The sequence below is a fragment of the Lathamus discolor genome, chromosome 4 (assembly GCF_037157495.1).
Source record: "Lathamus discolor isolate bLatDis1 chromosome 4, bLatDis1.hap1, whole genome shotgun sequence".
Classification (NCBI taxonomy): Eukaryota; Metazoa; Chordata; class Aves; order Psittaciformes; family Psittacidae; genus Lathamus; species Lathamus discolor.
Window position 1 is genome coordinate 125,611,452 of NC_088887.1, and position 144,130 is coordinate 125,755,581.

At 47.4% G+C, this 144,130-nt stretch overlaps 2 protein-coding genes across 5 annotated transcripts; both read right to left on the reverse strand.

Annotated features, from left to right (window-relative positions):
- Positions 1–7,944: 7,944 nt before the first annotated feature.
- On the reverse strand, positions 7,945–100,276 carry UVRAG (UV radiation resistance associated). 4 transcript variants are annotated; one of them, XR_010612510.1, is made up of 16 exons: positions 100,072–100,276; positions 83,870–83,987; positions 81,910–81,944; positions 79,579–79,740; positions 78,066–78,140; positions 75,755–75,840; positions 62,109–62,214; positions 60,399–60,525; positions 58,881–58,965; positions 58,350–58,437; positions 57,744–57,804; positions 55,606–55,771; positions 40,450–40,528; positions 20,748–20,839; positions 18,805–18,881; positions 11,528–11,613 (listed from the first exon to the last, which is right to left on the reverse strand). XR_010612510.1 is itself a non-coding variant. In XM_065678913.1 (16 exons), the coding sequence occupies exons 1-15, from the start codon at positions 100,150–100,152 to the stop codon at positions 16,444–16,446; spliced, it is 1,461 nt and encodes a 486-aa protein (XP_065534985.1). In that variant the 5' UTR covers positions 100,153–100,276; the 3' UTR covers positions 11,535–11,613; positions 16,425–16,443. The 4 variants fall into 4 exon arrangements, 3 of the variants coding, with proteins under 3 accessions (XP_065534983.1, XP_065534985.1, XP_065534986.1); XM_065678913.1 differs by lacking the exon at positions 18,805–18,881 and adding an exon at positions 16,425–16,543 and having other exon boundaries at positions 11,535–11,613; XM_065678911.1 differs by lacking the exon at positions 18,805–18,881 and having other exon boundaries at positions 7,945–11,613.
- A 16,193-nt stretch (positions 100,277–116,469) lies between these two features.
- Positions 116,470–143,106, reverse strand: DGAT2 (diacylglycerol O-acyltransferase 2). The gene is made up of 8 exons (XM_065678915.1): positions 142,958–143,106; positions 134,348–134,467; positions 133,245–133,352; positions 132,348–132,418; positions 123,276–123,480; positions 119,583–119,757; positions 118,558–118,760; positions 116,470–117,812 (listed from the first exon to the last, which is right to left on the reverse strand). The coding sequence occupies exons 1-8, from the start codon at positions 142,995–142,997 to the stop codon at positions 117,658–117,660; spliced, it is 1,077 nt and encodes a 358-aa protein (XP_065534987.1). The 5' UTR covers positions 142,998–143,106; the 3' UTR covers positions 116,470–117,657.
- Between the last annotated feature and the right edge of the window lie 1,024 nt (positions 143,107–144,130).

Genomic DNA, 144,130 nt, shown 5'->3' on the forward strand with positions numbered 1-144,130 from the left:
TGCTCTGAGGTCTCCACGCAGCTTTTCTGCTCCAGGCTGAACAGCCCCATTTTTTTCAGCTTGTCTTCATAGAGGAGGTGCTCCTCTCTGGAATGGGTTGCCCAGGGAGGTTGTGAGTGCCCCATCCCTGGCAGTGTTCAAGGCCAGGTTGGATGAAGCCTTGTGTGGGATGGTTTAGTGTGAGGTGTCCCTGCCCGTGGCAGGGGGGGTGGAACTGGATGATCTTGAGGTCCTTTCCAACCCTAACCTATGATTCTATGATTCTATCTAGCACCAGGAGTTGGAGGCTGGTTTTGGGGAGCCATCTGAGCTGTGAAGGCTAGGTGTAATCCTGGAGAAAGAAAGCAAAATGTGCCCTTGGATAAGTGGAACCTGTAGCTCTAAGTAATGAAGCTCTGCAGGAATGGGTCCACGTGTGCTGCTCCTCCCAAGCCGCTCCTATGGCTGACTAGGAAAAATGAATATGTTACAGCAAGATTCATCTCATCCTAAAGTGGGCACCCCCTTGGCTTCAAGGCCAGGTTGGACACAGGGGCTTGGTCCCTTCCACACCAGTCCATGATTCCGTAACTCCATGATCTCCACCTTTCTGATGACCACCATCCATGCAGCTTTGGGAATCCAGGACCCCCTTTTCATCAGGGGGGGCACTTTGAGCATTCAGCTATAGTTTAGATGCTGACCCTGCGTAAATCAGAGCCAAGGACTCTGGCTGGTGCCACACTGCTTGGGTGACAGCCTGAGTACAGCAGGATGGGTTGGAAGCAGGAATTAGGTTGAGCTCCATCATGTTTCCATTGGGTCCCTGTCTGTGAATAGTCCAGGTCATCCACGTGCCTCTTTCTTTGACACTTTTGGGAGGCTGAGGATGCTTTGGGGCTTATATTTAGAACCTTTCCTCTCCTGGCTGCCCCCAGGTCCCTGCCTGCCAGGAAAATCCAGGCCTGGATTAACCAGGAGCCTGCTCCAGCCAGGCTGAGCTTTGCCATCAGCTTCATGGTACCAAGGAGCCCATAAAGCAATGCGGGTCCTGGGTGCTGAGCTGTGCTCAGGGCTGGTTCCCAATAGGAGACGATGGAATCTGGGTCCCTTCCGCATCCTTCAGCAGTAGGGAAGCAATTGGGAAGTCAGGTAGGAGTGATGGAAGTGGTGCTTGCAAAGGACGGTTAAACATACGGAAATGATTAGTGCAGCATCACCAAAGCACACAGAGCACACAAAGTGTTCAAGGCCAGGCTGGACACAGGGGCGTGGAGCAAACTGCTCCAGTGGAAGGGGTCCCTGGGTTGGAACTGGATGAGCTTTAAGGTCCCTTCCAACCCAAACCAATCTGATGCAATGAAAAGCAATTGTGTGTCATTCACACAAGCCATCGAGAGAAGCAGCCAGCAGCACACGGCAAGGAGCTGGTTTCAAGTCCAGTGGTGAATGGGTTTATTCCCAGAGCTCACTGCTGATGCTCCACAGAAGGTCCCACACTTCAGAAGGAAACGGTATCACATTTGTTCCTGTGCCATCGTGCTGCTCTATGAGTGATAATCCTCCTTTTTAGCACGTGCTCTTCCCCCAGGAGCCATATGGGATGCTGCGCTTCCAGGGACTACCAAGTTAATTGGGTTGAAGATGTGTAAAACTTAAAAACCACCAGGGGAGGAAAGAGCAGGAACCTTTTCCCAAGCTTTTGATTGAATTCTTTGGGAATTGCGGCGATGGGTGGTTTGGATGAACAAAAACATGGAGCTGGAGACTGTGTGACCACCCTTGGCTGCTGAGACAGAAGCATATTGGTATGGGGCATCTCTCTGGGATGGTGTAGCACAAGGTGGGGGAATGATGGGATGAAGAACACCTTTTGGGAATAGAAGCTGGGACAATGGAGATAAAGCATGCTATGGGTGGTGGTGGCAGGAATGGAACAAGCAGCACCAAGGAAGCGACTCTCCCTGTCTATATAGCGCTTGTCAAACAGGGCACTGGGACCAGTTCGGGCTCCCCAGTATCAGCGAGATGGGGAGAGAAGGCAGGGAGGCCACTGAGCTGGTTGGGACCGGAGCTCAGGGCATTGGGGTGCAGTGACAGCAGAAGACAAAGGGGGATTTTATCACTGTCTGCAGATCCCAACTGGGACACTGTGGGGATGAAGACAGGCTCTCATGGGAGATGCTCAGTGGTGGGAAGAGTCACCAGCCCAAGTCAGAACACAAAACATTCCCATTAGGAGAAGCCTTTCCCCATGAACATGGTCAAACACTGGAACAATGGTCCAGGTTAGGGCACCTCCATCTTTGAAGGTACACAGGCTTCAAAGCTGGTCCTTCCAGCAGTGATTATTCTCTATGTCTTTGTCTGCTCTCCAGCCTCCAGCAGCAGGGATTACAGACTCCTTGGATCACCTCCTCTCATATTTTCTACCTCTATAGCTCTGAGTTTTACCCTAAACCACACCGAGTGCACATTTGCTGTGTGTGGATGCATTTCTTCTCACCACATGGCAGCAGATACAAGCATAGAAAATCCCTTTCCTGCTCTCTTCTTTACACCCCATCTTGCTAACGCTTTGCTGGAGACGCATCCCTTGGTAACAGCATCACTTCTGGCTCCTGCCCCACGTGTGAGGGGGATCCTCTCAGCTCCTCTCCCACCACTCAAGCCCACACAGAACCACTTCATCTTTCCCTTTTGGAAAACAGTTTTCCCCTTAGAAATCCAGCTTCGAATTCCACTGGTAGCTTGAAAATCCCATCTGAGACCCATTGGATGCAGACAGCCGTATCTGTTTCTATAAGGTATCAGTTTCATTGACTGAAGGAGGCGGACACAGGATTGGTGCTGTCCATGTGCCAAATGGGCATGGACACGGAATCATAGAATGGTTTGGGTTGGAAACGACCTTAAGATCATCCAGTTCCAACCCCCTGTCATAAGCAGGACACATGTCCCAGGCCAAGTTCACACCTCATCATAACAGCTTATTAACCAGCAGGTCAAGGGCTTGAGTAGCAACCCCACTGTGTTGCAACCCTCATATGGTCATGGGAAGCTTGGGAGGTGGAGGTGAGGGGGATATCTAAAGCCTTATCTGCTTTAGATAAGGAGGGGATCGTGGCTGCTCACAGGAAGATGCTGTGCAGCTTTTCCTCTTGCTCTTTAGAAACTGGGACAAGAGGCAATGGTTCAGGTTCCAAAAACACATGAAATGTGCTTAGCCATAGGATTGTGGATGCATCCACTGCTTTCTAATGAGCCTCCCTTGGGAGCAGCATGGACAGCCTGTCTGAGAGCTGTGCAGGGGCCTCCTCCTCCAATCCCAAGCAATAAGGAAGGATAAAGCATCACTGTGCTGGACAAAAAAATGCAGCTCCACTCCAGCTCCAAAGCCCTTTTGGCATCACTTGCTAAGTTGAATTTTATCTGCAAACGTTTTCAGCTCGATCCCATTGGGAATCCTGATTTTTCCAAGACTTACCAACAGGAAATCCCTGAGCCGGAGGGTTTAGTTGTAATGAACTTATTGTATATTCAAGCACTGAACGTCAATTTGGATTACTGTGTCAAACATAAGCACTGAGAGCATGCAACCGTACCCTGGGGTCACCCGTCAGGAACTCCAGACTGAAACTGGCCAGATAGAGACCAGCACAGCCTTGATTTATATCTTTCCCTGTGCAAATAGAACAGCTAAAACCGAATAAACCTGCTGCATCTTGGAGATGAGCCCCTTCCTGTTCTCCCCAGCGCCTTCACCCACTGTGCATGGGGTTCCTTGGCTAGAGATGCTTCATTAGAGGCTGCCCAAAGAGCTCAGATGTGGTGGGAGGCTGAATCCCTCTATTAGTGCATGTCTAAATGACTGCCACTTGTGTCGTTCTGGGAGCCCATAGTCCCAGGCACAATCAGGATTCCCATCCACACACACACTCAGCATGTGCAGGTGAAAACAGTTTCACTCCGGTCTTGGGCTAAGGATACACTGGAATCCACCCAGAGCATTGGATGCAAGAGGAGAGGTGCATAGGGGAAGGAGGGATAATTTACACCTTCCTCTGCAGGCATGTGGCCACAGGGGCTGCAGGCAACTCATGCCCATCCATCCATCCGTCCATCCATCCATCCCTTTTCTCTGCAGCCCAGGTGCAGACACAAGCAAGGAGGCTGGAACCAGAAAGCTGCGGATGTCCATTGGTTTCTCATGCTCCATCCCAAGCAATCAGGGGTGGGAGCTGGTCCTCTTCTGCTGCCCATTGCTCACTGCAACCATGGAGCAGCACCCATGGGGCACACAGAGTGGGCGGCATGGGTTTGCCTCTGCAGAAGGGGTAATAATATCACATGGGGATGAGAAAAGGAATCCTACCAAGAGGATGCCAAATGGAAGCTGAAATCCCAGACGCAAGTCATGTTCTGGGTCTTAAAGTAATTCCAAAGTAGGAGACAAGAATCAGATGCAAATACACCATTACACTCCTTCTCTAAAGAAATGGCTTTGCTAAAGTTGTTCAGGCTGCCTGTTTGGTTGGTAAAGTTGTAAAGGCCAAGTAGGATGGTGCTTGGAGCAAGCTGCTCCAGTGGAAGGTGTCCCTCCCATGGCAGGGGTTGGAACTGGATGAGCTTTAAGGTCCCTTCTAACACAAACCAGTCTGGGATTCTATAGAAAGGCCTTTAAGATCATCAGGTCCAACCATTACCCCAGCACTGCCAAGTCCACCACTAACCCACGTCTCTAAGCACCACATCTAAATGTCTTCTTAATCCCCCCAGGGACAGTGACTCCACCACTGGGCAGGCTGTTCCAGTGCTTGACAACCCTCTAATGCAGATGCTGAAAAGCTTTGGGTCTCCTTTCCTTTGGCAGGTAGCAAAGGGTCGACTGCATCTGGTTTACTTCCTACGCTGAAAATCACAGCAGTGGCGGAGGTTCTGAGATGCTCAGCCAAAGAGCATGAAAACGCTGCTCTACTCCTCTGGTCCCAACTTGACACACACTCACCCGAGGCACAAATACTCTTCATTAATGCTGGAAGCTCCACTGCACTGAGCAGCCCTGTGCTAATCAGCTCACATCCTCCAGTGCCTCATATCTGGCTAACGTCAGGGCAGGGAGGATTAAAGCTTCCCTCTTCGGCCATCTGCAGTTCCCAACAAAGCTGACAGCATCTTGGACTTCTCGCCCAGGACAAATCCTACCCCAATCGAACAAGTCTCCTCCGTGGACAAAGGAGCAGCCAAACAACGGCCTCGTGTTGTCACACCGTGTGCTGCTGACAAAGTTATCGCTGTTAAAACAAGCTGGAGCTAAACCAACAGGGCCCTCCACCTACTCCAGATGAGAGCATTTCCTGCTATCACGGGGGAAAGGATGCTAGAGATACACATAGGAGCAAAGGTAAAGGTTTTGGTGCAGGTAATGGAGCTGCACTTGCTTTGATCAGTATTTAAGGTCTAGAAAAGGTGATCTGTAACAGGAGGGCTCCATCTGGTAGCAGACAAGTATGAAACCCAGACTGGATGGCAAAACCAGATTAGGGAGATGATAAAGGTGCAATAAGAAAGAGGGGAGACTGAGCTGAGCTCTTAGGCAGAAGCTCTTCCCTGTGAGGGTGCTGAGGCGCTGGCACAGGGTGCCCAGAGAAGCTGTGGCTGCCCCATCCCTGGCAGTGCTCAAAGCCAGGTTGGACACAGGGGCTTGGAGCAAGCTGCTCCAGTGGAAGGGGTCCCTGCCCGTGGCAGGGGTTGGAACTGGATGAGCTTTAAGGTCCCTTCCAACACTTCCGCCTAAGAGCTCATCTCAGTCTCCCCTCAGGCAGGTTCAAGCCATTCCCCTTGGCCTGGCCCTACAGGCCCTTGTCCCAAGCCCCTCTCCAGCTTCCCTGCAGCCCCTTTAGGCACTGGAGCTGCTCTCAGGTCTCCCCTTCAGGAGCCTTCTCTTGTCCAGGCTGCCCCAGCCCAGCTCTCTCAGCCTGGCTCCAGAGCAGAGCTGCTCCAGCCCTCGCAGCAGCTCCATGGCCTCCTCTGGCCTCGCTCCAACAGCTCCACGTCCCTCTCGTGCTGAGGACAGCAGAACTCAAGCGGTGCTCAAGGAAGAGCAGGATCCCCTCCATGACCTGCTGCTCATGCTCCTTTTGATGCAGCCCAGCACAGGGGTGGTTTCTGGGCTCACACACACATTGCCCTAACTGGGTTTCTTGCTGCTCCTCCCAGCATTGGTTTAAACTGTGAAACAAAGCAGGACCTCAGTGAGACTACCACGAATCCAAGATGTTATCACAACATCTGCACTGTGTCTGGCAGATGCCCCATATCTGCCAGGAATCCTTCGCTCTTGGTCCCACACAGGGCACACAGAACCACAGCCATAGAAAACAGACACACATAAGGGTCCCCCTGTCTCTCTGCCAGCATGCTCATGTCTCCAGTTAAACCATGGAGGATGGATCAGGTTGCTGTGAAATTTCACCATCACTGCAAATCTGCAGGGAGACGATTACAATGAGACCATGATTCCCAAAGCCAGGAGCCATGTTCTGAGCAGGTCAGAGGAAATCACAGAGGACAACCCCAAACTCTCTGCCTAATTTCAGGCCAACAACCATAGCCAGGGTGCTGAAAGCAGAACAGTAAAACAAGGGCTGAAAAGAAAGGATAACAGGCTTCTCCTGCAGAGTTTCACTGAGGAAGGGCAAAGAAGTCCATAAGCATCCTCCATTAGGATATACCCTGCAAGGAAAAGATTTTCTTTCCCCGAAGTGCCTCCATTGCTTGTAGCATGTGTAAGTCTCAGCTGAAAATAGAAGTACTTGGCATCAGCAGCATTGGCAGCAATAAAGCAGCCAGCAGGAGGGATATTGGCTTCTCCAATGGAGAAGGCCAAGGAGACCCACAATCAGCAGAGCTGTTAAGAAGCAGAGCTGGGATTAAAGTCTGGATAGGGATGGGTAACGCAGCCACCACGCCATGCTGCTGTTATCTGCTGCCTTCATAGAATGGCTTGAGTTGGAAGGGACCTTAAAGCTCATCCAGTCCCAACCACTGCCACGGGCAGGGACCCCTTCCACTGGAGCAGCTTGCTCCAAGCCCCTGTGTCCAACCTGGCCTTGAGCACTGCCAGGGATGGGGCAGCCACAGCTTCTCTGGGCACCCTGTGCCAGCGCCTCAGCACCCTCACAGGGAAGAGCTTCTGCCTAAGAGCTCAGCTCAGTCTCCCCTCGGGCAGGTTCAAGCCATTCCCCTTGGCTTGGCCCTACTTTCTGACAGATTTCAGCAGCAGCAGAGCTGACATCTGACAATTCCTGAGCGGAAGATCAGTTTTCCTATTATTGAATGGAAAACTAAAACCTTATAAAACATCAAAACCAACCCTGTTACCCCAATGATACCTGGATGGTCTCTGCAGCTCTTCATAGAATCAGCCAGGTTGGAAAAGACCTTTAAGATCACCAAGTCCAACCACCTTCACTTTACTCTGCTTCCCACCAGCAACTCCATGCCATGGACAGTCTCCTCCCAGGACCTATGCAGCAGACTCCTGTTTGAGAGGAACATCAGCTCTTTAGGTGGACACATGTTGTTAGCTCAGATCAGAGAGCTGCGGGAGGAGCAGGGATGTCTCCCTGATGAGGGAACACGATGTTTCCACTGTCCATAAAGCTTTGCAAATCCATCTGTCTCCAGCCCCACCGAAGCCTCTAGCTGTTTGTGCAGCTGCATGCCATCATTCTGGAAGGAGAGTGAAACAGAACTGCGTTACCATCTCGTGTGAATCAGGATTTGGAGCCAGCAAAGCAGCCAGGTCTTCAGCACATCCTCTTTGCCCAAATATTCCCATTCGGATCAATATGGGCTCGCTGAATGATGAGTCAATGAGTGCTTTTAGCAGGGAAGGACACTGTGGTTGAAATCAGGCTTGGAAGGAAAACAAACAAGAGCCATGAAGAGAAGACACACAAGTGGAGAGATACTAATCAGTTTTATTTTATAAATACAGATGAGCTTTCCTGCAATTACCAACATGGTTTGAATGTGGCATTTCCTAGGGGATATTCCGGGTTTGCTTCTTTTCAATACCTGGTCAAGCGAGGAGAAGCCAACGCTGTTGCGCTTGCTAGAAAAATAGAGTGGGATACGCTCTTCCAAAACTAATAATCTCAAAAATGTCAGGAATTCCTGGTGAGGGGAAAGGATTGCAATGAAATGTGGTCTCCACTTGAAGACATTTGCAGACATTTAACAGTGTCACAGCTGTGCAGGAACTGAAAGGCTCTTGCCAGTTGAAAGCATGCTGTGATAGATCATCTCACCTTCAAACCTACTCTTTGCTTCTCTCCCACTATGCTGTTTTCAAAGCTATTTAAATGGGGGGGGGAAGAAATAAACACAAAGGCAGCGGCTATGAGGTGGTTGGAGGGGGTTCAACCCCATCCTCACAGCAATGAGAGGTTTGTTAATGCTTTAACTAGCCCCACGACACCGTCCCCCTTCACACCAGCTTCCAGATGGAAAGTGGTTAAAAGTGGAAGAGAAACACAGGGACAAGTTTAGGGCTACTAAAGGTACATCCATAGGAAGCCCCGTCACAGACTCATGCGGCAGATGCAGGAATGAACCGTCGTGTCTGACACATCAACCAGTACAGGGTTCAAACAGGAACAACGATAGGACATCAAGGGGGAGGAAATGACTTCATTTGGTTGGGTGCAACCTGAGAAAATCTGAAACTAGTGACAAAAACCAATCCCAAGCCCCACTGATGCTCTATGGACCTAATCTCACACGTGGCTGAATTGCACGGAGATGCTCCATGTTTGCCTACGAAACACAGCGGCTTCACAACTACTCTTTGGGTTGCTTTGAAAAGTCACCACCACACAGAAGCTAATGCCTTTCTGTCATAGAGGAAAAGAGAAGAAGGTGCCTACAAACAGGCCTGTGCTGCTCTGAGGTCCTGCAACTGATTCAATGTTGCCCAATTTCACCTAACATTATAGTGCTATCAGAAGATGGGAAGGTAAGGTCACAGGACAGAGTATCTTCTCCCCACTTCATGAGTAAGTGGTGTGCTTTCAGGTGTTCAGTTCTTCCTTATCTACACCAAAGCATGGCAAGAGCTTCCTACCTATCTCTCCTCAAAGGTCATGTCAATGCTTTATGCTGCTGCAGCTTTTCCTTAGGGGAAGCTCTTCATGAGGCTGGAAAAAAGGAACTTCTTCAAGGGAGAAGATACTCATGAATGTGTCCATGCCCAAGCCTGCACCTGAAATCATGCTCAATGACTTACAGAATCGAGGCCCCTGCTTCTGTTTCCACCTAGCACATCCTACTGGGACAGACCAAAGACCATGAATCACTGTAGCAAGGCTTGATCCAGCAACACGACTGCAGACACAACCCTTAAACGCTAACAGAAGGAATGTGAATATAGTTTTAATACAATCATTAAGGTGTTACCTGGAAAGATGCATATTCTAGAACAGTGCTACTATTATGTATATTGGTTCTCACATACATGTCTTGCTTTGACAACAGATAGTTGAGGTTATACATATCCACATTTGAAGAAGTTAATTTAGGCTAGCCTTATGTGAAGTTAGGAGAAAGACTAGGTTGTTGGTTCAAAAGAAAGCATAGACCGGGGCGGGGGGGGGAGAAGCCAGGCATGAAGAAGTGGTGTTTATTCTGCTATATATCTTTATATTTGAGAGCTCAAACCCGAGCCCCAATTCTTGGGTATACAATATAGAAAGCAAAGAGCAATGAAATCCCAACTGAAACAAATACCAGGAATCACTAAAGAGGCTGCAAATTGCTTTCCCATTAGTGCAGCTGAACACATGTGCCAGTGGTAACCTACCTAAGAGCAAAAGCATATCTCCAGCAAAGCACTGGAGGTTTCCTCCTTTAAAATACATATGGTTAAAAGGGTATTCATTGAGATGAATGATGCCGAGTGCCTCCTTTCTACAGATTTCACAGATTTGCCTAATTCCGAAGTGCTGACTGCATTTTCAGGCTGGGTTTTATTATGAAGGCTCTTGTGAAGTGTCTCATGGCACATGGACCCCATTAGACACCTCAAAGGGTGGCCACTGAACCCCACTTAGTGCATTTGTTAGGTCTCTACTGATGAGGTTGAAGTGGGGAATGTTCAGGCTGAGACTTATATGGAACCTTGGAGGTGATTTACTCCTCAAGGCTTCTACTGGTAGGAACAGTATGAAGAAGGAGGGAAAAGGAGAAGAGTAAATGTCATTCCTGATTCATCAGGTGCAAGGAAACTGCACCTATCACAGAGGTGCTCATTCTCTGGCAAGTTCACATCACCAACTGAAGACCCATCAGTGCAAACTAGAACTTGAAAGGCTACAGAGCACAGCCAAGAGAAAGCTGTCCAATGGTAAAGAGAACAAATATCCATGGTATTTCTGGAACACTGACTACATTGCTCAAGAAAACACAGGAGTACATGGGAGAAGGTAAAGAGATCTTACCATAAATGTGCTTTTAAATTAACTTCTTTCTTCTGAAAAGGATTAAAATAAATTTAACTCTAAGGAATAATTCTGAACAAATACTCATAGAAGGGGCCTGATCAGCACTAAAAGGTGTTTTCAGGAAAGCCTTTATAAATGGATTCCAACGCCTAAAAAAAAAAAAACAACCCAAAACCAACCTTCCAACAGATTATAAATATCATATAAGAGGACTGGAAGCAGAATCAAAATGTACCTGGGCTGTGAGTATACCATGATCCTGTGTTATGGTGCTCAAGTCCATTTGTCTACCACCATAGGAAATAGCTTTAGCTGGTTTTATTTTTCTTTTTCATATAATTAATATAAAGAATAAGTGCAATTTTGTCTCTATTCCCACATCACTGATTTCACCTCCATGTCTGCTATCAACCCCCTGGTCCCAGCTCACTTGTCCGAACTCTTCCTTGGCCTGCGGAAGCTGGACATGTTCTCATTCAGTGCATAGATCCTCCGAGAGAACTCCTCGAACTCCCCGAGGACTTGTTCATCACACTCCACCGCCACGGCGTGTTCCACTGGGATGGAGTTAAAGTCTTCGAGCTGATCTCCCGAGCTGAACCCCGTCGCTTCCATCCCCATGATCTCCTCTGCTTGCTCCACGGTGCAGCAAAGGACGGGGTTGAGCGTGGGGCGGAACTCACAGGGCTGCTCGTTGCTTGTGGTGCCAGAGCACTCACCAGGTAGGAAAGCCCCATTTATTGCACTAGTACGTCCTAGGAAAGACTCCTGCTGGTCTTGGGTGTTGCTTAAGCTCCTGCTTTCTCCATTTAAACTGCTGCACAAGTTCTCACCTTTCTTGGTATTTCCTTTCGCAGAGTCCATAGAGGTATCCAAGGAAGAAGATATTGATCCAGGTTTTTTATCTAACTCTCCTACACGGGCTGTGATGGCAACGGGCTGTGTTAAAGCAGAGTTGTAGCTCGAAGGAGGAGTTTTGTGCTGCAGTCTCTCATTTCCTGTGCTGGCTCGTTTTCTGAGTCCTTTATCTGGAGAAGGAAGCCCACTGGAAAAGCCAATATCCAACCTGCCGAAGCTAGAGCTCTGTCTCTTTGGAACGGGAATCGCGCTGGATGTATGGTGTCGATCACTGGAAAAGAAGGAAAGGATAAATCACAGCTGTTAGGCACGTTCATGAGCACTACAGACATTTAACCAAAGGCTGAAGCAATTACTTTATCACAACTCCAAGCTCCGTTTGGCCAACTACTTGTATCCTGAAGTGCTAAACCCCTAAACGTGTTTAATGCTGTCTGAACTACAGAAGACACCCCAGAGGACAGCTTTACTGAAAACCAGGAAGATCCTGTAGGAACATTTACGAAGCTCTATGGTTTGAAGTCAATCACCCAAGAAACCACCGCATTATGTTAATTCGGACTGTTAACACCATTTTATGGGACGAAGCTGTGATTTATGAATCACTGCTGTTGACCGCACATTTATGTATTTAGGGCCTGTCCTGGGCCATCATAAACTCCTCAAAAGTGAGTCTGAGTCCTCTCAGAGTGACTTCTTGCAGGAGTGGACTCTCCTGACAGTTACACAAAGGAGTAAAAACACACTAAACGTTGCTATTTACAGAGGATTCTCTTTGCCAGATCTCCTTTCCTGTGCCAATCATTCCAAAGCTTTTTGGACAAACATCAACCTCTGTTTCTTGAGGAACACGAACTAATCAAGCTTAATTTACAAGTTTGATTTTCCTATTTAATACGCCACTTACACTGTGTCTCAGGTTCTATAACTTGGAACATCCCCATCACATCATCTGGGGTGTGTTATGTGAATTTTCCTTCATCAGCTTAATCCTTATCCAAACACAATCACCAGGCTATACGCAAATAGTGTGCTGTACATTAACTAAAGCAACTGCTTCATTTTCCTTCCAAACTTAAAAATAAAGAGTACAGCTATTCCTGATGTGCTCAATGTATAACTCCAAGATTCAACTGCTGTCAGTATGAGTCTAAGCTCCGTTTAAAAAGAAACTCTTTCTACTCAAGGCCTGACACATTTTGGGTGCTGTAATGCAGGAGAAAATCTTGGAATAGCAGTTGGGAGCAGTCCCTAGCATGGATCCTTTTCCATGTTATTTTTCTTTTCTTGCTCCCCTTTATAAATAGGATAAGGTAGATTGCAAAAAGGCTCTTTGAGAAAAAGCAGCATCCCCATAGGAGGACAGCATGGAGTACTGCTACTCTTTACTTTCCTCTCCCATCTCACCTCCTCCCAGGCTGCCCTTTAATAAATGCATGGAGCTTTCTTCTCTTCCATAAAGCCCTCAAACTACCTTAAGGAACAGTTGCTTTTTGGAATTGATGCTTGTGGACAGTGAAGTAGAGAGATAGCAGCAAAACCATTAAATTTCCTCTTCTACTGCTGTTTCAGCCCTTTATAAGGCAAACTCAGCACCTGCAGCTTGGTTTGCAAAGGTTTGGAGCCTTCTCAATGGAGGTGGCAAACCAGAAGGCAGAATGTGCCACAGATGCTGACAAGTGCTGTATTTGTGGTGGTGGAGACAAGACCTTGGCACAGGGTGCCCAGAGAAGCTGTGGCTGCCCCATCCCTGGCAGTGCTCAAGGCCAGGTTGAACACAGGGGCTTGGAGCAAGCTGCTCCAGTGGAAGGTGTCACTGCCCGTGGCAGGGGTTGGAGCTGGAGGAGCTTTAAGGTCCCTTCCAACTTGCTCAAGTTCATTCCTCCTAGGTTAGATGCTTTAAAGGGCAAAGGCAAGCATGCATAAAACTGCCTAACTGCTGAACCCCAAACTGCCTTTCAGCAAGGGCTTATCAGCCCGATGTAGGCACAACAACAACGTTCCTATGCAGCAGAAATTTCAGTGTCTGAGTAAACCAACGTGAGAACTGTGGTTTCCAATTAGCTCAGGAGAAGCCGCTTTACAAACTGTTGTGGTGGGCATATAAATCTAAGTTCCTCCTAAAGAGAAACATGCCCAAATTCCTTTGTAAATGTAGGCCTTAGAGGCAAATGAGTGAGAAATTAATTAGTCTGCAGGACCAGGAGAGTTTTTAAAGAGCTTGTTATGACAAGGCCATTCAAGCTAACACGTTATGTATGCCTGAACAATACCTCTTTAGACCAGCAGCCAAAGAAAATCTTCCCTTCCTTAGTAAGTTGAAGTGGCAGGATGATGTATACTAAGTGATCTAACAGCCTGAACGTATCAGCAATACAAAGCTAATCTCCCTCATCCACAAAATAACTTCCCAGTTAATAGAGTACATGAGGGCTGCCCCATAGGGCAGTAAAGTAGGAATGATCTTCATTTATCATGGAAGTGTTCAAAGTAATGAATTAGAACAAAAGGCACTTGCAGGCAGGATCCTTAAACTACAAGCAATGAAATGGATCTTGCTTAAGAGCGCAGAACCAGGTTTTAAGCTGCTGGAGACACACGTGGGCAGATTCCACAAACCATCTATTGCTGCCAGTAAATACAAACGGGATGGGTTTAGCTTCAGTCAGGAATAAATACAGGGATAACGGCCCAAATGTGGGAAAGCAGAAATGAAGACAATAGAATGGCTTAAGTGCTTATCAAGTATTACCTAAGGCACTTAGATAAAAGTCAATATGCACAAAGGGCTTTGGAGATCAGCCATCTAAGGGGTCGTTGCCCAGGCTCCTTCCACAGCCACTAGAGAAGAAACAAGTGTGGGAGAAGGGTGGGTAATAAATAATCATAGCATCATAGAATGGTTGGGGTTGGAATGGACCTTAAAGCTCATCCAGTTCCAACCCCTGACACAGTCAGGGACTCCTTCCACTGGAGCAGCTTGCTCCAAGCCCGTGTCCAACCTGGCCTTAAACACTGCCAGCGATGGGGCAGCCACAGCTTCTTTCAAATCCCCTGTTGAGAGCCATTCATAGTCAGTGGAAAGCCACCCTGTAAAGATGCCTCTTCTCAACCAGAAGGAGAATCTAGGCAACTAGGTGAGGCCGTATGACAAGTCTGCATAAAGCAAACATTAGAAGATGAAGAGCTCTCTGTATACCAAGTAGAACCACGGTCAGAATCTTGCAGGCAAGTAAAATCAAACCAAAATGGCTGTAGGTACAGTGGGTTAAGCAGTTAAGGGGTCTTCCATCACCTCCCTCCAGGTGAGAATGAGAAGTCAGACTGAGGGTTTTGGATCAAAAGCAACGTGTACAGACAGGCACAGAGCTCAGAAAGACTAGTTTGCTATTGCTCTTCATGAAAACAGGCAGCTGATGGCGGATCTCTATTCAGCCTGGAGAAGAGAAGGCTGCGTGGGGACCTCATAGCAGCCTTCCAGTATCTGAAGGGGGCCTATAGGGATGCTGGGGAGGGACTCATCAGGGATTGTAGTGACAGGACAAGGGGTAACGGGTTCAAACTGAAACAGGGGAAGTTTAAATTGAATATAAGGAGGAAATTCTTTCCTGTTAGGGTGGTGAGGCACTGGAATGGGTTGCCCAGGGAGGTTGTGAGTGCTCCATCCCTGGCCGTGTTCAAGGCCAGGTTGGATGAAGCCTTGGGTGGGATGGTTTAGTGTGAGGTGTCCCTGTCCATGGCAGGGGGTTGGAACTGGATGATCTTGAGGTCCTTTCCAACCCTAACTATTCTATGATTCTATATTCCATTTGCATTTTCCTTCAGGAAAAGGCTGTACTATTACCAGAATTCATAGCACTGCACCAAAGCAAAGCCCACGGAAAGAGATGCTTTATCAGCTTCACAGCTTATGGAATTAACACAAAATATAGTAAGAAAGCAAGTCACATTAGAAAACTACCATCCTATCTCCCAGAAACTTTAGAGTAAGGTATTGTCACCAGTGACAAGAGTTTGGCTTGCAGGAGCATTCTCCTTTACTCCAAGGTACAAGCTTGACCTGAATTACTAGAGTTGAGTTAGTTCAGCTTCCAGCCACAGGTAATTACTTGGTCATTGACATTGACACAGCAAACTGGTGTGGACACCTGGCCTGTCACTAGTGGAGGATAAAACCTGATTTGATGAGCTGCCATCAGGCCTTAAGGACTTTTAGTCATCAACTTGGATCAGCCTCGAAGTGGTTCCGTATGGGAGCGTGTACAGTTCCTATCAGGAAGCAGGAGTTCTGAATTAGAAAAGAAAAGCCTCAGATTTATTGGACATTATAGATAACAGAATTACATCCCCACCAACCTGAAGGTTTCAATTGCATTCAAGTCTCAAAAGCCAATTCATAACAGCCTAACTTCAGCTCTAAGTTTTACTGGCAGCAAAACTACAAAGTAGCTGCTTTTCCCCCCAAATATTAGTTCTCACTTGTTAATAAATAGCCCGTTTGGGCATTCTTGCAGCCCTCAGGCACAAGATGCAGACTCCATGCTGTAAACAGGCGAGATAAAGTGATGGAAGCAGGACACAACCACTTCTGAAGCTGTTGTTTTAGCCGTTCTGGTTGGAATCTGTTTGCAGCTTCAATCGAACAGAAAAGGTTTCTTGAGTCGAGATTCACTTGTGCTTATTTAAGCTGGCTGCAAAGGGGCTCGGAGAAACTGTAAAGCACTATGAGAGACAGAATACAGTTCACAGGCTCAAATATGTATCTTTTCCTCCCCACAAAATGTTTCCTCGGAGGGACATTACTGGATCACAGCTGGTCAAAATACTAAATCTTGATTGTCTGGCCCCAAGCCAGTATCCACAGCTACAGCTCTTTGGTATGAGAATACTTACCCAAAGAAAAAAATCATAAGTTAAACACCATTTGATCTTTTTTGTTGCAAACTATGACCTCATGGCAGCAAGAACGCTAAATGAAGGTGTTTAAGTTGGTTTATAGCCATCTGAAAGGTTTGAAGCTCCAAGCGTAGCTCCGAGCCAATATCATGTCAAGCGTGCTAAAAAGCAATAATAGTTTCTCACCTTCTTGGAGATTCCTGCTTCAAGAACACACAATAGCCACAGGGCTGCAAAAGGGAGGCTGCCAGCATGAAGTGAAGGTGAAACTGGGTCTTTTGGCAGCTAAGAAACTCTGACACACGCTTTAGACAAAAAGAAAACCTTCATAAATTAAGCTACCAGGGTTTGCTTGACTCAAATGTTCAGTTTTAGGCTCCTCTTGAAGCTAGCAGTACATGAATCAAGACTTACCTTCGAAACACAGATTTAAGCCTTGGCATGCAAGTGGTTTTGAGTCCAGCTTTTAAATGCAGGCTCAAAAGGACATCTCCCTGACTACAGACAAGAGCTAAAGGACTATCTTGTATTTGCCAGCATTACATGAGCCTTTTGTCTAATCTGTTCACTAGGAATAAAACCTTCTTCACGCTGCACTGCTCAAGTCGGTGGTGTGCTCTTTACCCGCTATTGATAATCACAAATGCTATCCCTTTCCTTACACAGAGTAAATAAAACTAAGCTGACGAGTAGGAGAGAAAATGAAAGAGCCTCTTGATTTAATGCAATGACCTAAAGAGTCTGACTTGTGCAAGATAAATCCGAACATGGAAAAGGGAATAAAACAAGGATCAACATGTACAGTTTGGTCTCAAAAGCTGGAGTAAACCGTGTGCTCCAAAGTAAAAAGGATTTAAGAGGAAAGCTGCACAGGGCCTTCTGCCTCAGCAAAAGCTAATCTTAAAAATGAGCTGCTTTTCTGGAAGTCAGTGAGATTCCAGGACTAAAGAAAGACTGGGAACAGAGAGAATTAATCCCAAAGGAAACAGAAAAGATTTGGGGACCACAACCCAGACAGCCTAAATCAACAACAACTTTGTCTCATCATCTTTCACCTTAAGAGTCGACACCCAGAGTTGATATCAGAAAAAGAGGCAGTTCTGTAGCTTCCATCACAGTGTGCGCAGGGACCAACAGATCTGTCTTGATTTTGTCTATATACAGTACAAGTAATATTATGTAGGGGGGGAAGCAAAGTAAATACAGCAGAATATAGGTGCCAGGAGAGAGATGAAGAGGGAAGCAGAGCTTGTAGACCTGCAAGCTCGCTGTAATAAATCAGGCATGTTGGGATGTGAAAGCATGTATTAATCATTTCAGTGTCATGCCTGAGAAACCAAAACAACCCAGAGCTCACCAGGCAGAGGGACCAGCAGCAACACAAGTACACCTCGAGGCAAAGGCACTGGACTCCACAAACCTTCAGAGGGGACAGAGGCTGCCCCAGAGCAGCCGGGAAAGGAAAGGCTGAAGCAAAGACTGAAAAGATAAATTTGCTCTGATAGAAGCATGAAATAGATGGGATCTTCCACAAAAGCTGGAGGCAGCGTTTCCTTGTAATCTGAAGGGGGTAAAGAAACTATTCTGTACTTAAAACTAGACACTGATGCTGCGAGGGCTGGAGCAGCTCTGCTCTGGAGCCAGGCTGAGAGAGCTGGGCTGGGGCAGCCTGGACAAGAGAAGGCTCCTGAAGGGGAGACCTGAGAGCAGCTCCAGTGCCTAAAGGGGCTGCAGGGAACCTGGAGAGGGGCTTGGGACAAGGGCCTGTAGGGACAGGCCAAGGGGAATGGCTTGAACCTGCCCGAGGGGAGACTGAGCTGAGCTCTTAGGCAGAAGCTCTTCCCTGTGAGGGTGCTGAGGCGCTGGCACAGGGTGCCCAGAGAAGCTGTGGCTGCCCCATCCCTGGCAGTGCTCAAGGCCAGGTTGGACACAGGGGCTTGGAGCAAGCTGCTCCAGTGGAAGGGGTCCCTGCCCATGGCAGGGGTTGGAGCTGGAGGAGCTTTAAGGACCCTTCAACCTAAACCAGTCTGGGATTCTGTGATGCTTACAAGAGGAAGAGGTTAAGCCTGAAATAACTGTGTATTCCTGTTACCACTCTGCATATGTAGGGGATTCAATTCCATTCCCAATGGCAGAGCAATGTCTCTATTCAAAAGCAAAAATCAGGACAATGCACATGCCAGGAGTTAAAACCAGTCCTGTTCAAAGAGAAACTAATTACAGTGTAAGTGTTGGTTTTTACCAGTGTGATTATGCTTTGACAGAATTTAAGTACACCAAAACCCAGCTACAGTGCTAAGAAAGGAAACTGAAGGCCAGCACCCCAACAAAACCAAACCAACCAGGCAGTGTGAGTGTTTCTGTAGATAAGAAAAACCCATCACCACCTCATCTAGTGTGAGGTGTCCCTGCCATTGGCATGGGAGTGGAACAAGGTGATCTTAAAGTCCTTTCCAACCCAAACCATTCTGTGACTCTATGTTCCTGCTCCCATGCTGCAAGTGAAGGATGACGTGGACTTACTGTACGGACTGTGGTTTGTGGGACTGGGGATAATGTAACTCACCTCCAACATGCTGAAAACAAAAAATTCCTTCAAATCTTCATTTTAACGGCAGCTGGCCTTTCAGCTTGTTTAAATCTCTGTAATCAGATATTATCCACAAGACAGTGGGCATCTGTACTCTGCTATGTGTATGCTCAACTGCAAGGCTCAATTAGGGAAGTCTAGCCGGTTTTCCCCTTGAGCTAGACTCCCCGTAAAGCCCCATTTCCATGTATATTAGTAGGAAGTACTAAGAAGCATTGTTTAGAATCATTAGCCTTAAAAAAAAAAAAAGTTAAAAATGAACAACTCTTCATACACGTTTTGGAGGTGAGAAGGAAATGAAGCATAGACAGACAGGGAGGAGGGAACATGATACTCCCAGAGAACCATGCTTCATATTTCTACTTGTTTTGAAATATTATCCAGCCAAAAAATGTGTTTTGTCTTGCTAATGACTGTGTATCACCTATAGGAACAAAACAAGCAGCTGTATGACAGCAAAGCCACTAAGGCTTAACTAAAGCTTCCAATATCAGTTCTTCAAAGGCAGCACACGTCGGAAGGGAAGAACAGACAACCCCAGACTGGTTTGGGTTGAAGGCACCTTAAAGCTCATCCAGTTCCAACCCCTGCCACAGGCAGGGACCCCTTCCACTGGAGCAGCTTGCTCCAAGCCCTGTGTCCAGCCTGGCCTTGAGCACTGCCAGGGATGGGGCAGCCACAGCTTCTCTGGGTACCCTGTGCCAGCGCCTCAGCACCCTCACAGTACCTTACAGGTAGCTCCATGTGGAAAGTGATTCCCATTTAACATCCCAGCACTGCTTACTGAAGTCAGAAGAGAACATCAACAACCTGTACCCTCCCCTCCACTGATGAGTGCACACAAGCACTATAGAAGCCATGGATCTGATATTTCAGTCCTTCATTTCCAGATTTGCTGAGGGGACCACACACCATCCCGGTGTTTTTATATCACAGTGATGGATACCACATGAAACCTCAAAGTAATGTTATCCCCAAAGAAAAAAGCTTTCTGTTATGCATCTTGCTAGGGGATAAGAAGAAAAGCAAGGAGAATCTTTTCAGCTGTGCTTGAAACTACTGACAGAATAAAACAGCACAAGGGACTGCACTGCCTTTTCTCAGGGCCTGTTTACTTCCACTGTTTAGTTGGCTAAGTTGAATTTCCATCAGGCAACACTTTTTACAGCATTGCTCAAAGATGTTCCTTTTTCTACTCCTGTATTTCTTTTCTTTTGCCAAGACTCTCCTCCCAAAACAACTGATTTGGACACCAGTTTAGAGCGCACATGGACCAGTGTTTCTGGGCTTTGAAACTGTGCTTTGCCAGTGCAAACCTCATGAAGTTCAACAAGGCTGACAAGAAACCTGGAAAGGGGCTTTGGGCAAGGGCCTGTAGGGCCAGGCCAAGGGGAATGGCTTGAACCTGCCCGAGGGGAGACTGAGATGAGCTCTTAGGCAGAAGCTCTTCCCTGTGAGGGTGCTGAGGCGCTGGCACAGGGTGCCCAGAGAAGCTGTGGCTGCCCCATCCCTGGCAGTGCTCAAGGCCAGGTTGGACACAGGGGCTTGGAGCAAGCTGCTCCAGTGGAAGGGGTCCCTGCCCATGGCAGGGGTTGGAACTGGATGAGCTTTAAGGTCCCTTCCAACCCAAACCAGTTGATTCTATGATGATTAATTCACCTCCTTCTAGTGAAGAGCGCTGCTTTTCAAACATCCTCCCCCTGCATCTCCCTACCCCTCTGAGAAGGGTTATGGGCCCATCATCTAGAAAATAAAACAGCACATACAAATAGTGCAATATTGTGGACATTTCCATAGTCTGTAGCTTGGGAAAGTCATCATCTTCAAGTATGCTTAACTTTTGTGAAGCTCTTAACTGGTTTTACGTAAATATGATATAGCATCCACCTCTTTCTTTGTAATTACAAAACTCCACTTACCATCTAACCATTAGCCCGAGCTCCATGAAGTTCTTCAGGTTAGGAAGAGTTTGCCGGAGATCTGGAGTACTCAGCCCATGTTGATATCTAAGCTATAGAAACAGGAAAAAGAAAGCCAAAATTAGCACTGCTTTCCAAATCCCACATTCCAATGCATATAACATTCTGGTCAGTTAATTTACTGGGTTTTCAAAGAAAGTGTAGGATAATCAAACAGTCCCCTTAAGGAAATGTCCCATTTAATACTCATAACCTCCTATTAGCAAAAGCCACCCACGAACAGGGAGAAAATAATCAATCTGACTGTTAAAGCTCATTACACCTTTTCCATTTCCTATCTGGAACAGGAGAACAGCCTCTCAGCTTAATAAAAACACAGCCATTAGGTGGAAAGACCCAATTTCAGCACGATGTTCTACATTCATTGACTCCAAACATGTATTTGTGTGCGTCACCCCTGAGCGCATCAATGTATGTTGGAATTAGTACAGTGATATCAACTGGTACAAATACATGTTGTCACATAACTGGTCTAAATCTGTTCCTTACAGAGTTTCCATCAACATTTAAACTGCTTCTATTATTCCCATAATTAAACCCAGCATTCATATACAATGAATGCAACTAAGAGAAAGGCTTCAAGCATTGACTGACTTTAAGCCAAGTATTAACTCCCGTGGTGGTGCAAACAGAAAGGAAAAGATTCCGTATCTGACACCACGCAAACTTGCTTTTACTCTCAGGTTATCAAATGAAGTACCCAACAAAACTGTCACTGCTGGTGGTTATAAACGGCTTAAATAAGAAGCTCCCCAACTAAAAATACCTCCTAAAGAAAGCACATGGAAGGGGAAAACTCTGCCTTTCAAGTGCGAATCCCAACACTTAGGGAAACTTTGCAGGGAAATTTATCCCTTGTGTGGTTAAAATATGACAACTAAAATATCCCTAAGTTCCTATATCTTTAAGACTAGCAGGATAAAGAGGAATCAGCATAATACACAGTTCTCAGCAGATAACACCCTCTAGAACAGCAGATATCACCCTCTAGAAGCCACAGCTGACCTCCACTGCACACATACAGTAGTAACTGCACAAACTGGATACTGAAGTAGTTACTGTAACATGGAACGACCACAGAATCATGGAATGGTTTAGGTTGGAAAGGACCTTAAAGCTCATCCAGTTCCAACCCCCTGCCACAGGCAGGAACACCTTCCACTAGAGCAGCTTGCTCCAATCCCCATCCACAATAATCCCATTCCAAGTTAAATCTTGTTTTTTCAGATCCCCACCTGTTTCCAGGACTGATGGCAGTGAGGTGCAAGCAAGAATCCTTCAAGTTAGAACGATTTCTGACCAAAAAAGACTCAAAAATTGGGAATGCTTTCCATGCTTTTCTGAGTTTGAGGAAGAAAAATAGCTTTGGAAGAAAATCAACCTCAGCACTGGTTTGTACAACAAGAGGCCATTTGTTACACAGGTTATTAGTTCCATATGGACCCAGCCAAGGCATATGGTGGGCTTGGATTCAGATTTGCTGCTGCAATGACAGAACCTGGATTAAGACAACCATCCAATATAAATTACTCTTCGATCACCACGTTCTCCTGATGGGATTACAGTGGATTTGGTTAACCAAAGCACGAGCCTGGGGGCAAAAGAAATAAACCAGCAAAACAAATCAAAACCATCACGTTGTCCCTCCCACTACAATCAAACATTCAGAGATGATTCCTTTTTATAGGCACTCTTAAATTCTAAGGTTTCATAGCATGAAAAGTGCTGGATTAAGGGATCGCTCCACTGCCAACAGCCAAGATCAGAGGAATGTATGTGAGATTCCTGTATCCAAACATGAACAAGACCACTGTTTCTGATACAATCCATTTACTTATTGCAAACACTAGAGATGCACGGTAAGCAAAGTTGGGATGTCAGGAAAATAATGTGATTTAACTTTATAAACCACATTCTATATTGGCTTCGTAACAGCTTAAAGCCAAAGCCATATTGTCTCATGTGTCTGTATCAACAGAAGATGATGATGATGCACTTACAAAACAGACATAGACGTAAACCCAGGAGCTGCTGAAAAACTCATCTGCCTTCTAGTGGCAGACAAAAAGCAGTTGAAGCACCGGAGCCATGAGTTATTTCCCAGGTTTTAGTCTGGTTCCTAAAATACCTCCCCATCAACGTGACAAGGTTAACTCCTACTTTGCAGTGGTCCCACCTACTTTGAAAGAGGAATCCCTCCACCTCTACTGAGTGACAGAACCCACGACACATGCAGCAAATACAAAATGGAAGCACCATAGAACCCCAGACTGGTTTGGGTTGAAGGGACCTTAAAGCTCCTCCAGCTCCAATCCCTGCCATGGGCAGGGACCCCTTCCACTGGAGCAGCTTGCTCCAAGCCCCTGTGTCCAACCTGGCCTTGAGCACTGCCAGGGATGGGGCAGCCACAGCTTCTCTGGGCACCCTGTGCCAGAGCCTCAGCACCCTCACAGGGAAGAGCTTCTGCCTAAGAGCTCATCTCAGTCTCCCCTCGGGCAGGTTCAAGCCATTCCCCTTGGCCTGGCCCTACAGGCCCTTGGCCCAGGCCCCTCTCCAGCTTTCCTGCAGCCCCTTTAGGCACTGGAAGGCTTCACCATTAGTAAGAACTGTGGGGTTTTTCCTCCCCAAAGCATAAAGCATTTCTCCTAACACCTTTCCTTCAGTTTAATATCTTTTAACAACCAATACCACTCATACAAGGATAGTTATTCCACCTCGTCCAATAATCAGCAAGACACAACAACAGCAATAACCCTTACCCGTGACCTGTGACAGTAGAATTCATGCAAGTGCCCTTTAACATCAAAATCAATTTTAAGACGAGGCAGATGTAGGGAGAAGACAGATGCTTTGCTCATGAGACTTGAAAAGGTGGGAAAAGAAAAGCAGGAGGTGACTGCTGCTGTCTGGATTCTCCCAAGAAACCGAGTTCAGATTTCATTTGTTGCTATTAAACATCACCCACTTCCATCCACCCCACGCTCAGCTTCCAAAGGAACCAAGTGCCATTTGCTAAAGCAGCGCTCTATTTAAAGATGAGATTGTTTCTTCAGGGTATTACAGGCCCAGACATCCATGGAAACACACGTTTTAATTTGAGGGAGCAAGTGGCCAAGACCTGTGCTCATGTTTATAACCCTGTATTCACCATGGGACTGTAAGTCATTAATGATGCTCAAGTAATAAAGTACTATTTGCACTTCCTTTTCAATATTCAGCTCCTATATGCAGCTTTGTTTTCCCAAGTGCTGTGTGAAACGTTACTCCATTGAGCAAAACACGTAGCTAACATTAATTGGAAAACAAGGAAGACATCAGACAGGAGTCCGAGTTTGCTCTTGTAGCAGTTATTAGCAACACTTACTCCATAGAAACAAGGTGTAGCAGAGGAGATCATAGAATCATAGAATGATTTAGGCTGGAAGGGACCTTAAAGCTCATCCAGTTCCAACCCCTGCCACGGGCAGGGACCCCTTCCACTGGAGCAGCTTGCTCCAAGCCCCTGTGTCCAACCTGGCCTTGAGCACTGCCAGGGATGGGGCAGCCACAGCTTCTCTGGGCACCCTGTGCCAGCGCCTCAGCACCCTAACAAGAAAGAACTTCCTCCTTATCTCCAACCTGAACTTCCCCTGTTTCAGTTTTAACCCGTTACCCCTTGTCCTACCACTACCGTCCCCGATGAAGAGTCCCTCTCCAGCATCCTTGTGGCCCCTTTCAGACAGGCATCATATTTTACAAACAGTTCAAACCAGAAGAACTTCAGGGCACTTGTTTCAGGAGAAAAATAATCTCACTACGTAATTTCTTTCAATTACACTGATTAACTCCTTTTACTCATCTGAAAGAGAAGATTCAAAGCTACATTTTACTGGGCTTTGTCACTCTGGCTTCTATGTTAACTAACAGCATTCGAAGTTATTTAATCAAAGATGTAACGAAGTAGCTACTCAAATGTAGCTTTAAAGTACATAGTCATGTTTCTCTAAGATTAAGGAAAACTCCACATTCATCCAACTTGATGACTTTCTTTACTTGTATCCCCAAACATCTGACGCTACAAATCCAGTGGGACAAAGTGAGCAACTTCAGCATTAGGAAAAGACATTGATAGGAGGACAGTGTTTAAACTATCAGTAACTGCCTAGACTGCTCCTGTAAAATCTGGGGGTTCTGTCCTCAAATTCAGGAAGTACCTGTAAGGAAGAATATGAGGGTGATCAGGGGACTGAAGCAGCTCCCGTATGAAGATAGGCTGAGAAAGTTGGGGCTGTTGAGCCTGGAGCAGAGCAGCTGCGTGGAGACCTCAGAGCAGCTTCCAGTGTCTGAAGGGGGCTACAAGGATGCTGGGGAGGGACTCTTCATCAGGGACTGCAGTGATAGGACAAGGGGTAACGGGTTAAAACTGAAACAGGGGAAGTTTAGATTGGATATAAGGAGGAAATTCTTTCCTGTGAGGGTGCTGAGGCACTGGAATGGGTTGCCCAAGGAAGCTGTGAATGCTCCATCCCTGGCAATGTTCAAGGCTAGGCTGGACAGAGCCTTGGGTGCCATGGTTTAGCATGAAGTGTCCCTGCCCATGGTGGGGGGGGGTGGAACTGGATGATCTTAAGGTCCTTTCCAACCCTAACTATTCTATGATTTTAAGAAAGAGGATATTAAGTTTATACTAAGGGCAACGCTACCTTTGCAGAAGATCAGCCTATCATACTAGGGGGTATTTAACATTACACTTGCTATTTATTCCAACATCACAGACTACCATAAAAGCTCCCAGAATCCCAGGTTGAAGGGACCTCAGGGATCATCTGCTCCAACCTTTCCAGGCACAGCATGACCTAGACTGGATGCCCAGCACCCTGTCCAGCCCAGTCTTAACAGTGTTCAGTGCTGGGGAGTCACCACTTCCCTGGGGAGATTATTCCAATGGATTATTGCTCCCATCATAATAAGTTTCCTCTTGTGTCCATTGGGAATCTCCCCAGCAGTCACTTGTGCCCATCACCCCTTGGCTTTTCCATAGGACTTCTTGTCAAAAGGGAGTCTCCAGCTTCACTGTAGACACCGTTTAACTCCTGGCACATGGGAATAAGGTCTCCCTGAGCCTTCCCTTCTCCAGGCTGAAGAGACACAGCTCTCTCAGCCTTGAGAGAAAACAAACTGTATTTAAGACAATGGTTCTCAAAATGAAAGGGGGATTTACTCTTAAAACTTGAATCAGCTTTCTAATACAGTGTTTAAACACTTAATTTCCATCAAAACCCATGAAAACTGTTCCAGCCAACACAACCACAGTATCACCTGTAGGTGAGGCACGACAAACCCCTTAACTCATAACAAGCCAGGCATAGCTGGTTTAGACTCTTTAGGAAGAGGAGGAAAAAGAAATACCATAGTATCATAGAATGGTTTGGGTTGGAAGGGATCTCAATAAAAGCACCCAGTACCTGCATTCCTTTCAGTGCAATGGCTTGAACTTCTACTGGAAGGAAGGTGTCAATTCTCAGCAGCAGCCAGTTCTAACTGGGTGTCTCTAAATCACTGCCATCCAAGCACCTTCTAAGTATTTATTTTGCCACCTAGACTGTTCTACTTAATTAAAATCACATCAGAAGACATAAAAGCTCAACACCTTCCTAAAGGCAACAGTTCCATGGTAAAACATCTATTCATCAAATCCTGATACTCACAGCAGCCTCATTTGTTAACTAAAATACAAACCTGCAAAGGTTCAGTTACTCTCCTATACAGCCCATAAGATAAGAAGGAATAGAACTATTTGAGTTTCCTAATAAGTTGCCTTTTAAAGAAGCCATTTAGTTATCCTTCTATTTCTGGAGAGTATCAGACTGCACCCAAGACCAAAATTAAGGCTCTTGCCACTAAGGAGCTGCCTCTTCAGAAGAAGAATGATATCCTGCATTTACATGCAAAGAAGAATAGCCCATTTCCTACACTAATTCCTGTAGCAGGATTTAATGACTAATGGTGCACAAGCACATACATTTACTCCCAGCCAGAAACCACAGAGTACCTGGACTGGAATATCCTTTTTTGAGGGAGCACAGAATAGCTCTAATTCTGACTTCATCTGTTCATCATTTAGCATATTCTTTCCCCAGCCCTATTCATCTTGGTCTAAGACATGTGGAAGCAGTCTCACAGCTCAACCTATGTTAATAAAGCTTAAAATACCAGCCCCTTTAATACATATTATGCCTAATATTGGAGCCTACATCCAAATTTGCCCTTATCATAGAATCATGGAATGGTTTGGGTTGGAAGGGACCGTACAGTTCTAATACTTCCCTTAGTCTCTACTGCAGGCGGATGGGTCCTTGGTGTTGCAGCTCTATCTCTACAAGTGGACTCAACCCACTACCACACTACGCACTGTTAAGGCAGTCAAAAGCAATCCTGCATCCTTTTCAGCTAAACAAGGAGTTTCTCTTGCTAGCATCAGGCATTTCAGAAGGCCATCTGCTCCCCAAATGTGAAAGCCTACAAACAAAAATAGAAGCGAGAGTGTTCTTTCAACCCAGTTTGGAGGGTTGGTTGGGAGCCAAGCATTTACATCAGGCTTTCAGAGGATGTCAACCGCTGGGAGAGAACTAGAAAAGGCAAGATTCAATCAAATGACATAGTTAATTGTTTTACAAGATCCTGGATGACTTCTCAGAGGCTGAAGGAGCATTGGCTGGCCTTCAGATGACTAAGCACTGCAATAATGAAAACAGAAAGCGTTGTTATAATGCCTGTTGCTATATAAACAACCTTGGGGGATCAGTGGAATAATGCCTGCTGTTATATACACAGTTGTGTGTGTTTATACCTTTTGGGGGAAATTAGACCATTTTAGATTATTTGCACTCTTCACATGTTGCTCGCCTTTGTTTTATTAAGGCTGGTGAGTTGTTCTCACTTAGATGGAGGGGGGGGTTACTGAATAACCCTCGAGCTGCAACATGTGCAAAAGGCACTGTGGTATCAATCAGTGCTTGAGATAGTGTATCTCAAAGCTAAACATGTCAAATTCATTGGCATTTTTCATATTTAAAAGGCTGCCAGAATGCATCTATCGCAGCTTGGAAGTAAATTTAACTAAGGGGATTTGTTTCAGTTTTTTAAGCTTCTTCACAGAATCATGGATTGGGTTGGAAGGAACCTTAAAGCTCATCCAGCTCCAATCCCTGCCATGGGCAGGGACCCCTTCCACTGGAGCAGCTTGCTCCAAGCCCCTGTGTCCAACCTGGCTTTGAGCACTGCCAGGGATGGGGCAGCCACAGCTTCTCTGGGCACCCTGTGCCAGCGCCTCAGCACCCTCACAGGGAAGAGCTTCTGCCTAAGAGCTCAGCTCAGTCTCCCCTCGGGCAGGTTCAAGCCATTCCCCTTGGCCTGGCCCTACAGGCCCTTGGCCCAGGCCCCTCTCCAGGTTCCCTGCAGCCCCTTTAGGCACTGGAGCTGCTCTCAGGTCTCCCCTTCAGGAGCCTTCTCTTGTCCAGGCTGCCCCAGCCCAGCTCTCTCAGCCTGGCTCCAGAGCAGAGCTGCTCCAGCCCTCGCAGCAGCTCCATGGCCTCCTCTGGACTCGCTCCAACAGCTCCACATCCCTCTTGAGCTGCTGCCCCAGGGCTGGACACTGAGGTCTTACACTTCTTACACTGTGATTGAAACACATCTTCCAAGTCCTCACTCTCGCTTTCAGAAGGAGCAAATAAAGAACTGCCACAAGCAGGGTCAGCCCTCAGCCAAACAAGAGGAAGTGCTCAAATACACAGCTATTTATATGGAAATGCTGACTTGAATCTTGCTATGCCAGCGCCTGCCTCCCTCTCCCAAGTGGATTTCCATGCTGTTCAGAGGTCCACCCTGTAAAGCAGATGTTTACTTTGCAATGCTTCTAAGAGTACTAAACTAACAAGAAAAACAAGTGACATCAACACCCTTGAAGACCCATGTTCTTCATTATTCCATAGGGCACACACGTTATAGTCCCTCGAGCTGACCCAATATGCTTAAAGCCTTCATTAGAGCTATGTTAAAGGACTCCCATTACAGTTTTGATTCAGCAATAACAAATAAGGCATACAAACAGAAACCAAAGCAGCGAGATAAGTCCATTCTGTGCCATCCTTCAAAGGCTGCTTAGAATCACTCTGTTAGTTTTGAAGCATGCTTAGCTCTAAACTAGCTTGATTTTCCTCCCATTTACAAGGTAGAGGCTATTAAAAGTAAGATATTTTTCCTCTTACTTTGATTTTTAGCAGTGATAACAAACAGCTGAGATGCTGCAAAGTCACTGGTCCAAGGCAGTCAATAGTACTGTTCGGAAATGCCAGTCTACACCATGGCTAAGTGTTTGCATGCAATAGGTCAGGATGGAGCTCTGATTCAGTTCGCACTGCATCAAATCCATCTGGTAACTTCTCATCACCGGTTCTTCCCACCCCTTTCCTCTCCTCTCATCCTGGAGAATTCCAACTCACTTCCATCTGAAAGGCAGGGGGAATTCACGCATGAAATCTAAGCATGGGAATGTTTCAGCAGTGACCAGGGGAACTACATTCTCCGCTGATAACAGATCTCATTCCCTTCTACCTCTTTCCATTTCCCTCTGACTTCTATTAAGCTGCTTTTTCCCTTCACATCCACCAACACACAAAGCCTGAGCACTACTCAAACCCACCAGCAGCCTGGATTCTCATGCTCAGCAACTCGTAATATTCTGCCAAAGGTTAATGAAGTAGTTTTCTTCTAATTATTAAAGCCGAAATGTGATAATAGGCACAGTTTAATACGGGGTTCTGGTTTCACAGCACTAGTGTTTATTGGAGATAGACCACAGGACGATAAAGGAAATAGGAGTACGTGTTTGAGTACATGCAGAACACGCTGCAGAACTGAACACTGAGATGAGCCAAAAGCTCTGTTTCCTCCAGGACTCTCTTGCTTGTATTTGTGAAACCCTTCCTGAGAGTAAATACAATATCCCTCTGGAGAGGTCTCAAACATCAGCTTCACTGAGGCTGGTCTCCCAGTAAGGACAAGGGAAAGCATCACCAGAGACTAAACCATACAGGGGTTAGTGAGGTTCTAAGAACAACCTCCACGGGCCCCTTTGCCCATGAAGGTGCCTCTCACATAGAAAAAGGACATTTAAGGCAATTTAGGAGACAGAGCAGTTACTGGCCTGAGAAAAGCTTCCCCTCTCATATAACTAAAACCATGTTTGCTGTTCAGCTCCAGTCTTGCTGCATTATGGCTTGATGAGATGAAACTGTACAGCACAAGCTTTCCAGGTTCAGGGCAGAACGTCTTGAAGCAGCTCGGTATCACAGAGTGATGTTTGTTGGATTATAATCACGGGCACAGATACTTCCTATGAGCTCATCCATCCTGAGCTTTGGTATTAAAGAAACTCATTACATCAGGCACAGAACCAAGGGTCAGATGTGCAAAAGGCAGGAATCAAGTAACCTTTTGTACCTCCTCCTTTAATGTGATGTTTCCTTTAAGCATTTAGCACCCCACGGCTAATTTTACAACACCTGAAGTGTGATTTTCACTTACATACAGCAAAAGGACAATCAGAAGTGCACAGGTAGGTGGAGAGCAGTCCCAAAGAAGGCTGAGGGATGGGACTGTCCCCTCTGCTATGGTGAGAGATCAGGGATGGGGCAGCCACAGCTTCTCTGGGCACCCTGTGCCAGTGCCTCAGCACCCTCACAGGGAACAACTTCTGCCTCAGATCCCATCTCTATCTCCCCTCTGGCAGGTTAAAGCCATCCATAGAATCACAGAATAGTTAGGGTTGGAAAGGACCTCAAGATCATCTAGTTCCAACCCCCCTGCCATGGGCAGGGACACCTCACACTAAACCATCCCACACAAGGCTTCATCCAACCTGGCCTTGAACACTGCCAGGGATGGAGCACTCACAGCTTCCTTGGGCAACCCATTCCAGTGCCTCATCACCCTTACAGTAAAGAACTTCCTCCTTAGATCCAATCTAAACTTCCCCTGTTTAAGTTTGAACCCGTTACCCCTTGTCCTGTCACTGCAGTCCCTGATGAAGAGTCCCTCCCCAGCATCCCTATAGGCCCCCTTCAGACACTGGAAGTTGCTCTGAGGTCTCCACGCAGCTTCTCTTCTCCAGGCTGAACAGCCCCAACTTCCTCAGCCTGGCTCCATACGGGAGGTGCTCCAGTCCCCTGCTCATCCTCGTGGCCTCCTCTGGACTTGTTCCAGCAGTTCCATGTCCTTTTTATGTTGAGGACACCAGAACTGCACACAATGCTCCAGGTGAGGTCTCACAAGAGCAGAGCAGAGGGACAAGATCATCTCCTTCGACCTGCTGGTCACACTCTTTTTGATGCAGCCCAGGATGCATTCCCCTTGTCCTGTCCTTACAGGCCCGTGTCCAAAGTCCCTCTCCAGGTTTTTTCACATATGGAAGACTGATTACTTTTGCTGGAGAACAACTCGCTCTAAACTCCAACCACAGCATATAATAACCCTGAAAGGCATTTATAGATGATTAAGTAGCTGTCATACCCAAAGCCTTCAAAGCAGGGTTTGTGCCCTGATGTGCCAAATCCGACGCATAGCGGGGTGAGAGAAACCCTGCTTCATGGAGCACAAAATGCACATATTAAACTATAACACAGAAGAACAAAGGATGGAGAAGCGAAAACAACAGAAGCATAGCAAAAAAAAAACCACCAAAAATAAACCCCCAAAGCCACAGTTTGGCATTTGCTCATGTCATTTTGATGCATTAAAGCCAAAGATACGCATTTTCACATCAATTTCCCCCCCATTAAGAGATGGCAACATGGCAGGAAGTGAGAAGGCTCCTGGAGGAAGAGACAGGCTCCCAAATGAGATCCAGGAGTTCCACAGGTGTTAACAGTTTGTATCTGAAAATCAAGCTTTGCCTCCAAAGCACACACTCAACTCATTAGGAACAATTACACACTACATCTTATCCCTACACTAACACTGTGTGCCATGGCTTGGTAACAGAATTCCCCCTCCCCTATCTCTTCCAATTTCAAATTGCAGTGCTTATATATACTACAAAGCAGTTGAAGTTGGCAAATCACACGTGTTTATGTCAGCTTTACTGTATCAGGAATCCATTTTTCCTTTTGATTACTGGATTTGGGGTCTATTTTAAACACATACTCAGTTGTTCTTTAAATAGCTTAGGCTGAAGAGCTAATGCAGAGAGATGATGACAGCCATGCGGTACACAAGTGATCTAACACACAGAGCATGCCTGCAAGGGGTGGTTCCCCAAAATCCTTATGGAGAAGGGGCTCTAGGCATGGCTGGTGATGCCAGATCTCCTGTATCTGCTCCAGAGGAGGCCACGAGGATGATCAGGGGCTGGAGCAGCTCCTATATGAAGACAGGCTGAGAACATTGGGGCTGTTGAGCCTGGAGCAGAGAAGCTGCGTGGAGACCTCAGAGCAGCTTCCAGTGTCTGAAGGGGGCTACAAGGATGCTGGAGAGGGGCTCTTCATCAGGGACTGCAGTGATAGGACAAGGGGTGATGGGTTCAAACTGAAACAGGAGAAGTTCAGGTTAGATATAAGGAGGAAGTTCTTTGCTGTTAGGGTGCTGAGGCACTGGAATGGGTTGCCCAGGGAAGTTGTGAGTGCTCCATCTCTGGCAATGCTCAATGCCAGGTTAGGCAGAGCCTTGGGTGCCACGGTTTAGTGTGAGGTGTCCCTGCCCATGGCAAGGGGGGGTTGGAACTGGATGATCTTTAGGTCCTTTCCAACCCAAACCATTCCCTGATTCTCTGTACAAGCATGGCCCAGGCTCAAGCTGCAGGTGAAAGCACAGCTTGGAAAAGCCAAGAACCTCCTCATCCACAGATAAAGTTCACCCTGGCCTTTTGGTGATCAGCACAGGTTGCCTATGAGCAAGGACAGACAGGCTTTCATCTGAATGAAAGGGTGACTGTTGTTACAGCTAATCCAGTCTCATTTCAACCTATTTTATCTTGGCATGGGTGATAGGAAAGGAAAAAAAAAGGAAAAGCTTCCAACAAGTTTGCAATAAACCATATGTAAATTCCCCAGTTCTAAATGACCTGGCCAAGTATCAGCCCATCGCTACCCTAGGAGACTTTCAGGAATGAAACCTCTCCTAATAGCTTTTGGCTCTACGCAGCTGGAGAAGGTATTCTGTGGTTTTTCAGGTGCAGTCCCTTCCTCTTACCATTAAAATGAATGCTTGGCACTTTACAAGATGGGGACTCGGCTCTGGCTTCAACCTGCGCTCTTTCAAGAACACTTTTTTCCCCATGCAGTTAAATTGGCCACAGATTCAGACAGTGCATTCTTTCTGAACTGTACGTTTTACGATGGGAGTTTAGGGGCCTCGTAAAAAGATGTAGTGTGCAAGTCACAGGATCCTGCACTCAGAGGGTCATAAGCACTGCCTCTGCACCGATACCCACAGAACGCTTAAAGACACTTCTGCTCCGTGGTGTTTATTGCCAAAACAAATGTGGAGCCCTAACGTTTCTGCTGTTCAGCTTCCCATGGAAAAGTTGAACCGTTCCGAGGGTAAAGTTGATATTCTTGCATGTTTGATACCTTAGCAGAGCCAGAAACTGAACATCTTGCCTCATTTCATGTTGAGGAGCTGAACTGCAGCTCAGTTCCTTACGTATGGTGCTAGTACATAAGCATTCAGCTTTCATTCTATTAAAGGTATCAGTATGACTGCAACCCAAACACATCCGGAAGTACTTTAGAATCATGAAATGGTTTGGGCTGGAAAGGACCTTAAGATCATCCAGTTCCAACCCCCCCTTGCCATGGGCAGGGACACCTCACACTAAACCATGCCCAACCTGACATTGAACACTGCCAGGGATGGAGCATTCACAGCTTCCTTGGGCAACCCATTCCAGTGCCTCACCACCCTAACAGAAAAGAACTTCCTTCTTATATCCAATCTAAACTTCCCCCGTTTCAGTTTTAACCTGTTACCCCTTGTCCTATCACTCTGCTTTTCTCCTGTGCTGCTGTGAATGTCACTTACCTCGTGCATCAGACAAGCAACTGAACCCAAAAGCATCATTCCCAGGGGATCAGCACTGGTTGATCAACATCTCCAACAGGTTGCATAGAGCACATAAATGTCGCCTGCCACCATGTGGACACAGCGACTGCGGACACGTAAAGGGAAGGCTAAACACAAGTTAGTTACTTGGATCTGTATCACAGCCATGTGAAAACAAACATCCCTGGGGGAGCTGACAGAAGATGCCTGGAGTGATGTTTTTCATGTCAAACAGTAAAGTTCATCTGTTGCTAATGACTGTCAGATGAAAGCAGAGCTATGCTTTGGCCAGGGCTGAGCAAATCATGCCAATGAGAGTGGGAGCATCAGCCTGACATCACTCAATAGCTGTCTGACAAAACAAATCAAGAGAAGCTCTGCCTTGTGAGGTTACTGTGAGCACACATTCAGCATGAACAAGGGAAACCACCCTTAACTCCTGCAGTGATGCCCGGGAAGGTCTGCTCTGAATGCCACCACTGCAGAGCCTCCTTGACAAACACCAGTGATGAACTGGGATAAGACGCATTCACTGCTTAAGCTTGGCTCTAGGAAATCAAATTCAGATTCAGAATTCAGATTCAGATTCAGAGCAGCCCTGAGAGAAGGACTTGGGGGTGCTGGTCGATGAGAAAATGAACATGAGCCGGCTGCAGTGTGCGCTCGCAGCCCAGAAAGCAACCGTATCCTGGGCTGCATCAAAAGGAGCGTGACCAGCAGGGCGAAGGAGGTGATCCTGCCCCTCTGCTCTGCTCTTGTGAGACCTCACCTGGAGCACTGTGTGCAGTTCTGGTGTCCTCAACATAAAAAGGACATGGAACTGCTGGAACAAGTCCAGAGGAAGCCACGAGGATGAGCAGGGGCTGGAGCACCTCCAGTATGAAAATAGGCGGAGGAAGTTGGGGCTGTTCAGCCTGGAGAAGAGAAGCTGCGTGGAGACCTCAGAGCAGCTTCCAATGTCTTGAAGGGGGCTACAAGGGTGCTGGGGAGGGACTCTTCATCAGGGATTGTAGTGACAGGACAAGGGGTAACGGGTTCAAACTGAAACAGGGGAAGTTTAGATTGGATCTAAGGAGGAAGTTCTTTACTGTGAGGGTGCTGAGGCACTGGAATGGGTTGCCCAGGGAGGTTGTGAGTGCTCCATCCCTGGCAGTGTTCAAGGCCAGGTTGGACCGAGCCTTGTGTGGGATGGTTTAGTGTGAGGTGTCCCTGCCCATGGCAGGGGGGTTGGAACTGGATGATCTTGAGGTCCTTTCCAACCCAAACCATTCTATGATTCTAAATCATCTGATCCTCAGAGTTGCAAATAAGATGATTGTCCCATGCAAGAAAATAGCTGCAGTAAAACCCCTTCTGATTGGGACGAGAAGTAACAAGCTCTACAGCTGTAACACAGTAACATCCCTCTCCAAGCAATCCTGCAACTGGATGAGGAATAGTACCTGTCAAATAGCATGCCGGAAAGAGCTTCTACAATACCCAAAGGAATTGGAAGTTTCATGAATAAGATGGTCATGCTCTCTTCAATGGCTATATATCACATATGCATGGGTTACAAATAATGATTAATACAGGGATAAAAATCATGTAATATCATCTTATACACAAGTTCAGGCCAGATATTCTCTGCTAGTGAGACCCTGTGTGTTCACTAAGGACCCAGTTCAAGAAGGGCTGTCACTAAAACCAAATCTCTTCATAGGTAAAGAAGAACACACGCTTAAGTCAGGCCCAAGCAATCAAGACTCCGAGAGTGAAGGTAAGAGACAGCAAAACAACCAACAATGCAGCAACAAAGCTTCTCGTTTCTACAGGCCTGAAATTTAAAGCCCATGAACCCTCGTCCCCCCAACACTCTAAGGTGGGCCAGAAACCCCTCCTGTGTGCTGGGCTGCACCCCCAGAGGGTGAGCAGCAGCTCAGGGAGGGGATCCTGCCCCTCTGCTGTGCAATGGGGAGACCCCCCCTGCAGCCCTGATCCAGCTCTGGGGCAGCAGCACAAGAGGGATGTGGAGCTGCTGGAGCGAGGCCAGAGGAGGCCATGGAGCTGCTGCGAGGGCTGGAGCAGCTCTGCTCTGGAGCCAGGCTGAGAGAGCTGGGCTGGGGCAGCCTGGACAAGAGAAGGCTCCTGAAGGGGAGACCTGAGAGCAGCTCCAGTGCCTAAAGGGGCTGCAGGGAACCTGGAGAGGGGCTTGGGCCAAGGGCCTGTAGGGCCAGGCCAAGGGGAATGGCTTGAACCTGCCCGAGGGGAGACTGAGCTGAGCTCTTAGGCAGAAGCTCTTCCCTGTGAGGGTGCTGAGGCGCTGGCACAGGGTGCCCAGAGAAGCTGTGGCTGCCCCATCCCTGGCAGTGCTCAAGGCCAGGCTGGACACAGGGGCTTGGAGCAAGCTGCTCCAGTGGAAGGGGTCCCTGCCCATGGCAGGGGTTGGAGCTGGATGAGCTTTAAGGTCCCTTCCAACCCAAACCATTCCATGATTCCATGTCCATGCTCTAGCTGAGCTGCGTGCCACATACATATGTTTAAAGCCGTAAGAACCGTTTCAGAGGTGCAGCTTGCCCATGCTGTGTGCTTGCTTCTCACCCACAAAAACCCCCTCACAACCTTCAGTGAGTCCCTAATATTCACTCACTGTAACGAGGTTTTCACCACGAATCTCAACTCCCCTGCTGTGAAAACCAATCCAAGAGATCATCTCATCCTCCTACTAAAGCCTCATCTTCCTCAGGTACTCCACACGCATCCATAACCTCGCAGCTGCAGGGTTTGTGGGGCCAGCTACCTATTGAATCATCTCCCAGTGCCTAAGGCTTTGGAGAGCAGAGTCATTCACTCCCATTTTTAGCAACTGTTTGGTGCTTCACCTTTGACAGCACTCTGGAATGACAGTGATTTTTGTTGTTGATGTTATGAGACAGAAGTCACTAATACCCCCTTATAAAAGCCAACACGTTTTGTATGTTCATTAGAGTCAAAGGGCTGAAATCATAACTGGAAATTTAAGGTCTTACCTAACGTTATCCAACTCGAAAAGCTGCTCTGTGAACGTCGGGAGGGATTCCATTTTACAAGTAGAAACTATGGGGATTGAAGCAATTTGTGCTCCCATACAGATGGAAGTGATTATGAACTCTCGGAATTAACACACATTGTTCAGACTTCGGAATGTAACAGCAAAGCAAGTTTCTCTACAGAAATGCTCTACCAAGCTAGCACTGAGCTGCTTTTTATTCCAGCTGGATTCTCCCGAGTGCAAGACGTGGTTTACATCGTTGTTATCCTGCTGGTTTACAAAACAGCACCAGCGTATCCCTAGAAGAGCTTTTACTGCAGTGATTTGAATTTCTATGAAGCCAGTCTCACTTCTTCCTTGCTCATTTTAATCCTTGCAGCCAGAATTCCAGGTAATTGGAAAGGAAAACAGAAATATAGGGATCTGGGAAGCAGGGAAGATTTTATGAACCCTTTCAAGTATTTAAGGTTTCTCTGGGCTCTTTGTATCTCACACAGAGCCATCAAGACTTGATGAATGAGTTGAAGGAGGTGATGGAGACCCAAGCTCTTCTCAGTGCTCCATTAGAGCCAGCACTGTTCCTCCTATGCAACCTCCAACCTTCCCACAGCACCCAGAGGGAATTGAGCAACTAATCCACATGATTCTCAACAAAATAAGTTGTAGGACTCGTGCTATGAATTAAGGCCAACACCTTGGGGCCTTAAAAGTACTCTCTCACAGGTTGTAATGGTCTAGAGGTAAGAAAGAGGCTGTTGCTCATTCTCCATCCAAATTTAGTTTCACACATTCATATGAACTAAGCATACAGAATCACAGAATCCCAGACTGGTTTGTGTTGGAAGGGTCCTTAAAGCTCATCCAGCTCCAACCCCTGCCATGGGCAGGGACCCCTTCCACTGGAGCAGCTTGCTCCAAGCCCCTGTGTCCAACCTGGCCTTGAACACTGCCAGGGATGGAGTAGATCTAGAAGCTTCTCTCAAAGCACCCTGAAGATCTTCTAAAAGCCACTCAAACCAAGCTCCAGCCTCCAAAGGAACACACGAAGGGTTCAATCTCAGGTTTTTAGATCAAGTGACCCCTAAGTACAGAAGTTTCTGATGTATTTCTCAATGTTATTTACCTGTTCTGCTCTCACAATGGCATTTCCCCTTGGCAGAACTACAAAAAGCTGCACTATTTACCCACAGATATCAAAACAAAGGTGACTACAACAGTTTATGTGGACTTCAGCAACGCTTCCCTGATTAAATAACATCGTAGAAGCCCCCCCTAAAATCCTGATTTACTTTTATGATGTTTTTCTATTCAACAGCATAAAATCTCAAGCATTAACATGTGAACCACTGGTGTTGCACAAACCACTTCAAAGCCCGGCCAAGGACTACTCCAGCTTCTACCAGCACCAGTGACCCCATGTAAATTTGGAAACTTTTAATACAAAGACATACTTAAAAGTCTTAATTTACTTTTATGAGTTTAAAGGCGTGCCAGGGAAGTCAGAAACCAACTGGAAGGACTTGGAAAGCACCACGGGTGAGTGAGCACGTGTTCAACTGCTCGGAGTCCTGTGGGAATAGGACAAACTGAAACAGGGGAAGTTCAAGTTGGAGATAAGGCAGAAGCTCTTCCCTGTGAGGGTGCTGAGGCGCTGGCACAGGGTGCCCAGAGAAGCTGTGGCTGCCCCATCCCTGGCAGTGCTCAAGGCCAGGTTGGACACAGGGGCTTGGAGCAAGCTGCTCCAGTGGAAGGGGTCCCTGCCCGTGGCACGGGTTGGAGCTGGATAAGCTTTAAGGTCCCTTCAACCCAAATCTATGATCCTAAGAGTTCCTCATCTCAGTCAAGGAAGAAGCACAAAGCACTTGCATCACACAATGGTACAGCAAGCTCCAGAATAGCAACCAAACCATGAAAGGCTGAAAAGCAAAGGGAGCAGCATCACGACTCAAGTGGCGGAATGAACTAATGTATTTACTTAAGGAGAGATTGAGGAAAGAATTGATTTGATAGTAATGGAGAGAGAAAGCTATCAAAGCCTTTGAAGGAAAGAGTATTTAATCCCTGTTTCTCACTAGTCTTCAAGTGTGAACAGCTGTCTGCCATTATTAATACCAGGAACAAAGAGGCTCAGTCTAAGTTATATTAACAGCCTGGTTAAGTGAATTTCCAAGATTAGCAGGACTTGATTAACTTCATCTTATAGTATTTTAGCCTTTAAGTCATTTCAGAGCCATTGGAGGTTATCTTCCAAAATACACTAAGCATGGGCATGATACCAGAAGTCTGGAAAACGGCAAATGCAATCCAAGCTTCAAAAACAACCACCACAAAGAGACCCAGAAGCTTGATTTCAATTTTGGGTAGGGAATAGGGGGGAAAAAAGACCGGTGGAAAAGAGAAGTGGAAAACCAACTAGAAACTAAGCACAAAAACGATATTTCATGAATAAAACTGTCAGAGCAATCTTATTTCAAGCCTTACAAACAGGTTAGAGGCTGAAATGTCAGTATTTCTGTTGGAATATAAATACATCTCTTGGCACTTCACGGTGTAACATGCTTGCAAGCAAGCTGGGGAAATGGGATATTGATGAAGTATGAATGAATCCAGAGCTAGCAAGTACTCTTTGGGTGTAGTTGAACAATGGCTCACTGCTGTAAATGGGAGTGCTAAAGAAGCTGGGCTCCAGCTGGGTTTAGGCTTTCCACCAGTTCCATTCAATACTTTTAGGTGAGCTGGACAGAGAATAGGCTCAGACGCAGAAAGAGCAGCTACTCTGGGCACCCTGTGCCAGCGCCTCAGCACCCTCACAGGGAAGAGCTTCTGCCTAAGAGCTCAGCTCAGTCTCCCCTCGGGCAGGTTCAAGCCATTCCCCTTGGCCTGGCCCTACAGGCCCTTGGCCCAAGCCCCTCTCCAGCTTTCCTGCAGCCCCTTTAGGCACTGGAGCTGCTCTAAGGTCTCCCCTTCAGGAGCCTTCTCCAGGCTGAACCAGGCCAGCTCTCAAATACAAGTTTATAAACTCTCAAGCATTTGTCAAAGTAAAGGATGATTTTCAAAGCACATGAAGAGGAAAGAAGGAAGGAGGATTAGAGGATTTCTTATGTTCTTTTACCATAAAAGCACACATTCGCAAGACTTAAACATAATCTGGAAAGTCTGATCCTAAGTACAGGGGTAGAATACTAGTTACGTTAGTAGTAGAGCAAATTAAAGGCACAGCAATGAGAATGACACATACGGATCCTCAAACATGCCGGAATACAAGTAACAGAAAACACAGACAACATTCAAACCAGTGCCTATGGACTCAGCACGTACTGTTTGCAAAGGAAAAGGTTCATTATCAGCTGGTGAGCCCTTCCCTAAGCACCACAGAAGAAAGTCTCAATCACAGAGGTGTAAGGTAAGTGAAGACAAGGGTTTGAAGAACATCTCCACTAATTCACAGATGCTCACCACACAGAAGAGCATCACAAGACAGCGGATGCACATTCATGACACACTGACACTAAGCACGCAGTAGGTAAGAGAAGAAGGAAAGCTCAGTGTACCCACCTGTGCTATGTTTTTGTTGAGAAGATACACTCCGTATTCAAACTGAAGCTTCTCCCCTCCTTTTGGATATAAAGGAAACCTGATGGGAAAGAAAACAAGGAAAACAAAAGCATTTAAGGTGAAATAATTCAGATGCTTAAATATGTCAAAGCCACAGACTCCTGTTCTCAGAAGGGGAAGACTTATAAAGCCTGCCTCCCTGACTTCTCCTGGGAACCCCCTTCATGGAATGAACTTGGGAATCCTCTGCAGCTCCAGTCACTCAGCCTTTTAAAGACTGATGTCAAAATTGAGCTAATGGATTACATTTTCTGAAGTATTTTAGGTTATTAAGAGATGCTTTATGACTCCTCCAGCGGTGCAACATTCCTCTCATGAAGTGAAGTTTAGAATGGTTTAGGTTGGAAAGGACCATAAGATCATACAGTTCCAACCCCCTGCCATGGGCAGGGACATCTCACACTAAACCATGGCACCCAAGGCTCTGTCCTACCTGGCCTTGAACACTGCCAGGGATGGGGCATTTATCACTTTGGGTAACCCGTGCCAGTGCTTCACCAGCCTTACAGTAAAGGACTTCCTTATATCACCACATAACACGAGACCCCACACTATTCCTCTGCAGTCAACTATTTCCATTTGCTTAGCTCATTTCTGAATAGGAGCAATCTTTTAAAGAAAGGAGTTGTCTTTTGATTTCTATTTTGTGACTGAATATGCACAAATCTCTTCATACACAGAAGACATCTGCAGGCTCGCTTTACCGTCACACTGGAACAAGGCTCAAAGAATGTAAGGGATGCTTTGTCTTTCAACAAGCTTCACCCATGCACCAAAGGCTTCAGTCAGTTACAGCATCAGAGGTCACTACAGCCCTTGCAAATATTGTCACAGAATCCCAGCCTGGTTTGGGTTGAAGGGACCTTAAAGCTCCTCCAGCTCCAACCCCTGCCATGGGCAGGGACCCCTTCCACTGGAGCAGCTTGCTCCAAGCCCCTGTGTCCAACCTGGCCTTGAGCACTGCCAGGGATGGGGCAGCCACAGCTTCTCTGGGCACCCTGTGCCAGCGCCTCAGCACCCTCACAGGGAAGAGCTTCTGCCTAAGAGCTCAGCTCAGTCTCCCCTCGGGCAGGTTCAAGCCATTCCCCTTGGCCTGGCCCTACAGGCCCTTGTCCCAAGCCCCTCTCCAGGTTCCCTGCAGCCCCTTTAGGCACTGGAGCTGCTCTCAGGTCTCCCCTTCAGGAGCCTTCTCTTCTCCAGGCTGCCCCAGCCCAGCTCTCTCAGCCTGGCTCCAGAGCAGAGCTGCTCCAGCCCTCGCAGCAGCTCCATGGCCTCCTCTGGTCTCAAATCAGCAGATTCAATGTTTACTTCTATTTAATAACTAAAGCATTTTGCCCAAACACCTGGATGCAGCCCAGCACTTGCAAAGGCAGCAGCACAGCTTATTCCTGTCTTCAGTGCTGCGTGTACCAGAGTCAAAACTTTCGTCCCTAAACTACTGAAACTGAGAGTCTGCATTGAAGAATGTGATTTTATATGTGTATTTTAGGAATCTTTAAGTGAAGTAGTTCTCATAAGCACCTTTAATACCCATACACTGCATTTCTTAGGATGGGCTTTTGACTGTTCCCTACCACCAGAGGCTGTGAGGTCACCGTGGGCAATGCAGTCATCTTGGTACAATCTAAAATGTACCTTTATGGGAACCACCCCATGAAATGAGCTTTTGCCTTTACAAGCACCGTATGTTCTGCAGCTTCTAATCAAGATCCTGAGCGTATTATCTGTGCACAGCCCACATTACATCAGAAACCAAAGTCTCCCTCAAACAGAAGATAACAAATAGAGGAGATCAGTATCTGCTAGAAACAACACACATCCTAAAGGGCTGCTTACACAAAGGGTATTTTATCATCAATCAGCCCCACAGTAGAGTACTTTTAAGGAGAATTATATAGAGCCATTAAAGCTAAAGGTTAACAGGTCATGATCACAGCAGATCAAATATTAAGACATCAGCTTCGAGTTTAAGGCTATTTTCATGCTCACTGGGTCACTGTGAGTTTGAGGGATATAAAAATCCCTGTGAATAGTCTATCTCTAGCTCACCTTGCTTAATAGAGCTATAAATCCAACTAGTTCCCCATGCAAGAGAAGAAAAGCTTTCCAAGTGAACACACGCTACAAAAATGCCACGAGGCATTATCCTAAGTGTAAAACCCCAATCAAAAGGAATTCATTTCAATATCTACAGTTACACTAAGGAGAAAGAGCAGGGCTTAGATTTAAAGATACCTCTACAATTAAAGAGTATAAAACGAACTCAAGCTTGACAATAAAAGCCCCATTAGGAACACAAGCCATGGTTCACTAGAAGATAGGATTTCATTGAGTCATTGGTAAAGGGAACCGTGTATTCTGTTGTTAAGCAGTGTAGAAAAAGAGGATAAAACCCTGGTTTACAGCTCTTGCCACCACCTCACACACAGTTTAAGTGGTAAAGACTAAGTTTTGTATTTAACACATTGCTCCCCCCCATCTTTGTTAATATTCCCATTCCTGCCCTCTAACTTCCACTAATGACACTTGAAAGCCTCTCAACTACATCCAGCCTCGTGTCAGCTTTCATAACATAACCATTTACATGAGAAACATCAGTGGATGTCTTTGTGCATGAGCATTTCTGACTCCAAGAACTACATTACCAGCTTCCACATCTCCTTTGTGTGTTATCTTGCTTGCCTGGTCACAAGCAATAAAATCCAGGGACACAAACCCCAGCATTTCATATAGTGCTGCACTGAGTATAATTGAATGCAATTTTAACTGCTGGCTCCCTATGTGAAACTCTTCTTGCCTGCTCTTTAGACAAGCATGGCTGTAAGCTAAATGTCTCAGGCATGCTGCTCTGCAGGGTTTTAGTTATGCTTGCTCAAAAAAAAAAACCCATCTGAAAACTACTATTTTAGTATTTTTATCATCATAAAGCACTCAGTAAAATGGAAAATGGCATCTGCTTGTTCACTGTGCAACATGCACCTTCCTTGTTCCCATTCTTGCCATGTTTGGGGGAAGCAAAAATCATTCAGCTCCTCTGAAACAGAACACTTCATCCAAGATAGTCAAATTCAAAGGAGTAAGAGTGATGTGTTTAGAGGAAAGTAGAAAAATACCGATACAGATGTCTGTTGTATGGTCACCAGAAGAGATCCCAGATTCATTTGTGTTGGAAGGGACCTTAAAGCTCCTCCAGTCCCAACCCCTGCCACGGGCAGGGACCCCTTCCACTGGAGCAGCTTGCTCCAAGCCCCTGTGTCCAACCTGGCCTTGAGCACTGCCAGGGATGGGGCAGCCACAGCTTCTCTGGGCACCCTGTGCCAGCGCCTCAGCACCCTCACAGGGAAGAGCTTCTGCCTAAGAGGCTCATCTCAATCTCAAATGAACTCTTCAGCTTAAACCTCATCAAAGAAAAACTGGCATGCAAGTCAGAAGGGAGCACGTTACAAACACCCAGTCAAGAATCTTTCCTCTTCCATACTCAATACTAATGCTAAATCAGATCTAAGTCACTAAATCACCCAATAGTCAAACCAGATTCTATTCTTAGCACTGAAATCCTGTTCTTTACACAACCGGATGCCACTAATCATGAGTAGTACTAAGAATAAAGAAGGGGTTTTGATGTACTGAGGTCAACTGATCTTCAGTCTACTTACACATAAGGAGGTTGTCTGATAGGCAACGGGTAAGCAAACAAGTACAAGCAGGTCAAGGCTTGGAGTACTGCTGATCTATGTATCCAAATACACCTACTAGTAAGAAACTCAAAGGAGAGAGACAAATCAAAGCGTGTCCTCATGTGTCAGAGTGCAGATTAGTGCAAGACTAAGAGGAAGAATCTCCCATTTCCTTGTGAACCACGGAGGCAAAAAGGGGTGAAAAGGAAAGAAATCCCAGCTAAGAGAAGTGTCAATATGGGTGTTATTTTACACCACAGACTCCACGTGGAAGTTTCTAGGGTATTAAACCTCATTAAACCATCCCCAAGGAGTTGTGAAAAGGAAAAAGGGAGGCAAAGGTTACGTGCTGTGTTCACCACAGTTACTAAGAAGGGAAAAATAACCTCAAGTCAGCCTCTGAAATGGAAAACAGGGCTGAAAGCCTACCTGTGTTTCAAGTTGAGTCTACAGAACCAGCACCCTGCCATCAGCAATGGGATTAGATGTGGAGTTCATCAAGGATTTTGCAACACTTCACAAATGCTGTTCTAAGATAGTCTGAGTATTTGCATAAGAAATAACATAATGATGGGTGTTGAGCTACAAGCACTCAACTACACCATCAACAGGACTGTTACTTTGGAATCAGTTTTTAATGACATTTTCTCCTAACATGGTATTCAGTCAAGTAGAACACATCTTAGACATAACACAACCTGTGAGAAACCAAACAGCGAAGTGACCTTACTACAGTAAATCACATTTTAAGGTTACAAAGACTGTAGACAAGGTACTAAATAGTCAACTCTGGTTTAAAAACCTTCCTAAAACAGAAATAGAACATATGCATTTCCAGTCAAGATGGAACTATTGGCAGCTCATTGCCATCATTTCCATTCCAGCTGAACCACAGAAGCATAGAATGGTTTGGGTTGGAAAGGACCTTAAAACCATCCAGTTCCAATGCCCTGCCATGGGCAGGGACCCCTTCCACTGGAGCAGCTTGCTCCAAGCCCCTGTGTCCAACCTGGCCTTGAGCACTGCCAGGGATGGGGCAGCCACAGCTTCTCTGGGCACCCTGTGCCAGCACCTCAGCACCTTCACAGGGAAGAGCTTCTGCCTTATATCCAACCTGAACTTCCCCTGTTGTCTGAACCCATCACCCCTTGTCCTACCACAACAGCCCCTGATGAAGAGTCCTTCATTAAGATGCAACAGAAATATCAGGGTTAAACCAAGGCAGATTTCAGTTCTCAGTCCAAGATGTATTCCTGAATCTGCCCAAGCACATCTGTGGTCTGGGGCGGCACAGGATGAGCAGACAGGAGGTTTGATGAATGCCTTTGCCACCTGTACCTGTCTGGGAGCCTGACAACACTTCTGCTGGAAGTAGATCCTATGGCATCTCTGCAGCAACCCAATCCAAAAGCTGCAAAGTGTCCCATGAGACCACCAACCATCGCTCCATGCTGCTGAAACTACCTGTTCATCCAGACACAAGTAGTTCATCCATAACAGCTACAGGCACAAAGAAGGCAAAGGTATCATCTCTAAGGCAAGTTTAAACCTCTCATCTCAGCCATAACACCTCCCCCTCTACATAAACTTCACTATTCCTTGATGCAGAAGATTGTCTAAATTACTTTCCAGTGTTGATTTCAGCCTTATTTTCTATGATTTAAGGTGTAACAAAGGAGATTATGCTCCTCTGCTGATGGAAGTCTGAGTAATCTCAGGAGAAGCTGGTAGAAAAAGCCTCTTGCAAGGCTTTTTTCATACTTACAGTTCAAGGTGAGGTGTCTCCAGCTTGACTCAATCTGGTTTGGTGTTTTATTTCCCCCTTATAAAAAGTATTAGTTACTACTTAATAAAAGAAAGGCTTGTAACCCAGCTCTTAGTGACCTGAATGTACACACTAAAGCATTGGTTTCGACAGGACAGCATAGGCAGGATGGCTGCTACTACAGCATCTCCAATCAAAACCTGTCTTTACACATAAATTGTGCTAAGTATTGTACTCTTACCACTAAGAACTCCTCTTTCTTACCTTTTCCAGCTGACCTTAGACAAGGACTTATCAGCCATTGAGATCTCATTTAACTTTATCTCTTCAACTAATCTTTAGCTGTTTTACACCGGAACCTCAGTGTTTGATGAACATGCAGTAAATCACTACAGGATTCTCAGTGCAGGCAGATGGGAACTGTTAGGAAAAGCTGAAAGAATCCTTATATTCCATCCATTTATTACAGACCTCAAGTATCTCTTCTGAATTCGAGTCCAAATACATTTATTGTTGTGTGCTGGGATTTATGGACTCCTCTGGATCCAGAAAAATCCCATATGGACCAATAGATTGGTGGCCCATTTTTATTGTCTATAACCGGCTGTCTTTAATACAAGCTATTTTTAAAGCCTAAGGAATTGCTTCATTTTTAACTGCTTTCACCTGCTTCTACTTTGGTATCCCACCATCTGGTTTAGATCTCTTCTTCTCTTCTTCTGTTCAGGCTTCTGCCATATCCCAAATTATATTAAAAGTCTCAAAGTTTAATCTCTCCTTCAGAAAGCTCTTTAGGGAAGAAGTCAGGAAAATAATGATTTTTGCACATCACAGCTAACTGTTTTCCACAGGCTGAAGTGTGGCACAAGTTAAATAGGATATTACATCCCCTTTGGCCAGTGTAAGTCAAATTCCAAATCTAGTTTGGAATTGTGTTAGAAAACCTTAATTTGTGAAGTGATGGAAAAGTTCAAAGACTGCTAATATACATGGCTTTGCAAGCTAAATTAACAGCAAGGACATTGCTGTTTTAAGAACACTTAATTATCCCAGAACCCCAGACTGGTTTGGATTGGAACCTTAAAGCTCATCCAGGTCCAACCCCTGCCACGGGCAGGGACCCCTGCCACTGGAGCAGCTTGCTCCAAGCCCCTGTGTCCAACCTGGCCTTGAGCACTGCCAGGGATGGGGCAGCCACAGCTTCTCTGGGCACCCTGTGCCAGCGCCTCAGCACCCTCACAGGGAAGAGCTTCTGCCTAAGAGCTCAGCTCAGTCTCCCCTCGGGCAGGTTCAAGCCATTCCCCTTGGCCTGGCCCTACAGGCCCTTGTCCCAAGCCCCTCTCCAGGTTCCCTGCAGCCCCTTTAGGCACTGGAGCTGCTCTCAGGTCTCCCCTTCAGGAGCCTTCTCTTGTCCAGGCTGCCCCAGCCCAGCTCTCTCAGCCTGGCTCCAGAGCAGAGCTGCTCCAGCCCTCGCAGCAGCTCCATGGCCTCCTCTGGCCTCGCTCCAGCAGCTCCACGTCCCTCTTGTGCTGCTGCCCCAGAGCTGGATCAGGGCTGCAGGGGGGGTCTCTCCAGAGCACAGCAGAGGGGCAGGATCCCCTCCCTGAGCTGCTGCTCACGCTCTGGGGGTGCAGCCCAGCACCCGGGGGGGGTTCTGGGCTCAACCGCTCACTGAATCCGGGTTATGGGGAGCTGCTCCTCACCCAGCACCCCAACTCCTTCTCCTCAGGCTGCTCCATCCGCTCTCCCCCAGCCTGTGTTTGTGCTGGGATTGCCCCAGCCCAGGGGCAAGACCTTGCCCTTGGCCCTGTTGAGCTCCATGAGGTTCATATGTTCCCACCTCTCCAGCCTGTCCAGGTCCCTCTGGATCCCATCCCTTCCCTCCAGTGTCACTGCACCACACAGCTCGGTGTCATCAGCAAACGTGCTGAGGGTGCTCAATCCTACTGTCCAGGTCTCCAACAAAGATATTCAACAGCTCCAAGCCCAATATTGGCCCCTGAGGAACACTGCTCATCACTGGCCTCCACTTGGACATCAAGACATTACCTATTCACTGAAGATCACAAACTCAGTCCACTGACTAAATGAAGCCAGTACCACCATATCTGAAGCACCTTTGCAACTTCCTGCCCAACTTCATGCCCTGGATTTGCATCAGAACAAACACGCTGTGGTTTTCTCCTTCACTCCTTATTTCCAAGGCCAATAAGCAGGATGGCTGCAGGGAGATGACTGCAGAGCAAGACTTGGCAGAATGCAGCTGAAACCCAATTATTCACTCTTGTACAGATAAAGAGCTGATGCATTTCTGTGCCTGTAGCAGTCACTGGTGTGATAGCAGAGTCATCTGTCAGATGTGGGGAACAACTGTGCCTCACACAACACTACCAAGAACCAGGGGAGTCTAGAGAATGATGGATTTCAAGCTTAAGCCCATGGATAGGACACCCTGTATGAGGACAGAACTAAATGGCCCAAACCAGATAAGATAATGACCTGAAAAAGTCACAAGTTCTTGCTTGATAGGGCTGAAGTATGAGGAGTGGACAAGAACACGGTCTAAACATTTACTGAAGTTTGAGATGTTTCAACCTCAGCCCTTATGGGGGTCTGCGAGGGGGGCAGGCAGGGGTGGAAGGAGCTGGTGTCTTCCCTCCAACACAAACCACATCCTGTTTGCTCACTGTAAAGGAATGTTGTATCCGCAGAAAGCTTCTGTTATTTAATAGTGTTGGGACTTTCCTGCATCAGAAGAACACAAACCTTAAAAGCCTTTTTTAAGTGAGAAGGGCTCCCGTTGTTCAAGCCAGGTCACTTGAAATCACTACTCCCAAGGATGTTTCCAAGGGGGTATTAGGAAAAGTAGTCTGATGAAGAACAGGCACAAGAATACCCAACACTCCAACAGATGAGCAAAGCACATGGAATCATGGAATCCCAGACTGGTTTGTGTTAGAAGGGATCTCAAAGTTCATGAAGTTCCAACCCCTGCCACAGGCAGGGACCCCTTCCACTGGAGCAGCTTGCTCCAAGCCCCTGTGTCCAACCTGGCCTTGAGCACTGCCAGGGATGGGGCAGCCACAGCTTCTCTGGGCACCCTGGGCCAGCGCCTCAGCACCCTCACAGGGAAGAGCTTCTGCCTAAGAGCTCAGCTCAGTCTCCCCTCGGGCAGGTTCAAGCCATTCCCCTTGGCCTGGCCCTACAGGCCCTTGCCCAAAGCCCCTTTCCAGCTTTCTTGTCAGCCTTGTTGACCTCCATGAGTTTTGCAGCAGCAATGTCCAGCTTCAAAGCCCATCTCCTTAAATAAGCTGTCCCACAGCTGTACGAGCTTCCGAGCAGAGGCTGGCACTGATGTTACATAGCAGACAAGCAGCTTGAATGCCTGTTGGAAAGAACACAACTAAAATGCAATGGTAGGAAACTGCCATCACCACCACACTTCTCAACTACACAGCTGCAACACAATACTTCTCATACCCTTTTTAGATCAAGCTACCAAATGACGGTGGAGGCCACAAGCTGACTTTAAGGTGCCCAGTTGCCTACAAGGAAGAGCTAACCAGTCTGCCAGCCATCAGCATGCTTGGAAGAGTGTTAAACTAAGAAGCTAAGATCCCCACCTGATGAGCAAGGCTGAAATCAAATGGAAAAGCAGGATTACAAGCGTGCACTTTGCTTTGTTACTGCTGAGATTAAAACATGGGGATGAATCACAAGTCACAATTCAGATCTGGTTACTACATGGGTTTTAGTAACTGGAGAGAAACTTGTAAAACAAACTTGATGACAAAAATACTGACTGCCAAGGGGAAAAATACCCCATATCCTGATTCAAGCTTTACACAACACAAAGAGAATTAGTTTATTGGGAAAGGAATACGTATTGGCAGTTTAACTTTATGGAATGTTTTTTCTAAATGCCTATCTGAATAGCTCAAGATGATGATAATGCAAAGCAGAAGCACTGCCATCTTATTCACAAGTGTAACGGCTGTGACATGGCTCTTGGAGAACCTACAATAGCTTTGATATGTACAGGCTGGATAGAGGGAAAAGAAAGCACAAAGGCAGTTTTGGATAAGATAGCCAGCAACAGAGACAAGAGGATATCATTACAGAATCATACTAGACCACGTTACCCAAAGCTCTGTCCAACCTGGCCTCGAACACTGCCAGGGACGGGGCAGCCACGGCTTCTCTGGGCACCCTGTGCATGCGCCTCAGCACCCTCATAGGGAAAAGCCTTTTCCTTATCTCCAACCTAAACCTCCCCTGTTTCAGTCTGAACCCATCACCCCTTGTCCTGTCACTACAGTCCCTGATGAAAAGTCCCTCTCCAGCATCCTTGCAGCCCCCTTCAGACACTGGAAGCTGCTCTGAGGTCTCCACGCAGCTTCTCTTCTCCAGGCTCAACAGCCCCAATGTTCTCAGCCTGGCTCCATACGGGAGCTGCTTCAGCCCCTGATCATCCTCGCGGCCTCCTCTGGACTTGCTCCAACAGCTCCACGTCCTTCTTATGTTGAGGACACCAGAACTGCTTCAGCAATTAATGTTTTCAAACACCTCCAGAACACAACTAGCAATCCATGGAGTGAGTAACACTGATGGCCTTTAGTAGATGATACGTTTTCATGACACATCCCAGCTTGAATTCAAGGCCTGCCACATACAAACCATCACAAGGAAGGACTATCTGTGAGGACAGAGCAGACAACCCCCCTATCACAGCTTTACATCTCCCTGCCACTGAAGGCTTGTTTTTAACTAGAGGACACTTTACACAGGTCAAGTCCTTGCTTCTTGAGCAATGAAGTAATGCTTAGAGAAATCATCTCAGCAGGAGTCTAGTGCTCCAGTGGGAGTGAATTAAGACTCATATGTCTTCACAGAAACATTTCTCAGCTGTAGATGTCTGGGGTCAGTGGTCTCATCTACTGCACTAACCAAAATCAGCTTTCTCAGCCTGGGCCAGGAGCATGTAAAAGCTCCTAGTTCCCAGAACCAGTGTTAACAGCATCTAAATCCATTCAAGAACACCTGATGTAATCCTTAATCTGCACACAGTAATATTTGCTGACCCAAGAAAGGCAAAAGCATTGTTTTGATGCTCAAGAATAAAACGAGCCAGGATTCTAGCTGAGTAGCCTCAAGAATGTGGGATGTAATAATGCAGTTCAAGATAAGTTCATGGCAACAAGCATTCTTTGAGCAACACTTTACACACACTCCATCTACCACAAAGACTCAACGTTGCTTTGACAGCTATTAGATTTCTCAGCAAACCATCTCCCTCCATCTGATTGGAGTTTGCCAAGATTCCTTCCCCAAGCTGCCATTGTGTTATCTCAGCTCAAGTACCAAACATGATTAAAGACTTCGAGTGAGTTGGAAGATGTTAATGGCAGGGAAAAGTTACTCTTCACTTGCTTGTGTTAGATGGCTTTGTGGTAAGTGGCTTATCTGTTACCAGCCACAAAGCAATAACCACCTTAGTACTGTGGTTGTAAGTCTACTACAGCTGAAACTCTGATTTTCACACTCATTGGTGCAGGAGCAAGGCCATGGTAGCAGGGATAGCTTTTCAACTACACTCATTCCACAAGTGGTTTCAAACACACCGAAACTATCCATATGCCTGTTCAGCAACACTCATCACCACTTATTCACCAATCCAGCTTGAATTGAATTGAAGGACAACACATTGAGGAAGGTAATTTGGAAGAAGTCTTGATCTCTTTGCTTTACTCATAGAATCCCAGACTGGTTTGTGCTGGACGGGGCCTCAAAGCTCCTCCAGTCCCAACCACTGCCATTGGCAGGGACCCCTTCCCCTGGAGCAGCTTGCTCCAAGCCCCTGTGTCCAACCTGGCCTTGAACACTGCCAGGGATGGGGCAGCCACAGCTTCTCTGGGCACCCTGGGCCAGCGCCTCAGCACCCTCACAGGGAAGAGCTTCTGCCTAAGAGCTCAGCTCAGTCTCCCCTCGGGCAGGTTCAAGCCATTCCCCTTGGCCTGGCCCTACAGGCCCTTGTCCAAAGCCCCTCTCTACCACTCATCACTCTAATTCCTACGTTTACTAACAATAGAAGGTTTTCAGACAGGACAAGCAGCAGCATGATTTAGAAAGCTATTTCGTGATTAAATGAGCATTCTCCTCTTTAATATTCAACTGGCAGGTTGTAGAAATGTTATATGACATCTCAATTACAAGAAGTAGGAACAGCGCATAGCTTTGAAGTCAGAGATGCCCAAAGGCTCCCAAACAGATGACATGAGTGTGCTCCGCTGTACTCACATTATAACTAATGAGGAGACTGATAGGATTTGAAGAGATTCAGTAGCTTCCAGCCAGAAACATGCAGGCATTGACTCTGTGAGATGTTTAGCTTCTATCAGCACTGAATGAAGACTACATGAGAAATACTACAACAATAACAGCAACACCAGAGTCTGCCTCCCTCCAGACACAACAATCGTTATTTTGCTCTAAACTCTAAGCTATTCTCTATTTAAAATCTGGGAGCAGACTACCAGAAGCATTAAATGCAGGGCTTGACAAACAGTGTCAAAACATATCATTGATAGTTTAATCTCAGCATTCTTTCTGTGTTTATGAGGCTGTGATGAAGTGTGAGACTTCAGCTTTGCAAGAATGATGCCAAAGAATGTAGGTGGTTTATCCAGCAAACATGTTTGTTTGTCAATGGAGGGAGGAACACGCTGTTGTCTCAAGTAGCTATATGTTGTCTCAAGTAGATTCTATGATTCTCATAGAATCATAGAATGGTTTGGGCTGGAAAGGACCTTAAGATCACCCAGTTCCAAGCCCCCTGCCATGGGCAGGGACACCTCACACTAAACGATGACACCCAAGGCTCTGTCCAACCTGGCCTTGAACACTGCCAGGGATGGAGCATTCACAGCTTCCTTGGGCAACCCATTCCAGTGCCTCAGCACCCTCACAGTAAAGAACTTCTTCCTTATCTCTAACCTGAACTTCCCCTGGTTAAGTTTTGACCATTCACCCCTTGTCTTATCACTGCAGTCCCTGATGAAGAGTCCCTCTCCAGCATCCTTGTAGCCCCCTTCAGACACTGGAAGCTGCTCTGAGGTCTCCAAAGAGCTTAGAAGCTCTTAATATGGACCTCAGGGCAACCCTGGAGTCCAAAAGAAGTATAAAGCCAAGAAAAACGTTTAACCCAGTCAATAATCAGTTTTACTACAACACATAACATGCAGAAGAGAGAAAACCTCACTGCAGTTGCTCAACAGCTGAGGCTGGAGTTTGAAAAGCTGCTAAATGGCAGTTGACTGAAAGGAAGACATTTACTAATGGCTGTTAATTGCTGTGTTCAATTCAGTTCAGGAGCAGGTGAGAAACATGAGCTATTAGCCTGGAATGAAAAGTGCAAGTTAAGCCTTTGGAGGTTTTCTATAGCTAGCCAAGTCCTTGGAGAGATGGGGGGACTGACTCTCCAAAAGCCGGGAACAGAAGATCTCAGCAGGAGCTAATCCTGAATAAAGTGTTGCAGAACACAAGGAAATGGCCCCAAAGGGATTCAGAGACTTAGCTAAAAACTTTCTCCTTTGCAGAAACCTATTGTGAAATGAAACATTAAGTCAAGAGGGGTTGGGAGGCTACGGCCTGAAGGACTAAACCTTCCAATCTGTCTCAGACAACAGGAAATTGGTTTAATCTTTCCTACACCCACACACAGGCAGCTCCACTCCTCTGAAATCTATTTTCCAGATAGAATCACAGAATGGTTTGGGCTGGAAAGGACCTCAAGATCATCCAGTTCCAACCCCCCCTGCCATGGCCAGGGACACTTCACACTAAACCATGGTACCCAAGGCTCTGTCCAACCTGGCCTTGAACACCACCAGGGATGGAGCATTCACCACTTCTCTGGGCAACCCATTCCAGTGCCTCAGCACCCTCACAGTAAAGAACTTCTTCCTTGTAACCAATCTAAACTTACCCTGGTTAAGTTTGAACCCATTACCCCTTGTCCTATCACTACAGTCCCTAATGAAGAGTCCCTCCCCAGCATCCTTATAGGCCCCTTTCATACAGGGGAAGCTGCTCTGAGGTCTCCACGCAGCTTCTCTTCTCCAGGCTGAACAGCCCCAACTTCCTCAGCCTGGCTCCATACAGGAGCTGCTCCAGTCCCTGATCATCCTCGTGGCCTCCTCTGGACTTGTTCCAACAGCTCCATGTCCTTTTCATGTTGAAGACACCAGAACTGCACACAATGCTCCAGGTGAGGTCTCATAAGAGCAGAGACAGAAATGGTCTAAGAACAGGAAAGAGTTTGATCATATGCAAGGAGAACTACACTGAAGCAAACCAGATTCATGGTAAGTTGCCCAGGAAGTGTTTGGACAAGTTCTTAAAATGGTATCAGAATTCATTTGTAAGACACCATTCTATAGTCTTATTTCATTGTGTCAGAACAGGAAGACCTCAGCGAGTTCAACTCAAGGGTCTGCTTGCCAATGGTCACTAAGCTTCAAAGAGAAATCAGACACTTCCAGGCATCCCGATCCTGTTAGCTGTGCACAATAAGACCCTTCCAACTTGATTTGGACCATTAAGAATTAATGTAATACTTTGATTGCATATTTCCAAAGAGAAGAGGGGTTCCGTGTCACACACGGCTCCCCTCCATAAATGTATTTCCCCTCAGCCATTTCCTTTTCTCCTTTTTCAAACCTTTCCTATGGAATAACAAAGTTCCTGACCCTGTCACCATCCACACACACACAGGATCAGACCTGGCCTTGACAGATGGTCAGCAGCGAGTTCCTTTGAATTCTGTGGTTTCAGGCTTTAAAGTAATGCTTAACCAACAATTGCAGCTACTTTCACACTACAGCACACAGGTGCAAAGACAGTGGGAAAGAGGCAAAGTGCCAAAACACAGGAGAAAGGATGTGGAGAGTGAATTTAAGGACAGCAGGACCCTGTTTCCTAGTAGCATAACAATAACAATAGCATAGCTACATGTTGAAAGACAATGACTATAGAACAAGTTAAACACTCCTCATTGAGCATTAAGTTGATTTATAGTAGGGAACAGCTTACACTGCTCTTTTTCAGTTGATTAAAATCCTCTGTGTTAAAACAAAGTATTAATTTTACTAGGTTTTAGATCACAGAGTCCCAGACTGGTTTGGGTTGGAAGGGAGCTTAAAACTTATCCAGTTCCAACCCCTGCCACAGGCAGGACACCTTCCACTAGGGCAGATTGCTCCAAGTCACTGTGTCCAGCCTGGCCTTGAGCACTGCCAGGGATGGAGCAGCCAGTTTCTCCTGTGCCAGTGCCTCACCACCCTCACTGTAAAAAACTTCTTCCTTAGATCTAACCTGAACTTCCCCTGTTTCAGTTTGAACCCATCACCCCTTGTCCTGTCACTCCAGTCCCTGATGCAGAGTCCCTCCCCAGCATCCTTGTAGGCCCCTTCAGATACTGGAAGCTGCTCTGAGGTCTCTGCACAGCTTCTCTGCTCCAGGCTGAACAGCACCAACTTTCTCAGCCTGTCAAGCAGTAATAACTTCAAACTCTGTGTCCTTTCAGACTACCCAGAACTGTTCAAGGGGGTTTTGCTGTTTTCATAAAGGACATAAGCATATTTATAACATACTTACTCTCGCTCTTTCTCCGTCAGTTTGTCATTGATGTTGTCCTTTATTGTAGACCGGGAGCCCTTGTGGATTATTGGATACCTGAGTGGCACTTGTAAGAAGTAGGATATCATTGATACTAAGTGTGCAGTGTAGCCCAGGGCAACAGCAATGCTTCCATCATCTTTTGCTGTCAAGAACAAAAAGATTCCATTATTTAAATAATCAACTGAATCCAAGTGTAGGCTGAGTGCAAGTTCATCATAGAATGGTTTGGGTTGGAAAGGACCTCAAGATCACCCAGTTCCAACCCCCTGTCATGGCCAGGGACACCTCACACTAAACCATGGCACCCAAGGCTCTGTCCAACCTGGACTTGAACACCGCCAGGGATGGAGCACTCACAACCTCCCTGGGCAACCCATTCCAGCGCCTCACCACCCTCACAGGGAAGAGCTTCTGCCTTATCTCCAACCTGAACTTCCCCTGTTTGAACCCACCACCCCTTGTCTTATCACCGCAGTCCCTGATGAAGAGTCCCTCTCCAGCATCCTTGTAGGCCCCTTCAGATATTATTGCTCAGAGAACGACACAATAATGAAGCTGTCAGAAGTTATAACTTAAGAAGAGGTTCAAGACTGAAATTTAGGCTGTTTTACAGTTGCTTGCACTTCACTGCATTTGCCTCTTCCATTAAAGAGCAATATAAAATGGGGGATAACTTGTTCTCCTTCCAATTTTCCACTTTTCAAAGCTAAAAATGACTCTTCAACACTTGCTGAGCAGGGGAGGGTGGAGAAGAAATGGGAAAAGCAATACAAAATCCCCAAGACAAAACTGAAGCCTCAAGCTTTCTGCATGTCTGAGATGGAGCTGACATGTATGACCGGGGTCAGGGAAAACTGCATTCCTCCAAGCTCCATTCATTAGTGAGATCAGTTGGAGAGACACCAACCCCAGGGTATGAGATCCTTCTCTGCCAATAACTGCAAGAACTTAGATTAACCCATTGGTTTAAAGTATCATTTCCAATTGGATATTTAAGATTGCAACCTTAAAGTTTCACCTGAGGGGGAATACACACAGGTCTGGCAATTCAAATTACAGCCTTCAGCCTCTGAGGGCTTTTTTCCTTTCTGTTTGCTCTATTTTAGTTCTTTGTAAGTAACCACACCAATACAAACAATGTGAGAATCACCCTTCCTAAGGCACAAGGGCGTCCTGTGAAATCGGCTGTACAGAGGACCCTCCAAGAAGCTTACAGTGATGTTCAGCCACAACTACGAAATCATACTGGGCTGAGAGCATAACTTAGGATCATAGACTGGCTTGGGTTGAAAAGGACCTTAAGATGATCCAGTTCCACCACCCTGCCATAGGTTGCTCCAAGAGCCTTCCACCAGAGCAGCTTGCTCCAAGCCTCTGTGTCCAACCTGGCCTTGAGCACTGCCAGGGATGGGGCAGCCACAGCTTTCCTGGGCACCCTGTGCCAGCGCCTCAGCACCCTCATGCAGTCACCTGTACAACTGTTACTCAGAAAGGTATATTACAGATTTGCTTCTGCAACAGGATGACTACAGTTAAACTAGAAGCTGACTTCTAAAATACTCCACATACTCCAGCTTTAAAGTCTTCCTTATGCAAGATATGTATTTGGTAAGCTCACCAGCAGCTACAGCAAACTGAATGGGGATTCATGCATGATGTCCCATCCAGGTTTATGGACTGCCAGTAGCCACAACGGAATTTTAGGTCAGACAAGTATTATCCAGCATCCCTCCATTTGGAAGGCACGTCTGGAAACTGCATAGTCCTACCACCCTGCTCAGTGTAGGATCAGCTACAGCAGGCTGTGCAAGACTGCATCCCATTGGGTTCTGAGCATCCCCAAGGATGGAGACTCCAGATGGAAACTCTGGAGCCTCTCTGGGTAACTTGATCCAGTGTCCCAGTATTGAGTGTTGGAATACTGAGGTACTTTTCTAAGTGTCAACAGTAACCCCCTTTGTACTAGGAATTAGGAATGAATAATGCGTAAGTTTACTTCTAGTCCCTTTACAGTCAGGTATTTGCATCTTAAGCCATCCCTATCAGTTTACTTAATTCCATGAAGTTCAGCAGCAGCGTCAACTGTAACAACTGAATTAAGAACATGCAGCTACCTTGAAAGTCTTCAGAATTAGGAAGCTTGACTCCACAAACAAAGTAATCCTTTTGATCATTCTGCAAGGTTAAAAACCAACAATGAGAATGGAACAGGAACACCCAGAACACAGAAACCTGCCCAGAAAACCCATCACAACAAAGCATTATTTAAGAGAAGAAACTAAATATTCAACTAAACTCAGAGTGAGTTTGTATTTTAGTCCATCCTTTATATAATATAGAAATAAATGCTATATAGAAAAAGGGAGAGCGTCATCTTAATTCAGTATATAAAGGTTTTGGAGCTCTACTTTGACATCTGTTTATGTGCACTCCTTTGCAGTTCAGCTAGCTTACTGTCAGGGTTACTTTATATCATGGTAAACAGAATGGAAAGCATCCATTAAAATACAGCTATTCTGCTCTTGTAGTGGAGACTGAGATGTTGGCATAAGTCCTCCCCCACCCCCGTAAATCCCAATCCAGGGACCAAATCCAAGGAAAAGCTGCGAAAAACCAGCACGAGTGAAGAGCAAGTTTCATCATGAATAAAACATGGTATTTGCTCGCAGTGCAATAAATAGGAGGCTCATTTCCCATCAAGCATAAGGTCAAAACCATACCAGATCAATGGGGTAGATGTAGGAGAGCTCTGACAGCAGTTGCTTGCATCGAATAGTCTGCTGGGCATGTGTCTTCAGAAACAGTTCTCTTTGGGGAAAGAGATCCCAAACCCATTAGCTTCTACAACAAGTAAAGGCATCAAGCCATCATATTCCTTCTGCATCTTCCCAAGCGTCTCCTCCCCTCTCCCCAAAAAGCAAGGTTATTCCACCCCAATAAAAATAGAGAACACAAAGGTAACTTTGCATTTTCAGTTGTACCTCATATAAGCATATCTTGCCTATGACAATTAATTTCTAAAGCTCTGTTAGACTCTGTTAGACCATAATCTACACATGCAACCAAGTATCTTGTTCTCTTCTAGACTTGCCACTCTCAATTATTACTTTAGATACCTACAAATCATAGCAGATATGTCTGAACAGAGGTTTTCGGGTGACACTGGGAAGAATTTGGTGCCAGGAGCCAAATGGCCTGCTCTCAAGCTTGTATTTCCTTTCCAAGAGCAGAAAAGGCATCGGTCCTGTTACCTCTTGGCAGTGCATTCCTTTCTTAATTCATGCAGGGATTCATTGTGCTCTTGAAGTTTCTGGTATTCACTCTCAAATGCATTTCCTAAACATGAGGAATCGGGGAAAAAATAATAGTATCAGATATTTTCTTGGCTATCTGAAGTTTTAAAAATGTAGATACTGACACAAATGTTGGCAATAACCCTCCACTTACTTTTAGATGCCTGTTTTCCATGTGATGCTGCCAACAAGGGAACGACAGTCGAGGAGGAGCACCTCTCCACGCATTACACACCGTTCACCAGCCAAATACACCCAATTCATTCTTCTTTGACACCTGCTCCCCTCATGTCCACAGTAGTGGAGAAATTCATAGGATCCCAGACTGGTTTGGGTTGGAAGGGACCTTAAAGCTCATCCAGTCCCAACCCCTGCCACGGGCAGGGACCCCTGCCACTGGAGCAGCTTGCTCCAAGCCCCTGTGTCCAACCTGGCCTTGAGCACTGCCAGGGATGGGGCAGCCACAGCTTCTCTGGGCACCCTGTGCCAGCGCCTCAGCACCCTCACAGGGAAGAGCTTCTGCCTAAGAGCTCAGCTCAGTCTCCCCTCGGGCAGGTTCAAGCCATTCCCCTTGGCCTGGCCCTACAGGCCCTTGTCCCAAGCCCCTCTCCAGCTTTCCTGTAACCCCTTTAGGCACTGGAGCTGCTCTCAGGTCTCCCCTTCAGGAGCCTTCTCTTGTCCAGGCTGCCCCAGCCCAGCTCTCTCAGCCTGGCTCCAGAGCAGAGCTGCTCCAGCCCTCGCAGCAGCTCCATGGCCTCCTCTGGACTCACTCGAATGGGCCTACAGGCCCTTGTAAAAAGCCCCTCTCCAGCTTTCTTCAGAGGCAGAAGTAAGTGATGAAACCCCCTAATTTTTAGTAGTGATTAATTATTGTAGACTCAACTAGGTTTTAAAAGCCCTGGAAGACGATCAAACATCCCTGTAGCTTGGTCTCTTGTGAGCTCCAAAGAGACACTGACAGATTTTACCACTATAGGACACTTCCCCAGTAAAAGGAAGCACCAAGACAACTGAGCACATCACCTTTCACTTACATTATAAGCTATTAAGAGGGATATTTGTCTTCTAACATTTAAAATGGGATCCTAATCACAGGTATGATAACATCTCTTATGACATGGTAATGTGCCTGCATCAAGGTGCTGTTTACTGTCTTACAGTGCAGGTCTTCTAATTTTCCCATTACAGTTTAATTAAGCACTGATATAACATTGCTTTAGAGATGTGTCATGGTAAGAAGCTCTTTAGAAACAGGAGAACACAATCTCTTGCTGAGGATTCATTACAACACAGATGGTGAAGAGATTGGATCTGGCTGAAAACTTCAGGGAAATTAAAACAGAAGTAAGTTAGATCCAGGTAAAAAAAACAGCCTAAAACAGCACCTTCATGTTGGTGACCATGACCATCAGCAAGGCTACTACTCTTCTGATCAGTGGATTATGGGTATCTGCATAGCAGCAGTTTTACACTTACCTCTGTCATGCAAAGTACTTTTTTCCTTATGCAATAAGGCTACTTCTTGACCAAGGGCTTTCTTCTGCCTCTCCAGTTCATTGCGTAGCACCAGGATCTTCAGCTGTAAACATTCACTCTCCTTTTTCTGTTGGAAGAAAAGCACATTTTAAACAATAAAGCAGTTTTTCTGCACACAAACAGTTCCATAAAAGGGGTGACAGGATAGGAGAGGAGGGAAAAAATAGGACAAGACCAGTGTCTGCCAGAGTTCATAGATTACCACAGGCCCTAAGCATTTTGCTGCTTTGGAAGGAGAGAAACTCAGCTGCGTCCTCCTCTGGGATGCATCGCCTCTGCTCTGATTGTGGAAGAGTGGCTGGAAAGCTGCTCATGGAAAAGGACCTAGGGGTCCTGATTAATGGACCTGAACATGACTTTGTGCCCAGGCAGCCAAGAAGCCAACAGCATCCTGGCCTGTATCAGCACCAGTGCGGCAGCAGGGCCACAGAAGGGATCACCTAGCTCCGGCCTGGAATCTACCTCACAGTAGTAAAGTAACTTCACATCCCATGTTTGCCCATTCCTGGACAAGGCACCAGCCTCATGTCAGTGAGGACAAATATAATGAAGTCACAGAATCACAGAGTGGTTTGGGCTGGAAAGGACCTTGAGATCATCCAGTTCCAACCCCCCTGCCATGGCCAGGGACACCTCACACTAAACCATCCCACCCAAGGCTCTGTCCAACCTGGCCTTGAACGCTGCCAGGGATGAAGCATTCACAACTTCCCTGGGCAACCCATTCCAGTGCCTCACCACCCTCACAGTAAAGAACTTCTTCCTTATATCTAACCTGAACTTCCCCTGTTTCAGTTTGAACCCATCACCCCTTGTCCTATCACTCCAGTCCCTGATGAAGAGTCCCACCCCCAGCATCCTTGCAGCCCCCTTCAGACACTGGAAGCTGCTCTGAGGTCTCCACGCAGCTTCTCTGCTCCAGGATCAACAGCCCCAGTGTTCTCAGCCTGGCTCCATATGGGAGCTGCTCCAGTCCCTTGATCATCCTCGTGGCCTCCTCTGGACTTGTTCCAACAGCTCCATGTCTGTCTTATGCTGAGGACACCAGAACTGCACACAGCCACTTTGAGTCCCTCTTGTTCTGTCACCTCACTGCTTGCACCTGAGCTCAACCTTTGTGGGCAGAAAGCAGGAACTAGTGCGAGTACATGCTTTTGGAGAGGGGAAGAGGACAGGCAAAACAAACTGTCAAAAGCTATTGTGAGATCTAACACAATTCCTGCTTAAAATGAATATGTCACTTGAGTGACAGCTTCTGCAGGAACTGTGTTCACCCAAAGGGAGCAGGGTGCAAAAAGATACTGGCAATAGACTCACCTCCCTCTAAATCCATCACAGGTTCCTGTCAAGATTTATCTAAATCATTCCAAGTTTGGTTCTCCTGATCAACCTCTCCTGTGCACTGCGCTGTATTCAGGCTTTTACAGTTTCAAAGCAGTTATAGAAAATGAAGGTGGAAATAGGATAAACAGTCTATTAACAGCCACAAATCTCAAATCCATTCAATTCTACTTCTCCGAGGAGTTCTCATTTGAAATGACAGGTTTAAAGATAGACTTTCAAGTGTGAAGAAAAACAAGCTTACGGTCAAAACACCAGCCAGATGCTCGAGCTAGCCTGTAGAATAAGGTTTTAAATACCCAAACTCACCAGTTCATTGCTTGTAGATGTACATCTCAGCTTCTCTTCAATCTCCCTTCCTATTTTCTGAACAGTTACCTGAGTCTGTTTAATTGCACACTGGGCTCTGTGAAGCCTATGAGGAAAAGAGAAGATAGGGCTGAAGTACAGATTCCCCAACACATGATGAATGCATCAGCTGCTTTAAACCCAGCAGCAGTAACATGAATGCAGATGTCAGCTTCCAGTTAGAACTGAAGCATTAGAGGAGGAATCATCACATGAAGGAGTATCCAAAGCAAACCAGCAAGTGTCTAAATATGATCAACCACCAAATCTCCTTTTCGTTCGTTAAATACAATAGAAGCTGATAAGCAAAGCTGTAGGTGACAGAGAAGACAATCATGACATGAAATCTCCATAATCAAGTTCTAACACTGTTAATATCAAGACACAACAGTTACCATGGGCACTGTTATAGCCCAGCTTTAAAAAGTGCAAATATCGTTTAGATAACACACAGTTGCCCAGGCCAAGAGCACGGAACACCCTTTAGTATCTCCCTATATCCTATGGACCCTTCTGCAACAGAAATGGGGGTTTCTGAGTTGAACTATGCTTGAAGAGTGAAAGATGAGGACTGTTCCTGATCTAACCCTGACTTCAGGGTGAAAAGGAAACTGATCATTTACCTTATTTACAAGGAAAAAGAAACCAGGCAGAGGAAAGCAGTGGCAAAACCTGGCCTAAGAGAGGCATTAAAGTTAATATGGAATAGAAATTAATGTATTCACTAAATAAAATGAGAACTCGTCTGCAGACAATGTCTTTTAAGGCACGCACACCCAGGCTAACTCCTCCCAGTCACAGTTTTCACTATTAATGGCTTCTCCTTTTGTAAGGATACTCTTCAGACAACCTCGCTGCTGGGATAAGAACATAACTAAGGTCTAATGAGAACAGCAAAACCCCGAACAGGTATCCTACCATATGGTGTCAGTGCTTTGCCAGGCTGATGCCATGAAAAGGCCAAGCTTGTTTCAATGACCATCACAATTCACCCAAAATGAAACCCTGTCTCTTCATGGAAATGCTTAATTCTACTAAAGTAAGGCCACACTTTTACTGTTAGCCAAGGACCAAAGCACAAGAGCACACAGAAGAGGCTACACAGCTCCTTCCTTCTACACTCTTTAATCTCTTCCAGATTTATTAGCATCATTATTCAAAGGTTTTGACTAATGGTTTTTAATGGTATGTATGCAGCTAGACCAGGCTACACGCTTCAAATGTGAGTAACCACAAAGCATTACTACTTCTCACAGCACCTCCCCTCAGCATCCCAACTTAATGGCACACATTACATCTCAGTTCATTCAGTGTGAGAACAGTGGCTCAGCAAGCTAATACACAGCAAAGAGATGATACATGGGCAACAGGGAACAAACAGTGGTAGTAACATTCATAGAGTCATGGATTGGGTTGGAAGGGAGCTTAAAGCTCACCCAGTCCCAACCCCTGCCACGGGCAGGGACCCCTTCCACTGGAGCAGCTTGCTCCAAGCCCCTGTGTCCAACCTGGCCTTGAGCACTGCCAGGGATGGGGCAGCCACAGCTTCTCTGGGCACCCTGTGCCAGCGCCTCAGCACCCTCACAGGGAAGAGCTTCTGCCTAAGAGCTCAGCTCAGTCTCCCCTCGGGCAGATTAAAGCCATTCCCCTCGGCCTGTCACTAATTTCTTCTACCCATGCCCAAGTATAAGGGACAAACATCAACTCAGACTGACTCCTCAAAACAGTACACGGTTTAGAACACTTCAGTTAATCTGTATCTAAAGGTCTATTCCTAACCTATACAGGCTGCTACACAAAATAATTCAGCAATCAAGCCTGGTTTTAATAAGAAACTATTTTCTTTTTAAGCCAAACATCATCCAATCAATTGTATAATATAAAGAACAAAACCATCAGTTAAACTTGGCTGCCTTGATGCCAAATAACACCATTTACAGTACAAGACAAAAAACTTACTGATACTGGTTGACGCAATCCCAGTACATTTACTGTTGTTCCAAGAACTTTAAAAAGGTAACAGTAAGATAATGATCACATCCAAAGTTAACCCTTCCAAGATTAAAACTTTTAGGGATTCATGTCACAAAAGCAGCAGCTACCAACAAAAATCTCCCTTTTCCAGCCAAAAAGGTCCCCACATGGAAATCTTTGGTTATCCAACAACAGGAATGCAAACTAAGTGATGGGATCATCAGCAAAAGGGGAATGGCTTGAACCTGCCCGAGGGGAGACTGAGATGAGCTCTTAGGCAGAAGCTCTTCCCTGTGAGGGTGCTGAGGCGCTGGCACAGGGTGCCCAGAGAAGCTGTGGCTGCCCCATCCCTGGCAGTGCTCAAGGCCAGGTTGGACACAGGGGCTTGGAGCAAGCTGCTCCAGTGGAAAGGGTCCCTGCCATCGTTTCTGCATGCACAAGACACAGTGTGGTGGGGGCAGTTATGACTGTACCCATGAATGGAGATCAAGTTGAGGCCATAAATCTACATTAATATATATACGTAGTGAATAGAGAGAAATTTCATTGCTAACTGACCACAGATTTTTCCCCATTTTTAGTTTGAATGCAAGTCCAGCACTACAGCCTACAGTTGGCACAATGTGTGCTTTGAATACAGTCTGGATTGTTTTAGTACTTGACAACAATCAGCCAACTGATGGCATAACCAATGTGCTATCAGCCAATGCAGGATTCTTCCTACATTGTTCAAGAGGGCTATTTTTATTATTTCTTATTAAAATTAGCACTTCCATAGCACTTCAAGAGCTAATTCAGGGCTTTAAGAGGCCACTGGCTTGCTACCAGACTTCCTTCAGCGGTCAGGAAAGCCAAGCCAGTGAGAGCAGAGCCTCAAGCCTTCTTCAAGGGACAGCTTAGCCAACAGTGTCGTCACCCTGGGTCAGCAGGCTGCTCTGGTGGCTCTGCAGCTCACAGCCATTGTCAGCCAGCACCAGAGTAACAAGAACATTAAGTGGGACAGATTTACTGCTGCTGGGGGCCCTCGGGAGCTGCTGTGCAATGGTCCAACCTCAGGTGAGTTTGCTGCTGCCTGGGAAAGAACTGGAAAGCAAAGCAGGCATTAACATTCCTTATAACTCTCAGAGATTGGAGGTGGAGATGCATGAAGCTGCTGTTCTATTTTCATTCTCTTATTACCTTCTTTTCTGAGGTGGGGAGATTAAGAGGAAACAAGATACTCTCCCTTCCTTTGGAAGTTTAAGGGGATAGATACAAACCCATTATAACCCATTTATAGTACTGTAAGCCAAGACCAACAAAGGTTGCATCCCTACTTGATGTAGGAAGACCCAGTAGGTAAAGTTTCAGCATCTCTCCACATGCTAGATCCCAAGTAGCTGGAATTTGGACTATTTGGGGTAATTCTTCAAGGCTTTTTAAGTTTGACAGAACTATTTCCTTCCCCCACTAAAAACCCCCTACTTCCTACCTTGGCTGTAAGATTTAAAGCAATTCTAGTATATGATGCTCTGCCAATCAATTCAACCCGGGTACTGACTTGGAAGGGAAAAAGAACTTGCCATGGTTTGGACTTCCTCACCATTAATATAGGATTTCTTTGCAATACCACCCGTGTCTTGTTTGCAAGAAGGAGCAGGCTTCCTGACTTCCCAAGCTTCCACAATGCAGTGGTCCAACACAACTTGACTTTATAACTGGGGAATGGGCTGTAACAACACATTTGCTCTCTTTCAGCTTTGCAGTGTTCGAAGGTTCAGCTGAAGCACTTTCCTTTAGGAAACATGCTGTATCCTGCAACTGAGATATCCCTCTTGGCCATGAATTAGTCCGGTGATTTACTAGTTTATACAGCAAGTTCATTCCTGGCTGCAGTCCTCATAAACCTGAAAGCTGGATGTAGTGACAGTTGTGCCTATTAAGCTAACATATGCTTAGATTTACATTAATGAAAGACTCTCAGCTTTATTGGACATTTGATACAGGATTTTGTACTTCTATCACACACTCCAAATAGCTCTTTGCTTCTATCAGACACATCTGGATCGCTCATGGACACAACTTTTAAGCCATAAATACATCCATTAATTACAGCAGTCCCATACTCCAGCTACTTCTCACAAGAGAAATAAACTCCTATGCTTGCAGTTGCCAGAACAACCGTAGTTTACAATGAGCCTAAATTTAAACTGAGAATTACTACCAGGGATTTAGAAGAGAGAACAGAACACTTCTGGCAATAAGTAAGATGTAGGATCCTAGACGGAAAATACCCAAACCTATTATTAAAGAAGTAATCCAAGACTTTCCTATTAAATATAAAAAATGGAACATACATTACTTTGTATCAGCCCAGCAATGAGATTATGGCGAGTGCCAGCCAGCTATAACATACTTCTAACACAGCCCTTTAAACCATCATTTGCTACATCTGCTTTCCCACAAGAACAAGTTAAAGCTCCTGATCTTCCACTCCCTTTCCCAATTTCCTCAGCAACCCACAGCTCCAATTTGTTAAAAGGTGAGAGAAGACAGGAGGGAGTAAGAGGAGAAGAAAATGCAAGTCTGACTTGTTCATTTATGGCATTAAAACTCAACGAGAGCCAGTGCTGTGAGAAACTCAAACAAGAAGTGCTGCTGGAGCACAGGCATCCTTCCACACAGGTTTGAGTCTTACATGTGTAAGATGCCAATGAAGCTTCTCGAGAATCAAATCCATGTGGACACCTCAGCACTGGATGCTCTGAGCTAAGTGTAAATGGAGAAGGAAAGGACCAAACACATCTGGCAGGCTGGCAGCAGGGGAGGTCCTGGCCTCCTGCATGAGGAGCTACCTAGTAGATAGATCACCTTCAACACACACAGGGCAGGAATGGAAGAGGAGTCTTTATGTGAAGAACAAACCATGTTTTGCAGAAATGAAGTCACAAAACCTGAGCTGTCTCTAACCCTCTTATTCCAAGTCACAGATGGGACTCCAGTGCTGGGGTGGGTTTACAGCTTGACCTTTTTAACCCAAAGAACAGATGTATTTGTGTCAAATAACAAAAGGAAGCTGCTTGTTGTTCTTTATACTGGTGCTTCCCACTTTGTGATAAGTCAGGGCAACAGACAGAATCACATTCAAGACAGTCTACATAGTACAAAGGTAAGTTACATGCAAATCCAATTCCCAAAGGGCATAAACATGTGAGGATTTAGGACAAGAGGAAATGGCCTCAAGCTGCACCAGGGCAGGTTTAGATGGAGCTGAGGAACAATTCCTGCCCCAGAGGGTGCTCAGGCATTGGAACAGGCTGCCCAGGGCAGGGCTGCAGGCACTGTCCCTGCAAGTGTTCACACCCCATGGAGACGAGGCCTCAGTGCCATGGGGCAGAGGTGGCCTGGGCAGTGCTGGGAATGGTTGGACTGGATGAGCTTAAAGGGCTTTTCCAACCTGGTTGATTCTACGACTGATGTTCTCATTGAACATCACTTCATTGATACAGTCTTTCATGCACCAGCACAAATAAAGCAGAATAAAGCTGTTTATGAAGTCCTGCACAGCTCTGTGTGATTCCTCTTTTAAACAGAGCTCTGAACCCAGATTCAATTGAGAGCTAGCAATGTGCCTATCATGCTTAGGCTAAAGATCTGCCACCATAAAGGTGTTTCATTCCATATGGTGTACTAGGAAAGCTGAAGACAAATGCAGCAGCAGCAGACTGCTAACCCTGCAGTTAACATACAAAACCTCCACCTCTCTCCCATGCTTCACGGACTGTTTCAACTTGCTGTGACCCATGTCATTCTCTTCTACAGATCTGGGCAAAAGTCAGGCTTGTAAACTGACTCTTGTGATGACTGATTAGCCTCAGTTTCCATACAGCTTTGCACCACACAAGTGAAATGCCTGGGAGCAGATTTGTACATAATGTCTGATTCCACAGATAAATATCCCTAAGGAACCTCTTCAGAAAATGCAGATCCCAGTTTCCATCCCAGGAAGACACCACCCCACGATTCCAACCCCCCTGGTTTTTAGGCCAAGAAGAGATGACACTTGCTGTAGTGTTCATCAATGTGAGTGCCGCTTATTGAAGCATACAGAGGCACTCAAGAGGTCCCATTACAGTTCGTGTTTATTTGTGTTGGCTTCAGGCCACCTGGGGTTTCATGTCCGAAGCCAAGGGGATGCCTGCCTTGTCTTGGCTGCTTAAACAGTACGAAGAGCCAAGTCTTCCAGGTGGAAATGCTTCCTAGCTTAGAAATATCCAGGCTGGCCATTGCAGGAAAACAATCACAGTTATCACTAGCAAAAGGGAGTTTTAGCAGAGGAACTTACTGATTTAAAAGCACAAGCCAGGCTAAGAGGAATCCTACTGCCCATTCCAAGCTTGAGATGGTGTATTGCCCATATCTGCTGGGAGAGGGTGGTGGCAGCAACAGGATTAAAGTCTGAAAGTCTGCAATTTGGCTGCTGAGATACTCATAGGAAAAACTAAGAGCAAGGCACTGCTTCATCAAAGGTGACATCCTTTTCCTGCCACACACAAGTGCCATCTTCTCAGCATGTGGCACTGTTCCTACTGTATGAACATCCATAACTACAGTGTTTAGAAAGGTGCTGGTGGCATTTACAAGTTGGGAACCTTTGTGAAGAAAGGACAGCAAAGGGAAAAGCTACAAATGAAAGACCTGGCAGTGCATATTTTGACATAAAAATTAAACTAAGCTTTCCTACCTCCTTTTATCTCTATGCAAGAACCAGCAGGCTGAAAGGAATAGGGTAGAGAAGAGCCACACTCTATTTCCATGCAGTCAGAACTGCAGAGGCTGGAGGCTGAATCCCACCCACTGCACAGCCTCACTTCTTTCATGGAGATGAGAATGAGAAGAGAGAAATTTCAGGGAAGCTCAAGTCAGAATAGCTTGGCATGACTCACCTATGGGTTTATCATCATAGAACCCCAGACTGGTTTGGGTTGAAAGGACCTTAAAGCTCATCCAGATCCAATCCCCTGCCATGGGCAGGGACCCCTTCCACTGGAGCAGCTTGCTCCAAGCCCTTGTATCCAAGCTGGCCTTGAGCACTGCCAGGGATGGGGCAGATGCTGTACAACCTGCACAGTCAGAGAACAGCTGAGAGCATCTTCTTTTCCTGCACCAGAACTGCACACAATGCTCTAAGTGGGGTCTCAGAAGAGCAGAGTAGAGGGGAAGGATCACCTCCTTCAACCTCCTGGTCACATCCCTTCTGATGCAGCCCAGGATACAACCCAAATGCTTTCAATTTGCACTTAGTGGCTGGCTAAAAAGAACAAGCTTGCCATTCATGTTGCTGAAGGAATGGTTAAACCACAGAGAATGCAGTTTTTGACTGAAGAGAGAAAAACATAGGAAACAAACCTTCAAAGGGGCATGTTTCACTAATTCTTTGAGCACTCTGTCTGCAGGCAGAATTTGGGAGGATTTGAGGCACTCACATACATAGAAGCACAAAAACTAATAGCAGGTGACTTGCTCTGTCACAATACCATGAGAAGCTGTTATCATAGAATCATAGAATAGTTAGGGTTGGAAAGGACCTCAAGATCATCCAGTTCCAACCCCCCTGCCATAGGCAGGGACACCTCACACTAAACCATCCCACCCAAGGCTCTGTCCAACCTGGACTTGAACACTGCCAGGGATGGAGCACTCACAGCTTCCTTGGGCAACCCATTCCAGTGCCTCAGCACCCTCACAGGAAAGAATTTCCTCCTTAGACCCAATCTAAACTTCCCCTGTTTAAGTTTGAACCCATTACCCCTTGTCCTGTCACTACAGTCCCTGATGAAGAGTCCCTCCCCAGCATCCCTATAGGCCCCCTTCAGACACTGGAAGGTGCTCTGAGGTCTCCACGCAGCTTCTCTTCTCCAGGCTCAACAGCCCCAACTTCCTCAGCCTGGCTCCATACGGGAGGTGCTCCAGCCCCTGCTCATCCTCGTGGCCTCCTCTGGACTTGTTCCAGCAGTTCCATGTCCTTTTTATGTTGAGGACACCAGAACTGCACACAATGCTCCAGGTGAGGTCTCACAAGAGCAGAGCAGAGGGGCAGGATCACCTCCTTCGCAGAATACAAGATATTAGTTTATACTTAGGAACTGAAGTAGAATTCTAACATACAGGATTTTAAGCTCCTCCTTTACAAATTGCCAGCACACCCCATCTTCCCAACACCACTTCATACTGAAAGGTCTATTTTTCACTATTTAAAGAAAGGAGAAAAAACTCAGAGAATCCTAAATATAAACCTATTCCCATTAGTGCTGCAAACGTGCTGAGAGCGTGATTATGGAGACACGTCCAGAACATGACCTCAGATGAATCTGGCCCATCCTGAGTGTGATGTGAAAGGTGATACATGTTACTCTCTAACCTATTACCACCAGCAACATAATATTTAGAATGCCTTTAAGTGACCTCTCCTCAGGAAATCTGACAAGATGGCCAAGGGACAAACCCTCAACTTTTCAGCTTTCCAATGGGGTGGCTCATTTTTGTTAGCTAGCCCTTTTTAAAACAAAAGGCTGAGAGAAAATTTGTCATTTCTATATGGCATGAACAACTGCTTAGCAGCACTACATTTCCTGCAGTCATAGAATGGTTTGGGTTGGAAAGCACCTTAAGACCATCCAGCTCCAACCCCTGCCACAGGCATGGACACCTTCCACTGGAGCAGCTTGCTCCAAGCCCCTGTGTCCAACCTGGCCTTGAACACTGCCAGGGATGGGGCAGCCACAGCTTCTCTGGGCACCCTGTGCCAGTGCCTCAGCACCCTCACAAGGAAGAGCTTCTGCCTTATCCATAACCTGAACTTCCCCTGTTTCAGTTTGAACCCATCACCCCTTGTCCTATCTCTACAGTCCCTGATGAAGAGTCCCTCTGCAGCATCTTTGTAGCCCCCTTCAGACACTGGAAGCTGCTCTGAGGTCTCCACGCAGCTTCTCTTCTCCAGGCTGAACAGCCCCAATGTTCTCAGCCTGTCGTCATCTGCCTGAGGATCTTGTTCCTGCCCCAAAACAAGAAGGTTCATGAGCTGCAGAGGTGCTGAGAACTTTCCTTGTGTAAAGCTCAGCTCTCTGGGTACTTAAACTTTTCCTCCTGCTTAATGAACTTGTAAATCTGAGTCATTAAGCATCTGAGCACACAGGCACGACTTTCATCCAACACTCAAGCCATTTTCTACTGTTCACACGCTCTGGCATTCCTAACTAATTTCTTTAAATCAACAGAATTTGAGCCAAGCACGTGCTTTTCATTAAGGCCTATTCACAGGCTTCATGAGTTTGAGCTATTCACTTCTTCTGAGAAGTAAAAACACAAATTCAATCATTTCTTCCCCAAAAAATAGGTTTGATGGAGAGATCGACCACTTCTCGTTTTGCACTTTTTCAGGAGGTGAGGGTTGAGGTAAAACCTCAGTTGCTCATCTCACACGATGATGATGCCGCATCCCTGGCAGTGCTCAAGGCCAGGTTGGACACAGGGGCTTGGAGCAAGCTGCTCCAGTGGAAGGGGTCCCTGCCTGTGGCAGGGGTTGGAGCTGGATGAGCTTTAACATCCCTTCAACCCAAACCTTTCTATGATTTCCACACTGTTCAGCTGACCCCACCTGGCAGAATGATACCACTGGAATAACTGGGATACAGACAACACCATCATTAGGATTTGCTTTCTGTTTTTAGGGAGTTTAAGCAAAACTGGGACAAAGCTGTTCTTCATATCCACATGTCCCATGGAAGCATTAGGAAACCACATGTACAGCTTGTGAATTTTTACTACAGACAAGCATCATATCATGAGAAAGTCTTCAAAACGTGGGATTTATGTGACCAGATGCAAACCTTTACAGCACAGACACCTCCCTATTCTCTTTACAGCCAATGGACAGAAGCAGGCTGACAGAGATTCATTTCCTCCCCAAGTACATGTCCTGTCAAATGAATCACAACTCAAATCATGCCCACCTCTCTCTTCAGGTTGCAAATGGAACATAGTCACACAAAAACCATCATTGGAAAGAGTTCATGGGCTTCTTACTCAAGCCTGGACTTGAGCTGGAGGAGGTGGGAACCAAGATGCTTGGTAGGAGGAAAGGGACACCTGACAAGAAGAGACTAGAGATTGCTTTAATAGAAATAAATACTATCACCAGTGGTTTAAGGTTGATATCAAAGGTAAGCAGCAGTAGAGAAAGTGTACTTGTAAAATAGCAGAGCTAAGGTGGGAGGGAATAGAGTCATAGAATGGCTTGGGTTGGAAAGCACCTTAAGCTCATCCTGTTCCAACCCCTGCCACGGGCAGGGACCCCTTCCACTGGAGCAGCTTGCTCCAAGCCCCTGTGTCCAACCTGGCCTTGAGCACTGCCAGGGATGGGGCAGCCACAGCTTCTCTGGGCACCCTGTGCCAGCGCCTCAGCACCCTCACAGGGGAGAGCTTCTTCCTTACATCCAACCCCAACTTCCCCTGTTAAAGTTTGGACCCATAGAAATCCATAGAAAGGATTCTAGACTTTGCCTCAGCTCCTGAAGAGCTTTCTTAGCTAAGAAGGAAACAGGCAAAAAGAGCACCTAGAAATGGTCACAGCTGATAACTGCTAACTTCTGATGGAACTAGACAATACAAGATGTACTCCTACAGGATACGTAGAATCCACTGAGGCATAATCAGCAGCAGGCCTGATGGTGAGGCCTAGATAAAAACCTGTTCCTTTTAGGACAAAGCAAAAAGAGAATGTCTCAGCTCAGAGGCAGGGCTGAACAAGAGCTACACCCAACAGCACACCTAGAAACAGTACAAGATGATGTCTGGGCTCTCAAGAACCTTCCCAAGACGAAACAAAGTGCTCAGCTTCAGTATTGAGGTTTCGAAACGGCATCCAGCAAGGGGAGCTTTAGCAAAGCTGGCATCTTCACTTCTTGTTAGCTTTATGATAGACACTTTCAGAAGGAGCACAGTTCAGATTAGATACGGTTAGACAGGCTCAGACAGGCTCAAGTTGGTCAAGTCATGACCAGCTGGAGTAATAGTGAGTGTGCTTCATACTACAAAGAAATGCAAAGGAAATGTGGGAAACCCACCAAAACACATCAGTAAAGTACTCAAGACGACCACCACATATTCTATTCTATTTAATAAAGACAATGTTAGGTATTAGCCGAGTTCTCTTCCAACAGACTGTGCCAGAACACAACCAGAAGTTTATAATGCACCCCCAGGTTGTTTTGCACTAAAAGTATAGGAGACAGCATTAGAATGCAGCTTTTGGTTCAAACCTGCTTTACACAACCAAGAAACAGCACATTTAAGACAGCTTATAAAACAAGGACTTCCGAATAAGCAATATAGAGTTAACGACTCCTAGAGTTAACGTCTTCACAAGCAACAGTGACACCTACTGTTAACACTACCAAAGGCATTCAACTTTCATTGCAACTGACAAAAACACAAATGTATTTTTCCAAAGACTTTTGAAAGCATATTAAACACTTCCTTCTTGAGGGTTTCCTCTGCAGCATGTCTACTGCTATTACTGTAGAACTGAAGTTATCAACCTGTCTTAAAATCATGGAATAGTTTGGGTTGGAAACGACCTTAAGATCATCCAGTTCCAAGCCCCCTGCCACGGCCAGGTGTCCTGGTAAACCCAGGACAGCAGGGACACCTCACACTAGACCATATCGCCCAAGCCCCTGTGTCTAACCTGTCCTTGAACACTGCCAGGGATGGGGCAGCCACAGCTTGCCTGGGCACCCTGTGCCAGCGCCTCAGCACCCTCATAGGGAAGAGCTTCTGCCTTATCCACAACCTGAACATACCCTGTTTCAGTCTGAACCCATCACCCCTTGTCCTGTCACTACAGTCCCTGATGAAGAGTCCCTCCCCAGCATCCCTATAGGCCCCCTTCAGACACTGGAAGCTGCTCTGAGGTCTCCACGCAGCTTCTCTTCTCCAGGCTGAACAGCCCCAATGTTCTCAGCCTGGCTCCATACAGGAGCTGCTCCATCCCCCGATCATCCTCGTGGCCTCCTCTGGACTTGTTCCAGCAGTTCCATGTCCTTTTTATGTTGAGGACACCAGAACTGCACACAATGCTCCAGGTGAGGTCTCACAAGAGCAGAGGGGCAGGATCACCTCCTTCGCCCTGCTGGTCACGCTCCTTTTGATGCAGCCCAGGATACGGTTGGTTTCTGGGCTGCGAGCGCACACTGAAGCCGGCTCATGTTCATTTTCTCATCGACCAGCACCCCCAAGTCATTCTCTGCAGGGCTTTTTAAATGCCTTCTGAACTCCTCAAGACCCATCTACTGAAAAGTGTTTACAATCTCTATTTTCCCCACACATAATGTTCTTGAGCTATTATCATTAAAGCAGATCTGAAAAAGGCCTTTTTATTTACCTTTATGCTAGTATTTTGTGGGTTTCACCACCTGACACCTAAATAACCATCTAAAACTCCAGTCACCATACCGATCTTATACCATACAAGTGTTAGAGTAACTGGGTCCTGACTGTGCAGTGCCTATTTTCTGGGTTATAAAGCAGAAAAAAGGCAAATTCAATTCAAGTTCAGCATTTAAAAGGACACAAAACACACACATTCAGGTGTGTAGCTATTTTATTCCAACTGCAGCATCATTCTACCAAGTTAAGTTTGGGCAAATTGCTCCCCCCACCCCAGTTCTAATTTAGTTAAGTTTTAATGTTGTTGAGGAGAACAGAGCGGGGCTGTTGTGGTTTAACCTCAGGTGGTAACTAAGTACCAGGCAGCCACTCACACACACAACCCACAACCCCACAGCGAGATAGGGAGGACACTTGGGGGAAAATGTAAAATCCATGGGTTGAGATAAGAACAGTTTAATAATTAAAATAAAGTATAATAATAATAATAGTAATAATAATAAAGAAAAGGGAAAAAAAACAAAAGGAAGAAATAAATCATAAACACAAGTGATACACTTCTGCACACAACTGCTCAGCACCTGCTAACAGATACCCAGTGATCAGCCACCTCCAGCCAACTCCCCCAGTTTCTATCCCGGGCATGAAGTGCTGTGGTATGGAATACCCCTTTGGCTAGTTTGGGTCTGGTGTCCTGTCTCTGCTCCCTCCCAGCTTCTTGTGCTCCTCTTCACTGGCAGAGCATGAGAGAATGAAGAGTCCTTGATCAGGGTAAGTGCTACTGAGCAACAACAAAACCATGGGTGTGTTATCAGCATTGCTCTCATCCAAAATCAAAACCACAGCACTGCATCAGCTACTAGGAAGAAAACTAACTCTATCCCAGTTGAAACCAGGACAAGGGCTTTTCCGCAAGAGCCCTCCAACAGAGAACCTCCATGATCTTGACATTCTCAAGGCAAGCCCACGGCCTACTTCCACAACCAGCTCCAGGTCAGAGCACTAAAGCATCCACACGGCAGAAGCCAAGGAACACACACACTCAAGGCCCACCTCCTTGCTACCAGAGGTACATCAGCACTACCTGGATATCTCCTTTGCACATTCCAGTCCAGAAGAGCTGGTTTTATACTTGGAAAGGCTCTTTCTACACACATGCTAAAGAAGTTACCAAGAGCTACACAGAATATTCTCCAACACCTTACCTAAGCAAAGAGAAGACATCGTACGAGTTACGGACACAGTTCTGATCCACCTGGAGAAGACTGCTCTTCAGGGTACCTGAGTGATCCTTAAGGCAAAGAAAAGTATGTTAATTTAAGAACCAAAACCTTCTCCATCGTGACATGCACTTTTGGTAGGACAACAAATAATGTTGCATTTAATGTCTCTTAAATCTCTTTTCACATGGTTTTATGTGCAGTAGATAGAAACAATATATGGTAGTAATGAAACCAAGTTCAAGTCTGGCTCATAACAGCATTTACCTATAAAGGTGTTAGTGACCTATCACTTACACTGTGCTCTAGACAGAGTGTGGTTTCCTGACCTTTATAATCCATCACTGCACACATTCCATGCACAGAAATAGTGAAGGATGAAGTTCAGAATGCTGCCATTCTTCAGGTTCAGATCTGAGAGCCTATTCAGTGACTTGAGATAAAGCTCTGCTCCCTATCCATGTGGAAACACGTTTAAAGGATCAAAGCAATCTCAGTTGTGAATGATGCGAGTAAGTCTCTGGAAGTTACATAAAAAACCTTCTATCATTCTTAAGCAACCAAAGGGTACACTCTGCACAAGAGGCATTGAAACAGTGACAAAGAGCAATTCTTCACACTGCAAAGATCACATACCGAATTCTTCTATATCATAGTCACACAAACTCCTAGAAGCACCAGAGACTCAGAACGCGTTCTTTACATGATTAAGTGAATTCTAAATAGGTCAAACCACCAGCAGCACTGTAATGAAGTTTAAGGATTGAAGGAAAACAGGCATTCATCTTAGTGTATGCACTAACGCCAGCTGATCCCATCTATCAGCTGATTTTCCAAGTGATGCAGGCGCAGAGTACCACAATCCCTGCACACTCCCTACCTCAACAAGCTGCTTTCATATCAAACATGTTGAAATGCAGAGTTACATGTCAACATCTCCTGACACAACTACATTAGCCACAGGCCACACAGCCCATTCTTTCCCACAAAAAATAAAGTTCCACCTAAATAATCGTGTGATCTATACACTGCAATATGCATCATATTGCAACAGAGACACCATATCATAGAATCCCGGACTGGTTTGTGTTGGAAGGGACCTTAAAGTTCATCCAGATCCAACCCCCTGCGATGGGCAGGGACACCTTCCACTGGAGCAGCTTGCTCCAAGCCCCTGCGTCCAACCTGGCCTTGAAGAACACTGCCAGGGATGGGGCAGCCACAGCTTCTCTGGGCACCCTGTGCCAGCGCCTCAGCACCCTCACAGGGAAGAGCTTCTGCCTAAGAGCTCAGCTCAGTCTCCCCTCGGGCAGGTTCAAGCCATTCCCCTTGGCCTGGCCCTACAGGCCCTTGTCCCAAGCCCCTCTCCAGCTTTCCTGCAGCCCCTTTAGGCACTGGAGCTGCTCTCAGGTCTCCCCTTCGGGAGCCTTCTCTTCCCCAGGCTGAACACCTCCTCTGTGCAACTAGTTCCAGTGTCTCACCACTCTCACAGTGAAGGATTTCTTCCTAGTACCTCATCCGTACATTGCTGACTATAAAGCCATCACTTCCATTCAAATCCCCACAAGACTAGACTTGCTGGTTGTGGCTAATGCAGAAACTGTAGCTGTGCATCAAGCAGTCATCTCCTTTCCAGCCAGGGACTCCTTATACAACCTACCTAAACCACAGCACTGCCACTGGCAATTTGGGATTAAGAAAAACCCAACCACCTATCAGCTGTGCTATTTGCTATAGGTAAGTTTAAGCTTTTTCAGCATCAATGTAGTAATCAGCACTGCCATAGGATTAATGTGGCTGCAGCCACAATATTGGCTGAATAAGCACAAATACTCCAGTGGAGTCTTTGGAGAAGAAAAACCATGGGGTGAAACCATGGCAACATGGAGCAAATAGATTCCTACTTAGGAGCTACAAACTCTGGTTTTAAAACTGATACCTAAAACTTCATGTGCTTTTCTATTTGCCATGAAAATAAGTCTTAAAAACCACACCATTTCAGAACGTTCTATGCTTAAATGCAATGCCTGCTTCAAAGAACTGTTTTATTTCCAGTACAGTCTTATTTCCAGTAACAAGGGGTTTTTAGACTTAAAATCCTAGTCCCTGCCTTCCCAAACAGCTCAGATGTCCACACCACGAAGGCAAAGTAACAGTTCTTATCTGTTATGTCAAAAAAAGTGTTTCTTCTCAAAATGAAGCATTTTTGTGTATTTAAGTGTGAAAATGTCAGTTTTCAAGTTCAATTTCAGCTTGTCAGCAGTACCAACAAGCCAGAAGTACAAGATGCCCTTACCTTCTGCTCAAATGAAGCTCCGTAGTAACCATCATTGAGACCAAAAATAATCTCATTGGGGTTTCTTGCATGTATCTGTAAGAAGAGAAGGAAAAAAAATCATTCCAGTCACCTAACGATGACTTTACACAGCACCTAGAGCACACAAGCATGGAATGCTCTGACTGTCGAAAGCAGTTTTTCAGCACCTGCAATTCTAGAAGCACAGGAAAACTAAGTGAAAATGGAATTTATCCACAGAAAATGCATTTGCTTCACAGGTTTAATATGTCACTGGGTGTGTTCAGCGATTCTACCTTGAAATCAGAAACACTGGCCAGAGCATCCTTCCTATTGCTGCATTTCCAGCTGACAAAAATAAGGAGACCAGGAAACTAATCAGAGAAATAAGTCTTAAGAATAATTAGCTTGCACATAATGATAAGTAATGATGCTAAAAAAGAGGGTTCTCTGGTCACAACAGACAAAATCATGGAATCACAGTATGGTTTGGGTTGGAAAAGACCTTAGGATCACTGAGTTCCAAACCCCTGCCATGGGCAGGGACACCTCATACTAGAGCAGCTTGCTCCAAGCCCCATCCAGTCTGGCCTTGAACACTGCCAGGGATGGGGCAGCCACAGCTTCTCTGGGCACCCTGTGCCAGCGCCTCAGCACCCTCACAGGGAAGAACTTTTCAAAGCACCCACTGGAAGCAGAACAACCTGTTTGATTCAAAAGTCACCATATTTATTTAGTGATTTTATTATTTACGGGATACGGGTTTCTTTCTGAGCCACTTTCACTACAGGCTCCACAATTCAGAACACATCTCATTTTTTACCTCTTTCAAAAGGCTATGAGTTATGTACAAATCCCAGAATAAAACAGATCTCAGAGTAAACTCCTTGGACTGAAGAGCTTTGATGATTTGTCATTGCTATGTGAATGGATTAAAACTGTCATATACACAAACGTTTTAATAAGAGCAAGCAGGGACAGGCCAAGGGGAATGGCTTTAGCCTCCCAGAGGGGAGACTGAGCTGAGCTCTTAGGCAGAAGCTCTTCCCTGTGAGGGTGCTGAGGCGCTGGCACAGGGTGCCCAGAGAAGCTGTAGCTGCCCCATCCCTGGCAGTGCTCAAGGCCAGGTTGGACACAGGGGCTTGGAGCAAGCTGCTCTAGTGGAAGGTGTCCCTGCCCATGGCAGGGGGTTGGGACTGGATGAGCTTTAAGATCCCTTCCAACTCAAGCCAGGCTGCGATTCTATGAAGTATACATACAATCACATCATCATTTCCTTGAAGCGAGGCACTGCAATTTAAACCACTACCATTTGAGAGGCTCGGTCAACAGTGCTACTTTAAAGTAGTCGTGATTTAAAGCTCAGAGGTAACCTAGCATGAATCTCTGCAATCAACTTTAAAACATGCCCATCAAATGTGTTCATTTCCTTTCTTAGCCTTCTATGTATTTGTTCATCCACACAACTTGTTTCCTTCAGTAAAGAGTTGAGAATAAACTGTTTTCACATTACCTGCTGGCCCAAGTACTTCAACCCATCCAGATTGACCTTCCATTCAATCAAAAGCTGGAAGTGCTCCTTCTTGCCACCCCAAATCCTCACAACAAAGCAGGAGACAGAGGTATCGAGACGATCAGGCATTATCCCAAAATCCAGACTCCTCCATGTCGGATTCTGTGGGTAAAGAGGGATAAAACCAACTCAAACTAAAGAATGCAGTAGGTAGTGAAGACCATGTCAAACATTATAGCTATAATATATATATATATATATATATATAAAAGAATAACAAACACCCTATTTCAAGGTTCACACATGGCTGAAGCCAACAGGCTCTGCTGCTTCCTTAGTCTGTTTACTACAGAGAACCCCTGGGTTAAAAGCTTCATGCTGTAAAGTACTTCAGAAACTCAGAGTGGGCTCTGCTTCCTTCCATTAGGAAATGTTGAAGAATTTACTCAAAATTTACTCATTCAGTTGAACCAAATCAGGAACCTCACAAGTGGAAGTGACTTCCCAAGTCATAACTGAGCTTCTGAGTACAGTTTACACTGCAAAAGTGAAGTTTAAAGGGCTGATCTACTCCTCAATAATTCAGTTTGCATTATTGACATGTTTGTTCACGTTCTTCTCCTCCTTGACTGATGCTGATGGCAATCCTCAAATGTTGCTTCTAAGAGCTCCTCTTCATCCCAAGAGGCCAGACTTGCATCTCAAGCTTTATAAAGCCAGCATACTAAACTGCTAACATCTATTTCCCTAGAACTCAGATTTGCAAACTTGAAGCATTCCAAGAACTTTCAGTCATCTCTGATAACACAGAATTAAAGATGTATGGAACCGTTGTAACTGGCCAAGATGCAACCAAGTCAATCCAGCACTACAAGAGCCAGGAGACAGATACTGACTTTAGGACTTCCACAGGCCATAAATCACAGTGTGTCCTACAGCAGAAATGGGGAAGAGCTTTTTATGCACATCTCCCTCCTCTGCTACACCCAGAAATGGTAACTCCTCCAAAACAAATGTGGGAACCCACTACTATCCCAGGATACAACAAGCTTTTCCTTCTAGTGCTTAAGAAGCTTGGAACAGGCCAACCATCTCTGAACTGATGCTAGGCAATCTAGAGTCAGATGCCTCTGAAAAGAAGGGAGGAGCAAAGCCATCCATGAAGTACTGCAGAAGGAATACATTCATGGAGTTTTCCTAGGGAGAAGGGATATTTGGTAGCATAGAAATACCATTTTAATAAATATCCATAGACAATGTATGAAATTTGCTCGAGACATCTTTCATTTACATTTGTGACATTCCACCTCATGTTGCCTTTGGTTAGATTCCCTTTTTGTCATTCCTTGTCCTGATTTAGAACAGGCAGACCTCAAAATCCTAAAGTCTCACGGAACTTGTCTCTTGCATAAATGAGGCTTGAGGATGGAGAGAGCTGCTTCTCCATTCAGGAGCTTTTCAAAGCATTTACAGCTCATGGGCTGCTCTATCTTGTTCATGCAGGTTTTCAAACTCCTTTACCCAGTATCTGCAACATCCTACACCTAGAGAGACAGCTACCCCTCATCTGCTGTACCTGATCAGTTCTGGGCCCTTCACTGACCCAAAATGGGAAATGCAGAAACTCTAAGATGCTTTCAACTTCACTTTCTTGAAGCTATTCAAAGAATGCGCATGTGTATATATGCAGGTACATGCTGCTTACCCTTCACTTATACAACAGAGAGATGTTCAAAGAAATCAGTGCAACACTGTTTGACTGCCCCTTTGTCTGGGGTGTTGCAAACAGGGCCTTAGCTTCTACACCACTGCACAACTTGAGCTTCTATTGAATCTGTACACCCAAAGTAACATACAAGTGCTTCTTGAATAGATATTTAAATAAAAGCAGCTATTTATGTTAAACCAAGAACAGCAAATAAAGAGATGAACTGCAAACAAACCTGAGTTATGGCACATACAAATCGCAGATAGTGAAGTGACTTAAACCAGTAAAAACACAGCTAATGGTATTTTACCTATTTGGTGTTGTTAATATTGAATTTATATTTTAAAGCTTAATTTGAAGTTTTCACAAGAAAATACCCTGCCTTTGGAATATTCTACCTTGCAAAAGGATGAAAAGACTTAAAACCAACACACATTTCTACTAGTCAGTAACTCACTATTTCAACCCCTGTGAGAACGACCTGAAAAGGAGAATGGCATACTCCAACCAGAACTGGAGTGCAAATACACATTTAACAGTGCTGGTGTTCAGCAGAGAAATCAATCTCCTGCAGTAAATACATAGTTTTTCAAAGGAAAGGTTTCAATATTAAAGTAACTTACCAGAGAATTCTTGATCACCTCACTCTTATAAAACTCTAAAGAAAAAAATGAGTAAAAAAACACCTTTAGATTAGTTTAAACATTGATATAGAACAGAAAAGACTAAAATAAATAACACTCATGTAAGACAAATGCTAGTGGGTCTAGTTTGTCAGGAGTAGCTTCATGAGGAAGACTTGGAAGTACAGGCATGCTTCGAACTAGAGCGAGACCTCCCTTGGAACAGTGTGTGCAGTTCTGGTGTCTCCAACATAAGAAGGACATGGAGCTGTTGGAACAAGTCCAGAGGAGGCCACAAGGATCATCAGGGGCTGGAGCAGCTCCTGTATGGAGCCAGGCTGAGAACACTGGGGCTGTTGAGCCTGGAGAAGAGAAGCTGCGTGGAGACCTCAGAGCAGCTTCCAGTGTCTGCACGGGGCCACAAGGGTGCTGGGGAGGGACTCTTCATCAGGGACTGCAGTGATAGGACAAGGGGTGATGGGTTAAAACTGAAACAGGGGAAGTTTACATTGGATACAAGGAGGAAATTCTTTCCTGTGAGGGTGCTGAGGCACTGGAATGGGTTGCCCAGGGAGGTTGTGAGTGCTCCATCCCTGGCAGTGTTCAAGGCCAGGTTGGACAGAGCCTTGGGTGCCATGGTTTAGTGTGAGGTGTCCCTGCCCATGGCAGGGGGGTTGGAACTGGATGATCTTAAGGTCCTTTCCAACCCTAACTATTCTATGATTCATTCACATTTCACTATTAGACATCATCATTTGAACTTAGCATTTCACCTTTATACCCATGATAATTCTCAAGATTTACTGAGGTTTTGGTTTCTGGGGTGCCCCACTACTTCACAATATTTGGATGACATTGGCAAAGTGATCTCTTTGTCACACCACATCTTCCTGGAGGAGTGCAGCACTCATTGCACTGCCTTCCTGAAGAGCATGAGGGACCTTGAGGTCCTTTCCAACCCTAACTATCCTATGATTCTATGACCTGTTCCAGATGCTTAGAGAGTGAAGAGCCAAATTACCCCACAGAGGTGCCAAGAACCCTGTATTAAATAGAAATAAGCAACAGCTGACACAGGGACCTTGGCTTTTCCAGCCCAAAAAGGAACTTGAAGGGGCTTCAGGTAGAGAGCTCTAGAGGCTGTAATATAGATCTTGTACAGTATCCCTTATCCTTGGACTCCAACAGACTAAAGTTTTGATGGAATGCAGGACAGTCCCTTACATGAGAGGCTGTAGAAGTAGCGATCAGTTAGAGGTTCAGCCAACCAACCAAGAAGTCCAGGCTGCAACCTCACGTTATATATCCTTATCCTTCTAAAGCCTTGGAGAAAAGCAAGGATCAATTACACTAGCTGAAAATAAAGATTAGGAGAAAACCAAAATTCACCTTCAACTGTTGAGCATATCAAAAAGGAGGTTAAAAATATAGTTTTAATAGCATCTCTCTACAGTCAAGAACTGTAGTGGAAAGCAAAGCATTAAAGGGGAATGAGATCCAACACTCAAACACAGCTATCAAAAGCAGAACAGATGCCTGGATGCTTCATGTCATTGGCTGACAAGTCTATTTTTGGAAAACTTTGATAACATGAGTGCTGGTTTCTGCTCTGTAAAGTAACTGAGCAAAGAGCAGGACACTCTCCCCCCACAAAGCAACTAAGGCTCCAAAGGCTTTAACTGTTCTGTGCTCTTGGAAGTTCCCAAGTTTCCTAAATTGTCAGTGAGGGGAGAGGAGCAAAGAAAAATAATAAGCTAATTTAAGACTCTACTAAATGCATCATCTGTTTTGCTTCCTTGGCTGCCAACTGAAAGCTTTTAGGAAGCTCAGGAAACTAAAGAGCTCTTCTCCACTGTTAGTATAAGTGATGTGAATATGGCAGCAGGTTGTCAAGGCAATAAAAGGGAAGAGAATCTGGATCATAGGAACCCAAGGATTAACCAGTGAAAATCTGGCTTACCTTTGTATATCTTGGTGTTATCACACAAGTGAAGAGTGAAGTATGTATCCAAGAGGCGATACCCATTCTTGTTGATAATGTTGCGGGCAGCGATATTCCGAAGGTGGCGAAGCCGGCGCTGAAAATGAGCAAAACAAAACAGATCAAGAACTCTGGAAGGGGCTTATAGCAGTGGAAGGTATCCCTGGCCATAGCAGGAGGTTGAAACTGGATGATCTTAAGGTCCTATCCAATACAAACCATTCTATGATTCTCTGAAACTGTCTGGACAAGCAGCAACCAGCACCTATGAGCTCAGATAAAGCAACACTGATCTACTACTCACACTTGTATCCTGTACCTGCTTTCTGTTCTTCATGTCTAAATCACCCCAACTAATCCAGCAGTTTCAAGTATGTGAGACACTGAGCTTCAAACAGCAGCAGCACCACCCAGGTATTCTGCATCATCACATTGGAAACACTTCCAAGGTAAAGCTAGGTTCAACAAGTGCTAGCAAAGAGCTCCAGCATAAACCAACACTGAACCCAGAGCTGGATAAAGCTTCCTGAATTCACAGTAATCCTGGAAACTGCTACCACAGCCTTAAATAAAACGTACCATAGAATCCTATCAGAAAGTCATATCCAGATTTTCAGGTAATATGAAGGGCACAGTGAAAGTTGCGATATCTGTCAGCTACCATCTGCTCAGGTAACAAAGTCCTTTCCTTTTGGAGAGAATACACTTGAATATGGCACTAAAATCTTTAGTCTAAGTGATTTCAGCATTATGCTAGTTTGCTACAATACTGTATCTTGAATGAAAACCGTCAGATTGTGTCAAGCTCTCTTCATCCCCCTTTCTCCCTCCAAGTTCCCAACAGCTATGGCTCAAAGCACACAACATGCTTAACTTTGACAAATACTGAACATGAGCAGCAGGTCGAAGGAGGTGATCCTGCCCCTCTGCTCTCATGAGACCCCACCTGCAGCACTGTGTGCAGTTCTGGGGTCCTCAGCATAAGGACATGGAGCTGTTGGAGCAAGTCCAGAGGAAGCCACAAGGATAAGCAGGGGACTGGAGCACCTCCCATATGAAGACAGGCTGAGAACATTGGGGCTGTTCAGCCTGGAGTAGAGAAGCTGCGTGGTGACCTCAGAGCAGCTTCCAGTGTCTGAAGGGGGCTACAAGGATGCTGGGGAGGGACTCTTCATCAGGGACTGCAGTGACAGGACAAGGGGTGATGGGTTCAAACTGAAACAGGGGAAGTTCAGGTTATGGATAAGGCAGAAGCTCTTCCCTGTGAGGGTGCTGAGGCGCTGGCACAGGGTGCCCAGAGAAGCTGTGGCTGCCCCATCCCTGGCAGTGTTCAAGGACAGGTTAGACACAGGGGCTTGGGCGATATGGTCTAGTGTGAGGTGTCCCTGCCCATGGCAAGGGGTTGAAACTGGAGGATCTTAAGGTCATTTCCAACCCAACCATTCTATGATTACAAATTCATTGTTAAGTTTTAACAAGTTAACACAGACTCTCCAGTCATTCTTAACTCATTTCTTAGCTGTGCTTCTTATTTTAACTCTGAAAACCCATGCAAGCTTAAAACAGACTGTCATGAACCTAACACTCAGCAAACCACCCTTTCACACATATAAAGTTCTCCCCAAATCCTTCACTATCACATTCTCCCAATGAATCTCTCAATCTACTCTCACTCATCCACCACAAGGATGTTGACAAGTGGCTACTTATCCTTTCTGGATCACCACAAACCACCTACAAGCCTCAAACAACCGGGTTAGTGCATCCTTTGACCACAGAGTTCATTTTACAGGATACTGGTGCTTCCCGAAAGCTTCTAAGTCTGGATCCACCTTCAAAGGAACACACTCGCCAAAAGAGGATTTAAAATGCTTTTGAAACCAAAAGGCAACTTTTCTGTTTGCAGCTTGTCCTAAAAGGCATTTATGAGAGTTAAAAGGCTATCACCTGTATTAGAATAACGGTTACAATGATATTTTATATCACTTGGTATCACTTCAGTGATGTCTTACTTTTTCTTCCTGGAAATGTTTAAGAGGAATATTACATTTCTGTTCATGTGACAGATTCAAAACCACCAGTTTCATTCCTGCAAAGGCTGACTTACACTAAAAACACAGCTGAGCTGGGATGACCACATAACTCCAGGATAAACACACAAGATTAAAAACATACCCAAGGGAAGGGACGAGATCCAGAGGGAACTAGACACACTGGAGAGGTGGGATTGTTCAAGGCCAGGTTGGACAGAGCCTTGGGTGGGATGGTTTAGTGTGAGGTGTCCCTGCCCATGGCAGGGGGGTTGAAACCAGATGATCTTAAGGTCCTTCCCAAGCCAAACTATTCTATGATTCCACAACATCATGTAGCTCAACAAGGCCAAGGGCAAGGTCCTGCCCCTGGGTTGGGGCAATCCCAGCACAAACACAGGCTGGGGGAGACTGGATGGAGCAGCCTGAGGAGAAGGACTTGGGGTGTTGGGTCAGGAGAAGCTCCCCATGACCCGGCTTCAGAGAGCGCTTGAGCCCAGAACCGCACCCCCCCACCTCACCGTGTGCTGGGCTGCACTCCCAGAGCATGAGCAGCAGCTCAGGGAGGGGATCCTGCCCCTCTGCTGTGCTCTGGGGAGACCCCCCCTGCAGCCCTGATCCAGCTCTGGGGCAGCAGCACAAGAGGGACGTGGAGCTGTTGGAGAGAAGCCAGAGGAGGCCATGGAGCTGCTGCGAGGGCTGGAGCAGCTCTGCTCTGGAGCCAGGCTGAGAGAGCTGGGCTGGGGCAGCCTGGACAAGAGAAGGCTCCTGAAGGGGAGACCTGAGAGCAGCTCCAGTGCCTAAAGGGGCTGCAGGAAAGCTGGAGAGGGGCTTGGGACAAGGGCCTGTAGGGCCAGGCCAAGGGGAATGGCTTGAACCTGCCCGAGGGGAGACTGAGCTGAGCTCTTAGGCAGAAGCTCTTCCCTGTGAGGGTGCTGAGGCGCTGGCACAGGGTGCCCAGAGAAGCTGTGGCTGCCCCATCCCTGGCAGTGCTCAAGGCCAGGTTGGACACAGGGGCTTGGAGCAAGCTGCTCCAGTGGAAGGTGTCCCTGCCCATGGTAGGGTTTGGAGCTGGATGAGCTTTAAGGTCCCTTCCAACACAAACCAGGCTGGGATTCTGAAAAACAAACCCACACAAAATGACCCACAAACTTCTAAGTTGCTTCACTGCTCAACTACATGGTGTTGTTTTGTTAGAGATTGCTATCAAGATTGTCAACAGAAAGATTAAGCTTCACTTAAAAAAAAACTATATGGATCTTGTACATGACCTCAAATCTAACTTTAAAGCTGTGTAGTTTCACTGGCCATTTTTATAAGGAACCTAAACACTCCTTAAGAAATGGCTTTGAACATACATTGCACTCTATAAAAAATGATACAAGTGTTATGTGCCATCTCTCTCCTTTAATTAACTTGTGTAGCACACAGACCAATCCTCTACCATGCTCACATACATATATATATATATGTATATATACACATTAAATCCTTTACAACCTAAAAGCAACCCACACAGCATCTAACAAAGAGAGCAGCCTTCCCCACGTCTTCTTTGGACTGCAAACTAATTGTGTGCCTGGTTTAAGGACAATCAGTAGCCCCCAAGCAAAGCCAAACATTTTCTTGTCTTTCACTACATGCAATCAGGTTTGGAAAAAGCTTTAGTGTTATAACCAACACCTGCACCTCTGGAAAAGATGTGGGTCCATGTCTCCACGGTTTGTGACATCTTTGCACCCTTCAAAGTCCAGAATTGATCCTGAATTCAGAAGTGTCAGTTCTCCCAAAGCAGCTGGAAGAGGAATGGTACATTCAGGGCTGTGAGACCACAGCACAGTTCAGGACTCAGCATGCAGCAGGTAGTGAATGTCTATTTAAATCTCCAGCTTAGTCATCCCTCTCCTCCTCCCTTCCGTCCCACTACTTGTCCATTTAGCCCAGCTGATGGGGAATAGGTTTCCAGTTAACGGACAATTCTCTTGTTCACATTCTTTACTATGAGGTCATGACAACAGAGAGACTTGGATCCTGAAAATAAACCTCCCTTTGCTGTCTTGATATTATATTGCAGTATTCAGATCTCCTCAGAACTCTACAGAGGCTGCATTCAGTTAACCTCTGTCATTGACCTCTCCTGACCAAAGATAATCAGCTTTAGCCAGGACACCATCAGCTAAAGACATACCCAAAAGACAATTCAAATAGGCTCTAAAATACTTCATCAAGGACTTACAGCTGCTCTGTGACAAACTAAGTATTATTTAAGGGCATTTTCAAACCCTTATTAAGGGTAATTATAAGGGTATTTCCTATCAGTTTTGGTCAAGATGTTGGAACGCACAAAACTTCCACGATGCTGTAATTCAGGTCTCACCAGCATCAGCCAAATTCCCTGCTGACAACCCCCATTGCCTACTTGCACCACTGCAAATAACTGCAAGTTATTTGTACCACCATAAGGGAGCATTTGTGCAGCTGCTCCATGAATCACACTGGGGAACTGAGCTGGATGAAAACTCACCACAGCCCTTCTGCTGGGTTGCTTTCACGAGAGCAGTTCCTCAATGTGGTTCCCAATGTGGCTGTAGAAGCAGCTGTGCTGATGCAAGAGAGACAGAGGAGCAGCCAAAGTCAAACAGGCCTGACTGGAGCAGCTCTACTTTGCAGCCAGGCTGAGACAGCCGGGCTGGAGAAGAGAAGGCTCCTCAAGAGGAGATGTCAGAGCAGCTCCCAGTGCCTAAAGGGGCTACAGAAAACCTGGAGAGGGGCTTCTGTCTGAAGGCCTGTAGGGACAAGGAATGTGAAATATGTGCTGAGATTCTTCCAGAAGTCAAGGGTCTCTTATTCAAGAAAAGTACATGGTTTTCACAGACTCACAGAATGGTTTGGGTCAGAAAGGACCGTGTAAGATCATTCAGTTCCAACCCCCTGCCATGGGCAGGGACACCTCACACTAGACCATGTCACTCGAGGCTCTGTCCAACCTGGTCTTAAACAATACCAGGGATGGAGCATTTACCACCTGTTTGAGCACCCTGTGCCAGCACCTCAGCACCCTCACAGTAAAGAACTTCTTACTTATCTCCAACCTGAACTTCCCTTGTTTCAGTTTGAACCCATCACTTCTTGTCCTATCGCTACATCATTCTGAAGATCTTGTTTGATGTATCTTACTGTTCCCATACCATGTATTCCTGGGAACATCTCCAGATTTACCACAGGCCATACACAAGTCAGACTGATGCAGAATGAAGTATTTTGTTTGACAACCTTGTTAATACTTTGCTTTTTCATTCAATGATCCCAGAACTCTAAACCTCAGAAGACCTGGCAGACTGTAAAAGACAGAAGCTGCCTGCTCCCTTCATGCTTTAGTTCCCTCAACAGGAAGATAGCCCAGTCTTTCACTACCTCTGCCAAAAACACCACCTTCTGCATCAGACACTTGTTTCCACACAATGTTTTCTGGTGCATTTCTGCTGTCTCACAGTGAGGGTCGGAGAATTAAACTAAGGAAAAGCTGGCAAAAAAGCAGTTAGTTTGAACTTGTGAAAGTTCCTCTGATTTCTCGCACTGTATCTACACAGGTGTGCCCAGCACAAAAGCAGGACAAAGCAGACAGACTGAGGTTTCTTGGTGGCTTCAACTGATCCAAACACCACTCTTTGCTTCCTCCCAGCTCTGAGGAACTTGGATAACAATGTATTCACTGGGTTTGTTTGTCTAACAATGTGGTACCAATAATAAGAATCACTGCAGAGATGAAAGGGGGAAGGAAGAAACAGAAGAAGAGGTAATAAGTCAAAACAAGAAAGAGAAGTGTGCTGCTGTTAGCACAAGGTCTGGCCTGTTCGTGAAACCACAAGAGAACAGTGACTACCTCCAACAGCCTAAAGTATCCATGGAATTTCCTAATGATTTCTTCAAGGTCATCTAATGGGCACCAAATCAAGCACAGGGAGTTCTGACTTCTCTTCTGTCTCAACCACTTTGTTATTCTCTTACAAGATGATGACCCTGGGAAAGAAATCGTAATGTAAGGAAACCCAACTGGATGAGAACTCAGCCAAGCACCATTTTCCCCATCTTCACTGTTGATCTATCGCACTGAGCGAGCAGCTCAGACCCAAGGAGTTGTGCAGCTCAGGTTATTAATATCATAGAATCCCAGACTGGTTTGCATTGGAAGGGACCTCAACACTCATCCAGTTCCAACCCCTGCCATGGGCAGGGACCCCTTCCACTGGAGCAGCTTGCTCCAAGCCCCTGTGTCCAACCTGGCCTTGAGCACTGCCAGGGATGGGGCAGCCACAGCTTCTCTGGGCACCCTGTGCCAGCGCCTCAGCACCCTCACAGGGAAGAGCTGCCTAAGAGCTCATCTCAGCCTCTCCTCTGGCAGGTTAAAGCCATTCCCCTTGACCTTATCCCTACTTGCTTTAATAAAATGCTCACTTTGGCCTAATACATTTCACATTTTGCCAAAGCTTCTGGGTTTTTAACTAGAGCTTTTAATAACAGAGAAAAATCCACAACCCCTCAAGCCTGACATGCAGAACCTCGTGTTTCTCTGTGACTTACAACAAATACATAGAGACCCCAAGAGCAGATCTTGCAGGCCAGTTCTGTTAAGTTTGAAACAAGCAGGTTTGTTGTAGTAATGTCTCTGTCGGTAACTAATCTTTGCACCCTGATTTAATGCTGAAATAGTTGGAAGGATTTTGCTTAAATTCTTCCAGAGCTATTGTGGGTCATAAAGAAGCAGGCTAGGAAACTAGTGTGAAAGCCAGGTAAAACCAGAATATGTACCCGTTTGTGAAGAGGTCAGAGCTGATCCTGACCTGAAAAGTATTTATGAATAGTCTCCATTGAAACAGCCAGGAAGCAGCATTCTGAAAAGCAGAGGTGATGTCCAGAGACTATGTCTTCATAAGGGGGATGAAGCACCTCCCATATGAAGACAGGCTGAGAAAACTGGGGCTGTTCAGCCTGGAGAAGAGAAGCTGAATAGAAGCTTTCACAAGGGACAGTGATTCCAGCCCTGCCCTGGGCAGCCTGTTCCAATGCCTGAGCACCCTCTGGGGCAGGAATTGTTCCTCAGCTCCATCTAAACCTGCCCTGGGGCAGCTTGAGGCCGGTTCCTCTTGTCCCATCCCTTGTTCCTTGGGAGCAGAGCCCAGCCCCTCCTGGCTCCATCCTCCTGGCAGGCACTTGTAGGGAGCCATCAGGTGCCCCCTGAGCCTTCTCTCTCCAGACTGAACCCCCCAGGGTCCCTCAGCCGTTCCTCATCATACTTGGGCTCCAGACATCCATACTCCTGCTTACTTACACAACTTACTGCACTGAGAGGTTCAACAAGGACAGTCAGCAAATGGAAGATGTTGTCTGAAAAGCATCGAGTCTTCCCTAATTCATGTAGGGAGAAAGTGAAAGAGGAAGAATAAGGAACATCTCCACATTTGACATGGCCTATGCAGAAGTATAATTATTCCCTAGCTACTTGAATGCAAAGCAGCCTTCATGAGCTCAACCCAGAGCTGAAGAATGCAATGTGTGAAGTTGATGCTACAGCTAAAACCATGTCAGCCTACGGCACAACCTGCTCCTTAAATCAAGGAAATAATTCAGATTACTAATTATATAAATGAAGAAACTAAAATGGAGACATACATATATACTACTCCTAAATGTAGCTACATCCTTTAGTCCATCTTTCCTCACATCTCTTACTACCTAGCCCCCTAAACTCTTTCCTCATTAAGTAACTGAATTTATACCAGGAAGTAACTCGGAACTCTACATCATTGCTCTTAAGCAGTAGTTAAGAGCTGGTAACTGTTCAGCAGGGACAAGAAACCATCTCTTTGTACACCATAATGACACAGAATATCTACACTGCTGTTTTTACAGCTCAGAAACAACAGGACAACCAAGACCAAAAGGGATCTTCAATACAAGCCCACAGTGTCCACACTCTTCACTTAATTTCTGCATCCTCACCCTTTTTTCCACATCCAAAATGTGTAGTCAATGCTGCAGAAAGACTGAAAGAGCCTGTTATTTAAAATGTAAGATACAACAGGTACAGAGACAGGATACAAACAGGATAGCTTTTGAAAGACTCACAATACAGACTGCACTTCAGTGCAGTGTTAGCAGAAAGGGTTTAAAAGCCAAGTCATAAGCCCATGCAGGGACCAAGGCAAATGAAACAGTGTGCGTTGTTTCAACAGCTGTGTTTGGTTATGGTCACTACAACATCAAGAGGGACACACCAAGAGCTGGCAGCCACCACAACCCTGAAGAATAAAAACTGTCAGCACACCCTAAAAGAACTTGCTCTAAACTGGGGTTAAGAAAATCTGAACTGTTTTGACAGACGAAGCTCCTCTTGCAGGGTGTTTAGATAGGATACGAGTAACAAGGAACAAGATAGACCGTCTTTCCATCCTAAACCAAGACCTTTTAGAAATACCATCTTTCCTTAAAGGAGGTTTTCCTTTGAGTTGGTCTAAATAAATATTTACTCACTTGCAAGATGAAAGACTAGAACTGCAACTGCTTCTTTGACACAACATTTGAACTACACCATGGGGAAGACAAAAGAACATCAGGGTGCAAGTTCCACCTCATTAATAACATGCTGTAGAAGCTTCTTCACGCGTTAAGAAGGCTCTTAACATCACCTTGGGTGAGAGAGAATTAGTCTGTATTAGCTGCAGGAACAAACTGAGAATACCAGTTGAGCAATAGAAAACAAGATGCTGCTAAGAGGGAAGGACCCAAAAAGTAACCAGGGTCTTCTGGGATAAAACATCAACAAAATCAAAGCAAAGGCACTTCTGACCTTAAGGAGCCACTTGATTTTAAGGATGCACCAAGCTGCACAAGCAAACAGTGTTTGCTGATTATCTTGAAACGTATTAATGTTTATCATGTCACTGGATGACAAACTAAGGGCAAACAGGAAACCTTCTCATCATAAGGAATGCATCTTTAGTTACCAGCTACCAACCCTTCCTTCAATTAAGGATAGTTCCTAACCCCCCACAAATCTCCTGAATAAAGCATCAAAGCCGATTTACTACAGCTTTCTGACTGAACAGGGCCTGACTTAATCACAGAATCCCAGACTAGTTTGAGTTGGAAAAGACCTTAAAGCTCATCCAGTTCCAACCCCTGCCACGGGCAGGGACCCCTTCCACTGGAGCAGCTTGCTCCAAGCCCCTGTGTCCAACCTGGCCTTCAACACTGCCAGGGATGGGGCAGCCACAGCTTCTCTGGGCACCCTGTGCCAGCACCTCAGCACCCTAACAGGGAAGAACTTCGTCCTTATACACAACCTAAATCTTCCCTATTTCACCCCTTGTCCTATTACTACAGTTCCTGATGAAGAATCCCTCCCCAGCATCCTTGTAGCCCCATGCAGACACTGGAAGCTGCTCTGAGGTCTCCACGCAGCTTCTCTTCTCCAGGGTCAACAGCCCCAGTGTTCTCAGCCTGGCTCCATACAGGAGCTGCTCCAGCCCCTGATGATCCTTGTGGCCTCCTCAGGACTTGCTCCAACAGCTCCATGTCCTTCTTATGTTGGAGACACCAGAACAGTGCGCATACCCCAAGTGCGTACACAGTACTCCAACTATAAACATAGAATAGAAATATTTCATAGAATAGTTAGGGTTGGAAAGGACCTCAAGATCATCCAGTTCCAACCCCCTGCCATGGGCAGGGACACCTCACCCTAAACCATCCCACCCAAGGCTTCATCCAACCTGGCCTTGAACACCGCCAGGGATGGAGCACTCACAACCTCCCTGGGCAACCCATTCCAGTGCCTCACCACCCTCACAGGAAAGAATTTCCTCCTTAGATCCAATCTAAACTTCCCCTGTTTAAGTTTTAACCCGTTACCCCTTGTCCTGTCACTACAGTCCTTGACGAAGAGTTCCTCCCCAGTATCCCTATAGGCCCCCTTCAGATACTGGAAGGCTGCTATTAGGTCCCCACGCAGCCTTCTCTTCTCCAGGCTGAACAGCCCCAACTTCCTCAGCCTGTCTTCATACGGGAGGTGCTCCAGTCCCCTGGATTACTCAGTCTGTGAAACACACTTGCATTCCTTAAAGAAAATACAGGGGGGTTGGATCTTGATCCCTAAGGTTCATTCCAACCCTAACTATTCTATGATTCTCTATATAGTGCAGATAGAAAAAACTGAGCCCCAGATCGTCACCCAACCTTTTGGGCTACAATTACCATTTTACAGTAACTTTAACAACTGTTTCCTCCTAATTGCCTCTAACAAGCTCTATAGACATTGACACAATTGTAGAAGATCACCAGGTCAACACTCATGTGGTGGTGTTTTACTGGAGCAGCACTTCCGTCTGTCTTAGTGGTTAAAGACAGTGCACGTCAACAAGAAGTGAAAGCAGTATTCAACTACGACACTTTCCAGCCACTACTCTGATTTCCCCCAGCAGATTTAGTAGGAAAGAGGAAGTAAAATATTTAAGAGTCAGTCTTTGTTTTCATATTACTCAGTGGAATGTATAACAATAGGCATATAGAACTATTTCAGACAAGAAGATGCTCTTTTCACACTGATTTAGATGAAAAACCAGTTCAGATGCAGTCTGGAGCCACGGTAGATTTCTTCACTTCTGCATACAAAACTTCACAAACCCATTTGCCAGAGCACTTAAAATCACCCATTTCTGCCATGTTACCCATTCTGATGTCAGTGGTTTGCATTCTTAGAGCAAATAACTATGAAATTTCAGCCTTGTTGTAATTCACCCATATTCTTCTCCTGTTGCTTTACCTCTACTTGTTTGGATCACTTCAAGTATCCAAGGTACTGGATTACCACTTCCAGCTACTGAAAACATTGGTTTATTTATTGCTGAAATCCAGAAGTACTACAATTCAGAAGCACTACTTCTTTTTCTCTTTAGGAAGCTTGTTCCAGAAGTACTTTCAAAAGGAAAAACATCTTTTGCTTTCACTTGACTCATGAGCATTCCTTCGCATCCTGGGATCAAACAGGGCAGCAATGCCAGTTTCTGAAGCAGGGATGTTAAGCTCATGGTATTACTAAAATGCAAAGAGCTCAAAGATTGTTATATGTTTAATAGATAGAATTTCTTTAAATGAATGGAGTCACAGAATCATAGAATAGTTAGGGTTGGAAAGAACCTTCCGATCATCAAGTTCCAACCCCCCTGCATGATTTTTTGTACATTTTACAGAATGCACAGAATCTTCACTTCTATAGTCATACAATCACAGAATGGTTTGCGTTGGAAGGGACCTTGACACTCATCCAGTTCCAACCCCTGCCACGGGCAGGGACCCCTTCCACTGGAGCAGCTCGCTCCAAGCCCCTGTGTCCAACCTGGCCTTGAACACTGCCAGGGATGGAGCATTTAACACTAAATGAAACCACTTCCTAAGAACTTATCTCAATCTCCCCTCTGGCAGGTTAAAGCCACTCCTCTTCCCTACAGGGCCTTGTCCAAAGCGCCCCCCTCCAGCTCTCCTGCAGCCCCTTTAGGCACTGGAGCTGCTCTCAGGTCTCCCCTTCAGGAGCCTTCTCTTGTCCAGGCTGCCCCAGCCCAGCTCTCTCAGCCTGGCTCCAGAGCAGAGCTGCTCCAGCCCTCGCAGCAGCTCCATGGCCTCCTCTGGCCTTGCTCCAACAGCTCCACATCCCTCTTGTGCTGCTGCCCCAGGGCTTGATCAGGCGCACGGGTGGGGTTCTCCCCAGAGCGCAGCAGAGGGGGAGAATCCCCTTCCTCGACCTGATGGCTCTTTTTCTTCTTCACTGCTCCCTAATCACTCATCAGACTGTGCATCAGTGAAGTTGTTTGTACAACAGTTACATGTTCAAGCTTGTGGGTCTTCAAACACTGTCTCCCAGTTCATTAAGAGCCTCATTCTCTCCAGTGTTGGAATTACTATTAGAAGCTTATCAGCTTCAGCATAAAAGAAAAGCTTGAAGTGCTGAGGCAGTGCTCCAAGGTCCATGAAGATGTGCTTTCCTGCCTCTAGACAACCACACATGACATCTGTTTTGGTCAGCAGTTGGCACAGTAACATTCAACAGATCATTTGACTGCAGCATGACTGTATCAATGTTAAGACTGCATTTTTTGGCTAACTCCTTCTATCTAGAATAGAAGGGCGTGAAAGGTTTGGCTCTGTCAATCTCCATTGCTTTGTCCTGCTTATGGTGACAGGTTTGAGCAGTTAGAAATCCATAAGTTATCATGGCAATCCTGGCCTTGCATCAAGCACCTAGAAGGAGATCACGCTAAAGAATCCATCTCTCCCTTTAAGTGTAATTATTTCAGTTCTGTTAGACTCACTCTTTCAGCAAAGGAAATCTGCATCCTGGCACAATTAGGGATACAAATTTGAATTCTATGCTTAACTAGATCCATTTCTTTACAGCCATATCCTCTATTTCTCCCATTTTAAATGTAGAGGACAACAGCAAAATGAATTCTTAGGCCAGGTCATCTAGTCACCAAGGAGTAAGTTAAAAAATAGGTTAGTCAGACACAAGCAAAAGGGTTTGCACATGACTTTTCACTCCTGAGCTTTGCCTTCTAATCAATGTGAATTTCACTTGCACTATTAAATCCAGACTAAACACAAATAATACCCTCAATACCTCAGTCTTTAACAAGTCCCTTTAGTCATTACAAGCCCTCACCCTAAGCCCACATTGAGAACTCGGTCTTTTAGAAGTTTTACAGCCATGACTCAGACCATTTTTACTCTCATTCTTATTGTCAAGAAATGCAGCACTGGGTGTTCTAGAGAAAACTGCTTCCTGAAACAAAGCACTGAGCTGATTTCTGTGCTGGCAGGTAGCAAACAATCCCCTTGTGTTACATAGCACCAAGCTCATCAGCCAGATCGTTGCATTATCGAAGTGGTACAGACTGGAATGACTTTTCCATTCTTTTCCACCATTCTGCAGTGAAACACCTCCAGGGTGATTCCCCCTTTGAGGTATCTTGCAACTCAGTAACAGACTTTTAAGCCCAGACAATACAGTGAAAGAGGATGATTTGTTACCACCATCTTCAACTGTAATTTTGGAGCTGCTTGATTTGATTGCAAGCACTGACACAGACACCTCAGCACGTGGGCTCCTTGTATTTGCAGAGCACACAGCAAAGCAATACCTCAGACTGTCACAGCCTTCCACTTGCTACAATTAACATCTCTGCAGCACACATAGAAGCATTCGACACAGCTTTAACTAAGTATTTACTAGGCTGGAACATCCTATAATTGCTGATTCAGTTTCTGCTCCTACAAAAGTTTCTGGTCCTAGGAAAGAAAATAAAAAGGCTGTGTTTTGGTCTCACTTTCACAAATGGAGCCCAATGACTAATAACTGAAGCTCCTCTCCCTGTAGCATTCACTTGGTTCTTGCACAAGCCTGGGAAAGAATAAAAGCAAGAATTCAGCAGGGAAAAAGCCATACTTGATCCCCTGAACTGCTCCCTGTAAAGTCCATCCAAAGCAGCAGTCATGTTTGTGTGCATTAACATAGAACAGACCCACATTTTAAAGTGAATGCATGCTGTCAAATTAGGATCAATACTTGCAGAGTTCCAGTGGCCAAAAGTCATCTCTATTTGCTCTTTTTGGATGCATGGTAAATCATGTTTAGCACTGGAGCAGTTGTATCTTCATTTCAAGTTAGTATCTATTGATTTTTCCTCTAGTAATTCTTCATTTTCACACCTTGTAACACTTAGCTCAAGTCAGTGTCTCCTTAATAGCATCGATTGCACAGAGGCAATGAACCACAGCTTCAAGCAGAGTCACATCTTACACTGTTTCTACAGAAAAAGAAGCTTTTCCTAAGGAATTATCCCCCTTTCCACCACAACCACTTAAGCTCCCATGCAATAAAAGTCCCTACATGCAAGAGGGGAAAGGGCACAGACTTAGGCTGATAGAGATTGCTAAACCCTCACGCAGAGCCTCGACTTCCTCACTTAACCTTGCTCCCAACCCTATCCAAAATTAAAACATGGGACGTCTGCCCAGTAAACCAAAAGCCAACTCTCAGCGAACAGGAAAAACAAAGTTAGCTGAAGGAAGGATGTGATGGGGAGGGGACGTTTCATCACTTTCCACAATGCACTGAATGCTGCATCCATGCTTACCCCCCCTACCTGGTTAAGAGCCAGTGCAGGAAAGGAGAAGGCAGCCCAGCTGCTCCCGCCTCATCAGCTTAAACCCAGGTTATCCGGGTGTTATCTATGCTGCAGCTCCCAGCTTCAGTTGCACCCAGCACCACCATGGGCACAGAGCAGCCTCTCAGGGAGAGCAGACCCCCTCTCAACTCTCAATACAGGCAGAAAAGGGGCACAGACCCTGCCCCATGCAAACGGGAGCTCCCCCATCACCTTCCTACCAGCCCAAGAGATGGGTGCTCAAAACCTCCTGCCCCATGGACCCTCCTTCTATCAGCGCAGGGGAACTCCCCTCACAGAATCACAGAATCACAGAATCCCAAGGGTTGGAAGGGACCTAAAAAGATCATCTAGTCCAACCCCCCTGCAAGAGCAGGGTAACCTACAGTACATCACACAGGAACTTGTCCAGGCGGGCCTTGAATATCTCCAGTGTAGGAGACTCCACAACCCCCCTGGGCAACCTGTTCCAGTGCTCTGTCACTCTTACAGTAAAGAAGTTCTTCCTGATGTTAACGTGGAACTTCCTATGCTCCAGTTTACACCCATTGCCCCTTGTCCTATCACTGGATATCACTGAAAAAAGCCTAGCTCCATCATCCTGACACCTACCCTTTACATATTTGTAAACATTGATGAGGTCACCCCTCAGTCTCCTCTTCTCCAAGCTAAAGAGACCCAGCTCCCTCAGCCTCTCCTCATAAGGGAGATGTTCCACTCCCTTAATCATCTTTGTGGCTCTGCGCTGGACTCCTTCAAGCAATTCCCTGTCCTTCTTGAACAGAGGGGCCCAGAACTGGACGCAATATTCCAGATGCGGCCTCACCAAGGCTGAGTAGAGGGGGAGGAGAACCTCTCTTGACCTACTAACCACTCCCTTTCTAATGCACCCTAAGATGCCATTTGCCTTCCTGGCCGCAAGAGCACATTGCTGGCTCATGGTCATCCTCCTATCCACCAGGACCCCCAGATCCCTTTCCCGTTCACTACTTTCCAGCAGGTCACCCCCCAACCTGTACTGGTACATGGGGTTGTTCTTCCCCAGATGCAAGACTCTACACTTGCCCTTGTTAAATTTCATCAAGTTAACGCTTCAGAGAGTACCTCTCCCCTTTCAACAAGGGAGCACCCCACACGTCAGGGCACCCTATAGCTCAGGGAGCACCTCCCCTACACCTCAGGGTACTCCAAACCCCAGGGAGAAACCCCCTTCAAGTCAAAGGGTGCCCCAAACACACCTGAGGGCACCCCATAGCTTAGGGAGCACCCTCTTTCACTTCAGGGCACCCAATACCTCAGAGAGACACCCCCCTCTACACCTCAGGGCACCCTACACCCTAGGGATAAGCCCCCCCTCCTTCAACCTCAAGGTACCCCATAACTCAGAGAGACCACCCTATGCCGCAAGGCACCCCATAACTCAGGCAGCACTCCCCTTTCACCTTAGGGCACCCTACACCTGAAGAAGTACCCCCTACACCCCATACCTGAGGGAGCACCCCCCTCCATACCCGAGATACCCTCTCCTACACCTTAGGGCACCCGACACCTGAGGGAGCACCCCGTACACCCCATACCTGAAGGAGTACCCCCCTCCATACCCGAGATACCCTCTCCTACACCTTAGGGCACCCGACACCTGAGGAAGTACCCCCTACACCCCATACCTGAGGGAGAATCCCCGTCCATACCCGAGATACCCTCTCCTACACCTCAGGGCACCCTATACCTCAGAGAGACCCCACATACACACCTCAATGAGCACCCCCTCCACCTCAGAGCACCCCACACCTGAAGGGGCACCCCTCACACACCTCCGGGTACCAACCACCCCAAGGAGCACCCCGCACCTCAAAAAGCACCCCGTTCTCCACAGGGAGAACCCCCCTCCCTTCACCTCAGGGCCCGTCCCCTCGCCGAGGCCCCGGCGTACCTGCTGCGAGGGCAGCTCCACATGCAGGGCCCGGGTAGCGGAGCCCGGCGGTAAGGCGGCGGGGCCGGCGGCCGAGTTCATCCTCACGGCACGGCAACGGCCGGGCAGCGCCTGCGCATGGGCCCCGCGGGCCGCCGCTCCCCGCCGGGCGCGCAGGGGTTAATGGCGGCAGCACCACCGGCCCGGGCCGCTCGCTACGGAGCCATATTACCGCAGTGCTGAGGGGCGGGACGGAGGCGGTGTCCCGCTCGCTCATTGGTCAACGTCCCAAGGAGGCGGGAGCTCGGGGGTATATTCGAGATATTATTGGCTAAAAGGGACGTCAATCACCTCGGCCTCTGTCAAACCGTTGAGACGGGAGCCGGCTCCGATTGGACAACTGACTTCCGGAAGGCGGGACCGCTGCCGGAGGCGAGGCTGGTGATTGGAGGACAGCGTGAAGGCGCGGCTGGTGATTGGAGGACAGTGGGTTTGATTGGCACAGCTCGGCCTCCGTCACGTGTGGGGGAGCTGTTTGCATCACGTGGTGGGACGAAAATATTTTGCTGGGTGGGTGCGAGGGGAGGGGGGTTCTGTTGCTATGGCAACGGGGAGGGGGCGGGGCCTGTCGTCATGGTAACAGGGAGCGGGCGGGGCCCAATGCCATGGCAACGGGGAGTGGGCGGGGTCCCCGCGGCCTGTGTCATGGTGAGGGCCGGGAGGACCCTCACGTCGGGGTGGCCGGCACCGCAGCGAGCCAAACGGCCCCATCCCGTGCCAGCGTGCCCCGCAGCAGCTTTAACTGCCCCACACTGCGTCCGTGTGCTGGGGGTGCTGAGTGATGGAGCTGAGCGTGAGCAGCTCGGGCCCAGGCAGCCGGGAAGCCCCCAGCATCCTGGCCTGGATCAGCACCAGTGCGGCAGCAGGGCCAGGGCAGGGATTGTGCCCCTGCACTGGGCACTGGTGAGGCCGCCCCTCGGATCCTGTGCTCAGCTCTGGGCCCCTCACTGCAAGAGAGACATTGAGGGGCTGGAGCGGGGCCAGAGAAGGGAATGGAGCTGGAGCAGGGCCTGGAGCCCAAGTGTGATGGGGAACGGCTGAGGGACCTGGGGGGTCAGATGGAGAAGAGAAGGCTCAGGGGGGACCTGATGGCTCCCTACAAGTGCCTGCCAGGAGGATGGAGCCAGGAGGGGCTGGGCTCTGCTCCCAAGGAACAAGGGATGGGACAAGAGGAAGCGGCCTCAAGCTGCCCCAGGGCAGGTTTAGATGGAGCTGAGGAACAATTCCTGCCCCAGAGGGTGCTCAGGCATTGGAACAGGCTGCCCAGGGCAGGGCTGCAGGCACCGGCCCTGCAAGGGTTCACTCCCCGTGGAGACGAGGCCTCAGTGCCATGGGGCAGGGGTGGCCTCGGCAGTGCTGGGAACGGTTGGACTGGATGAGCTTAAGGGGCTTTTCCAGCCTGGTTGATTCTGTGATTCTATATGAACCAACCTGCCCCACATCACACCAAGCTGCCCCATGTCTACCTGCCTCACACCATGTCAGCCTGTGCCAGGACAAGTCAACCTGCCCCTCAACACATCAACCTGCCCCATATCACACCAAGCTGCCCCACAGCAAACCAATCACCCCCTCATCAGGCCAACCAGCCTCATACCACACCAGCCAGCCCCACAAAAGACCAACCTGCACCATAACAACCCAACCTTCCCCTCTCCATGCCAACCTGCCTAACATTACACTAACGCATCCTACATCACACCAACCCATTCCACATCACACCAACCCACCCTGCTGCACTCTAACCCACCCCACACCATGCCAACCCATCCCACATCACACCAACCCACCCCACACCGTGCCAACCCACCCCACACCATGCCAACCCACCCCACACCATGCCAACCGATCCCACATTGCACCAACCCGTCCCACATCACACCAACCCATTCCACATCACACCAACCCGCCCCACACCATGCCAACCCGCCCCACACCACGCCAACCCACCCCACATCACACCAACCCACCCCACACCATGCTAACCCACCCCACACCATGCCAACACATCCCACATCAAACCAACCCATCCCACATCACACCAACCCACCCCACACCATGCTAACCCACCCCACACCATGCCAACCCGTCCCACATCATGCCAACCCATCCCACATCACACCAACCCACCCCACACCATGCCAACCCACCCCACACCATGCCAACCCACCCCACATCAAACCAACCCACCCCACATCCCACCAGCACACCCCACACCAGGCCAACCCCAATGGTCCACCCAACCGAAGTCCAACAGAGCCATCCCTCCATCCCACCCTGCCCAGGCACCCTGCGCCCTGTGCCGAAGGCCCGTCCTCACGTACCATACCGCACTGGGAGCGCCAGTCCCGTCCCCGTGCCCTGCCGGTGCCACCAATCACCGCGACGCCCTGCAGCGCTTGCCCAGCGTAGGTGGCCACGCTGGAGACGCTGGTCCCCATCCCACTGCAGTGCAGAGGCACCGGGTCCTGCACCGCCAGGAACGCCCGTCCCACCGCCCCGGCACTGGGAACGCCTGCCCCGGCGCGTGCCGCAGCACTGGAAATGCCTGTTCCCACCGGGAGGGGTGGATCTGGAAGGGCTGAGTGCGGTGTGCAGTGCTGGAGAGCGCTGTCCTCCTCTGCTCCTCCTCTTCTTCTTTCCTCCCATCCTCAGCACCATGTACATCCAACACCATGGAGATCATCCCAGCTGGAAGCTTTCATTCGCCTGCAGTGCTCATGGGTTTGTAGTATTCATGCTATGTTGGTGTGTGTTGCACCGGCGTTGTCTATAGCATGCATTTTGGTCTTGGTTATTCATAGATCCACAGCCTGGTTTGGGTTGAAGGGACCTTAAAGCTCATCCAGCTCCAACCCCTGCCCCGGGCAGGGACCCCTTCCACTGGAGCAGCTTGCTCCAAGCCCCTGTGTCCAACCTGGCCTTGAGCACTGCCAGGGATGGGGCAGCCACAGCTTCTCTGGGCACCCTGTGCCAGCGCCTCAGCACCCTCACAGGGAAGAGCTTCTGCCTAAGAGCTCAGCTCAGCCTCCCCTCGGGCAGGTTCAAGCCATTCCCCTTGGCCTGGCCCTACAAGGCCCTTGTCCAAAGCCCCTCTCCAGCTTTCTTGTATGCCACAATCTTGACATTAAGATCATCTTTGTCATTCCAAATGAATTCTTCACACCTTGGTAGAAAAAAGAATCCCCCATTTTTCACCTTAAGAAGCAAGGTTTAGTCCTCCAAGTTGAAGATGGAAAGTTCAAAAGGAAGGAGCACGTGTATTGTAATGAACCAGTAACCAGGAGATGAATCAAACTGCTACAACAGGTCCAAAATGACTACGTTTGAACCTCGTGATCTCCACAAGGTCTGGATGCTTGGTAATAGCACACTGTGCTATTGAAAACACTGCAATAGTAGGGCTTCTTTTCATCAGAAGGAAAAATGAAGATGTGCTGGTTCCCAGATCTTCCAATAAAAAAGCTAAATTCAACCACAACCCCAAAATGCACACGATTTAAGCTCAAAGTATTGAATTTCTTTGGCTCCCACATATAGAATCACATAATTTGGTGAAGAAAGCCCACGTTGATGTGTCACCATGTGTTAAACCGAGCGGAGAAGTTTGGTAGCTCTGTTTCAACCCCTACAAAGTGCTTTGGAGAAAGGCAGACTATGGTGAGTGGCTGCAGGTGAAGGAGGAGGATGGAAGAGGATGACTTGTGTAAGGATGGCCATCAAACTCCTGGAAACTTGACTTTTCCTCCAGTTTTCATTATTCTTTCTCCTTTTTTTTAGTATTCTTATGATTATGAATGAGTTGACCATTGAATGTTTGAGGGTGCTGAGGCACAGGGTGCCCAGAGAAGCTGTGGCTTCCCCATCCCTGCCAGTGTTCAAGGCCAGGTTGGACGCAGGGCTTGAAGCAAGATGCTCCAGTGGAAGGGGTCTGTGTCCAAGGTATGGGCTTGGATCTGGATGAGCTTTAAGGTTCCTCCAAGCCAAACCAGGCTGGGATTCTCTGATTTTACAATTAAGACATTTGGGAATGCTTTTCAAGTGTGAAGCTCTTTAGATAAGCTTAATCTAGTGAGCAAAACTAATTCTAGCTCTGAATTACTTATAAAATCAGAGAGGATCACAGTTGTAAGACCCAGTTTTCACTGAGATAAATCACTAAAATCAGTTTACGGGAACAATATGAAGATGCCGCTGATTTTCCACCTAAAATATCAAAGGATTTTTAAGAAAAAGTCTATTTTTGGATAATGCTGACTTTCCCCTGACTAACTTAGTGGACTGTAGTGACAGGACAAGGGGTAACGGGTTAAAACTTAAACAGGGGAAGTTTAGATTGGATCTAAGGAGGAAATTCTTTCCTGTGAGGGTGCTGAGGCGCTGGAATGGGTTGCCCAGGGAGGTTGTGAGTGCTCCATCCCTGGCAGTGTTCAAGGCCAGGTTGGATGAAGCCTTGGGTGCCATGGTTTAGTGTGAGGTGTCCCTGCCCGTGGCAGGGGGGTTGGAACTGGATGATCTTAAGGTCCTTTCCAACCCTAACTATTCTATGATTCTATGATTCTAACTTTCCCCCACTCCTTCACCTTCCCCTTCTAAACATAGTGTGTTATCATCATTATTCTCATCCTAAATCCAAACCACAGCACTGTACCAGCAACTAGGGAGAAAATCAACTATCCCAGCCAAAACCAGGATATTAACATAGTGATTAGGTGAATTTAAGGTCCGCATGACATTACCATAGTAGGAATTCCCTATTTTTCTTCCTTTCCACAGCAGCAGATGACTATCTATGATTCTATGATCTTAAAATACTGCTGTTGGCAAAGTCACAAGTTCCTCATCATAGCAGCTCGCAAGCCCTGTATATGGAGATTACACTTAATTTGCTGCTTAATGAAGGCTAAGATCTCTAACCCATAATTCAGGGACTAAAAAGCACAATTCCCCCCAGAGGAAAATTCAAATATGACCCCAAATCCCACGCTGCTTCATTAAGGATTAATGTAGCAGTGGAACTGATAGAGCTCCACAGAAATCCCTATGGATTTCCTGCTCACGCTAGGTAAGTTTTTGGCCTCATATTCTACATTTTACACTTATCTTTGCTTGTTTTGCCATTTAATGTGACAAGGAACAGCTTGCAGTTGCATTGTCGAATAAGGAGTTCATAGGGATAAGGTTTTGGGTTTACATTTGACTTTCGTGGCCTTTGAGAAGTCAGCTCCATGCCTTGCACAGTTCATCCCAGTGACCATTCAACATGATAAGCATCATTTAATAACCCAGGTTGTGCCTAAATTTGAGCAAAATAATAATCTCTTTGGGGGTTTAGAGTAATTAGTTAATGAATTAGGCTTGGTGGGGTAGTTTAAGCAGGGTATATCCAACATGCAGACATGGAGCAGCTTCTTCTATCCTGGTTTATGAACAGTCACTCGAGCAGTGCTGCTGATCTCACCCATAGACGTGGCATTACGTAGGACACTGTAATTTACTGAGGCCTTAGGAAACTGCCATTTAAATCTTCTAACCACATCAAAAGGCTGGTGTTATCTGTCTGCATCACTTTGAAAATGACAGCATGACCTTCATTATGTCCCTGTGGATGTTTCGGAAGCTGATTATCATAAGAGATGAAATTCCTGTGGCTGCAGCAAGTGCATGGATGCAGGGAGTGCTCCTACATCCATAACCAGACCAACTGCCCAAGCTATGTGCTGTGGTCAGCACACTGGAGGGAAGGGATCGGATCCAGAGGGACCTGGACAGGCTGGAGAGGGGGGACCATGTGAACCTCATGGAGCTCAACAGGGCCAAGGGCAAGGTCCTGCCCCTGGGCTGGGGCAATCCCAGCACAAACCCAGGCTGGGGGAGAGCGGATGGAGCAGTCTGAGGAGAAGGACTTGGGGTGCTGGGTGAGGAGCAGCTCCCCATGACCCGGCTTCAGTGAGCGCTTGAGCCCAGAACCCCCCCGTGTGCTGGGCTGCACCCCCAGAGCGTGAGCAGCAGCTCAGGGAGGGGATCCTGCCCCTCTGCTGTGCTCTGGGGAGAACCCCCCTGCAGCCCTGATCCAGCTCTGGGGCAGCAGCACAAGAGGGACGTGGAGCTGTTGGAGTGAGGCCAGAGGAGGCCATGGAGCTGCTGCGAGGGCTGGAGCAGCTCTGCTCTGGAGCCAGGCTGAGAGAGCTGGGCTGGGGCAGCCTGGACAAGAGAAGGCTCCTGAAGGGGAGACCTGAGAGCAGCTCCAGTGCCTAAAGGGGCTGCAGGGAACCTGGAGAGGGGCTTGGGACAAGGGCCTGTAGGGCCAGGCCAAGGGGAATGGCTTGAACCTGCCCGAGGGGAGACTGAGCTGAGCTCTTAGGCAGAAGCTCTTCCCTGTGAGGGTGCTGAGGCGCTGGCACAGGGTGCCCAGAGAAGCTGTGGCTGCCCCATCCCTGGCAGCGCTCAAGGCCAGGTTGGGCACAGGGGCTTGGAGCAAGCTGCTCCAGTGGAAGGGGTCCCTGCCCGTGGCAGGGGTTGGAACTGGGTGAGCTTTAAGGTCCCTTCCAACCCAAACCAGGCTGGGATTCTGTGATCTCAAGTTTTCATGAAGTGAATCCAACAGGAAACAGGGAAAAAAACAGGTTTCAAACCCACAACCTGATTACTGACCTTGTCTTGTTTTCACACGTGCTCTACACTCACACCAGCAGCTCCTCACTTTGACCTTACAGCAAGCCAGAAGCAGTTTATTCTGGCCATTCTTTGTGGAAAAGAAAGCCAGAAAATAATGATCATTAACAGAACTCAGATGCAGCTTTAACCATGTAGGTTAAACCATCCTGCAGAATAAAGCAAACACCATCTGGGGAAAGTGGCATGAAATGCCACTTGAGTACCTTCCAAAATGCTGTCTGAAGGCTTGGACACCATCTCTTGAAGCAGCACTGTACCATTGCTTTCTGCCTGGTGGCACTCAGTTTGAGACCCATGGGCTAGTGTCCTTTCAAACGACGTGGTGGTGAGGTACTGCCTGCAGGTCGTTCTGGAGCTTATTGAAGAGACCTCATTGTAAGTTTTGGCAATGTTAGAACTTTGGGAAAGGAAGCGATGACTTTGTGGCTAACTGATTGCTGCTTCTGCCAACGGATCAGGTCAAATATGCTTCTTATTGAGCTATGAGATCATTACAGAATCACTCAAATGAGCAAACACGCTTCACTGATGGATGGAAGGATTCCAAGTGCAGTGCAAAGTACCTCCAGTTTGTGAGCTGGTTAAAGAGGAGGAAAGAGCTCAAGTTTTGCCACTGAATGCCTGTTAAATAATGGAATTTACAGCCACAGATAGGGGGTTAAAAGACTTTGGTTCAGTTTGCCCTTGGAGAGATAAACTCAAGCTAGAGACTAAGCAAGAGATTGGGTTTGGCGGCACTAAACCCTGGACCCTTTCACGTCCGAGGTGTTTCTGAGTGTCTGCATTTCTAGTTGCAGATGATTACATTTGCTTCATCCCCAGAGGTGGTTTTAATCTGCTTTATGATTCTCGCAGCTACCTAAGGTAGACTTCATTGCACTTTTGACATCATCATCAAGCTGTTCTGGACACATTATGAGCACAGAGGAAATCCCTTTTCAGTAGAAGACATCTTCAAATCAGCTTATAACCATTAGACAACGTCCATGGAGGATATGGAAGGGGATTCCTGGTGGTTTGGAGTGCAGATGATGCTTAGAATATCTATTATTATCCTGGTGCTAGAAAAGCTATTATTTTCATGGCAGAACTTCCTTCTTAGACTGAACTATATAATTTAAACATCTATTTTAGGTGAGATAGGGAAACAAAGTACATTTTAAATGATAGGGCCACGAAGGAAATGAGCAGTGTTAACTCAGAACAAGGCGATCCCCACATTAACCTTTACCAACCAGGTTTATTCACACACCTATTAGGTTGTACAGGAAGTAAGTGGTAATTTTGGTCCTTTCTTTAGGCACTGAGGGTCTTTTTGCGATGGAGACCTTCTCATTTGGCACCTGGGCTCTTCGCTGTCAGAGGCTTCACGGCACAAGTGCGAATCATGAAGCAACAGCCCATAAACCAAACCTAATTTCTGGGAAAACACTGAAACCATGTTGCTTTAAAACCATGGGTATGAATTCTTTGAAGCCTTCAACACACTAAACCATTGTGGTCTGGGGGAAAGGGTGGTGTTTGTTTTGCTGGTGTTTCTGGGTAGCTTGAGAAACGTGTTGTTAGACTGCATCATCCAACCAAGGTAGCCTGATCTCACATCCACTGAAGCCAACAGATTACATTTAAGGATCTTTGGTGGGGCTTTGATCAAACTTACGGTGAGGCCCTCATCAAGTCATGCTGGGGTGGGATGAGGTTCACCCAATGTTCAGGACACCATGATGGATATAAGGCAGAAGTTCTTTCCTGTGAGGGTGCTGAGGCACTGGAATGGGTTGCCCAAAGAAGCTGTGAATGCTTCATCCCTGGCTGTGTTCAAGGCCAGGTTGGACAGAGCCTTGGGTGCCATGGTTTTAGTGTGAGGTGTCCCTGCCCATGGCAGGGGGTTGGAACTGGATGATCTTGAGGTCCTTTCCAACCATAACTATTCTATGATTCTATGCAACTTAGGTCAGTGCTGAATGCCACAGCAGTAGCTGTAACTCTGTCAGTCGGGACACACTCTGTTTTCACCCGTTTCTAACCAATTCAACCTTTTCTAACCAACCGTATCCTGGGCTGCATCAAAAGGAGCGTGACCAGCAGGGCGAAGGAGGTGATCCTGCCCCTCTGCTCTGATCTTGTGAGACCTCACCTGGAGCATTGTGTGCAGTTCTGGTGTCCTCAACATAAAAAGGACATGGAACTGCTGGAACAAGTCCAGAGGAGGCCACGAGGATGAGCAGGGGCTCGAGCAGCTCCCATATGAAGACAGGCTGAGGAAGTTGGGGCTGTTGAGCCTGGAGCAGAGAAGCTGTGTGGAGACCTCAGAGCAGCTTCCAGTGTCTGAAGGGGGCTACAAGGATGCTGGGGAGGGACTCTTCATCAGGGACTGCAGTGATAGGACAAGGGGTGATGGGTTCAAACTGAAACAGGGGAAGTTCAGGTTAGATATAAGGCAGAAGCTCTCCCCTGTGAGGGTGCTGCGCTGGCACAGGGTGCCCAGAGAAGCTGTGAGTGCCCCATCCCTGGCAGTGCTCAAGGCCAGGTTGGACACAGGGGCTTGGGTGAGATGGTTTAGTGTGAGGTGTCCCTGCCCATGGCAGGAGCTTGGAACTGGATGATCTTAAGGTCCTTTCCAACCCAAACCATTCTATGATTCTATGAACCTGTGATGGAGTTGATCTGTTACAACCTCAGCTACCCCAGTGTGTTTTTATTTAACAGCAAATCCAATCTTTTCTCCTTCTGCCTCCAAAACCTGTTGTTTTTTGCCTTATTTTCAGGCTCTGATGGATACATGAATCTAAGTTACCGTCAAACTTCAAGGATATTGCACTCAGTTTTGCTCTGAGAATGTGATTATAGTGGAACCTGAACATGTGAACCTGATTGCTTTCCTTTGTAAGAGACGTTTCAGCATGTTTATTCCTGTGAGGAGGTTGCCAGTGACTTTAGAAGCTGGCTGAATTCGCTTATTGACCAATGCAAACAAAAGCTTGTTGTCCAAAGGAGCTGGAGGGGGGTCAAGTGGCAGGGGGTTGTCAAAACTGCCTTTGGAAGGCTGTTATTGCCTGGTCACTGGGGCCATAAAGAAAAGCTTTTACCAGGAAAAACTTTAACAAGTTCAATAAACGTTCAAAGAAGCCCACAAAAGCTTTTCAGTGGGGAACAACATGAGCCATGTTATCCTTTGAGTCCCGTAAAAGAGAATTGCTGCCGCACAGAGTCCTGCTGTGATCTTCGCAGGGTTCTTAAGCGAAGCCAGGCCAAGATGGTTTGGGATGAGGATGTTTTAAAAGACCTCCTGGAAATGGCCTTTGGGATTAAAGCCATGAGCGCCAGCGTGCTTACTCAGGGACTTGTCTGTACTAAGCACAGGAGGGTTTGACCTCACTACACATGAGCTTTGAGTGAGGGAGCGCTTGCAATCTGCTTAATCGTGGCTTGGCAAGTGCTGCTTTGCCTTCTGAATTGCTGCTGCAGTACCTGGGACAATGTTATTTCAGCTCAGACATGAAACCAAAGCCCCCCCACCCCAGTCCTGATCCAGCTCTGGGGCAGCAGCACAAGAGGGACATGGAGCTGTTGGAGCGAGGCCAGAGGAGGCCATGGAGCTGCTGCGAGGGCTGGAGCAGCTCTGCTCTGGAGCCAGGCTGAGAGAGCTGGGCTGGGGCAGCCTGGACAAGAGAAGGCTCCTGAAGGGGAGACCTGAGAGCAGCTCCAGTGCCTAAAGGGGCTGCAGGAAAGCTGGAGAGGGGCTTGGGACAAGGGCCTGTAGGGCCAGGCCAAGGGGAATGGCTTGAACCTGCCCGAGGGGAGACTGAGCTGAGCTCTTAGGCAGAAGCTCTTCCCTGTGAGGGTGCTGAGGCGCTGGCACAGGGTGCCCAGAGAAGCTGTGGCTGCCCCATCCCTGGCAGTGCTCAAGGCCAGGTTGGACACAGGGGCTTGGAGCAAGCTGCTCCAGTGGAAGGGGTCCCTGCCCGTGGCAGGGGTTGCTGGAGGAGCTTTAAGGTCCCTTCCAACACAAACCAGTCTGGGGTTCTATGATTCAGGTTATTAGACAGCAGTGTCTGCCTTAAGGGATCCACAATAAGAGTGGTTTAGGGATGCTAAGCAATGGCACTAGGCACAGAGGCTGATATTTGTCTTGATCAAAGACAAGAGGAGGGCCACCCTGCCCTGTATAACCTCCATCATATCACAGTGGAAAGCAGAGAAGCAAAGCCAGGAAGTATTTTGGGAAAATCTAATGAGTGAAAATCAGCCAGCAATTGTGGGTCAGATCTGCAAGAAAGCATGGAACTGAAAACGACCGGAACATGGATGGAGGTCAGATTCCTAGGAGGTTTCTCTTATAGCCTTTTATAGCCTGTTAAAACATCCTCACATCCAAATGTGCCAGCCCAGAAGACGTAAAGATAACCACAGAGTAGAGAAAGCTCTGCATCAGCAGTTTCTCCTTGCCCTTTCAGCTGCAAAAGGTGGTCCCCTAGCAGAAGTAGGCAAGAAATTGCCCATTTGGAGATGATGCTCTGGGTTTTCCTTTAGGGGGAAAAACCTCATTTAACCGAACTGTTGCCAAATAGCACCAGCATTCCGAGGATCATTTTCCAGCATGAAGCTTGGAAGGATTTGAACTGTAGAAATCCATTTGTTATTCCATGTGGTGCTGCTTCTTGGGCCAGATTGACTAAAGATGTACCCAGAGGGTAACGCGTCCATTACTAACCTGTGTTTCCTCCTCCTCGTACAAGGCTGCCGCAGTCTGGGTTAGTGGTTTCTCTCCCCTGCCATCTCCCCAAAATGCTTTTCCTCTCCTGGAGTTCCTGACAGGCACCTCATGAGGGCAGCATGGCCTCGCTTTTTATCACCTCTCATTCGGCTTCCAGGCTGAATCATAGATCACTGTGTACACACTACAAGTAGCACTGTTCTGCTTACGCTACTTTCATTAATGAGGGTCTAAAAGCGAGCTGGTGACATCCCATCTCATGACATGCGGGTGCTAGAAAGATATTGCTGTCCAGCTTTGCACATAGGGAAAAAGCAGCTAAACCTAAATAAACCCGTGTAACGCAGAATCCCTATGGAATGGTTTGGGTTGAAGGGACCTTAAAGCTCACCCAGCTCCAACCCCTGCCACGGGCAGGGACCCCTTCCACTGGAGCAGCTTGCTCCAAGCCTCTGTGTCCAACCTGGCCTTGAGCACTGCCAGGGGTGAGGAACCCAATCCCTATGGCTGGCAGTCAGGGAGGAATAAACCATTACAGGGGCCTGCACCGAAATGCCCCGCTTTTGCCATCGTTTTGGTGATGCACCCTTTTGTTTCAGTTCTGTTTGCCAGAGGGAGAGCTCTGACTTGAGGCAAAGGGGAAGGTGTCCCTGCCCATGGCAGGGAGTTGGAACTGGATGAGCTTTAAGGTCCCTTCCAACCCAAACCAGTCTGGGATTCTATGGAAATAGAACAGAAACTATGTGAATGCATGAGGAAAAAGAGGTGACAGTGGAATGTCCCCCTTCCAGCCTGTAAGGTGGCCCCAACAGTTACAAAACCAAGTTGAAAGGCCCCAGGATACTTCCCTTCCCTTTTTAATAGGACGCAGGGGTTTGCGAGCCCCATCCCAGTGAGAAGGGAAGAGAAATGCATCTGTCAAGAAGGGGCAAATAAAAGAGTACAAGAAGACTGGAACACAGAGGAAGAGACAGATTTATCAGGACTCTTGCAGGTATAATGACCAGCAGGTTGAAGGAGGTGATCCTGCCCTTCTACTCTGCTCTCCTGAGACCTTACCTGGAGCACTGTGTGCAGTTCTGGTGTCTTCAACATAAAAAGGACATGGAACTGCTGGAACAAGTCCAGAGGAGGCCATGAGGATGATCAGGGGCTGGAGCAGCTCCTGTATGAAAATAGGTTGAGGAAGTTGGGGCTGTTCAGCCTGGAGAAGAGAAGCTGCGTGGGGACCTCAGAGCAGCTTCCAGTGTCTGAAGGGGGCTACAAGGATGCTGGGGAGGGACTCTTCATCAGGGACTGCAGTGACAGGACAAGGGGTGATGGGTTCAAACTTAACCAGAGGAAGCTCATGTTGGAGATTGGATCTAAGGAGGAAATTCTTTCCTGTGAGGGTGCTGAGGCACTGGAATGGGTTGCCCAGGGAGGTTGTGAGTGCTCCATCCCTGGCAGTGTTCAAGGCCAGGTTGGACGAAGCCTTGGGTGGGATGGTTTAGTGTGAGGTGTCCCTGCCCATGGCAGGGGGGTTGGAACTGGATGATCTTAAGGCCCTTTCCAACACAAACTCTTCTATGATTCTATGATTCTATGACAGTGAGATCTTGAAGCACTGGAGACTTGCAAACACACTTAATACCACGCTAAGCAACAGAAGAGGGGAGGTTGCTGAGCTAAAGGCAAGACAGGTCCACAGGAATGCAAAGATGCCAATTTCCCAAAGAGACTGTAAGAACAGCTTTATCAGGGCTTGTCTATCACGGGCAGGAGCCTACCTATTATTATGGCCAAGAGAAGATACCTGGACAATAAGGTGACAAGAGCATAGCGATGCCACCCTGAGTGTTCCAGCAACATGGAGCATGGTCACCACTGAGTCAGAGGTGGTAACTTTAACTTCTATTAACATTTAGGTTAGTTTTACGTTGTCTTGTTCTTCTGGAGACTGCTGCATCAAAGGCAGCCCCTGTGTTTCGTAGTCAAAGGCTTAAGTAGGAAAGCGTAGGTGCAGGAGAATGTAGCTACAGTACTAGGACACCCCCAGTGAGTGGGTAATCACAATCATTGAACACAGCACAAGCTAGAGATGGATTTTAGGTAAGGCTCTTGCTCCTAATATTGCCAACTGCAGAGAAACAGCTCACAAGGGGTCACTTGTCCATGGGCTGTGCTCAGATGGGTGGTTGGAACTTGTATGAGTCTGGCATATCCTGGGCTGGCACTTTGGGTACAAGATGAGATCAAAGGAAAAGTCCCCTTTTTTAGTGGTAAATCAATAAAAAGAGCAACATTCAGTGGCAGCCTCATGTTAGACCCTGATTAAGCCAAGAGTTTTGAGCAGAGTCAGTCTGACCTTGCAGTATGGGGAATTACAGGGCGTTCATTAGTGCAGTGCTTGGCAGGAATGGATCCTTACTTGAAATAACTCCCTCCCTCCTCTGCTTTAGGGGGATTTGCAAGCAGCAGCTGAGTTTCAGCATCAAACTTGGTAACTGAAAACAGTGCAAGAGCTGATCTCCAGTTTGTGCCAAGGGTGATTTCATAGAATGGTTTGGGTTGGAAGGGACCTTAAAGCTCCTCCAGCTCCAGCCCCTGCCACGGGCAGGGACCCCTTCCACTGGAGCAGCTTGCTCCAAGCCCCTGTGTCCAACCTGGCCTTGAGCACTGCCAGGGATGGGGCAGCCACAGCTTCTCTGGGCACTTGTCTAATGTCCAAAGTGCCTTCTCTAGCCACACACTGCCAGAAGCATTCATGGTGTCCTGGGTTCAGCAGTAGCAGTCATTTTTCTCCTTCTTAGTAGCTAGTTCAGTGCTGTGTTTTCATTTTTTGGCCTGGGCAGAGAGCTGATAACACCGATTGGTTTTAATTGTTGCTAAGTAATGTTTATTCTGGCCAAGGACTTGCTGAGTCTCATGCTCTGCCAGGGAGGAGGGGAGGCCGGGAGGAAGCAGAGACAGGACACCTGACCCAAACTGACCAAAGAGGTATTCCATAGCACAGCACGGCATGGCCAGGAGGTAATGGGGAGTTACCCGGAAGGGCTGGGACTGCAGGGTTGGATGAGGGATCGGTCGGTGCTCGGCTGGGGGGAGTGGGGCGAGTTAATGGTCAACTGGTGCTGAGGTGTTGTATTCTCTGCCCTTGTTATTTCCTTTATCATTATCACTATTGGTGGTAGCAGCAGTGATTTGTGTTATCCCTTAGTTACTGAACTGTTCTTATCTCAGCCCGTGGGAGTTGCATTCTTCTCGATTCTCCTCTCCGTCCTTCCGGGTGTAGGGGGAGGGCAAGAAGGGGGGGGAGTGAGTGAACGAGGTTTGTGGTTGGGTTTAAACCATGACACATGGTTTTTCTTGCTGTGCACTTCCAGACACATCACTGCAAACCCGGCCTTAATATTTACTAGCAGAAAACAGAGGACCAACTAAATTCTAAGCTAAAAGGGGAAGCAAGCAAGACAACATCAGGTTTATCTTCTTTTCAAACTCCATTAGCCAAGCCTGCAAAGGGCAAAGTATAAGCCTGGCTTTCGCCTTGAGGAAGAGCAGTGTGAAAGTGAGCCGCACTGATGGACCACTGCCATTGCTCGCCACCCAGCCTGACAGACAACAGGTTAAACCCTCACTTGTTAATGAAAGAGCCCACATGAACTTCACAACTCAGCGTGCTTCTTCTGGAGCACTTTGCACCTCCAGTAGTACAAAGCTGGGGGCTCTGACAACAGTTGGAAGGATTTATAGCAGTGTTCCAGTGACTAAAAGGGGCCAAGAAGAAACCTGGAGAGGGGCTTGGGACAAGGGCCTGTAGGGACAGGCCAAGGGGAATGGCTTGAACCTGCCCGAGGGGAGACTGAGCTGAGCTCTTAGGCAGAAGCTCTTCCCTGTGAGGGTGCTGAGGCGCTGGCACAGGGTGCCCAGAGAAGCTGTGGCTGCCCCATCCCTGGCAGTGCTCAAGGCCAGGTTGGACACAGGGGCTTGGAGCAAGCTGCTCCAGTGGCAGGGGTCCCTGCCCGTGGCAGGGGTTGGGGCTGGATGAGCTTTAAGGTCCCTTCCAACCCAAACCAGGCTGGGATTCTAGGATTAAGGTTATTACACAGCAATGTTTGCATTATGCAATCCACAGTAAGAATGGTTTTTGGATGCTGTGCAATGGCAATAGGCAGAGGCTGATACTTAGCTTGGTCAAACACAAAAGGAGGGCAATCCTGCACTATATGTCACCTCCATCACATCACATCAACCCAGTCCCGTCTGTTATTCCCTCAGTTGAGGACCAGGAGTGGAATCCAGCTCTGAATGCTCAGCTGCAATGAAATCCAAAGTAATTTGCTGAAAGGAACAATAGGGCATGAAGCTTTTCTGCTGAGTAAATCAAGCCCATTAATGTATTATGCCTTAGCTCCTCATATACCCACGGGCAAAACTGCATCCATGAACCACAGCTACTTGCTTATCCTGTCCTGGGTGCCCCATGAAGGGACAGGGCAGACCAATGAGGGCCTGCTTTTGGAGAGACAGACCAGTTTTCTCCCCCTAAAACCCAAGGCACATCTATAATAGCAGCCTTCCAGTATCTGAAGGGGGTCTATAATGATGCTGGGGAGGGACTCTTCATCAGGGACTGTAGTGATAGGACAAGGGGTGATGGGTTCAAACTGAAACAGGGGAAGTTTACATTGGATACAAGGAAGAAGTTCTTTGCCATAAGGGTGCTGAGGCACTGGAATGGGTTGCCCAGGGAGGTTGTGAGTGCTCCATCCCTGGCAGTGTTCAAGGCCAGGTTGGACAGAGCCTTGGGTGGGATGGTTTAGTGTGAGGTGTCCCTGCCCATGGCAGGGGGTTGGAACTGGGTGATCTTAAGGTCCTTTCCAACCCAAACCACTCTATGAGTCTAGAATCACACAAACAATTGCTCTAACATGAACCCAGCTCCCCCCCCACTGCACCCCCAAAGAGACCATAGCAGCCCCTGGTTTTGCCCGAGTTTATTTCTATAAATTTGTACAAAAAAAAAAAAAAATCAATACTCTGCAATATAATAATCTATCAAATATGACAGATGAACATTTGTCTTTAGAGAGGCAAGACTCCAGGAATGTGAAGTACCATCCTCTTGCTTGGAAGAAAGGCACATTTCGGAGCACAACCAACCATTGAAAAGGCAGGTCAGACATGCAAGTAGTGCAATGTTTCAGGTTTACACACAAACACGTTGTACTCTGAAGAGATCTCACTACAAGCAGTGTTAACAGCCAGGTAAACATCTGATAAAACACTTGTAAAAGTCACTCACTGTCGATCCTACACATGACAAGGCTACTTACTCCTTTACATTCACTGGACGGAATAGTTAAAAGCCATCTTTGGGCTGAAGTTACTCTTAGCTTTCCCCAAATGCTTTTGGGATACAAAACCATTTACCCCTATGGGTTTGCAACACCACTGCACCATCCCACTGCTCCCATAGAACTTGCCTTTGGAGTCTTGTGGCTGTGAAGTAGTCCCCTATTTCCAGCTATGTGCAAGCAGCATAGGGACAAACCTGCTTCTAACCTGACATTCAAAATACAAGTGGGGAAGATACGGCCACCAAAGTATCTACCACATAATGAAGGTCTATTACACTCATACCCTTTGGTTTCCTTGCACCATCCATGGTAGTTGCCACAGCAGGCACCTTCTGCTTGTGCTGTCAGAAAGGGTTTATCCAAAAGCAGAAATATCCTTGTGCAACATAAGCACATCTCAGCATCACTCTTGTGCAACACGCCTGTAATACTGCTGGTCAAGTCAACCAGATGGATTCTACTCTCCCAAAATAGCCTGTGCTAGTGGGGACAGTAGCTGTGGGAATGCTTCTAAACCCATTGCTGGCAATCCAACAGCGTTATAGAGCAGATGACAATGGCAATCATTTCCCCCTATCCAAATCCTCACAGCAATGGGGAGTTGTGCTTTTGTCTCTGGAAAGATGTTGGTAATGGGGTTTATCTAAAGTAAAGCCTTTCTTTATTTTTAAAGTGGTCTAGCAATACTTTAAATACTTTCTTGGAAAGACACATACATCCACGCATGCTTTCAAGTACACGATGACAGCTTGGATTCCTGGAGAAGATGTGTTGATTCCAAGGGAAGGAGGTGATGCTCAGCCAGTCCCTTCAGTTGACTTCCAAGACCTCAGTCTCTGGCAGGCCAAATTTACTCTTGTACTTGTCAAAGAGTTTGATCAGGGAGTCCACATACATGCTGTGGTAGAAGTCCACTTCCTTCTGGGTTGGATTGCAGATTTTGGGGATGGTGATGGGCTCTCCAACTGATAAAGAGAGGGAAAGAGCCATGTGTTAGGTTGAATGCTCCTGTACGACCTGGAGGTTTGTCCTCTATGGCCACAGCTATGGTCATTCAGCACATCCACAGCTTGCCACTATAGGAGATGTTTGCCTGGGTCCTGGTTTTGCTAGGCTCTGAAGCACAATTGTACCACACCACCACCAACAACCTCATCATATCTGCAGCGATGCCCAAATCCATTTTAGCTACAGTGCTCTGCTGTGTAAAGTGTTGGGAAGCCCCACTTGCTTCTGTTTACAGTGACAAATCCCTGCTCAGTTAACAGGAACCAAGACCACAAGCTGCAGTTCTTGTGTATTCCCCTGTACACACCACATAAACCACAAAGCCTTGCTGCTTTGGGTTGGAAGACTCAAAGGCAAGTTTTAGCTGTCTCTTGAAGCCAACCCAAAGCATCACAGTGCCAGTCCTAGGAAGAAGAAGCAGGTAGCTTCTGGCTTTAGCCAGCCAAGAGCAGAGAAGGTGGCAGCTGCAGCATCTTTTCCTCCCCAAAAGAGCTTGCTTGTAAAGCTGTGTGGCAATAGAATGTGATAGAAGGCTTGTAGCCTCTGCAAACTCTTCTAGCTCATTCTCAGCTGTGCTGGAAGGCTTTATACACAAAGGAAAATGGAGTTTTACAGTCAAGACTCAAGCTAGAGCAGGGGTATGGCATAAAGTACGCTACTACCTAAAGAAGAACACATAGCACATTTATGCCAAGAGCTTACCAACAGTGGTGATGGGCTTGGAGTAAGGTAACAACCCCCAGGTGTTGGAAGAGAAGAGACCACGGCCATGAAAGATGCATGGAGCAAAGCCAATGTGCTTTTGGAACTTCTTCTGAACCCATCTTCCCCAGGAGCCCTCCTCGAAGATCACTTGCTTGTACACTTCGTTCTCCCCAAAGGAGTAGACAGGAACCAGGTCCGCACTAGAAGATGGAAAGATGTTAAGACCATACGCCCCGATCTGTGGTCAATACAGCAGCACCTCACTCACTGCTCTTTCAAGCTGCATATTTGCAGGTTCTATTGGCCAAAGCTTTGTTTGCAGCACAAGGCACTGACATAAGTCAGACTTGACATGATACAGTAGATATAAGGCACACAGAGGGATTGAACTGGCGATGGGCACACGAAACACTTCCCAGTCAGGTACTGAATATCATGGAATATCATGAGAAATGGTGGAGTTACCAGCCCTGGAAATGTTCAAAAATCATGTAGATTAGGCCCTGAGTGACATGGGTTAGTGGTGGCCTTGGCAGTGCTAGGGAATGGTTGGACTTGGTGATCTCAAGCATGTCTCCCAACCTGACTGATCCTATGATTCTGTAGAATGGTTTGTGCTGGAAGGAACCTTAAAGCTCATCCAGCTCCAATGCCCTGCCACAATCAGGGACACCTTCTACTAGACCACATTGCTCAAAATCCTGCTTCCCTAGATTCTCATGTCTGATTTTTGATGGACATCCCATTTCAGACACATGGGATCTCTGAAGCTGCATCAGCAATGTCCCATGCAGGTTACAGTCACCTTGCTCTGGAAACCTTCTACTGTCTTAGGCATCTTCCTACCCCTGTCGCCTGCTCAGATACCAGAGGACAGACTCATGTCTGGTGTTCCTGGCATATATCCACACAGCACAGCAAGTGCAGAAAGGAGCATCCATCCAAGACACCAGTTGCTTTAGGGGATAAAACCACCTTCCACATGCTACCAGCACTGCTCTGGCACTGAGGTTGCCTCTTACCCATGCCGTAGGGCCAGTCTGACAAATCCCTTCCTGTTTTTCAGTGTCACAGAGTTCTTCCCTGGGGTGCAGTTCAGGGACTCTGCTGCTCCTCCAACCACGATGATGATGGCGTTGCCGCTGCCGTTCTTGGACAGGATGTAGTCTATGCTGTCACGGTTCACAGGACATATACCTGCATAGCCAGAAGAGATAGAAGGGTCAAGACACAACATTAAGATGATCCTGAAGCCATGTTTTTAGCAAGAACTTTGTGCCTCAGTTACAAGTTGAGTTGTTCAATTCTCTATGGCCATCAAGGGTTGGGTGTGCGATCATGCAACCTGCTCCTCAACTAAGCAAGCAGTTAATAGACCTGAACAGCACTAGACTGAGTCAAACTCCAAAACCAACCCTCTAATAGTTGCCTTAACACAAGACTTCCGCCAGGATCTTCTGAGCTTAGTGATGCCAAAGGCAATAAATAGGTTTAAGATAATCTCCCTCCAAGTAAACATTGCAGTAAGAGCTGGTTTATGCTTAGGGGGAAGCAGAGCAGTTGTATTTTGATGGGTAAGAGTCTGAATTTGACCAGTTCCTCAGCAAAACCAAGTAGTGGAATAGGTTGTTCTTTGGCTTTAGTGATACAAAGAGTAAATGGACAGATCTATTATGAGATATTTGGAAGATGATTCATTTTCTTAGATAACATCAGGCTCCTGCGTGACAGCAGCAGAATCCTTTGCTGTCCTGGGAAGAAAGACATGTATAGGACACAGTGCTCAGTAAATCCATACTCTAAGACAAGCGATTGGGAAGGTCTTTCCCTCTATCCCAGACTGGGATAGGGCTGCACTACCAGTCACAGCACTGCAGCTTTACAAAGCAGTCCGTACCTTAAAGCAACAGTCCCCACTCTACGATCTTACCATTCAGCCCAATGAAAGAAGATACCTGCAATTTCTGTTCTATTGCTTTAAAAGTGCTAAGAAGTTTGATTCTCCCCTCCTAAAACTTGTGGTTTTACCCTACAGCTATTGTCAGAGCTTGCTCAGGCCTCACACTTTCGGCCAGGATAACCCAGGAGAAGCGAGATGCCATTGTTCCCATTCCCATCCGCACAACATGCCTGTGTTGAGCACTCAAGGTCATTGCACTAGGAAGGGCAGCATTACTCAATTTAATTTTAGGAGCCGATTCGGCGCATCTCCTGGTAGTCATCGCTTGAACCACGAGCTAAACGATGAATGGCCTCTGTGGAATTACACAGGGCAAGCCGGCAAGCCTTCATGTGCATCCAAGCATCAAGGTCACCGCCTAATCCCAGCTCCAGGCTTCCCTTGAGACAGATCAGCTGGGTTTGAAGATGAAAAGCCCATTTCTTTCCGCACAGCTACGCTTCTGACCATGCTTCCTTCGGAAGGCTCAGGCTGTGCTTGCTGCTCCATAGGACCGACAGAACATTTTGGATTTCTCCCATTCTCCACACCAAAACTCCCACTGGCTGCATAGCACCGGCTTACAGAGCAGCACCGATTTATGTTGAGCCATTTCACACTTGGTAGGAGGAGATTACTACTGCTCACAGCACTGAAATCCTTCCTCCAGCAAATGCAGTGAGACATGTAGACAAGGAGCAATTGCTAAGTTATGCTGTTTAGCACATTTACACAGTCTATAGGATTTTCTGGCCATCTAATGGCTTAGAGGGTCCCTGCTGCAGCTTTAATCTGTAGCAGGCTATAAAACATTGTCATATGCAGCAGTGCTAAGCCAATTAAGTGAGATCCTAACACATATTACTGCACCAATACATGTATTTCAGTGATTCAGCCATTAAAGAGAATTGAGGAAACTACCAGCACTTCCCAAGTGATGTTAAAGCCTTTGCAGTGACATCCTCAAGTTCCAGTATAGGGAAGTGAAGACAACTTGTGGCTTTCAGAAAGGTAACTGTGTCCATGAGATCACTATGAGCAAGATCACTGTCTAAGCAAGATCCTATCGTCTTGCTTAAATCCTAAGTGCAGAGGAACCAGAAATTCCCACTGATTCCACTGTAATGCTCAGGAATACCCAAGCTAGCCCAGCCAGTAACGCTGCTGCTAACAGCTACTCCCACCCTCGTTCCAAGAAAAGGGAAGCAGCTCTGGCTGCCCACAAGACTTGGTTTAAACAGACTGAGCATGGTTTTGCATTTAAATATAGAAAGGCCGATGCTGCATGGCAACTGAAGCAACACATGGAAGTTCACAGCCAATAGACTGGGAAGCAGATCCCGACTTCTCACACGCTGCTATCCTGTGGAATTCCCAAGTTATGGGAACTACGGACTTCACACAGAGACTTCTGTGCAGGAAGATGGAAAGCAGATGGAGATACTGCCCCCTCCTAGGGACAAACTCCTTTTCTGCTCTAGATCCAGTTAGTTTCCTTCTAAATGAAGGCAGTAATGTTGGAAACAGTCAAACCTACCAAACCAGAGCCAAGCGCAGCCACTCCTATCCCCTCCCTAGCCCAGAGTCAAGATCCAGCCAAAATATTATAGTGAGATACCTGTTTTAAAGTCATTTATGGGTGAATCTGTTCCAGGAACAGCAAACAGGGCACTGGAGGGTTCAATTCATCATCTAGAAATGTTACTCCCCCATCGCTATGTAACCTATGAGCATCCTCGCTCTGAAGAGGAAGCTCAGGTCATGCAAGAACAGTGTTTCTGGAGGTTGTAAACACTGTTTCCTCTGCCCAGTCTTAACATACATCCCTTCATCATTAAAAGACTGGAATCCTTTAGAAAAGACTATTAATATCATTCAGCAAACTTATTATCACTGATCATCTTTGTCATCTATAGATCCTTGCCATCTATAGGAGTACGTTCAAGGAAAAGGCTCTTCTGAACATCAGAAACTATGTAATACCCCAGACTCTTTGCTCCTGTTAGGCACCTAAAGATGTGGTTAGATGAAGAGGGTATTTGTCACCACTAGAAGACCTTGATGCGTGATAGCTCATGTAAGTAGTGAGCCCAGGAGCAGAGCTAGCCATAGTATTTACATTTTGAAGGCAACTTGAAATCATAGAATCACAGAATAGTTAGGGCTGGAAAGGACCTTAAGATCATCTACCAGAACCTCTTAATGATAACCAGGACAACTTGCTTCCACATCTTCATCTTCCACACTACAGATGCCAGATAGCTTTAGTCTGCCTTTGGCCAGGAGCATCCTTGAGTTAAGAAGGAATGCAGAGGAGCAATGGTCACCACAGCCTAAGGTAGTCACATCTATTCACAGCTTCCTCTGGATGACTATACGAAAGCAATGTTTGTGTGATGCTACCAGAGTTGTTACATGAGTTTCTGACACAGCTTTTCACTTGAAAAGCAGGGAAAAGGGTTTACAGACAAGGGCATGGCCTCTGTTCCCAAGGAACAAGGGATGGGACGAGAGGAACCGGCCTCAAGCTGCCCCAGGGCAGGTTTAGATGGAGCTGAGGAACAATTCCTGCCCCAGAGGGTGCTCAGGCATTGGAACAGGCTGCCCAGGGCAGGGCTGCAGGCACCGGCCCTGCAAGGGTTCACACCCCGCGGAGATGAGGCCTCAGTGCCATGGGGCAGGGGTGGCCTGGGCAGTGCTGGGAATGGTTGGACTGGAGGGGCTTAAAGGTCTTTTCCAACCTCATTGATTCTATGCAGAAGCACAGTGCACTTACCACCGGACATGAGGTAGTCCCTCAGAATGGGCATCCTGAAGTTCCCAGCCAGGGTAGCAAGGTATGGCCGGATCCCAGGGAATTTCTGGCCGACACCAGTGGCCTCTGTGCTGAAGTTGCAGAAGGCACCTAAGCCCATGATGCCGTGTGGATGGTACCCAAAGATGTAATTCCTGGTGGTCAGCAGGTTGTGGGTTTTAACCAGCTGGGAAAGAAAAGAGCTCACATGAAGACAGACATTTACAGGTAAGAGGACCTCACAGATAATAAGAGCTTTAAATAATAATAAGAGCTTTAGATAATTATATATATAATAATATATATAATGATAATATATATAATAATAATAATAATAGATAATAAGAACAGAGGTAATAAGAGCTTTAGACCTCATAGCAGCCTTCCAGTATGTGAAGGGGGGCCTATAGGGATGCTGGGGAGGGGCTCTTCATCAGGGACTGTAGGGACAGGACAAGGGGTGATGGGTTCAAACTGAAACAGGGGAAGTTTAGATTGGATCTAAGGAGGAAATTCTTTACTGTGAGGGTGCTGAGGCACTGGAATGGGCTGCCCAAGGAAGCTGTGAATGCTCCATCCCTGGCAGTGTTCAAGGCCAGGCTGGACAGAGCCTTGTGTGGGATGGTTTAGTGTGAGGTGTCCCTGCCCATGGCAGGGGGTTGGAACTGGATGATCTTAAGGTCCTTTCCAACCCAAACTATTCTATGATTCTACGAATTAGGAAAAATGGAGATAAAGTCAAATTTGTTAGTTTTTGTTTCTCTTCCCACCAGGAAGAACAGCCTAAGAGCTGGGATTTGAGCTATCCTGGGTTACAGAGGCTGAGGTAAGAGCAGCCACTTCGACGACAGTTCCCCAAGCAGAGGGAGCAGCATAAACAGGCTGATTTAGCCACAAGACAACTGCCAGCCAAGCAGGAATAAGGGGCTGGGTTGCAGCAGGCTGTGCCCTTTGGTTCCTTATTCCTCCCAAAGGTATTCATCCTTGCAAGCCTCTTCCCCAAACCAACCATGTTCTTCACAGCCCTGTAGCCACAGCTACGCCTCCTTCCAGGCCCTCTCTCGATGGCTCTCATCCCAGTATGTGGAAGGAAAAACATCATAAAAATCAGTGTCCCATAACAAAATTGAGTTTGCTTAACACTTGAAAACAGACCTAACCACTTAATGCTCCTGCTGGGCACCCTCCAAGAGGGAAAGTGTGCTGAAGGGTGGCTTACCACTGGAAACCATCCCTCCTTTCACAGCAGGTTTTGCTCTGACCTATATGCCAAAGCACCAACAAGACATCTCGAGCAATCCCCACAGTGCTTTGACTGCTGCAGGGCTCCAGGAGCAGTGATCGTATTGGTTTGGGGTTGGGCAATATTCCTAACCCTTTACTCATCTGTTTCCAAGGCTGTTTTAGCCATGTACAACCCAACCCATGCCCTGGTTCCGCTGCTATCATTTGTTCTTGATGCCGCAAGTAGCTGCACCCCATGCATCAGAGCATCTTCCCCAGCAGCACACAAGGATTGCTGCATCACCCTATATAAATTAGGATCAAATTAGAAGCTGGTATTAACTTTAACTTGTTTCATGCTGCAATGGTGCCAGTTTCACTGCCTACAACACCCCAACAGACTGGGGCAGCACCTACAAGCCCCTACATGGCACCATTGGGATGCAGTGTTATACAACTACACCCCATCCCTCAAACCACACAGGCAAAGGTCAGTCTGTGCGAGCTCCTATAGGAAAAAGTACAGCTTTCCAAGACATCACATCAGCATTACACACCCCCTGCGCTGGCCAAGGAGTGCTTTGGCAGCAAGCACTTGTTTGACTCCTGTGCTGTTGAATCACGCCTGAGCAGCATGCCCAGAAACCTGATTCCCTCCTCCCAATGCTGTCCTTAGCTGTGCTATTGCAGCCAGCAGCTGCAGGACAGACATGACACAGCAGCGGGTTAAGCAAGTTGACTGCCCCATCCTCACCCTTCCTTTGAGGTCACATAGAGCTCCAGGAAGCATGTGCAGATGGATGCCTGTGGTTGCAGCGGCTCCTGAGAGCCCCATGGCTTGTGTCACACCAAGTCATCATTCCTCCCCTTTCCCTTCTTGCCTGATTAGTAATGACTTTGCTTTCACTCCCCACAGTGGGAGGGGTGTTCCTCGGCCAGTTAGGGCACAGCACGCAGAATATAGACTGGAACCCATGCTCCAGTCATTCCTGGGGAGAAAGAAGCAATCCCTTCATCTCTCAGCTCGACTCAGTTGTAGGAGAGACTCAAGGCTTGGTGACTACAACACACATATTGGATGGATAAGAGGCAACGACTCCTTATAGCTCCTTAGGACTAGATCCAGAGAAGGGAATGGAGCTGGTGCAGGGCCTGGAGCCCAAGTGTGATGGGGAACGGCTGAGGGACCTGGGGGGTTCAGATGGAGAAGAGAAGGCTCAGGGGGGACCTGATGGCTCCCTACAAGTGCCTGCCAGGAGGATGGAGCCAGGAGGGGCTGGGCTCTGCTCCCAAGGAACAAGGGATGGGACAAGAGGAACCGGCCTCAAGCTGCGCCAGGGCAGGTTTAGATGGAGCTGAGGAACAATTCCTGCCCCAGAGGGTGCTCAGGCATTGGAACAGGCTGCCCAGGGCAGGGCTGCAGGCACCGGCCCTGCAAGGGTTCACAGCCCGTGGAGACGAGGCCTCAGTGCCATGGGGCAGGGGTGGCCTGGGCAGTGCTGGGAATGGTTGGACTGGATGAGCTTAAAGGGCTTTTCTAACATCATTGATCCTATGATTCTCCTGTCAGGACAGGGTGGTGGTTTCCAGGCTCCAAGCCTCATCCTTTACTTGCCCCAAGCACAGCCTCTTCCAAAGGAATCTGACTGAAACAGAGGGTTTGTCCTTGTCACTGGAGCACGAGGTGTTTGTGAGCCGAGCTTGGCAGAGCCGCATCTCCCTCATACACAAGACACGCTGTTCTACTACCAGCGCCCTGCTCCAGCCCCTCCACCACGTGCCAGGACACCCAGTTCCCAGTGGAGCCCATTGCTTGCATAACCTGTATGAGCCCAAGCCAAGCTCCAGCCTTACCACTGCGTTTGCTCTCCAAGACCTCCTGTTATGTAGCCAAAGGCTGGTGATGCTCACCATGCTTGTAAGTAGTGTGGGAGCAAGGCAAGGGGTGAGCAAGGAACCAACCCACTACATACTCCCCTTGTGTGAGCGTCAAATAGTGGTTTACAGGGCTGAGAGTCAGCCTGGTGTTCATACACATGTGCTTGTACCCCATTTATCCCATGTAGGCTGAAACTACCGCCCACAAGCTGTCCCACAGTAGATGGGTTAACAGAAGTCTTCCTCTACCCAAGTCAAGCCAGAGCAATTGAAGACTATCAGGCAGGTTTGCACATCTATCTGCAAGAGGTGCAGGTCTTGAGATCCCTTCCAACCCCATATTCTATGATTCTTAGATCTGCTAATGCATAAGCTCGTGGGTCAGACCTGACAACAGCAAAGGGAGAGCCTTTACATCTCCCTAAATTTATTTAGGAGGAGGAATTTCAAGTGCTGTCATCATTTATTGCTGGTCTCAAGCAAGATGGAAGCTTTCCTTAGGGAGAGATCACTCTCCACTATTTCTCATAGAAGCCCAGCCTGGTTTGGGTTGGAAGGGACCTTAAAGCTCCTCCAGCTCCAACCCCTGCCACGGGCAGGGACCCCTTCCACTGGAGCAGCTTGCTCCAAGCCCCTGTGTCCAACCTGGCCTTGAGCACTGCCAGGGATGGGGCAGCCACAGCTTCTCCGGGCACCCTGTGCCAGCCTCACAGTGTTCCCCTTGACAAGCACTGAGCTGCCTCAGGCTGGCCAAAGGAACTGCTGTAGCTGCCCTTTGACAACAGCTTTGCAACTGTTCTGAGCCTTCCTTTTGCCTTCAAGGTCTCCTGCAGCCCCAGCTCCTCAAAGCCTCAGAGCTCACACAATGGTTCAGAAGCAGCGCGTCCCTGCTGCATCCCAGCTGGATGATTACAGTGCCGGGACTGACGCTGGACCTTCACCCCACTGCCCTAACACGTCTGTGCCCAGCTGCTGGCTGCGACCAAGCCTGTTCCGGTGGGAGCAAAGTCCATCTCTGATCTTGCAATAACAGATTTCTTTTAACAGATATAAACCTGCCAACAGAGGCAATAAAACAGCGCAATGCTGGTAAAACAGAGATACTGAGTGCCACTGTGTCCAAAGAACTGTGTTGCCAACTCGATTTGTAGGAGCAGGGTGTCCTGGGTTCAGCAGCAGCAGTCATTTTTCTCCTTCTTAGTAGCTGGTGCAGTGCTATGGTTTCATTTTTTGGCCTTGGAACAGTGCTGATAACGCCGATATTTTCAGTTGCTGCTCGAATGTTTGATCTGAACAAGGACTTTCTGAGCCTCATGCTCTGCCAGGGAGGAGGGGAGGCCGGGAGGAAGCAGAGACAGGACCCCTGACCCAAACTGACCAAAGAGGTATTCCATAGCACAGCACGGCATGCCCAGGAGGTAACGGGGAGTTACCCGGAAGGGCTGGGACTGCAGGGTTGGATGAGGGATCGGTCGGTGCTCGGCTGGGGGAGTGGGGCGAGTTATCTGTTGGCTGGTGCTGAGGTGTTGTATTCTCTGCCCTTGTTATTTCCTTTATCATTATCACTATTGGTGGTAGCAGCAGTGATTTGTGTTATCCCTTAGTTACTGAACTGTTCTTATCTCAACCTGTGGGAGTTGCATTCTTCTCGATTCTCCTCTCCGTCCTTCCGGGTGTAGGGGGAGGGCAAGAAGGGGGGGGAGTGAGTGAACGAGGTTTGTGGTTGGGTTTAAACCATGACACAGGGTAAGCAGCACGTTCAAATGTGGAGGAAGGACACTGCTGCTCAGCACGAGGAGCCAAAGAGCTGGATGGAAGCGAGTGCTTTATGTGGGTGCTCAGTCCCCCTGCAAACAGAATGTTGGATCTCATCCTGCAGGATCCAAGCAGTGAGCACATAAGCTTGGAAAAGAACTGAACAATTGCAATTAGCTGCATCACACCCAGCTGTGGAATCAATTATCTCACCTTCCCTGCAATGCAGGCCAGGACCTGAAGACCCCTCCGGGCTATCAGTGGTATCACTATGCTCCACAGAGGCGTAGAATGTAGAATGGTTTGGGTTGGAAAGGACCTTAAAATCATTCAGTTCCAACTCCCTTCCATGGGCAGGGATGCTTTACACTAAACCACATCACCCAAGACTCCAATCTGTTGCCCAAGGCTCCATCAATCAGACATGGAAAGCAAAAGCCTCCATTTCCATTCTGTAACTCATCTGCGTTTCCATTCTCTAAGTCATCTACAACAACAGCTTCAAGAGAAGCTTGGCCATGAAGGCAGCCAAGCCACAGAGAGCAAGTCAAACACTGCACACAAGTCAGCATCTTGGAGCGGTCCCTGCTCTAACCATCCCCACACCATTGGTGACATGGCTCAGTGATGGCCTTTGCAGTGACGGGGTAAAGGCTGGACTTGATGAGCTTAAAGGTCTTTTCCAACCCAGCTGATTCTATGACCTCGGTGTGAGACCGAGGTCTTACTTCACACATCTGAAGTGCTTGACAAAGGTGAGCCAAAGGTCTGCAGCCTTCGCTATCTGAAGTGCTATTGCCTGCGGAGATAAGCAGTGTTCACATGCTCAGGTGATGGCTTCTCTACCTAGGAGACCTTTAGATGGTGGCACTGCCAGCATCACACCCTCCGATCAGCAGGGGACCTGGCCTGCCTCTGTGGCAGCCCCGTGCAAGAGCTTGGGATTTATCTGGCACTGCAACACCAGGATTTAGCTCCCTGGAAGCTTCCTCAGCTACTTCATGCACTGCTAAGCTTAAAGCATTGTTTGTGAGGCCAGCTACTAAGCAGCAGACAAACTTAAGCTTCCAGTGCCCTAAAATAGCTGACTACTGTCAGAGGAGCTGCATGAAGCCCTGTGCATGTGGATAACCTGTGCTCAGGCTGAGGAACTGAGCAACATGCAGGCTGGCTCCCAAATCCACCTGGATTGGCCAGGTTGGATGGAGCTTGGAGCAGCCTGCTCCGGTGGAAGGTGTCCCTGCCCATGGAAGGCGGTTGGAGCTCAATGAGCTTTAAGGTCCCTTCCAACACAAACCATTCCAGGAGTCTATGAAACCCAGCTCTAGCATATGGCTGAGGTCAACACTGACGGCATTTCAGTCTGGTCAGACCCAGCCCTCATCCTCAAGACTCACTCACACCAGCCAGGTACAAGGAGTACAGGTACAGCTCAGCCACGTACAAACCTGGCCTTCACATCTGCAGCCACTGAGGACATTAAACCAAAAGGCCTCCCCTCTCAAGCTGATGGTGCTGCAACTGTCACCCACTGGGACCTGGGTCCCTATTGCCAGGGATGCTGCCTTAGAGCTTTGGGAATGACATCTCCAAAACTGCTTCCTATTTATTTCCAGGGACAGAAGTAAAATCTGAGCTAATATCCTAATGCAGGTGGTACCTGTGCCGATATGGATGCGAGCAGCACAGCTCTACACACAGAGCTTGAAGAAGCAGAGTTCAGCATTACAAGTGGCACTGGTGAGATTGTCACTGCAGTGATTTGCCCTCCCAGTGCCCAGTGGACACAGGATGAGATGCAGCACACGACTACCTTAAACCATGAGCCAGGGAGACAAACCAAGCCCTAAGCCATTATGGAGACGGTTCAGGATCCAGTGAAGGTGAATTTTGCACCCAGAAGGTTTAAACAAGTGACCCCCTCTAGGCCCCTATTAACCTGATACAGGTAAATAGCTTATCGAAGTTGTTCCTGTGCTCATAGCAAGTTCCAGCCCAAGCCATTCCAGTGGTTGGTACCACTCCTTACAGAGATAATATTCATTGATCAACCTGTAAGATCAGTCTGATGACTGCAAGCAACCTCCAGTCCCACAATCCCAATAGCAGCTTTTAACCATTCACTCATAGCAGGGGCAGGAGTTATCCATAAGCTGTGAGCCCTCATGGTCTGCCTCTCCAGTGGGCTCCCAGCCTTGCACAACTCTACCCCCTTAGTGGCAAAGGGATTGCAGCCGTAAGGGGTTCTCATGAATGGACTGTATGAAGTAGCAAGGATTTACCTAAAACCAGCAGAGAATTATCTGCCCAACCTCAAACCTGAGCCTATTTGAATGACCCATTTGTTAAACTTCAATATCTACAGTGAACTGACCCCATGGCTGGTACAGAACATGAAGACAGGGGCTAAAGACACCAAAGGAGAGGTGAAATAAGCCATTACTGGTGACCTTGATTCAAGTCCCCAGAAGAAACTATCCCATTTTAGCCTTAAACATCAAGACAGGGTTTGTTGCAATACTGAGGACTTCGCACTAGAAGACACCACATTTGAGACCCATCATCAACACTAGAGCATCCTCTGCTCTCCATTAGCTACAAGACCACAGCCACTTGCTGCCTGTGCTGCTGCGGTGCGTTTTACCACGTTCACTTAGAATCATAGAATCATAGAATAGTTTGGGTTGGAAAGGACCTCAAGATCATCCAGTTCCAATCCCCCTGCCATGGACAGGGACACCTCACACTAAACCATCCCACCCAAGGCTTCATCCAACCTGGCCTTGAACACTGCCAGGGATGGAGCACTCACAGCCTCCCTGGGCAACCCATTCCAGTGCCTCAGCACCCTAACAAGGAAGAATTTCCTCCTTAGATCCAATTTAAACTTCCCCTGTTTAAGTTTTAACCCGTTACCCCTTGTCCTGTCACTACAGTCCCTGACTAAGCCAGGAACTACCTGTTAATAGCAGCAAGTTCTCCAACACCGTGCCCAGGCACCTTGAAGGCTCAAGTGACTTTGCCAAGGAGGAATGCAGTCTCTGCCACTTTGGCTTCCTTTTGGAACTGGATTCCCTACTGCTTTGAGGCAGGACTATCTTAGGGGTGAGTAGCTCATGACAAGCCCGTGGCAAAGTCCCTCCCTGTTGCTCAGGCTGAGTAGGGCTTGCCAACAGCTTTACATAATAGTCCTTTTGACTGGTGTCCTTCCAAAGGGGATCGAGTTCCCTCCTCCCTGAATTTGGGCCTGCTCCCTTCCAAGTCCCTCAGCTCATTCTGCAGTCCCCAGCCTGTGCTCTGTGTGCAGGGAAAATACAAGAGAGACCTCAGAGCAGCTCCAGTGCCTAAAGGGGCTGCAGGAAAGCTGGAGAGGGGCTTGGGACAAGGGCCTGTAGGGCCAGGCCAAGGGGAATGGCTTGAACCTGCCCGAGGGGAGACTGAGATGAGCTCTTAGGCAGAAGCTCTTCCCTGTGAGGGTGCTGAGGCGCTGGCACAGGGTGCCCAGAGAAGCTGTGGCTGCCCCATCCCTGGCAGTGCTCAAGGCCAGGTTGGACACAGGGGCTTGGAGCAAGCTGCTCCAGTGGAAGGGGTCCCTGCCCGTGGCAGGGGTTGGGGCTGGAGGAGCTTTAAGGTCCCTTCAACACAAACCAGGCTGGGATTCTATGATGATAGAAGATGGAGAACTGGAGCTATTCCCACTGCTGGAAACCCCCTTGCCCCAAGCGCCCAGGCTGCAGAGCTGATTTCCCTGCTCCCTATGAAGCAGTAGGGCTCTGTGCACAGGGTTCCCAGATATTCCTACCCAATACACTGCTGCCCTAGGGTGTCACTGGAAAACAGACCAGAACTGAGCTACATTTACAAGAGGGGAACAGAGGTAGGGCCAAACACATCACAGGACTGCTGCAGCACAGCAGCTGGAGAGCTGAACGTGCAGCCTCACTGCTCCAGGGCAGATTGCATCCAGAAGCCTGGTGATAAGACCATCAGAAGCAGAAGCTTCAAGTAATGATGCCAGCGGTGGTGATGCATTTTCATAACCACAGTTCCAAGTAGTAGTATAGTAACAGTAAGTAAGCCGTGCCCTGCTCACAGGTTAGGGTTATGGATAGACTAATATAGGTACATCATCTCCACAGGGGTTATTACACGTCAGTCTCAAACAGTCCCAGCACATCAAGTTAAACTGTTACTTACTCTTATTGGAAAATAATCTCTGAAGTACCTCCATATGGCCCAGTTCCTCACCCATTGGGATCTCCTGCCACCTGAAGGGAAAGAGAAGAACGTGTTTTCCAAGCTCGTTCCACATGGATGCCCACCAAGAAGCCTAAAGGCTGCCAGGTTGTCTGCTGTCTCGCAAGAGAGACCTCAGCAATCCCATTCCTCTGTGTGGAAAACCTGCATCCTTCATTAAAATCAGATGGAAACATCCATGCTCAGGACTTCAGGGAACTACAAATTAAAGGTAAGATCTGATTTGATCATCTGTTATAGTCATGAAATGGGCAATTCAAGACAGAAACAGCTCATTGTTAACATCGGATTCACTCTTTGGGAAAGGGCAAGACCCTGAGTGATTTCAGTGTCTTGGAGCAGTGGAGAACTGGGCTAAACTGGCTATAAAATGAGTTGCCAACACTTATCGCCATAGTTATAGCGGGTTCTCAGAGCTGGTTTCTACAAGTATAGCTTTCCTGCTTCATTTCCAGCAACACCGATTCCATAGGGGAGCCACATCCTAATAGCCATGCCCTAAACTGAACCTTGCAAGACCTGGAGAGGTCAGCAAGACCTTGAATCTTTATGTAGATCTTTCTGACCTAAAGGAAGAGCCTAAACCTTACAATTATGTTGCTAAAATCCACCTATGGTGTGATATCAGCGAATGTTATCCTGTATTACCCTCAGCATCAGTAAAACCTGCAATCACTGCTTATGCCGAGGGCTGGCATTTGTATGCTCCACTGAATTGCTTTGGTCAGTGATGCAGCCAAGTGCCACTAAGAAGGGAAGTCGCCCATCCTAAGGAAGTCCATCTATATACAACAACAGGGACACTTAAACAGCAAGGATCTAGTGAGCAATATTTACCTTTCTTTGGTGTATTCCAGTCAAATACCAGCCAGGCTAAATATAGAGCAGCAATGGCCCAGCAATCTGTGCACAGTATGTACATGAGGATTAAAGTGCAAGCGATACCTGCATAGGTCCAAGAAAGAGAAGAAAACAAGGCTGCATCAGGCTTTGGTCTGCATTTATACCCCTTGGCTTTTGACCCTTCTATACCACAGTCTTACTCTCAACCTGATGTCATTAATCCCTAATCAAATCGGATTTAGCTGAAAACCCCTTATGGAGGACTGAGACAGCTTCCTCTAAAGCTTTGAGGTACCCCAGCCTCCCCTTCGTGGTATCTCCAGGTCTGTATTCTATAATATAGACTGGTTTGGGTTGGAAGGGACCTTAAAGCTCACCCAGTTCCAACCCGCTGCCTTGCCCTGTCCCTACCTCCAGGTTAGAGCAGCTGCTTCCAAGGGCAGGAGCATCAGGGTTGCTGTGTGACCCACACCAAGGGGGTTTCTTCCACAGCTATACAAAGCCTCCACACATTACAGCAGCCATCCCACCAGCGTGCCGGAGATCCCAATCGCAGCTGGGTGGGATCCCACTTGTTGTCTTTTAGCACAAAGTCGGGAAGGAAGAGCAAGGCTTGACTGACTGCAACCAGCATCTTCCTCCAGTTTATCAGTACTATGGAGCAGAGCAGCCTGAGGCCTCAGATAGCACAAGCTCCCAGAGACCAACAGTCTTTACTATTTCACTGGGTTAACAAATGCTTCTTGGAAGGGGACAAAGCCAGGAGAAAAGCATGGTTGCAATCAGTTGCATCAGTTGCTTCTAAGTAATTTCTCCTCTGTGGACATTCCCATGAGTGAGTCAGGTAAGAGACTTCCAATTGCTTTAGCCCTGTTTGTATGGTAGACACAGACTGACCTAAACATCAGGAGGTCTTTCCATAGCTCCTATGTTTGTCTAGAGCCACATTAGGTCATTATGTGCTAAAACATCAGTGTGCTTTACAATATCCGCACACACCCCCAGGAATTAATGCGTGTATCAAACACTTTGACTCAATTTCTTCCAGAATTAAGGCAAAAATAAAGCTTTGCTTTAGGCCACAAGGTGTTGCTTACCCATGACAAGGAAAGTGAGGACCCATTGCAGCACAGAGATGATCTGCAGTTGTTTCTCTACTTTGGATTTCGATAGCCAGAACAAGTCCTGCAGAGCTGAAAGGATGCTCGATCCTGTGCCTAAGGGAAAGAAATGGAGTTACTGAGCAAAGAGAACGCCAGTTGCCTTTCAGATAGGAGATCTGAAATCAATGCTCACACAGTTTGCTTTTAGGCTTGTCAGAGGCTAATATTTGCCATGGAGTTCAGGCATCCTGGAAAGGGAAGGATTGCCATCCACAAGCATCCTGTTTTCTGGATGCCAGAGGGAATTACTGGGTAACATCCGTTCCCACCTAAGCAAGCCTGTAGTTACTTGACCATAGAAATGCAGAGCCATTAACACAGCATCCTAACACACGCCTCCACTTCAAAGTGCCAGTCCTTGGAAGTAAAGAGGGAAACCCATGATCTCTCCATGAGATAAAGATCAGCAGTCCCAAAGCACAGGCGAGCTGTTGCTCATCCACCCTTGGCCAGGCCTGTTGCACAACTCCTACGTACGTGCTCGAGTGCTGTGCTCTGGCTTTACCAAGAACAGTTAAAGGGCTGGTTGAGCAACACTTCAACCCATGACCCCAAGGATCCACCTCTCCAAGGGTAAGGAAAACTACCAGTGGTTCTAAACCAGCATGTGAGGAAGGTAGAAGCTGAGATCCACTCTTTTAGAAGCTTAAGCTAATGAAGTGGGAAGAAAACCAAGTAAAAATGAAGGGATAGACCTGATTTCTACATGGAACCACCCAGTGCAGGCAGGATTTGCCTGTATGCTCAACGACCCCCAGAAAGAGCTTGCAAGTGGGCTTCCCTTCACTCCGTTATTTTACGAGCACCATAATAACTGGCTAAAACACAAACCAAGCTGCTGCCCTATGATCAAACCAGGAGGTGTGCTCACATATTTCCTTGTCCAAGAATCAGCCTGTTATTAGAAGGGGTGTGAAGCTGCTAAGTAGATATATCAAATGGGTTCAGTCTTTGGTGGTGTTGGCAAGACACGGCACTGCTAGTGGGGATACCATAGCAAGTGCTCACTCTTAGTGAAGTGAAAATGATGGCAAAGAGCTTTTGCTCTTAGGTATAGGAAGTACTGGAGGTTTTGGTAGTTTCTACAAAGCAATGTTCACTGATGCATCCTTTAGACACATGAAGCACCTCCAGTCTTTTCTGACTGTTGCCCTTGCTGATGGTTGAGGCAATAGCATTAACGTACTGCAGAACTGCTGTAATAGTTTTGCAGCCCCTTTTAAAGGCCATTGACCCTTAAACCTTCACATGTTCCTACAGGGACAGCTACATGCCCTCCTTGCTGGTAAAGGACATCAACAGGAAGCCACAGAGGAGGCTGCAGCCTCAATCTAGAGCCAGCCCACACAGCTCAGACCTGCACTATGCTTAGTCTACATTGAAGGCACAGTCCTAGCAGTGGGTTGGGCGTTAACTACCCCAAAGCAGACCAAGTTTTGGTCAAGGACAGATCGTGTCATTGCGACTGCCAGGAAACTGCAACCTACAGCACTGATAGAGTCTGAAGCAGAGTTGAAGAGCAGTACTAAGAGTGAATCCAGCACCTATCTCTTCCATTTGAGATGAGACAGGAGAAGGCATTGAGTTAAACCATCACCATGCACTGATGGCAACACTAGAACAGGAAGATTCAGAAGTCCCACACTGCCGCTCTTGGGCAGTAAATCCCCAAACTGGGGCAAGTGATGAGCTCCATCCCATGTCTTACAGAGTCAGAATCACCTTTCCAAGGTTAGGACAATTCCATCATTCCTGTTGAGGGACCACAGCCGAGAGACATCCTCCATTGCTGTCCCAAAACCTGGCTTACAGAATTGCACAGGACAGACCTCATATGGTCTAAGGACTCATAGATACTAGCTTAAAGGAAGCTTTTAGCACTCTTGGTGTCTATGTCTATGCCCTCAAAACAAGCCCAAAGTCTTAGAGCCAATTTGTGATCCATAATAAAAGCCCACCTCCATGTAATTTATCCTTCCTGCACCCACATACACTACCAAAACATCTTTTGACTGATGAAACCAACATTGCAGCCTTGGATCTGCTAACTCCCTATCCTCCTCCCCCATAAAGAACAACTGTTCATCCCTCCCTGCATTTGTACTTCAGCATTTCCTAGATGCTTTAGCACATTGTAGGCATTGTTAGCCCTGTAAATAGACTGGCATTGGGTAGCAGAAGTCAACCTGGCAGCTTGTTTCCTAAACCACATTAAAGCTCTTTGTGCTGACATTCAACTCCTGCAGGCAGAAGGAAGGCTCAGGCCTGGCAGACAGGCAGAGCAGGCAGTTGAGCACCTGCCCTTGGACAAGTGGTGTCCTGGGTCAGTTACATGCTGAAAGCAAAAGCATCCTTCATAGATCAAGAATCTCCAGCACCAAAGCCAATAGTTACCATGGGCTGGATGTTAACCTTTAATTGCCAGTTAAGGACATAAAGTACTCAAGGGGCAACGGAAAGGACATCGGAATGGGCAGAGGTGTCACCTGCAAGTGCATCTGCCTGTGCATGACGTGCCCCTGCACCAGCAAGCTGCGCACTCCAGACGGATCCAGTGCATATAGGCTGGGAAGTTACAGATTTTAGTGCTGAAACAGCTGTTTCCAGCCAGTCCTGAGCTTTGTGTTTGATAACGCCTTGTGATTGAACCCTCCATTCAAGCCCTGCCTCCTTTCTCCTTCAGCTGAAGCAGTTAGGAGGCTTTTTTGGGAAGACCCTCCAAGCTCTGCAGAACCAGACCAGTATCTGGTGACACGGAGCAGAAGAGCTTTGATACCCCTCAGAAATATGGGGCTTTGGGGCTCATCCACAGCAGAATAACCCAACACTGACTCTTGGGTTCAGATCTCTAAAGAAAACCCTTCAAGCTGACCTGTGGGCCCACACCAAGCATCACTCACACATTTAAAGCCCAACGGAGAATTAAGCATAGGGAATACATTAGCCTAATGATCAAGTTTAATAAGGCCCATTAAGCATACCTGTGATTAACTTTGAGGCAGAAGGATACCCTGTACCCCAGCCTTTGGTATCCGTTTGTATCAGTGTTTTCCCAAGGAAATAACTTAAATCCTGAAGAAACACAAACCTCAATCTTCTGCTGCTCAAGGCAGTTGCTTACCCCATGCTGGCCTCAGAGGGAACCCGTTCTAAAACTGCACAGCCCAGATGTTTGAGGTCACAGCCTTGGCAACCCATTGTGGTAAATACTCCATTTGTGTCAGTGTTCAAGGCCGGGTTGGATGGGGCTTGGAGCAAGCTGCTCCAGTGGAAGGGGTCCCTGCCCGTGGCAGGGGGTTGGAACTGGAGGAGCTTTAAGGTCCCTCCCAACCCAAACCAGTCTGGGATTCTATGCCTACACAGTAGAGATCTTAGCAACAGCTTTGCTGGTCTCAGATGCGATCCTGAGACCCTCAACTCCCACTGCACGCTCTGAAGCGTCAGTGGTGATGCTCCATGCACTAACCCATGCCTGGCTCTCAAGGATGCTACTTGTCAACACAACCACAGGAGTGACTTCTCCTGGAGATATCACTGCTGCCCAGTGATAGGAGCCATGTGCAAGCCTCTCAAGGAAGCTCACCGAGATGACCCAACTCTTCCCAGTAGTGAGCCAGCAATGGGCTCACTATACTCCTGTCATCCAATTCCAGTCATCATCAGATGCAGAAGATGCTACCAAGGAGATACTAGAGTCAATGAAGGGCTTGACCAGGCTTTACACTCATGCCTGCAACACACACTGTGCTGGAACAGCATGTGGTGCACAGCCAGCACAGTTTGCTTCAGGTGAAGTATTCAGCCACTGTGATGTATTAAGGCACAGAGGCAGAACCAACAGTCGCAGGAGTGGAAGTAAATAGAGCTTCACACTTGGGCACCAGAAAACCCACTTGACAGCATTTAATTAAGTAGCAGCCAAATAAATTAGCTGAGGGGGAAGAACAAGTGTTACAGACAGTTAAAATACACCGAAAGCTTGTTAAAGCCGAGCTTCATCTGCCACCTTTTCAAGGCCACCAGTACATTGATTCCTGGCCCAGAATGATGCTGCATCACACAGCTTGTTTAGAGGAAGAGCAAATTAGATCCTCCGAAGCATAAGGTTGAAATGGACATTTTGAGCCTCATATTTGGCTGAGAAGCTGACACTGGAGGCATAACAAAGCTGGATTAGATACAGACCAACACTAGCATCCTTGTGAGGGCCCAGCCTCCCATGCAAGAGCAGCAGCCTGTGTGGCAAGCTGCTACATCCAATGTGACACGTGTAAAGCCCCCTTGAGCAACAGCAGTTATTCGTTGCCTTGGGTTTACCCAGATGCCCCAGCACAAGCTCTCTTCACTTCCAGTTTCGTTGCTAGTGGCAGGAGATAATGACTCATATGTGAGAGAATGACAGATTACCAGTGTGGGGCATGGTTCTCCTGCCCTGTTTGCTTACACAGCAGTTTGCTCATGCCCCAAGAGGCTACTCAGTGATCCCACCTTATCTGCAGTGAAGAATGCCTACAACCGGAGGTCAACAACACAGTTAACAGGGATATGTGACAACAACATCCATGTCAGCCCCTGCAGGGAGAAGCTGGGATCGAGCGTAGCGAGTAAACAGATGCGATATGACGTTTATCTCGTGTTGGATCAGCATTTACTCACAGCACTGAACTTGACCTTTGGACTCAGTCACCAGCAGGTTAAAGTGATGTAACCATGAGTCTAGACCCAGCTGCCCTAGACCAGCCAGCAGTTTAAGTCAACAAGGCTGAACAGTGCTCGACATGAGGAAGGGAAGCATCCTACAGCATCCTAGAGAGGCAGGTAGGAGCTCTGAAAGAAGGGCCGTCAAGAGCGAGTCCGAACCTCTACCCCCTACATGGTTTTGCCAAGGGGAGACACCACAGCTAGAAGTGATGTTCTACTCCCAAAACCCAGATGTTCTACACCCAAATCCCCCCTCAAAGAGGAAGGGAGGCGTGCCAAGCATCAGGTGCAGTGCAAGAGTAGCTGCAAGGTAAAGCTAAGCAAATTCATCTTCCTCACCCCAAGCTTCGTAAGAATAGAAGAGATACTTCAGCAAAGGACAGGCCTTCAGTGCTCTGGCCACACTAGTAGACCCATAGATTAGAATCATAGAATGGTGTGGGTTGGAAGGGACTTTCAAAGCTCATCTGTTCCAACCCCCAGCCTGGCCTTGAAGGGATGGGGCATCCCCTACCTCTCTGGGCAACCTGTGCCAGGGTTTTACCACCCTCATTGTAAAGGATTTCTTCCTCACATCCAGCAGGAATATCCCTTCTTTTAGTGTAATCCCATCACCCCTCATCCTATTGAAACAGACCCTGCTAAAAAGTCTCTCCCTGTCCTTCTTTTAGGCCCTTTTTAAGAACTGAAAGGCCACAATAAGGTCTCCCTGGAGCCTTCTCTTCTCCGGGCTGAATAAGCACCACTCTCTCAGCCTGGCTCCATAGGAGGACATAGTATCCTTCCTTAGGACAGTGAAGCACCTTCTCACTGCTCTGCCAAACACGAGGAGAGCGCCTGGACAGCCCATGGCCAAAGTGGGTCAGGTCAGGATGAGGAGACGACAACCCCTCCTACCCAAAGGATCGCGAAGCCTCATCCAGCCCGAGGCACTGGTCCAAAGTCTGCTCTGAATTTGCAATCCTGGGTTGGTGGCCAAGAAAGCTCCCCCTGCACACACACACACAGGGATAAAGAGGGGCAGATGCCTCCGCCTGGGTTATTTTTAACTAGGGCCAGACTTGGAGCCAAATTCACAAGCCCTGGGACAAATGCAGATGCAGAAAGCGAGACCAAAGACACTAAAGGGCAGCATGAGCTGGGCAAGCAAGAGTGAAGACACCAAAGGACAGTATGAGCTGGGCAAGCAACACTGACGACACTAAAAGACAGTATGAGCCATTCACACTCTCACCCCATTAAAGCCATCCCTTTGCATAGGCAAGATCCTTGGAAAAGACATTCAGGGAGGTAAGAAAACCAAATAACCTGTGTAGTAGGGGAAGTTATCTAGCACAATCAAGCAGTATGTGAGGTCCCATGTGTGAAACACTGCACGACATGGTCTCTGCCCATCTTTGACTTATGGATTCCCACATCATGTCCTTAACATAAAAGGGACATGGAACTGCTGGAACAAGTCCAGAGGAGGCCACAAGGATGATCAGGGGCTGGAGCAGCTCCTGTATGAAGACAGGCTGAGGAAGTTGGGGCTGTTCAGCCTGGAGAAGAGAAGCTGCGTGGAGACCTCAGAGCAGCTTCCAGTGTCTGAAGGGGGCTACAAGGATGCTGGGGAGGGACTCTTTGCCAGGGACTGCAGTGATAGGACAAGGGGTGATGGGTTCAGACTGAAACAGGGGAAGTTTAGATTGGATCTAAGGAGGAAATTCTTTCCTGTTAGGGTGCTGAGGCACTGGAATGGGTTGCCCAGGGAGGTTGTGAGTGCTCCATCCCTGGCGGTGTTCAAGGCCAGGTTGGATGAAGCCTTGGGTGCCATGGTTTAGTGTGAGGTGTCCCTGCCCATGGCAGGGGGTTGGAACTGGATGATCTTGAGGTCCTTTCCAACACTGGCTATTCTATGATTCTATGATTCTATGATAATGATCCCTGGCTATGATCATGAGCTCCTCTGGCTTTTGCTTGGACAAGGCAGGTTTGAAGCTGGCCCTGCACCGTGTTGCCCATGGCAGGCTGCAGAACCAGCAAGAGGTTGCGTTGGAGGATGCTGCAGTCACCAAGGCAACGTCTCCCATCTCCCCCGGGCAGAAGCACATGAAGAAATGAGTAAGGGAAGCACAAATATCACGGCAGGATGCCCAGGTGGGGCCTCAGAGGAAAACTGACCTGGGGAGAGCTAAGGCAGCTTTCCATCCCTAAGCAGGATTATCTAGAGATGAGGCCAATCACTGTCCCTAAACCACAGCCCATGTTGAATTATGCACATGGCCTAGATCCATCGCTAACACACCAGTGCCAACAAGGTGGCCACTGAGGGCCAGCCCTACGTATTTGATAGGTTTCTTGAATCATTTATTCTCTGGGCTTGGCTTGCAGTTAACTCTCCAGAACAGTTCACATGCTGTTAAGACAAATGACCTCTCTCAGCTCAAAACATCACTTGTTTTCTGCTAGTTGCATAAGCAAGTTAAGGACCAGACGTGAGCATGGATAAAAACATGAAGATCTTTCCTCCTACTTGGTTCACAACGGATCCCACAGGTCCATCTCTAATATTAGTGCTAATATGTAATTAATCAGTGCATGTCTAATACCTGAGATATGAGCACCAACAGCTCTGCACACCTGGGCAGAACACAGTGTGAAAGCAAGAGGCCCAGGGGTTAATTCACCACTTCAGGTCCTCTCAGCTCTGCTAATGCCTTGCTTGATCAAGAGCCATTTCACAGGTGTCTTCATCCCAGGAGGAATTCCCAGCTTCCTTTGTCAGCAGGACACTGGGAACAATCACTGCAGAACCCTCCGCAGAGCGAGGGGTTCAAGTGCATCGTCCTGCAGAGCCCCTGCTGCTTGCAAGTCCCAGCGCTTCCCAGAGGAGCTTCAGACTTGTTGAACTTACACAAGAACCCTGGCAGTGCTCAAGGCCAGGTTGGACACAGGGGCTTGGAGCAAGCTGCTCCAGTGGAAGGGGTCCCTGCCCGTGGCAGGGGTTGGAGCTGGAGGAGCTTTAAGGTCCCTTCAACACAAACCATTTCGTTACTCTGTGCCTGATCCCTGGAGCCGCCTTTACACGTGCACAATGGAGCGGTTTGGCCTTTCCCATATTGTTTCTCCAAGACCTTTAACCTACAAGTTTCAGCCTGCAGCAGGAAGGGGTCAGGTATCTGAGCAGCTCTGCCCATGATGGGTGTCAGCCACGGACACCCAACCTGCTCCTCCTGGTGAAGGAAGTGACTTTACCAGGGCACAGGGCTGTCAATACAAACCCGACTGCTCCTCTTCACACCAAACCTTCCTTTCACACCGAATCTCCAGCTCCCCATTGTAAATCAAGACCCAGCAATGATTCCCCCCCGGCTCCGTTGATGTAGATATGGGGAAACACCGCATTACAAAAGGCGGCTGCAACACCGAATTTCACACGCAGACTACTACGGTTTCCTTCCTGTCTCCACAAGGAGATAAAAGAAAGGCTCATTTTAAAGCAAGTGCCACACGCCCACGCTACACCAAGGTGTAAACTCACTCAAGATAAGCCAGACCCGTTTTGCAACAGCTTCAGGAGAGCGGCTCCAACCCTCCGAGCTCGCTCAAAGAGCTGTAATCCTCGCCTTGAAAACAAGCTGCAGCAGCCTCCCCGCCATTGCACATCGCTTTTCCTCCCTCTTAAACACCCATTCCTGCAAGCAGGAAGAAGGGGGACATATATGTATGCATATATATATATATAATACAGCCGAGCGTTTCGCTGCTGCTCCCACCCCGTATCTTGCATCGCAGGGATGCGGCTCCCCCACTGCAGCATCCTCCCTGGATCTGGACCACAGGAGCGCTGCCCCCCCGTACCTCGCAGGACCCCGGAGTAGGCAGCGATGATGGTCTTCATTGCGGAGGGGGGCTCAGGTCCCGGCCAGGGCCATGTGATGGAAAAGGGGACACGGCTCCGCAGCACCGGCGCAGCGGCGAGTGGGAGAAGCACCGGCCGCGCATCTCTATATAGCCCCGGGAGGAGGAGGAGGAGGAGGAGGAGGAGGAGGAGGAGGGCGGGCAGGGGCGGGACCTGGTAGGGCGCATGGGTCCCACAACCATAGGGATTGGGATTGGGGGGGGGGGGGGGGGGGTGATCTTGGCTTCAGTGCTGCTGCTTGCAGCATGGGGTGGGGATTTGGGAGAGGAGGACCAGGTAGAGGAATCCCTCCATCATCTGCAAGGTGTTTCCATGCCTGTTTTCCTTATTCCAGTCGCAGAGTGCGGGGAAGAATCCTCCCAGTCCTCACACTAGCAGTGGGAGTTTTAAGACGCTGTGGTGCACTTCTTGCTCAAATGCTCTCCCATCCCACTCTTGAGCATCCCCAGTGGGATTTGGGGGATCTGGGTACCTAAAGGCAGCGTGAAATCAAGACAAAACATAGCAAAGATAAAAGTTTAGGCTGAGAGAGCTGGGCTGGGGCAGCCTGGACAAGAGAAGGCTCCTGAAGGGGAGACCTGAGAGCAGCTCCAGTGCCTAAAGGGGCTCCAGGAAAGCTGGAGAGGGGCTTGGGACAAGGGCCTGTAGGGCCAGGCCAAGGGGAATGGCTTGAACCTGCCCGAGGGGAGACTGAGCTGAGCTCTTAGGCAGAAGCTCTTCCCTGTGAGGGTGCTGAGGCGCTGGCACAGGGTGCCCAGAGAAGCTGTGGCTGCCCCATCCCTGGCAGTGCTCAAGGCCAGGTTGGACACAGGGGCTTGGAGCAAGCTGCTCCAGTGGAAGGGGTCCCTGCCCGTGGCAGTGGTTGGAGCTGGAGGAGCTTTAAGGTCCCTTCCAGCCCAGATCTATGATTCTATTACTTTGTTAACAGAAGATTTGATGGCTTCATTGAGTTTCACTTTCATGAAGCTGATCTGCAGTTATGCCCAAACCACTGACCAAGCCTCATTTTCTTCTCCTAACAAGATGTTTAAGGATCTGCTGAAGAGATCCCTTAGAAATGAGGTGTTATTCAGATTTGCATCAAGGTTTTAAGGTACCTTAGAGATTTCTAT

Coding starts and splice junctions, on each gene's coding strand:
- UVRAG (XM_065678911.1), bottom strand. CDS start 100,152: ATGAACTCGGCCGCCGGCCCCGCCGCCTTACCGCCGGGCTCCGCTACC. Junction 58,438..58,880: donor AAGGAATGCACTGCCAAGAG/GTAACAGGACCG, acceptor CTTTCCCCAAAG/AGAACTGTTTCTGAAGACAC. Junction 40,529..55,605: donor CTGACGGAGAAAGAGCGAGA/GTAAGTATGTTA, acceptor CTTTCCCATCAG/GTTTCCTTTATATCCAAAAG.
- DGAT2 (XM_065678915.1), bottom strand. CDS start 142,997: ATGAAGACCATCATCGCTGCCTACTCCGGGGTCCTGCGAG. Junction 119,758..123,275: donor GGACTACCTCATGTCCGGTG/GTAAGTGCACTG, acceptor CTGGCTATGCAG/GTATATGTCCTGTGAACCGT. Junction 118,761..119,582: donor AGACTGGCCCTACGGCATGG/GTAAGAGGCAAC, acceptor TCCATCTTCTAG/TGCGGACCTGGTTCCTGTCT.